Source organism: Pleurodeles waltl, chromosome 12 (assembly GCF_031143425.1).
Source record: "Pleurodeles waltl isolate 20211129_DDA chromosome 12, aPleWal1.hap1.20221129, whole genome shotgun sequence".
Classification (NCBI taxonomy): domain Eukaryota; kingdom Metazoa; phylum Chordata; class Amphibia; order Caudata; family Salamandridae; genus Pleurodeles; species Pleurodeles waltl.
Genome location: NC_090451.1, coordinates 697889420 through 698023571, shown reverse-complemented (window position 1 = coordinate 698023571; position 134152 = coordinate 697889420). Strand labels below are relative to the sequence as shown.

General features: G+C 46.6%; 1 protein-coding gene across 3 annotated transcripts; it reads left to right on the top strand.

Annotated features, from left to right (window-relative positions):
• Nucleotides 1–63188: 63188 nt before the first annotated feature.
• Nucleotides 63189–133781, top strand: LOC138266885 (phospholipid scramblase 2-like). Of its 3 annotated transcripts, XM_069215612.1 has the most exons (9): nt 63330–63442; nt 73034–73280; nt 104221–104409; nt 116338–116750; nt 118449–118491; nt 121402–121622; nt 130372–130533; nt 131580–131741; nt 132811–133781. In XM_069215612.1, the coding sequence occupies exons 3-9, from the start codon at nt 104397–104399 to the stop codon at nt 132865–132867; spliced, it is 1071 nt and encodes a 356-aa protein (XP_069071713.1). In that variant the 5' UTR covers nt 63330–63442; nt 73034–73280; nt 104221–104396; the 3' UTR covers nt 132868–133781. The 3 variants fall into 3 exon arrangements, with proteins under 3 accessions (XP_069071714.1, XP_069071713.1, XP_069071712.1); XM_069215611.1 differs by lacking the exon at nt 73034–73280; XM_069215613.1 differs by lacking the exons at nt 73034–73280; nt 104221–104409 and having other exon boundaries at nt 63189–63442; nt 132811–133003.
• The last annotated feature ends 371 nt before the right edge of the window (nt 133782–134152 follow it).

Below are 134152 nucleotides of genomic sequence, written 5' to 3'. Positions count from 1 at the left end.
GGAAACCATGAGACTTAAAGTAAAATGAAGCTTATAATGACTGGTAGGAATCACTCACCTAAAAATATAAAATGGAATGGACTATTTAAATCAATCACATATGAAGTGGCTCTGTTTAATAAATCCCCACTCAGAGGTAAAATGGTAAACGAGAACTGTTTGGACTTAAACCATGAGGGCTTGAGATATAATAGAATAATGAATTATACACCCAAATTAGGGGATTTGTTTAGCAGTCTTGGGGAGGGAATTTTAAATGTTCTATATTACCCAACTCGCCATGTAAATGGAAGTTTGGAAATACAAAGGAAATAGAAAGAGGAGAGTTTTTCATGCCATGACCAAGACCAGTAACAGTCGAAACGTGTTGGCGCTTTTGCCCTTTTCTCATATGAATAAAATAATTATTTAATAACCACCTTTGAGTGCCCCTCGCATCATTTTTATATTGGACAGAAAATAGTGAAGGTATGGGACGACCTCTGAGAGAGCATGAACATGACAGCACCAGTACTGGGGTCCACATTGTTGAAGTATATATACTCTTTCCTTATATCCTTGTTTATTGATTCTTACTTTAACATTATTGTACACATTTTAAATGCATTGCTTAAAAAAACTATTTAATTATTTTCTTTAAATATATATATATATATATATATATATATATATATATATATATATACAATTGTATTTATTTTGAATTATAATATATTTTACTAACTTTACTATTTCACTACATTACTTATAAAACATTATTTATTAATAACACATTTTTGCCTTTTTTGGCGCTATTCTCTTCTACGATATTTTTACACAAACTTCTTGTCATTCACATTATAAGTATAAAAATGCAATATTTTGGATACCAGTATTTTGGAAACGGTGTTCATATTAGTCGTTATTGTTGTGTGTGAGGTTCTGCCATACAACCTGCCTTTCATTCCAGAATGTCACACCTGTGCACAGATTTTCTAAAGAAAAAAATAGATTAAAGTGTTTCTCAGAGAAAGTAGAATGCCATGATGTTTTTCTGGAGGAATCTAGCAGATGCAGGGGCACAAACCCAGACAAAGCTCTGGAAAGGGACTAAAACACACACAGGTTATATAAAGCAATTCTATGATGCCTGAACAGACGTCACGCGAGGAAGGGGTCCCTGCTGACTGCACAGAGGCATCTTGATGAAGTAATCTCAGATTAAACTGAAGTCTGCACAGAGGCATCTTGATGAAGTAATCTCAGATTAAACTGAAGTCTGCACAGAGGCATCTTGATGAAGTAATCTCAGATTAAACTAAAGTCTGCACAGAGGCCATCTTGGGAAAGTAACAGGAACTGACTGAAGTCTGCTCCAGGATAATTCTGAGGAAGTACTTTCAGCTCAATGAAGTCCGTTCAGACTGCTTAGAGGTCTTCTCGAGCAAGCCATCTCAGCTCACTGAAGACTACTCAGAGATAATCTCAAAGCACTTTGGGGCCAGTGGAATTATGACCTGCAGCGATCATTGCAGAGCTGCTGATATGGGGGGGGGGGGCTTGCCTCAACCCAAGTTAATTTACTGTCAATCCCACGTTCTGCGAGCCTCCATCTGCCCCTTTTTTGTGCATTGGGACATAGGACCTTTTCCTGGCTCTTAGTGCAGTGTCACACTGGCTGCAATCTGGTTCTGGGACAATTCGAACCACAATTCCAGCCCTTTCAGTTCAGGGGGTATCAGGAGATTCTCCTTCCAGCCTGCAGGACCAAAGACCCCACCCTCCCCACCAGAGATGGCTGGGGTTTCTTTGTGCGGATGGAGCCATCAGTTCTTTTGTCCCATGGAGGACAGCCTAAGCCTATTTAAAGCTGCAGTTTCTCATCCCCCACCTGTCCAGTGCGTTTCCTTCCCAGGGAGGACTGAAGTCATCTTGAGGCCTCTCCAGGTCTTTCCACATTCAGAGATGCGCCGAACTAACTAAGTGCCAGCAGTGATGTGGTATACCTTGACTGCATGGTACTGCTTCGAGAGCAAGGGAGTGTCCAACCTAGATTAGTGTTAGATTCTCAGGATAACCCCTGACCATGTTTATTTTATGTTAATGTCCTGTACTCTTGGTTTGCTCTGGACACTGCAGTTCCAGACACTCCCAGAGGTGTGAGATACTGCACTGATAGGAACAACTGTGCATTAATGCACACTCCAGACAACCAAAAGCAAGTGTCCACAATAGCTCATGGGTGCTGAGACACCCCAGAAAGGACATGCATGCGCTATAGCAATGCCAACTAGATAACTCCATCGCGTAGTAATGTAATTACAGCATTACAACTTCAAGACTGTAACTATGAAACAGCAACACTAAAACACCACACAGCCAACACTCCAGTACTGCTCATTCAACAACAATACCACAATAAATATTACATCTGCAAAACTGCAAATACAACCCTAGAAGACTACAGCCACAATACAACACCTTAACAATACAACACTGCAGTTACAGGTTTAAAAGTATAACAACATGAGACATCAGCTCCACCACACTAGCAATGCATTACAGCACTGTACAACACCATCACACCGACTACAACTCGACAAAAGTAACACTGTGGCACAACAACAACTTCACAAGAAGTACACCACAAGAAATATACAGCACAGAAACTGCAGCACTACAACTGATACAAATACAATACAAAAATACAAGTAACCTGATGGTTCAGTGTATTCACATCCCAGCAAGGCCGACTCAACCTTCCATTCTTCTGAGGTCGATACATTGAGAACCACTTGTTATTTACAATGCTTTGCAACATCCACACTGCGGCATTAGGTGCTATACGTAAAGACAGATGATTATTATCATGCTAAGACCTCAGTGAGTGAGGTCCCAGTGTCCAGTGGCTGCACTGGGGCACACAGAGGCCTACCAGGATACCCCAGAACACTGCTGCAAAGCCAGGACCGCTGCATCTGTCGAAGTGCAATGGACTCTGCTTTCAAAGCGCCCCTTTGCCTATGAGTCAGGACCAAGGGTTGCTGGTACGCGGTGTTTCCACGAGATGGCAGCACAGTACAGGAAATGCAACACTTGAAATGCTCATCACAGAAGGAGCGCAGATAAACAACACATCTATAAGTGGTTTTACAGGCAGCAGCCTTGTCGTCTAAAGCATTTTCTGAAATGTTGCAAAAAGTCAGATTAACACATTGGTCAAGAAGCAAATTACGCAAATTTTGCTGACCCCCACCACAAAATGTCTTCATGTTTTACCGCCAGGAGAGCCCTAATGCGGCCACAAATCGTTCCACAGCTGCAGATCTCCTGCACAGACTGAAGGCGGCGACAGTAAAGGGGCTGTAAATTCGCGGCGGGGAAGCGAATGACAGCTGGAGCTATGTAAAACTTATGCTCAAAGAATGTCAGTGAACGCAAAGTTCCATTTTAGGAATATTTTGTATTTCTATAGCACTTGGTACCACGCGCTGCCATTTATCAGTGCTGTGATGGTCTGCATACGGTTATCCAATTTACTGGGACTAAATTTAGGCACCTCAGAAGGTCAAGGGTTAAAGTGGCCTTGCCAGATTCGAACTCAGGATCTGTAGTCTAAGACCATCTTTCTACTGGGGAGTGAGAAGATTTTACTCTGCAGAGCTCATGATACCTCCTTTAAGATGTTCAAAAGTTTTCAAAAGTTAGTGAAGGATAAAAACTTGAAAGAAATAGTCATGGGAAACCAATACTTTTTGAAGGTAACAAAACCCATTTTGAGTCTGAAAATGTTCTCGCAACTAAGGTTTTATGGTGTAATCCTTTTTTAAAAATTATTTTTAGGTCAGTTTTCAGAAGATAAACCACAACTTTAATTTAATTATTTAAGACAAGTCTTCGGAAGATTAAACTCCACAACTTGTATAAGAAAACCTAATTGGCGAAGTTAAAATTGTGCACGCTTTTACTGTACAAATTTGTTGTGAGAGTGTCCTAACATTTGTAGATTCTGGGCAGACATGGGGTGCTCCTAAATAAATTCTCAATGTACTGTTCCATCAAGCTCTGTCTGCGTTGATCCTTTCGTTTTGGTAAAAGAGCAAACCAAAAAATTGAAGTTTCCTACTGGTGTGACTTTAGCTAAATGGCAGATACACGCACCGCAAGGCGACTCATGCCTCCAGAAATTAAATGTTGATTGTTGACACGAGAAAATGGGCTGCTCTCTAGGAGCCCTGAGGGCAGCCAGGAAGATGGTGATGACACGACATAGCGTGGCTATCAGGTCTCAAGGCAGCCGAGCAATGCAGCGGAACACCGCCGCTCACCACCTGTCTGATAGTCATCCGTGCACCTGGTACTTGGCACACCAGTGTTTATTGACACGGTCCCCAGGGATGTAGGGGAACAAAACATGGGAAGGACAGGGTAACCGGAGTACTGGTATGAGCCTCGCCAAGCGAGAGCTAGAAATGGAGCGCACAGAAGCCAGGATAACAGTGTCATCAACAAATTCTGCAGGCACGCTGACGGAAAGTTACAGAGGGGAGATGCCAAAAGATGGGATCCTTCAGGGAAGGAAGTGGAGAAAAGAACAAAGGCATTGGCTAAACTAAATATCACACGAACTAAACACACTGTTGCCAGGCACTGATTGAATGTTCATACCAGCTTCTTGTAGCATCTCAGACTCCATTGACTGGAAAGAGGAAATCAATTTCTTTTTGCCATGCTTGATAGCACTAATGGAGACGGTGGTGTAACAAAGGCCCTCGCAGCCCCTCAGCACAGCACCTGGCTTGAGTGAGTCCAGTGGTGGGGCCCCTCCATGCAGGCCCCCTCCAGTTTCGCTACGCCGCTAAATGTGGGCCATGTTTGAGTGGTGTGAGATCTCTTCCAGACGTCTTCGCATGGATGTAAACTTGCCCATCTTAAGATGGACTCCGGCCTTAGATGTGGTACCTGTACATGGAGTACTGTGTTTGCCTTGTAAAGTTTCCTCTGTCCTCCAGAGCCACTGAGACCCCAGAAATACTGCTGGTGAGCAAACTGCCAACTTAGGGCACGTAGCGATATTGTTGCTGGAAAGTGAGTTTAGGATAACTGCTAGCATGACCCCTTAAGTGTGCAATGAAGGCAGTCGTCGAGGCTCTAGCTGTGACATAGTTTCTGACAGTGCTTTTCATGGGATATTTTGATTGGTGCACTGGAAATATCTGAAAATGAATCAATCTCATTAGCCTGCAGGACAGCTTTAGTTTTGAACACAGCAGGATGATTTACAAAATTTAGGAAGGACAATTTACTTTGCATATATTATGACTTGTTGATTCAGAAGCCACGCCTAGTTTAGTCAATTCCTTTGTTACAAAACTTTAAGCGGGGCATAACGATGGGGACTGCTATACTGGAATGGGGAATCACTGCGGACAGTCTGTGGTTCAAGGCACAACCTTAAGTGATAATGAAACAGTTGATGTAACATGGTATGAACTGTCCAGCCACAGAGATACAAGTTTCCCATTGGAAATCACAGTGCTAATCCACCAGCTGTGTTTAATGATGAAAATGACGTGTTATTACATTGTAGGCGGTAATTGCCTGTACACGGGGAAGGAACAAGAGGGGGATTTTAATTATTTGTTGTTGATTTTTAAGGGTCCCTTCCATGCAGTGGTAAGAGGGACTGCCCCTTCAACCCTGCAGCAGGACTGGGCAGGACAAGTGTGTCTGACTTTACGTTAGAAGGCCCATTGAAGGCAGCAAGGGTCTTCCGTTGCCATGGCAGCAGACTGATGCCAGCGGGGATGTTTCCCACCGCAGGGCCAGTGGTGTCACTGCTGTCGACAACATAGCGCTTCCCCACTTCTAGAAGGGGGGCTGGAACCAATAGGCTGGCAGGCAGGGACTCTGATTATTTTTCGCACCGGTCCCATTACCAAATCTATCTAAACAAGTCCATAACTATTTTGATGATCTCACAATAAAAATAGTATAAAAGGATCTAATGTGCTGTTGTTAAGACATCTCAGGAGATGTAAAAATGTAACATGTGTTTAATGCACAAATATCTAACTGTGCAGCACATAATGAGACCATATTGTCATTTTAACTGACCAGACCTCTCACTCAAAAAGTCAATTGGAGCATTTAATGCCAAAATTTATCCAGTTTTGGATAGTTCTTATACACTTGTTTTCTCCATCCAACTCTATAGGATGCAAACATGTGACAGAAACTGTTACTTCAACATAACTATCTAATGAGTAGGCGTGGGTGGAATTGGCAAACTTAGATTCATCAGAATTCTGTGGATTCACATTAAAATTACACAAGATTCTACAGAATTCCGCAATGGGGTGAAGTGTGCATTTGGCACGCAAAACATTTGTGAACTTATCATATGGTTTCTAGGTCCTGAAACACCATTTAGGAAAGGAAGGATTGACAGCAAAACCTGTATATTAATGTTGTAACACACTGAGCACGTCTCTCAGAGGTCTCTGTCTTGTGGCATTGCAACATGGCTCTGCAGAATCTTACCTTGTAGAGATCTACACATTGTCTGTGCTGCATAGATCCATACTCTAGCCTTTGCTTTTTTCTTGGTGGTGTTACACCTGGCTGGTAGTATATTTCACCCCATCAACCACAAGGAGTTAATTTACCTTATATCTGCCTTTGCTGGAAAGTAGCAAAGCCTTACCTGACCCGACTGATATGTCAACTTACTCTCTAGGTTAGCATTGACTTCATTGCACATATTAAAATAAATATTTTGTAGAGCATGACCCGTTATCGTCTGATGTGAGATGCTTGTATTCCGATTCAGAAAAGCACCAAGTGAATAGCCAGCACATTCCGCTCAATCATATCCTCACTTTGTGGTATAGTCAGGTATCATCAGTGCTTAATTTGAGCCAGTGGTTTCCGGTGAGCGGCACTGGCGTTTAAGTCTCGACACCGCTCTTAGGACAGTCTGCCACACGGTGGCGCTGTTTGTCTAATCTAAAAATGAGCACAGCAACAGTTGATAATTAGTTTAATACACATTAAAATCACGGAGGGCGTGATTTAGATTTTGGCGGGCATGTTACTTCATCATAACAGTGACGGATATCCCGCCTGCCGAAATATAAATCCCATGGGAAATAATGGGATTTTTATTTCGTCGGCCGGGATATCCTTCACCATTGTGACAGAGTAACAATCCGCCAAAATCTAAATCAGGACCTTAGTCTGGTGGCTGAAGCCTTTTCTCTGGATCTGGGGTCCTGGAATACTCTGAACTGTCACACTTGCAGGAGAACATTGGGTAGAAGTTTGCGATGATCCTGTTATGAGCGCACTGTTGTGGCCGGTCAACGAGTGCCCTGACACTTATTCTTTTACAAATTAAGCACTGGTTAGGTACAATAAGTGAAGTGTGGGTATGTCTCATACTGGCCTTGCTCTTTCTGATTCCAGCCACACTGACCTTTTCCTCAGTGCTTAATTTGAGAGGGTGGTTGCTGGTGGAGGGGCAACAGCAGTTATTTTTGGGGACCAGCAGTTATTTCTCTGCATCAGGCAATTACTACGAGCAAAAGACACATATGGGAAAGATGGAGGCAAGGAAGGAAAGAAAAGCATAACAAAGGAAAAAAGCAGAAAGCTGCAAGAGAGCTGAAGGGGCAGGGTGTGGCTGTAAATGGATTAAAGAGGCCCAAGGTGGCTTCAGGATTACGCTGCCTCAGTACTTTGTCCTGGCACATTTAATTGTAGCAGCCACAAGTTTCAAAGGAGAGCTTTTGGCACCGGCACGTTTTTATTTACAAATTAAGCTCTGCTTTTCCTGCGTAATTGTTTTAAAGGAAAACTAGAAGAAGACATCGAACATATTTGTCCTGCTCGAACCTGACATCTGTTGGCTCAGCTGTCCACTATCAAAGGCCTTCTCCTTTCAGCCTCCTGTTTTTCCCAGACTTGTTGGTACCAGCTCTCCCTTACACAGCTGTGTACCCACAGTGTTCTGTGCATCACGACTCATCCTTAACAACCTCTGAATAATTTGACACATAACCATGCCAGCCCCATTATGGACAGTGGCGCACTGCGCCTTATTAAAAAGCCTAACATTTAATGGAATATACATGTGCACACTCTCATAAAACACAGTAGTAAACGTGACGCAGGCCCACAAATTAAAACAAGCTAAGGCATGGTGAAGAGGTTAGAAAGTAGTTGGGAGGCGCAACTCACAGCAATCTATTTGAAGCAAATCAAGAAATTAATGCTGACCTATCTATCTGTCTATCTGTCTATCTATCTATCTATCTATCTATCTATCTATCTATCTATCTATCTATCTATCTATCTATCTGTCTAGCTATCTCAGTGCATCTGTAAATATATACATATATCATTTCTGTAGAGATGGATTTAAGTTGAGATGTCACTCAATTTGCTAAAATAACCTGTTTCCTAATGAAGTTCAAACAGCCTTGCCATTGAGTAGCATGTGTTAAGCATAGTGTGACACTGGCTCTTATAGGTTTAGGTGGTAACATAGCTCAGTGGTTAATGCAAAAATCAATGGACTATGTCAAGCTAGCAGTGGGGAAACTGCTTTTCATCCTTAGAAGGTCAATAGACTGTCTTTACATCTGGTACCAGTCATATTTGTAATTTATAGTCCTACGAATGCATAAGACTGCCAGAACGTGCTCTGTGAAAGACACATTTTTTATTATAATTTTGCACTGCCGAAAAATGGTTCACTATGAGGGGGCCACGACTAATCACAATACAGCATGAAAAAGTTAAAAAATATATATATATTCCTAGGATCGTTTGGTTTAAGACGTAGGACAGGCAGGTTTGATCAAACAGTACAGTTTGGATTCATCGTCATGCACTTGGACCTAAGAGGTTAGATGCAAGCGCCTTGAAGTGGCCTATGAGCTATATAAGCAAGATTTGGACAAGACACAACACATTTTTATTAAAAATATTTGGACCTGAAAAAGTCTGCTGCATTAGCAGTTTTAAGCCAGGTTATAAAAGGGCCCATTCCTAAAACATTTGCTCCCAGAACAGAAAGTTGCATGCAAATGCAACGGTGTGCCTCTGCGATTGCACACTAAAGTTCCTGATTCACAGACTCAGACAAAGTGGATTTTTGCAGGTGCAGATGGAATTTATTATTGGGGATAATTCGACATGGTGATGGCAAACGATACTTCACATGGGAGCATTATAGTATGTGGCAATGCCAATGCAGCTGACATCCACATTGTGATTTCTTTGAAAGTATTCAAAAACTTTGGCAATGCATGTCCATTAATTGCTGGAATTTCTGAACATGCACGCACTTCAGGTATTTGTACGCTGTGCAGTTAGAGTTGGAATATGACCCAAACAACCCAATTTTTCCACTTTGAGTACCAGATTTGATTTTTTCACATGGAAAAAATGTTATGTGAAAAAAGAGGTAAAAATTATATTTTAATTGCACATTTGCACATATTTTCTGACTGCAATAACTCTCAACAACTCATAGTTTTAATTTAAAGCGATAACAAGAGTCTGCCAGGTGAACCATAGATCCAAATCATACACACAGGTCTATTGGTTTTGGGATTCTCAAAAAATGAGTGAAATTATGGAAAACATGCTTATTTAGTTTTCAGGTCTCTCATGTGACAACGTATGCACTGCATGTGCTCTCGCTTGTGAGCAGTCACATCTGGTGACTGGGGAAAGTGGCGGGCGGGCAGAATAAAACAAAAATAAATGTAATTTTTTTTTTTTACGTACCTCAATTGTAACGCTGCACCGCCGCTCTCCGCCGCATGCAATGCACAGACTCCCAGCCTGCCCTGCGGGCAATCATGATGCTTCTCAGAGCAGCATTATGATTGGCTGCAGCGCCCTGCCTGGCCGCTCCAATGCAGACTCTACAACCCGGCAACAGCCAGAGAAGTCCGGCCAAACATACATTCACACTGAGGGGAGTGCTCCGTGCACTCCCCTCAGGGCTCATCCCCCCATGCCTCCACTTCTTTAAAAATAAAACAATTATAAATATTGTTTATTATAGTTTTGATTTTAAAGGTTTGCAGCTGCTGCTGGCGAGGAGGTGATGCTCGTCCGCCATATCGGAAGGAGCCGCCCCTGCTTACGTGGTATATTGTATAAAACAAGGAGCTTGGAGCCCACCCATTGCTTACCATTCATTGGCTTCATAATCACTCTTAGATTCTGCGTCCTAATTGGGCAAAGTGTGCTGGCATCTCTTCCTCTTCTGTCCTTGGAAGCATGGACCAAGGACAGACAGTTTCATCTTGATTACGGTCCTTCCTCTGCTGGCGCTGGGATTGATGTAATTTTTTCGTATTGCGTTAAAAAAAAAAAAAAAAAAAACTGTAGTGTTGCTTTGTGTTGCTACTTCCCTTCCCCCAAGCTCTCCCTTGTCTGTGTTGCTTCTTCCCTCCCATCCCACCCTCCTGTTGTGTTGCTACTTCACTCCCTCCCCCACCCGATGGTTATCAATCCCTCCCATCCCCGTGTTATTGTTCCCTCCCATTGTCCCACCTCCTACTGTCTGTTTTTACTCTACCACCATAATGAAAAAAAAGTGCAATATGTCGCTTTATTTTTCTTACCTTTCCGTGTCATAGTGCTTTTCTTTTAAAGTTTATGGTGTTTTTTGTCATAACTTTCAACCAACCACTATGGCTAAAAGCCATTGGCAATTCCTCTAGCTCTCACATAGGCGAGAACTATTGGCTTTTCTAAAGCTTGTTGCACAAACGAGTGTTGTGTTTATAAATTCTATTCCTTGGTGGAACTTGTCAATTTTGAAATGACCACGAGGTGGCGCACGGTGCCTGCAGGCCGGACGAACGTCTGGCATTAATTATTTTGAGCAGCAGTGTAATGTATACAGTCCTGGGCAGAGTCCAGAACTGCTTAGCCTTGCCAAAAATGCGTTATTTAATAGAATTAAACTGAACAGACTGAGGAGGGAAGTGGATGTGTGTGTGTGGGAGCTGGGAACGGGGGAGGCAGACTCTCTCTCTCTCTCACTATCCCCCTCTCTCTCTCGCTCTCCCCTCTGCTGGTTTCTGCCGCTTTCCTTTGCACTTACAGTAATTGGTGGAAATCACATATAAGTCACCAGCTTACTGCGCGTTTCTTTTATGTCAGGGCACATGAGCTGTCCCCCCCCCACCCCCCCCTGCTCATCCTTGGAGCCCAGCCACAAGCAGCAGAAAGGGCAACAAGCCATGTCCATTTACGTCACAAAAAGGGAAAACATGGTCTTCAAAACAGCCTGTAAACTAGAACCATCACTAATGCACATACTGAGATATTTAATGCTGTTATCATGTTTACTTTGGCAACACCAATAAAGTTCTTTATACTGTGTTGTTTCGTAGATCTGCTGGGCAGTCAAAGGTGCACCCGCATGGTGGTCGGGGTGGTGGAGTGGGTTGGGGGCCGGCAGTGCTTAATTTGTGCTTGCTGTTTCCGGTGCGGAGCACCAGCACTTATTTTTGAGGGCCGGGGCTTATTCTTCTGCCTCAAGCATTTGCTGCGAGCAAAAGACACATATGGGAAAGACAGATGAAGGGGAAAACGAAAAAGTGTCACAAAGAGAGAACGTAGAAAGCTTAAAAAATGAGCTGAAGGGGCAGGGAGTGGCTTTATATGGATTGAAGAGGCCCGAGATGGCTTCAAGATTACGCCGCCTCCGTATTCCATGTTCACACATTTAATTGCAGCAGGCGCGTGTTTAAGAGGAAGGCTTTGGGCACCGGCACCTTTTCATTTACAAATTAAGCACTGGGGCTGGGCAGGTTAGGATGATGGAAACTTTAGTAGATATGGTGCTGTTCTGCACTCTTCCTTTCCTGTAACACAGAGCAGCATCTTTGGTTGCTGCGTGGCGTCACTTTGTAGTAAATGTACCCCGGGTTCCTGGTGCACTTTTCGGAGTGTGTGGTTGATAGCGTGTTGGTAGTTGTTAGGGCTATACAGAAGGCGCTTGATGTCAGAAAGAACCTGATGTGTCCAGTTGCTGCCCAGAAGCGTGAGGTGTTGCAGAACAGAGTGATAGTAGACAGGGGCGTAGCTTTGGGAGGGGGGTTTGGAGTGTTACATCCCCCCAATAAACATATTTTTTTATGAATAGTTTGGTACGGGTGCTTTCAGTCTGGTATGGTGAGTTGTCTGTTGGATTTCACCTGGGATTTTTGCATGCACACACTGACAAAAACACACTCCATCTCTCATCTCTGTTTTGGAAGCCCTAAAAAATGTTGATTATTCTGCTAAATATTATGTTTCTCTCACTTAGTACCCCTACCGATCCAGGTTCCTCTCCCATTCCACTGCCTCTTCAGCCTCTCTCATGCGCTCTGCTTGTCCTATAAAGTATTTACACATTATATGCCAGCATGAATGTCAGGAAATCTGAAGCTCACCCCCTCCATTCCTACTGAGCAAGCTACGCCCCTGAGAATAGATGCAGTTGCGCCTTTGGACCCACCCCTTTCTAAGGGTGATGTTCAGCACCGCAGTGGGTATGTATAGGAAAGAGTCAGGTTTCTAATGCTCTACAGAATCCCAGATGGTTGCTCATTTTATTATATTTCTAGAATGGAGTGACCTGCATCTCTATCTCTGAACTGAGTAGTAACTTCCATCTGTGCAAGACTTTCTGATGGTGGGATTGTCAGAAGAGGGCCCACCTGGGCGACAGATAGTTTGTTTGGCTTTAGTTAAGGAGTCTATTTTGTAAGAAGAGATACCCAGTGCCACCTGGGTGAGCATCCACCAGGCTGGAATGCAGTTGACCAGGTCATTACAGCCAAACTCTTTCCAGAGCTGAAGAGAGGTCAAATCAGAGAAGTGGAAAGAATTACTTGTCTGCAAAAACCCAGACCTCGTGCACCAGCAGTGAACATCCTGGAGTAATTCATCATGGGCGCTAAGCTGCTCTGCTCGTAACACAACACCCAGAAAAGCTACAACCAAACATATCAACACAAAATGGTGTCTACCTACACAACTGCCCAATCAGCAACAAAATGCCTGCTCGTTCACTAGTATCAGACCATGCGTTCTGGAAGCAAATACATCTCATTGGCTGAAGGCAATCTGTAAAAGAGTCTCACCATAGATTTGCCAAGTCTAGCCAAGCAACAACTTAAGTGTCACAGAACTGCATGGTTTCCATATAAAATATTCCAAATTATAAATGCATGTGCACTATTACAGCAGTGGCCTAATCCGACACTGCATGTACCAGCTGTGGAAGGCCCCGAACCAGAGTTATAGATCCAAGCTACAGGAGAGGGGCTTTAATAACCACAATAACCTGAGGAGGAAGGGCTATCAGGCTATCCGCATATTTTTCTAATAAGAGGTTGAATGTTCTAAATTAAAAAGGGGGAAAAACAAAGACACACAAGGGAAAGTTGGATGAGGTGGCGTATAGCGGCCATTACAACCCCGGAGCTACTCCGTTGTCTTTACTGGAGCTCTCAGCATTCCAATGGTCTAATGTACATTACGCATACTTGTGATATTTAGCAGAAGTATGTTTTGTTAAGTTAGTAATGTGTCCCTCACCATCATGCAAGGTCAGAGTTATGTATATTTGTACTATTTTTACCTCCATGTCCCCTATCTAAACCTGTTCACTTTTAAAGGCACATTTGTATATAGTTATCTTACATTGCAATCTAGTGGGTTTGTTCGATGTAGTGCACGTGATGTTATTTTCATGTGATGTAACGCTTGCAATGAAGTAGACAAGTGCAATTTCTGAGGATAAAGACAGGCCGGAAGATACAGTATCAGCAATTAACGAGGACATAATGAGCCCACCTTTTTCATCGACTCATCCAGGGGCGGCTCCTCCATGAGGGCGGAGGAGCGTCACCCCCCACCAGCAGCGGCAGCTGCAAACCTTTTCCCCAAAAAAGATAATAAACTGTTATATATTTGAAATGTGGTCAAAATCGCATTTTAAAAATGGTACAGCCCGACAGCAAATGACAGCTGCCGGGCCTTCCAAAAGCACAAATATATTTGTAGGTGATAGGGCAGGCTTGAGTCCTAATATATTACTTTCCTGCAGACAAAAATACCAGGGGGACCTAACAGCGAAAGAGCATGTTTGGTTAGAGGGTCTTATTGTTCAAGCACCTTTAAAATCCAATACATAAAGGGACGTGTCTCTTATGGGCTGCATAGGTTTGTGTGATCTTAGCAGCGGTTCCCTATTGGTAATTGGTAGTGCATAATTTGAGCTGGTGGTTTCCGGTGCTTGGCGCCCGCACATAATTCTCAGCACAAATATCAGTCCAATCTGTCTAATTCTGAGGTGAGCATAATCACAGTGTTTTATAATTCACTGTAAAATAAAAATGTATATCAAAAATGTACTTGAAAATGCCATTTCAGACTATTCCACACCATTCTAATAGTTTGGGGTGGCCTGGAATATTCTGAATTGTCAGACTTGCAGGAGTGTCATGGTTAGTAGTTGTGTTGAAACTGTTATTGGCAGCGCTGGCGGGGGCAATGGATCGTCCAGGCTACCCTGGTCTACAGGAGAAGGGCCTGGTACTTAATTTTCTACAAATTAAGCACTGGTAATTGGTATTATTTCATTAGATTAAGTACAATACATATGTATTTAAAAAAATAATGAAATCATCCTTGTTTTGGACATTGTGTGGACTAAAATGAATGTACACTCAGTTGTACCGAAACCGCGGCCTGATGTCTACGAAAATGAAGTGGTTATTTTGACCTCTATAAAGATATGTTAGCTAGAACCATAATGGGAGAAGTGGAGTACAACGGAGGCACAGGTGGAGGATACGCCAACAGCAGGGGATCAATGGAGGTGCTTGAGGCGGGTGGAATAAATAAAAAAATGTAAAAAAGCAAAAAACGTCAGGAGAGGGAAGCAATGGATGAGGTGGAGTTGGGAGGCAGATGGAGAAAGACAGAGGGCAGAGGTTGAGGACTGTACTTGAGGGAGGAGAAGCAAGAAAGCACATGCAGTCTTGTTGAGTGCTGAAGAGAAACCAGAAAAGTAGTTCCCTGAATGTGAACAGTGGAAGGATACAAGTCATCAAATCAAAAGGCTGGCTAAGAAACAGTGGTAAGCGATGAGATGCCAAAAGGCCACTGTAGATCTTGGTATGGTCCATAAGATGTCTTTCACAGACAGACAGATAAAAGCTATATGTAGTTGGGACCTAAAATAAAAGTTGCCCACCTCTGCCTGCATTCTCTATTATCCATTTCGAGGGTCCCTAACTAGTCTGCTTACTATGGCCTTTGTAAAAAGACTGTTTACAATGAAGAGAGTTAACAGACTAGTCCAGAGAAGTGTGCAGCTCCATAACAGAGTCCATTCACTAATTAAATATGTTTCATCCTTATTGTGAAAGCATTTTTAAAAGTTTGTTTCACACATGTTTGCAACAAGTCTAATGAAAAAGTTCACTGCATTAATTTGAAAATGTTTCTGTTATTTTACTGACTCATAATGCATCCATAATCTGCCCAGCATGTGTTTCTCATTACCTGGGGTGCTTTGCCAATGCAATATATGTCTGTTTGTTCACGCAGATTCAAGAATCTATCATGTGGGGGCATAGTCTCACCCCCTCCATTGCCCCTGGGAAGGCACTCACTGCCAAGAAACACACTAACCTGTGAGGGTTTTTGCTTTTTCTGGCGGCGCACTCCAAAGAGGTCACAGTAAGCTGGTCACTGAGTAAAGAAGCAGACACATTTCTGGTTACTTATTGACTTCCAGTGTGGAACAATAAGTAAGAGATCCTACAGCAGGGGTTTGGATATCATAGTGTGATTCTGTTGTGCAGCAACCCACTGGCAGCCGTGTAACCAATGCAGTGGATGTGACAGAAGTCGAAGGCGTCCACCTATGACCCACACTTGCATCACGCACTAAAGTTTGGACCTTCCCACCCACTGTTTTGATTAAGAGTCTACTGGGTCCACCTAGGTCCTTCGGGGGGGGGGCTTAAATGGGTGGGTGATGAGGCTGGAGAACCACTTCCTAAAACCTCAACTTTTTTGGAGTCTGGAGGGGGCCGTTGTTAGACTTGTGGAAAGTCATAGCTTCTTTAACTACCACAACAATGGACTGGCAGGGTTGCTTCTTCTTCGGTAGGTTGGCATCAGTGCCCTCACCAGCCCTTGGTCACAAGACGAAATGCAAGGACGGTCTGCTACTCCACTTGGGTATTAATGGAAATGCAATGCTGACTGGAAGGGTGTGATAGGTCAGATGGGATGGCGGACTAGGCCAAGGCTTTCCACGGTTCAAATAGGAAAGTTCCCCTTAACCCTGCTGGCGTCTACCCTGCCTTCTGGGCTGGATTTCCTGGGGAGGTGGGGTAAGTGGGTCTGGCAGAATTCTTGTTAAACAGCTGGTGAAATGAAGCCCCAAACATCAGGCTGTCACTATTCCTGTGTGTAGGAAGCTCCTCCTTTTTGTCCTGGTCTCCCCCAAACTTTTCGGACAGATACTGGTGGTTACTGACTCTTGGCTGTGCCCTGGGTACTGCTTACCAGTCCCAGGGCCAGTGCTCTGTGTAAAGTGGGTATGCAAATTAGGCTAATTATAACTGGCAATATTAACCTACCTATAAGTCCCTAGTATATGGTAGGGCATGTAGGTTTAGGGACCCCAGCATAGGTAGTGCACCCATAGGTGCACTGCTGAGGTGCCCAGCGTCATTTTAAAAGTAGACCTGCCTTGCTGGCTGCTTTTAAATTAAAGTTATATGCAAATTTGACTTTGGAATTAAAAGTACTTCCATAGTCTTAAACTACCTTATTTTTACAAATGTCACCCCTATGGTGTGCCCTATGTGACCCTAGGTTTGGGTGCCATGTAACTATAAGCAGGTTCCTTATACAAATAGTTTTATAAGCCCTGGTGAGGTAAAACAGCCAAATTTGTTTTCCCCTCGTTGTAGTGAATGGCCTCCATAGGCTAAAATGGGGAGACTTTATTGTAATTTTTAAAGTCCCATTAAGTGACGGATACTTCAGGTTTGGTATCAAATTAATTGTTCTAATAAATCCCACACCTTACAATTGTTGCAATATAACTTGTTCAGGTAAAGAGTTTTAAACTTTACCTAAAAAGTTGCCTACTTGAGCCCTGTAGTGCTTAGCTCTGCTTGGCCAGCCTCTTGCAGCCTGGCCAGGCTGCCTTGATGAGGTGTGAAGTAGCCTGGTCTTAACACAAAGAGATGTGCAGGGGGAGAAGAACTTCCCTCAGCAGATGGAGAAGCAGGAAGGGGGAGGGCTGCCAAACTGATCTTCAAAGGCAGGGAAGGACATTTGGAGCAATCCAGCACCTCCCTCACATCCTGCAAACCCAGACAATTAGGTGCCCCCTTGATTAGATTAGGAGAAGGCAGGAGAGGAGTGTGTCTAGGATTTGTAGCCACACCAGTGGGTGGGCTCAGCTAGATGCAACCTCCAAAAATCATTTTCAGCTATGATGGATATATTCAGGAATGTTGCTCCCTGGGACTGATTTTTGCCACACTTCCCAGGAAGTGGTCATCACAGGGGGAAGGACCACCCTGTTTTTCACACAGGAGCAAGGATAAAACTGGCAGACCTGCACCCACACCTCAGGTCCCTACAAGGAAGAACTACAAGAGAAGAAGGACTGCCCTGCTCGACCCCTGACCTGCACCTGGACACTGCACTCTGGAGGACTGCACCAGCATCACACTTGGGCTTCACCACAAGAAGGACTTTGCCTGGATACAACTAGTTCAAGGAGGGGCTCGGTGTTTGCTACAGGTGAAAAATTGCTAACCAGAGTCATCTGCACCAGCTCCTGAAGAAACTGACCAGCCTCCCATTGTCTCCTGGCCAAATTGGAGTTTGCCCCAGGTGCATTCTGGGAGTTGTAGTCTGCACCTTCAAGGAGCATCTCAGAGCTTCTGGAACCACGGGGTGAGGTGTGGATCTCAAAAGAACCTTAAAAGAACATCTGCGAGAAGATCCAGAAGTTTGGAGAACTTTTTGAAAAAAAGCTCCATAAAGGGACCAACCTGCCGCGGCAAGTCTAGCTGGTTTGACTCAACCACGACCCTGCGTGGCTTGCAAGTTCGTACCGGTGAAGAAAATCTCGGAGAAAGTGACTAAGTCCGAATGTAGAAAGTTGCCCGGGACCTCCCAGGCAGTGTATAAGAGGGCTCCAAGGAGTCGGATCAAGATTCAGGTTTGCCCTGGTCAAAGGATTTTTATCTAAAAAATATGACTCAGTGCGAAGATAAAAATCTCCACAAGGGCTCCCACAATGCGTGTCCGAGGAAGAGTTCCAGGAGGTCGGATTGGACTGGCGACTTGGTCCCGCTGAAGAAAATATCCAGAAAAACGACTAAGTTCGAAGGTAAACTTTTGGCCGAGGCCTTTCGCCGGCTGTAGCCGAGCGGGGCTCCATCGCTGTCGGCCTTAAACTTTGCCCCGGTCGAGGTGTGACCAGATGACCAGATTGGTTTCTAAGCGCTAAAAAGCATTAATTCTTTAGAAATTCATATCTCTGGTTCCCTTTATCTGATTGTGTTAGTTTTGATGTCAATTTAAAGCTAAACATATGTCCTATTGTTATAAATTGGTTATGTATTTTTAAACTGTTTCCGGTGTTTTATTTCATTACTGTTTTGTGATATTTGAATGCTTTACACTTTGGCTCTTAAGTTAAGCCTTGTCGCTCGTTGCCAAGCTATCAAGGGTTGAGCTAGGTTTAATTTATTGATACCTAACTGGACCTAAGTGGAGGTTAGAGGCCTATTTCTAAGTGTAGGTACTTACCTGCCCTTACCAATAACCCATTTTCCAACACTGTGCAGACCCACTTTGCTCGCCATCGGACCAGGGCGGCTTATCATGGCCTTTAAATCAACGTAAGGGGTGACCTTTACCTGCTGTTACAAGTAATATGAATTTGAGTGCTGGAGACTTTTCTACAATTCTTCAATTTTTCACTGCATATGTAGGAACTCTTCTGAACACTGATACTACGGATGTGATCTTCTGAGCGACTATACTGTCTCTAATTCTAATATATATTGTTGCTGGGACCTAATATTCCTTTTGTCTATAAACATAGAGCCATCATATTACATTTTTTAGCCTTGAGAAAGTAACAGTTTGTGATGAAACATGTGTTGGCTGCTTTGTTCTCTTGTCACACAGTATTTGGGAATATTTAAAGGATTGCATTGTTACGAATAAATCTTGTTCTTTGAGTTCATGAATTGATGAATTTGGCCTATTCATCTGCATTTGGATTCAACGAATGTGAACTTTCTGTTCTGAGCACATGGTATCCAATAATTTTGCACATTTAGCAGGTTTCCTGGGTAGTAAGAAACCTATACCACTCTAGCACCTATACAATTACTGATTAATCCTTGTACATTGCCCTATACTTCATGTGATGTGGTAAGGGCGTACTTTATACTACTACTACTTCCTTTTAAGTTACAATCAGGCCGCCATCTCCACCCACCAATGATGGAGTGCAGGGGCAGAGGCGGGATGTGGGTCACATGACCCTGGGGCAAGTTCTAGTTCCTAAAATATGGAAATAGGTATACATAAAGGACACCATAACTGCTGAAAAACACACAATATACATTGTGACAAATTTTGAGGCTCAAAGTGATTGAGTCAATTTACAATTAAAATTACAATTTACCCCTGTTCAATTGAATCACTAATAATAGATCTCTTCATGGAGGGCTGGCGGAAGGCAGAAACGAAACACTGGAGTTTACATAGAGATAACCAGAAAGCTTTTTCCTCTACCTTTCGGAACAACAGAGTACTAGTCCAGTTGGGTCAGGTAAATCTGAACAGGACCACAACTCCCAGAATGCACTGGTCTTTTTTATGAAAGCTCAGAACTGGGGAAATGGAACCTTAGTGTCATGGACCTGGCTGATCAGCCTGGTCAAGGGTGATGTGTGCTGGAGTTTAGGCCGTCTCTCTCTCTCAACATTCCTCTCTCTGTGGTGGGTGTGCTGGATCACTGCTGTTGGTTCTTGGTCCATCAGCTAGTTGTTCCCTCTTCATGTCTTCTGTCTGCTCACATGCACAATCCTATCATGCATTGCCTGAGCCAACATAGGTGGGGAGACTCGAGCTTGTCTGAGATAAAGTATTTAGCTTGTAAAACAAGCATTGGCAATGCCAATAGGTCTGACTTATGAATACACTGACATGCCAGACCAAAAAAGCTATGTAGGTTAATGACTGCCCTTCTACCATCTGTGCTGCACCCAGAGAAAAACAGCATCAATTATCTGGTTATCTAAGACAGTTTAATAGCATTACAATGTCATGTAAGTGCCCCTGAAAGTTCAACCTCAGGCAGCTGAATAAATAAACAAAACGATCTCAGCTGTGTGGAGGGCAGCCACATTTCATCATGTACTCCTGAGTCCAACATGTGGGTGGAGCCAAACCCCTCTTTAGTGATGCTCACACAATTGTCTGGCAACAGCTGCGCAGACACACCAAACCATAGCAAGTGGCTCAAGAGAGCCATGGGGAGATACAATGTAACAAGAGCCTTCGCTCATAATTCATTGTTACATTTCTATCTCACGGATGTTATGACGACAGCGCATGCGCACTGAGAAGAGCCTGCCCTCGATGCGTGGGACAATACTTGTCTTCAGTTGTACGCTGAGCCATTGCACTTATATTGCTCACTTTCAGTGGTGCTGGAACAATGCTCAGAGGTGGGTGCTGACAAGTAACATCATCTCTCTAAAGACAAAGAGGATATGAGAAAGTCTGTATTTGAAAAGACCACGAATATTGCCAGAAGTAAAAACATTTGAAGAGTCCTTTATTGTTGGTTCTCTAGCTAAACTCTGTGAAGCTATACGGAGCAGCTGCACACCTCTATTTCCAGCAACTCAGCTTGCATTATTATTGACATATTTATTTTTTTACTTATTTATTCTTATTTTTGCAGTTTTTTGGGTTTGTTTTTCTGTTTTGTTTTTTTAGCAGGGACTTTGTACCGGAAGATATTAGAGTGCTTTACAATAGAAGTGACCAGATCCAAATCAACAGATAAGTTACATAAGAACTGGCAAATTCCAAGAAAAAACAGATAGCTTTCAACAACTGATAGCTCAAATGACACAAAAATCAAAGAGTGCAACCTTATTTTCCGTTATTCGTTTCCAAAAGGTTTGCGATGCTCAAAACATTGGGTCCAATTCAGCATTCTGATATCTCCTTTAAGATAGAGCACCGTTGTGTGTCCTTTTCATTTGCTATACAAGCTCTTAAATGATACCAGCTTTCCCCTTGTAGTTACTACCTTCAAGTCCATTTTCGATTCCTCCACCTCAGCGGGCCTGCTAGTAAGATTAGGTTTATCGCCTATCCGCAAATGTTGCCCAGTGAGTTTCCCAATTGAACCAGAACTTGCTTCCAGAATTCCTGTAATCTTGGATATTTAGTAAACATTTGCATCCAGGGTCCTGTCTCATTTGGAGCTAGCATCAAACCCATGATTGAATCCTGGAAGGAGTATAATATAATGTAAAAGAAGGTGAAATAATACGTACATCAAATTCTGCAATCGCGGAATAAATCATGGAACTTTTTTGCAAGCAGGCTAGCTTTCAATTCCACCCTTACTTTTGCCAATTTTCTTTGTTGGCTCTTCTTCAGTAGACTATGATAAAAACGTTTTATACATCATGGTGAATCTTTACTTTTTGCAAATAACTAAATCGCCCTAATTTAGTACTGGTCTGGAAACTTTCAAAATAGTTAAAAGCCAATCTCTAAGTTCGTACTTGAAAAACCTCCCTCTAAAGGGCAAACCAGATAGAACCATTGTGCAGCATGGTGGATCTCCCACTACAGTGATCACCTTTGTCTGCCAGGGATGACTTCTCTCGAGCATCGGCCCAAGGATTGCGGGGTTATTCCCCAATGGAATTAATTCATAATACTTTCAACATCTTGACAGTGCATTACAGATTCTAATACAGCTACATAGTATGCAATATCATATTTTTTATAATTTTGATGTCCAAATTTTAGAAATATATCTCTTAAGCCTGTTTACCCCTATCATAGCCTCCACACGTTTACAGCCCATCCCACATATCCATTCTGGGCTGACTCACATGCTAAGATATCCCAATGAAGGTGACATGTATTTCTAGATATCTGAGAAGGAGCGGCCCAGGGGATATAGCGTGGCATAGCGTTTTGTGGCTAATGCTTCTCTTTTTTCCATCCCAGATAATCCAATCAGATGTCTTCCTTCAAATCAGCAAAGAACTTGTTTGCCAAGAAGTGTGAAAAAGAAATAAACATTGGGGAAGGACAACCATCTTTGTGAGGTTAATTCGACCTAGGAGCGAAAACAGCATCTTATCCCGGGGTTTGTTTTGGCTCTTAATTGGCCTCAGCAAGGAAGAGTTTATTGAAACAAAGTGAGGTGATATCCGTGGCTGTAAATACTCCAAGATATGTGACAGAGCTTTTGTTCCTGTTTGGTTGCAATGGCTGAAGCAAGTCTTTTGTAGAGGCCCCAAAGAACAGCATCTTTCATTTTCTGTGATTAACCTTTTATTCAGATACAGCCAATAGTTGTTGGATAATATTGAAGGCTTTCTCAGCATTATTCTCTTCAATGCCACGACATAGAGCCACATTACAATGTAAAATGTAATCTTTTCCCTCTTTGTTAGACAGCTACACCCTGATGTTGGAGGTCTCTGCCGCTGCTGCTGGGAGATCTCTGCATCCAAAGCCAAAAACTCTGAAGGGAATGAAACAGGGAAACATCACACACTTAGCCTTACACATCTCACACACACAAGCACTCCAAACACAGCACATACCTTCAACTCCGCCCACTCCCCCTTGGATTGCATCAATCGATCAATCAATGAGTGGATTTATAAAGCGTGCATAATCACATGAGAGGGTTTCCAGGTGCTGACATTACCAAGATGGCACAAAACACCTACAGACTTAAAAAAACAGCAGCCCCACCCATGAGGAACTTACCTCAGGAGGAGACTGACCTTGTGATTGATCAATAAAGGAACTACATGGTCTGAATTTGTACAGCTTCACTGGAGCGGAAAAGGCAGTTGCATGGCAGAAGTTGATGTTCTACACCAATGCCTGCATGGTGAAGTCATGCACCGTCAGGGACCTCAAGAATAAGTGTTAGGAAAGAAGAGGCGGGGAAGGAAAACTTCTCCAGGATTCAGGTCGCGAAGCTCTTCCCGAAGGGGCACCTAGGTCCTGGGTCCATATTATCCCACTTTAGGAGGGTGTACTTATCTCCATGCACCATCACCTGTTATGTGGCCTACTTGTTCCAGAAAACTCTTACGTATGACAGGTAAGAACTCACTGCCCGTCCATCACAACTTGATCTTGTTTGATTCCTCATTCCGCTCTGTCCTGCTCAGACAAACAGACATCATGTGTCTGCCTGCCTAACAACACATTAAACTTAGTAACAATACACTACAATAAATATTAAATAAACTACTCATAACAAACCTACTTAGTAACTAACATGTTAGTAAGTCCTTTCTTCCCTCTCTTCCTTCTCGACTCCTTAAAAGATTGTTTCTCATAATGAGGGGCAAAGCAACCAAGATTTTCCCCAACACAGTGAAACAATTTGTTTGGTGTGTGATTTGCATTATGTTGTGACTGGTTGGTGTGGTAGTGGGTTTCACCTGTTGATGGGTTTGGTGACCTACTGACTGTTCGCTCCCACACCGTTTTGGAGTAGCAGGTGTGTTGCAACTGCTCGAAGCCTTGTTTGTATATGTATTTATATCACCTGCACCTTAAAAAGTGACGTTTACATTTTAAAATCTTATTAAAATAAACAACAACAAAAAAATATATATATATATTTGTATATTCTACAATATTTGCCTTTATTTTTCTGTAGGTGGTGTTAATGTTGGTCCTTGTCTCCATTGATGAGACTGTATTGCAGTACTGCTAACTGGCCGTGTGTGGTGCTTGACTTACTACAAGTCTTTAGCTAGAGCAGGTGTGCACCAGTTTTGTCAGTAGTAGAGCTGAAATAGTTGCTCTTTGTGAACAGCAACTGTATTACTCTTTTGGTGGTGTTGAGTTTTGTACTAACATGCCCTGCCTTAAACCTCTTCTTCAATTTCTCTTAAGACCACCCGTTTTGTAGTACTTATTACCCATTTTCCCAATCTTCTTACTCTGTCCCCTTGTGTACAGGGCTCTCTGCATGCAGCGATCTCTGCCACTGGGACACAGACCTCTGTACAGAGAAGGTAGGACAGGCAGAGATCCTACAGCAGTAGGCTTGAGAAAGGCATTTTTGAGTTCATAAATTAGTATCACTTGATGTGGTCCAAAATAGCTTTTGTGAATAGGGCTTTATAAAACCCGCCTCACTCCCCTCCCTGCCCATCTCGGAATCCTGCCCAGCCCCGGGATCTTCTTGAAAGTTTTGAGATATAGGCAGTTTAAAAACACTGCAGAAGAAAAGGGTGAACACAGAAGCCCGTCAACTGGTGGCCAGGTGTGGCTGCAGCCATGTCCGACTCTCATCTCTTGCACCTCCCTCCATCTACCTATGGCCGTCTGCTGTATCTATATGCTCTCCCCCTCTTTATCCACAAGCTTTGATTTCTATGATGGAATAATTTGGGGGAATAAATAAGAAGGAAGCAGTGCAATTGGGGTAAAAGTCCTAACTCTATCCCTCAAGGGGGTGATGAAGTATTTAAGTCTTGTAAGCATCTCTTTCGTGTCCGCATTTGAGACTCTTGTTGCATTTGTTGACTTCCTCGTACCAATTGAGCATAACTTGCCATCATCTGCCTTTCATATAGATTCCATGAATCTTTTTCTAACATTATATAAGCACTCTAGGTCAGCGGTTCCCAACCTGTAATCCAGAGACACCAGGGGTCCATGAAGCCCCCTCAGGAGGTCTGCGGCTGCTCAGAAAATTAAATAATATTAACATATATGGTCCCCATCTCTCAGTAACGACTCAGTGGTGGGGTCCCCAGGTACCAATAATGATTCAGTGGGGGTCCCTGGGTTCCAGTAATGAAAAAGTGGGGATCCACAGAAGTCAAGAGTTTGGGAACCACTGCTCTAGATCAAAGGTACCTTCTTCTGAAAGGGTTTTTCCCCATCCTCCCCAGTGTGTGTACAACCCACTGTTCTGTATGCCAATATGTGCTGTTCGCATACCGGTGGTGCACTGCATGAGCAGGAGTCCCTTTAGCTGGGGTTTGCTTCTGTTTCGACTTTTTGACCCCTTTTCATTTGTGCTCAGAAAACATTAAAGTGTCTCAGAAACTTGTGCCACAGTTCATCCTGTGGAAGGGGTAGATAGCAGAGTAAAGGGGGAGGGTTGCGACTAACAGCTCTTTTCACTGGGTTCTCCTAGAGAGAAACAGGACAGTCCTTTCATACTTGTCTACTGTGGTCCTTGTTTTCCAAATTCCACCCGTCACAGCCCATTGAGGCGTGCAGAGGTTCTGTTGTGGCTGGGTCAATGTCCAGTTTCATTCACACAATCATCTGATAGGATGTGTGCTAGGTTCCTAGGCACTCTATAAGCTCTGCCCACTTCCTACACTCTTTCTAGAGCTTTCTGATGCAAGCCGTAGATCGCGTACACCCTTCTACCTCCTACGTTCTCATCCGTGGTCACCTGCCCAGATGACAATTGTCAAAAGTGTTTGGAAATCTGTTCAGTCAGTAACCACAGTCAGACTTCACATTGCATGCCGCCCAGCAGCCACCCTGCTTTACAGCATAGCTACCAAACATCCCAAAAGCCAATGGTTCCCTTACGCGCAAACTATTGGCCTTGCCAATGCTTAGTGTAAGTTTGCAATCATGCCTGGAGTTACATAATGACATTAATGAGGAACTTCAGACACAAGAGTTTATGGTGAAGGTTTTTAGTAGTAGAAGCTAATGAGTAATTGAGAGACTTGTAAGTATCATCACTTCATTCTTGTGAGATACAGGCGGGGAGAGACCGTAGCAAGAGACATCTTGGGAGTTTGAACCCGCAGAGACACTAGCATGATACATCTTGGGAGTTTGGGCTTGCAGAGACACTAGCAAGAGACATCTTGGGAGTTTGAACCCGCAGAGACACTAGCAAGAGACATCTTGGGAGTTTGGGCTTGCAGAGACACTAGCAAGAGACATCCTTGGAGTTTGAGCCTGCAGGGACACTAGCAAGAGACATCTTGGGAGTTTGAACCCGCAGAGACTCTAGCAAGAGACATCCTTGGAGTTTGAGCCTGCAGAGACACTAGCAAGAGACATCTTGGGAGTTTGAACCAGCAGAGACACTAGCAAGAGACATCTTTGGAGTTTGAACCCGCAGAGACACTAGCAAGAGACATATTGGGAGTTTGGGCTTACAGAGACACTAGCAAGAGACATCTTGGGAGTTTGGGCTTGCAAAGACACTAGCAAGAGACATCTTGGGAGTTTGAACCCGCAGAGACTCTAGCAAGACACATCCTTGGAGTTTGAGCCTGCAGAGACACTAGCAGGAGACATTTTGGGAGTTTGAACCCCGCAGAGACACTAGCAAGAGACATCTTGGAAGTTTGAACCAGCAGAGACACTAGCAAGAGACATCTTGGCAGTTTGAACCCGCAGAGACACTAGCAAGAGACATATTGGGAGTTTGGGCTTGCAGAGACACTAGCAAGAGACATCTTGGGAGTTTGGGCTTGCAGAGACTCTAGCAAGAGACATCTTGGAGTTTGAGCCTGCAGAGACACTAGCAAGAGACATCTTGGGAGTTTGAACCCGCAGAGACACTAGCAAGAGACATCTTGGGAGTTTGAACCCGCAGAGACACTATCAAGAGACATCTTTGGAGTTTGAGCCCACAGAGGCAGTAGCGAAAGACATCTTGGGAGTTTGATCCACAAAGACACCAGCAAGAGATATCTTGGGATTTTGAGACTGCAGAGAAAGTAGCAAAAGTCATTTTTGGAGTTTGAGCCTGCAGAGACAGTAACAAGAGACATCTTGGACGTTTGAGCCCATAGAGACACTAGCAAGAGACATGTTGGGAGTTTGAGCCCGCAGAGACACTAGGAAGAGACATGGTGGGGGTTTGAGCCTGCAGAGACAGTAACAAGAGACATTTTGGTACTTTGAGCCTGCAGAGACACTCCCAAGAGACATCCCTGGAGTTTGAACCCACAGAGACAGCAACAAGAGACATCTTGGAAAGGTTGAGTCTACAGACACAGTAGCAAGAGACATCTTGGAAGTTTGAGCTTACAGAGACAGTAGAAAGAGACATCTTGTAAGTTTGAGCCTGCAGAGACAGTAACAAGAGACATCTTGGGAGTTTGAGCCCACAGAGACAATAACAAGAGACATCTTGGGAGTTTGAGCCCGCAGTAGAGAGATCCATTTAACTATGCATTTAACCCATAAGTAATTGTAATAGTTAATTCCCAGAAGATGCCGTGATTTTAATGAAGTGATTATTCAAGCACTCCGTGAGTTCAGACTCTCCTGGTAAAGTGATCTAATATTCGGTATATTTATAATGAACACAGGTCCGGTGCCATGCCTCAATGCGGGGGAAATCTGATATGGTTCAGACTCCTCGCGCTCCTACAGAGTCATAAGTTATCAATACTTTAAATGTCACCGAAAGATGAGAACATGGACGATAATTTGATGGAATGTCAGCACAGAGCAATGGCTTTATGAGAAATGGAGAGATACATTTCCAATCGATTGGCCATAATCAATAAAGACAGGCTAAGAGCTGAGGACAGCTTCTAGTCATCTGGATAGGGCACATATATACTGAACATCCATATTTCTTTGTCCGAGTATTCTTATGGCATTATTGTAAATTGTAAATGTATTTGCGTAGCGCTTAGGACTCATGACGAAGGATTGAAGCGCTTTTTGTGGAGAGTAGCACACTACTCCAGAACCCAAGAATAGAAATTATTAGGTTAGTACAATTTTTGTTTCATTTCTTCTTGTGTGTTAAGATTGTGCATCTAGGGGCAGTCGGTGTGGGATAGCAGCATCCTGGGGGAGGGGGTCTTTTGTTTACAATTAATGTTGCAGAGCCAAGGATACTTTGTACTCCAAGAGGTTGCTTGAGTTACTTCCATTATGCACGTGACTCTCTCTAGGTAGCGAGGGGGAGCACTGCAGTCCCACCCCATGAAGTGGGAGAAACCCCATAACCTGGCAAAACCCCCAAACTCAGGGCCTGATTTAGAGTTTGGCTGTAACTCCGTCACAAACGTGACAGATACCTCATCTGCCCTATTACGATCCCATTATATCCTATGGAAATCATAATAAAGCGGACTGGATATCCATAACCTTGGGGAGCCAGACTCATTGGGTATTTTGCTACAGTGTTTACAAGGGGCCCTTTGATGGTTCCGTCACTAAGTCACAGGTGCCAATGAGACATGATACAATGTGGCAATCGTGCTACGATATTTCTGGCCCTCTGTTCCAGTGACTCTGGCTCTGAGTGCAAACAGCAAGGCGAGCTGAAGCCCTGATCCTTATGAAGGTTGCAAGGGTAAACATGCAGGATATGAGGAAAAAAAACAGGCATGGATGGGTAGAAGAAGAAAACTGACCATATCACCCCTATCCGAATGATGATATAGATTTGTTGTGCGCTGTATTACCAGAATAAGAGTTTACTGCCGCTAGGGGATAGGCCTATAAATTGGCCTTCAGAAAATTAGGGCAAAGCAAGTTAACTGGAATATGGGTAAGTCTTGAGAAATTTGCAGAAGGTAACAAAGCTGGATTATTCATGGAGAGAAAAGGGAGGGCGGGTAAGAAAAGGCTCAGTCACTCAGGTGAGGGAAATAATAGTTGGAGCTGTGAGCAGTAGAGCACCTGATGAGCGGTTAGTCGGTGAGGGTTGGTTTGGTGTCAGATTGTGATTAAGGCTCCCAGTATTCCGTTTTTACCGATTTATCTGTCAGTGTTTATTTTCAAATAAGATAGCGTACGGAAAGTATGTCTGCCTTTGAGTGATCTTTGGTGATGTCAATCACGACTGCTAGGTAAGTCACCCTTTCAATTACCACACAAGGGTTTTAAAGGGAAGTATTTTTGTTTGCAAGTTTTTAATAGTTGCAGTTGTGCAATGAGCTAAAATGTTAACGTCACATAAGTGTGTTGCAAATGAGTGATGCATTACATATGGGTTTTCATAGCACTAAAACTCAGGAGATGTCCAATAGCAGGTGTACCTTGGTCAGTTAAATAAATGTGGAAATATGCTAGTTTTGAGTTAGTCATTTCACATATCAAAACATAAAGATGGATAAATACAGACAAAAAGAGAAAACAATGAAGGTAGATAATTACGGATGCAAAAAAAAATAATAATAAGTACTGTAATACCAGGATGCCTAAATGTCATCAAAGATGGGTCGCTGCCATTGAAGGCCCTGTTGAAAAAGCATAGAATCACTAAGGTGAACCTCCTTCCAAAGCAAGGCCAGAGTAGAAAAGAAAGGCAGGTCCAAACAAGGATGTCATAAATTTAAGAGAAGCCTGGCAGTGGCCTTCTGTATCAGTTGATCAACAAATATTTAGGAGGACCAAAATAGATGAAATTGCAATTGTCAAGCCTACATAGAATAGCCTCCTTGACCACTGTTTTATGACCGTCATCAGCGAAGTAGGGACACGTTGTCCAAATGATTGTGAGATAGTAGTAACATGAAGAGCAGGCGTCAATAATTCGTGTAGAAAAGAAGAGGCTAGAATCAAAGAACATCATAAGGGTTTTCGTGATGTCACTGGGCGTCAGTCGGGGCCCCAGTTCAGCGAGCAGCAAGCAATAAACCAGATGTGGGTGAAATGGCCAATTACAAACACTCCTAGCTTATCGGTATTAAATTTGAGATGATTGAACTTGTTCGAAGATGAAACCACGAAAGGACCAGAGCAGAAAGAGTCTACAGGAAGAGATGAACGTGAGCCCAAGCGACTGGCCTTCCTTGTGTCACCATCACAGGCGGGGAAAGAGGGTCCAAGGGACTCCAGGAGCAGCTCATGAGGGGTCACACAAATGTTGAACAGTGTGGGACTGATGGATGATCCCTTTGCTGCCTCACATTTGACAGTGTGAAAAGAGGACTGGTAGGGAGGAAGATGGAGAGCGGAGAGACAACACCCAGTATGGAGCTCACCCAGTTATCCCACAGTGGGATAGACAGTGGACACAACCTGCATTGTCACTGTACCAGGTGCAGCACCTGGACTGAGAAGGGCCAGGGTGGCAGAGGATGGATTTAATACTGTGACTTGGACTGAGCCCTGATTGTTTGGAGTGTAGGAAGTTGTTTGAGTCCAGATAGGTAGAGCGTTGAGTGTAATATGCATCTCGAGATTTTAGAGGGAAAAGAGCAGAGAAATAGGACAAAAGTTAGATAAGATGGATGAGTTGGTGGAACATTTTTTTGCAGAGAGGAATCAGCAGGGCCTTTTCCTACTCAACAGGTACTTTAGCTGACTGAAGAGAAGCATTGCAACGATTCGGTCAAACCTGACAGATGGCTTCCTGAGCAAGACGCATGACGTGTAGAGCACAGGGATCTGAAGGGGGTACAGATTCAAACGGGTAGAGGATGCCAGCGTTAGAGTCAAGAGAAAGAGGACAAAAAGCACTGAAGAACGATGGATGATCAGTGTGAGGAGTTAATGAAGCCTTTGATAGACGTCCCAAACTACAAGCGATTGCAAGGGCAAAAGAGACCTAATCGTGTCAGTCTTACCTTGAAGAAACAGAGATAGAGATCTTGGCAGCTCCTGCGATGATGTGATAGGGTTGGCAGTGCAGGGGGTGATAAAGACTTCATGAGAGGAATGAGTCACCTGGGCAATGGAGGTGGAATGCCAAGTCGCACGGGCCAGGCAGATGGAGCGTTTATCAGAGTTAAGAGCCTGTGCATACAAAATGTGTCTGCCACTGCAGGAGGAGGATGGCCAATACCTTGCCAGAGTTTTACAACACTGTTTGGCTTTAGGAAGTTCAGGCTTCATGAAGCCAGGTCTCTGTAACCAAAGCTTAGTCAAACTGATGTTGCCACATAAGGTCATGAAATTTGGCCTTAAGTTTAGAAATAGGTTTACATTAAAGAGAAGACACAAGGCAGTAAACACTGTAGCTGACTTAGGAGGGTGAATATTGGAGAAGGTGGGTTGGCTTGAATTGGTACAATTGGTATCCGATGAAGCAGAGTCAAGAAAGGGACAATAATCGACATTGATGTCCATTAGGCAAGAAGGACAAGGGGACAAGTTATGTATCGTGATGGGGCAGAAGCTGGTAGTAACAAAAGGGGTGCCGACACAGACATTTATGTAGCTGGGATGGAGGTCCGGCAGCTCATTCCAGGAATGAGACTGATGGGCGTTGGACGAGACAGCATTTTTCAGGAGGGGCACACCCAGGTTGCGGGCAGGCACAGACAGGTTTGTACACTTGCTTCGCCTATATCCAGTGACTCACATAAAATAACCAAGTTGGCCTTGGCCTTTGAAGGAAATGAGGAAAACCACGCAAAATACCACACCTGTAGTCAAGGGTGGAGATTCGAAAAGTAGTGGAACTACACCGGCCACCTTTGACAGCTCGCACTATCCTCAAAGCCAGCTGCATCATTTACAAAGCCACCAAGACCAGAGCCCTGATATCTGGCTGACAAGCTCGCCGTTCCCTCCAGCACACCCACAGCCACATGTCATCAGAGTGGAAGCAAACAAGTGCAAAGGAGAAAACCAACAAGGCAGTAGACCTTTTCCATCTAAGCACCCAGGATCTTGCACAACATCTCTGTACCCATCAGGACCACCCAAAACCCACTCTCCGATTGAGGAAAGAATTGAAGACGCATCTCTTTAAAGAACCCTACGTCATGATGCTGTAACAGCCAACTTCTGCTCTCAGAACTCAGCTATTCCTTCAATTAATTTTTTTCTGATATTATTGCCCCCTTTCACCCTGTGCAGCGCTCTGAAGCTTTTTTGGCTCGGTTTGTGCTATGCAAATGCTACATACATACATAAAGACTTACATACATACATACATTCATACAGGAAACATTTTGTGAATCCTTGGCAGGTGTAAATGAAGGTATTTTCAGCAGTAAATGTGTACGGCTGCAAATACCTTTTTGAATCATACTCCGTATGTTTAGCTGACTCTTCGGCTAAAACTGAATTAGTATGGAAAGAAATTATTTTACTCAAAAATGATTGCAAGTATTGTAGGCCTAAATGTTTCTCTCTGCTCATAATGCACAGTGCAGTGCATGCTGTGACTAAATAGGACTGTCTCCACCTCTGTGAATAATCTTGTTTGGATATGCAATAGTTACACATTTTGTCAGTTACATTACATCCATTGAATTGGGCGTTGAGTTGAGTGGGTATTTGCTCTGGCTATTAGCTACACTTTAAATGCAGAACACTCATGACAAGATTTGCATGCAAACAGAAATAGGCGTAATCCATCTACAGACCAAGGAACACCGTGTCCATAGACATCAAAACTGTCCCGACCCACATAAAGTTCAGGAGAAACCTACCCTTATTCACAAAAGAACTTACGGTTGCCTGCCTCTTTTACACTATTGTCAACGTTGGACTTTTGCCCATGTTCATGGCTTTCTCAGCTAGATTTGTGCTACATAAATATTACTATACCTATATGTGTACATAAATGCTTACATGATGTGGGCAATGTGATCATATTACTTTGATTTTGTTATGAATTGAGTTGGGCTGTGTATATATTTCATCACATGAAACCCAATCTACAAAATTAATAAATTTTTGGTTTTGCAAAATGTGCACATGCTGTGTCATTCAGAAGACACAATTTTCCATTATTGTTGCCTACAGGTATTTTCCGTTTACAAACCTATTCAGCGACACCTTGAGTAACTTTCTATGCCCTCTCTTAGAAAAGTCATGCAAGCTACCAGGCCTAAACCTTTTATACTTTCTCATTGTTTCATGAAATGTCTTGTCAATGTACATCAATTATGCACATACCAATAATTGAGCTATAGGATGTAATAAGCCTTTTGAAGGAGCCAACTGCACTTTTGGGTAACCAATCCATAGCTCAGTTATAAATCCCAGACAGGATACAGTTATTGCCTACACTGCCATTTTGAGGTCGTGTTCTGATTGGAGGGGTTTCAGTTTTGTAAGTTGCCCTAGCAGGTCTGGCACTTTCACCCACAATGAAACTGAGAGATTTGGCTGGAGTGGCAATCATTTGAGGGAGATACCTGCTTCCTCGCTGGATTTTATCCACTGTTGTTTCACCAATTTACTTGAGTTTGGGTTGAGAAGAAGGAATTCCATTTTGAGGCAATTAGAGCATCCTACAGCTATTCTTGGTTCCTGTCAATACTTGTTTTTAGAATGTTGAGTCATTTCTCAGGGACTTCTGGGTGTTCGCCACACATTGATGGACCAACACCCCAGGATCAGGGAGTAAGTCCTCAAGTGGTTACAAACAGAAATTAAACATGAGGGATACACAATGAAGCCTTGAGAGACACTAAAAGCCCTGGGCCCTGAGAGCAGCTTTTCAAAGGTTTAAGTTGTGGCCTTTTTAAAACCGTGCAATCTGTGCTCAGTCGGTGTCAAAGGTCACGGTCCATTCCAGAAGGGTAAGGAGACATAAGCAGCTTTCATTATTCTGCAATAGGTTGGCATATTGCATACCGATACTAGGTATGATATTTGACATTGATATTTAATTTTATGAAGCCCCACATATGCCCGGAGGCATCTTGGCGCTGGCATCTACAAATGGCGAGAACTGCAAACGCTGCAAAAGTTAAAAGACGCACACCTACATACGGAGTGGGAATAGCCATGTTTTGAGGTGGTTTCTGAAAGTCATGAGATTTGACTGGCATCTGAGGAACCAGGGTAGCCAATTCCAGAGATCGCAGGTGGAGGATACAACGTTCCTGCCACCTCCTGAGGCAGTATGGGTTCTGGGCACCCTGAATGTTTTAGAAGTTGCTGATCGAAGGCATCTTAACAGGGAATACCAAGAAAAAATGTTCTTAAGGTATTCAGGGTCAGTGAGATAGAGCGCTAGGTGAGCTGTACATAGCACCTTGAAAGCCGCTCTCTTTTTATTGGTGACCGGTGAAGCTCCTCCAGAACCTTTGAGACTGGATCGAATTTCCTGATATTTTCAACGAGACATGCAGCAGCATTCTGTGCTCTCTGGAATTTCTTAAGAGAGCCTTGCTGCATGCCAAAATAAAGGACGGTACAGTAATCTAATGTCAATAAGACCAGAGAAGTAATAACAGTTTTCTGTAAATCTGGTGGAATAAAGTGCAGGATTTTCCTCAATGTTTTTAGCTGGTAAAAGCCGGTGGAGATTAACCTATTAGTCTCTTCCAAGAAAGCGAGTTCTCACACCATATTGGCTTACACTTAAGAGAACATTATTTTGTGTGGGGTCTTTAAACTGATTTGATGCACACTTCCTCAGGAGCTTGGCCATAAAGAGAAGCCACAGATGGGACAACAATTCTGGGACAGGAATGTGTATAGATTTGTTTTCTGTAGAAGAGTTGACATGACCCGATTTTTGGGATCCCTGCACAGTGCTGTGCTTAAGAGACAGGATGACAGTCTTCACCCAGTGTGGTAGGAAAGGTTGCCATATGTCCTATCCAAGAGAGGATGGAGTGGGTCTGAAGCATCAGCTGTGGGCCTGATATCAGAGACAAGAAAGATCAAGGGCTCTTCAGTGATGAGTCTGAAAGTAAAAGACGGGAGGGGGGCTTTTACTTAACGCCGGCTTAGAGATATATTGGGGTAAACAGTCGTCAGGCTCAGTTCTAATCTTTTTTTCTTTTTCTCAAAGGAAAGATCTGAAAGATTGCTGAATTAAGTGGAAGATTTAGGAAGGCAGAAGTTCAATACACAATGATTTTCTGTATGCTTTTCTTTTGATTTTGAGGGAATGCAGGGCTAGCTACAAAGGATATTTTTTCCAGAGTCTTTATGCTTTCCAAGGTTATGTCTCTCAAGGTTGAGGTCCAGAGAGCCATGTTTTGGATATATTTTGATTCACAGGGTTTCCTGATAGTAGGGCAAGTTCTTTCATCATCTAAGAAATTGAGACACTGTAGGACTTCACAAGAGATCTGGACCTTTTGAATTTCGGGTGTAGGTAGCAAGATATGAATCTTCTAGCTCAATCCAGCTTTGTTGATATTTTTGTTTTCTCTTTCCCATATATACTCTCTTTTTGGTTGTCATTTGGAGTGGGGGGTGATGAGGATGTACAAAGAGGCCTAATGGAACAAGTCATTGTATTGCATCTGAGTTTATGGTTACAAAGTCATCCTTTTTGCAGTGAGGGATACCCTTGTTGAGCCTGTTACAAAGGCTGCAAGTTCCAAGGTGAGATGAAGGGTCTATTTGTTTCACTAGAGGGTGGTATCTCCCTGAAGGGTGGTGCCACTTGAGAGCAAAAGTTGCGTAGTGAGGATTTCAACACTTACCTTAACGAAGATTATGATGTTTCCTGGAGGGTAACATATTATAATAAATCCTATAATACTTAACAATAGGGTAATGAGGTCTACTTGGAAAAGTTAAAAAGAGGAGAAGTATTGTGAAGAGATCATTTATAGGGTGTTTAGCCTTTGAAGGTAAGCGCAACACTTACAATCAGTCAGTAACGTTTAGTAGATGAATTACTATTGTTACAAAAAAGCAAGCAATGTAATGAAGAAATAAATTACATTCATACAGCAATTAAACATAGAAAGATAACACTAGCTCCTCATAAATAATTTCAAATATTTAAAGGTTAAGCAGTGACGCCAGCTAATTTTGTGAGTGGTGCATCCAAGAATGTAACCACTCTACACAGCACTTGCTTATACCACTGTCGAGGCAGAGCACACCTGTATCCTCGTGAAATTGCATGCCTTCTTGTTTAAACAACTGCATAATCAGAATCTTCTATTGGGGACCAAAGCGTACAAGTGCATACAATGTGTGATGTTTTTTTTTTACCCTCTAACAACAGAGTCTGCATTAGTCCAGTTTCTCAGGGAAACATTTGGACCTGCCCCTAAGCTCCACTAACAACAGACACAAGGATCCCATCCCAGTGGTTTTGGATCCTATTCACAAATGTAAATATACATGTACTAGTTTACTCATGTGCAGATTTTCTACTACACTTAATTGTAAGTGTGCACTTTCCTGCTGTGCACCATTCCTGAGTGTAGATTTGCCCACCTCCAACCTCTCCGCATTTAATTTAGAGGTAAACATAATTTCATATATTTAATATTATTTCCTGTGTGGTGTAATAAGTCCCTCTCTTAAGTATTTTCGATGGGAGTGGGTTTGAGTAGCCATGTCTGATGCTAAACTTACTCCAAGGTTTAGCTGGAGTACAATTATTACAGTTTTTGGATCTTTTTGCCTGCGGTAACGTTAGAAGTGAAGTTTGTGAGGAGTACTCTTTTGAGGGTAGGTGTTTTGTTTGCATGCCCTTCACTATAACACCCCTTAATCCTTCTTAGACCTCTCACATTTAGTAGTAGGTATTCCCCCACACCCCTGCTCCCTCCCACATTTACTAATAAAAAGCGGGCGTAGATGCGCAAAGGTCTCCGTACAGATAAGTGTGGTGGAAACAGAGGTCTCCGTTCATAGGTTTGTGAATTGCTTAATGAAGAACTTTAGTAGTAAAACTGTACTCTACTGAATGTATTACAAAATGAAGATATTTAATTCCTAATGCTACATTCTAATGGAGTATGCATATGACCTTGAATTGCTCCATCAGGGTATGAGCTTGTAATACACAAGAGCCTGCAATCCCTTTACAAAAACCCATTTTATGTACTTTTTACAGGTCAGTTGTGACATCTCTAGTTACCTGTAATAAACAAACGACGTAGCTGCTCAACTGTATTTTTATAACACTTCACTTCTGACATCACAGTGCCTGCTGCCCGAGCCAGCAACCAGGGTAAAAGGCAGATCAGAAAGCATCATTACAGCTGTAGTTTAAACCAGGAAAAACAGAAGTGGCTTTTCTTTCTTCTGATACATGAGCGGAAAGGAGACATTTATGGCAATATGTTTAAATTTTTTCATTGCAGGAAAATCAGAATCTCTGCATGTTTTTGCACAGTCTAAAACAAATTAGTTTTACCATGACATATTAAATTGATTCTTACCTTTTTCTTGCACAAATTACTACCTGTTTTTTTAGTGTGGTTAACTTCTCAGTACAGATTCTGCTTTTATTTTGGTCTTCTGATCAGTAATAAATATAAACAAGCCAGAGACCACTGACTTAAGATGATGGAGTGACCCTATATTATAATTAGGGCTCCTGGTTTCATACATTCATTTTTTTTTAATCATTTCCACCTGTATGTATCCATATTTATTTTGTGTTTTGTGAATAAATAAGACATAACTAGTTTATTTACACATTTATTTAATCAATATACATGCGCTGATACTTTGATGCCCAAGCACAAGGTAGCCAAGCATAGCAAAACAAAACATCTACATGAAATAACTAGCTTTCTGCGGCAAATGAAAGTTGGATTTTGCAGTTATATTAGAGAAATTGCCATCTTTAACTCCTCACACTGTCAGTCTGATCAGCATTTGGACTGGAATTCATGAATGACAGAATGGAAAATCACTCAAACGAAGACCGTTTTTTTCCTATTTTTCCACTTTTATCATTTAAACACGGGCAGGAAACACATTGTTTCCTTCCTGTATTCACCTGTAAAAATCAGTAAAAACAGAAAACTGGCAGCCATAATTACACTGAAAATAATTCTCCCTTGCTGTACGTTATAAAGATATTGTAAGACACCAAGGACGTCTGTGACCATATAGAGGAATTAGGTCAAAATCCAAGTTCCTTTATAAGGTCTTGGACCTCTGAGGAGACTTGGAATTATCCATGACCTTATAAAAAATACAAAATGTTGTTGTAGAACCTCAACATGATCCATTTTGTATAACTTAAATATCTAATGTAGGCATTACCTCCACTCTGCGCTCGCTTGATCTTGTCTGACTACGCCATAGTCCCAGTGATAAAGTATTGTTATGAATGTTTGGAAGGTGTGGTTGAACCAGGTCTCTCTGATGATGAGGAATTCAAGATCACGCGCTGGTACAGTGGGCAGTATGGTCACACCCTTGGAGTCTACAGTTCTACAATTCAGTAGTGCATACTTTATTGATCCATTATCATTTGGGGCATTGGTGTTTGGAGTTTGATTCACGTACACTGGGACAAGGTTAGTTCGACATGCAGCTCTCTTTAAGGGTCATGTGAGCTTAGGATAGTGAAAGGTTGTGACAGGTAGGGCCTGGATTCTTGGTGTTCGGGATGTTATGGACGTGTGTTTGTATGTCGGTTAGAAGGATTGCTGGAATAACCTGATTTTAAAAATATCTGGTTAGATGATTAGTAGGGCTTGGAGCACAGTGTACAGGATGGTGAATATCTGAATGTGTTGCTCAGAGGAGGTCTTGTTTTTGAGTCCGTTGAGATTGTGTTAATTTGCGATCATTTGATTGTTGTGACGAGACTGGCAGGCCTCTGGAACCCACAAGATTGGGCCCATCATCTGACTAATTTCCTCTCAAAATCAGAACAAAGTGGAGTTGGTAAAGTTTTTTTTTTTTTTAATTAATCACATTTACTATCTTTCATTGGAATCGTAAGCATTAAAAGTGTTCTATGTCCTGAATGTTTTTGCTCAGTCCAAGATGAGGACCATCAGCTGATTAATTTCCTCTCAAAATCAGAAGAAAGTGGAGTTGGTAAAGTTTTTGGTTTTTTTAAGATTAATCACATTTACTGTCTTTCATTGGAATCGGAAGCATTAAAAGCATTAAAAGTATTCTATGTCCTGAATGTTTTTGCTCTGTAATAGTTAAAGGCTGAAGTCATTCAACAGACATCTGAAGGATATTTATTTACATTGGTTCATCAAACGATGAAGATTGATGGAAAGGGGTCATGGGTCATTCCACCAGGTTTAGAAAAATGACCAATAAATGATGAACTAATGTTTGGACAAGCTCAAACAGGCAACAGTGGTCTAGCTATCTGCAGAAAAGCAACTTACAATGCTTGCCCTGTTGGTTCCCATATGTCCACCTCTACTCTTTGCGAATGGGTGGGGGAGGGGTTTCTTGCCCTGGACCTAGGCTTCAGGACTCAGATCTTGGGAGGACAGATATCTGGGGGTGGTTGGGTCTCCTGAAACTGGCTAGTCCGTGCCTTCCATACAGTGTCTCCATGTAAATGTCTCCAGAGAATCATGAACTGAGAAGTTCAGGTTGTATTCCCTGAAGAGAATCATTACATTAGAGTTAAAGGGGCGTAGACTGTCTTCCTAGGTAATTATTTACTCTTGGCTCAGGCACTGCGGGAAGGCGTGGGAAAGAAAGGAATGCAAGGAAATGAGAACAGATTAATGCAAACCGGTGCTCGGAAATGCAACTCAGAGTTAAAGCCCTGGACCGGAAAATAAACACTTATCACAGAAGTCACAGCAATCAGGTTCCCGCTGACCCCAGTGTTGCGAATTTGCACCCCTTACTGTTAATATTAAAACTGGGGGATAAAAAGGTTTCACAAATTTGGGATGGGCAAAAAAAAGACTTTTGACCACCAAGTTTGAGAATTTAGGGACAATGGGCAATTCATTTTAGTCATCTCAGACCCTTCAGTTTGTTAAATCAGAGGGTTTTTGACTGGTAAAAATCTTTTTCTAATGTACTAAACCCATTTAGCAATTCAGAAATGTTTTTCCAAATCGCTAAATGGGTGTTTGAAATAATTAGTCATTTGCAATATAGGAGTATGTTTCAGGAGGGCCTTCCAAACCATGAATCGGTAAGCGATGTATCAAAAGCTTGCAAATGGAATTCAGGTTGCAAACTATTGCCCAGTTACCGACTCCAAAGTTGGGGGGGTAAATGATTCACAAAGGGGAAGGGTCCCCTTTGGTCACTTTCTCCTTTGGAAATGTGGCAGCTCCAGGGGGTCCAGGCAGCGATCCCGGGAACCACTGCCTGCTCAAACTGAAGGTTTTCCAAATGGAAAAAAAGTTTTTTTAAAGCAGCCCCTTTCACTTTAAGAACCTTAAGCTGCTTAAATATACCATTTTGAAATACCTTCAGAGGTTTGGTGGTCTGCTGTCTCTTGTAGGCCATCATCCCTTGGAAGGTAGATTTTCAGTGAGTCACAATTTGAATATTAATTAAACAGGTTGCTCTATGACTCCCCTAAGATGCCTTATTTAGCAAACAAACTGATTTGTACAAAGGCCAGGTCACTAAATAAATTACTGATCACAAACATTTGATGTCAAATTTGCTACCACTTTTTGCAACCAGTACCATATTACATCTGGCCCATTGGTACTTCACATTAGTGAAACATGACTAAGTGTTTCAACTTTTTTCAATTTGGCCGAGGTGAAGGCCTGGCCTGCACTAGTAGGCTGTTTTTTGCCACAGAATATGCCACACATGAAAGGCATTACAAAGCCAAAGGAGCTGTTCCTCTTTTGTTTTTCCAAAAAAACACAAGGTTGGCAATTTTTAAGCTTGAAAAGTTTAAAAAATGTTTTTTTTTATATTTGTGAAATTGAGAGTCACCAAACTTTACAACTTTGTGAATCCCCAGTCAGAGTAAGACACATCTAATTCTTCTTAGCTTGGCTTAGGTCCAGTTGTACCCATGCTACATCAGTGTCTCTGTTGAATCTATCAGAGGCGTTTGAAAGTTGGCCAAAGATGAAATCACATGGAGTTAATTTTATGTACAATACTTTGGACTAATGAGCTGAGAACGATTACCTACTTTGAGATATAGAGCCCAGCTCAAAAGCCACATTGTTTCTGACCAAGGAAAGTTGATTCTCCAATGCAGCCTTCAAATCTTGTGGCCGAACACTTATCATTAAAATCTAGAAGACTTGGGGGCTGTCGTAAACTTTGGCAAGGAGCTCGCCAGCTGCAGATTGGCAGAGGTGCTTGCCTCCCCCCAACTGATAGAGGATCAGTATCATATTTAGAGATCACCACCTATCTAGTGAGGATCAAACAGTGCATGAACTGCAGGAACACGTGGTTTCCAAATGGACAGGAAACTAAGGGCCTGATTTAGATTTTGGTGGAATGGCTTACTATGTCACAACAGTGATGGATATCCTGTACACCAAAATATAAATCCCATAGGATATAATGTGATTTCTATTTCGGCGGAAGGGATATCTGTCACCGTTGTGACAAAGTAACCGTCCACCAAAATCTAAATCAGGCCCTATGACTTTTGGCACCACTCGACATATGTTTTGTTTTTCTCAGACAATCACACAAAGCAGCAATATGTTGGAAAATAACAAAAAAATCCATGGCCCAGACAAGCAGGGAGTGTTCTCCCTGAGTGTCAGGACCATAATTTGTTCCCTGGCCCACCGGAGTCCATTGGAGTTTGTCTTATGGTGGTCCTCAGCTGAAAAGATCACTGATGGTAGCTCCCCCCAATAGGGAGGCTCCACCTTCTCACTACCATGCTCCAATAGATGTACTGATCTGTCACAGCACAAATATACTCATTCCTTAGGATTTGCAGAATCTGCCCCTTTAATGTTAACGAGGCAAGACTCTGTTTGTGGAGATGAAGGCTTGTGAGAAGCAGTGGACCTTCATCTCAGCATTCACATTCGCAGAACGCCAACCCTTTTTTCTGTTTGCTGCCCCTGTCACTTAAAGGGAAACAGGGTGCAAACAAAAAATAAAATTAGCATGAAGCTTTAGGGAATTGGGGGGTATTCAGTGGTCCCTGGAATGTTATACGCTAGCCCAACAGCCACAGCTCACATTCACACATTCAGGTCCGGCTTTAGTGCTGGTGGCTCCCGGTGCCACAATCTTTCTTGGTGCCCCCCCCATGGCCTCCCCCTCGGATTCTCTCACTACCATCCACCAAAAGTGTCCCTCACCTCTCCATAGCGCCTCTCTTACATACATTACATTTGTTTTAAAGCGTTGATAAAGGCTGGCTTTACTAATCCACTCAGCTATCCACATAAAATACAGATCTGTTCTTTGCAGTTGTAACTTGTTCTAAATGTGGGAACACCCATTTCAGGAACCAATTTCCCAACAATTAATAACAAGTTGCACTCTATGCATTGCGAGAACAATAGAGTGGGGGCCACGTGTACGAACATTTAGAATTGCAATTTCCTAGTTGCGATTCCATGTGAATTGGAATTAGGAAATAGCAATTCCAAATGTGAGAAACTCCACTGAGTTCCTTTTGCGACCCACTTGGAATCACAAAAATTACAGGGCTGGTGGCCTGCTGGGGTCAGCAGACCACCATGTTTGTGATTACTTTTAAGTAAAGCAATCTTTTTTTTTTAAAAGCAGCCTGTTTTTATTCAAGAAAAACGGGATGCATTTAAAAAGAAAAAAATGAAATGTTGTAAATGGGTTAACAACAATTTGAAATTGGTGCTAACTCCAATCGTTTTGCGACTGCATTCACGGTCACAAAACAATCATAAATGCCATTCAGATTCGGTATTAGGAAGGGACGCCCTGAACACGCCACTTCTTAATACCGAATTGCAAAACCCAAATTGCGATTCGGTAACAAGCTACCAATGCACAATATTGGCTTTGTACATCCCAAAACACATTTTCCTAGTCACAAACGGGCCAATTCTGTGAGTCGGCCCATTTGCAACTAGAAAAATATTTTTTACATGTGGCCCTTGGAACTTTGCTCTTTAGGTTTTGCAGTTGCGAAGATAGTGATTTTGGAGTGTGTAGACTTTGTGACAAAAAAATATTTAGCTCACCAGGCTTGGGCTGCCCCTAAGAATGCCCTTTTTCCTGATTACAAGCGTGTTTTCTCTAAAATGATATTGACAATTTCCATATTGTACGTCACAAATTGTATTATTTTTGCGGGTGCTTTCATTGACCTTAACAGGTTGAAACTGAGAGGCAACCCCACCCGGATCTGAAGCTCTTTAATCCTTAGGTCTTTGCAGAAGACACTGAACTTCTTTACTAACAAATCTTGCTGTGTCAGAGTGGGGCGTGAGTCACACAGCAGCCCTTTCAGCTGGCTCGTCAGAGAATACATCAGAGATGTACTCCACCCATTGCCCTCTGGCGGCTGTGGCTTCTTTGCCCCGGAATCAATTACGTTGTTGTTTGCGGTTACAGTGAAATAATCTTTCAGTTATTTAGAATAACTAATTGTATTTTCTTCTAGATTTTTGTGTAGGTTTTCATCCTTAGAACATATTGCATTTGTCTCCCCAATCTACACTGTACCTCGTGGTCTCTGCCGGGTTAAGTTGTGCCTGATGGTGCTGGACCAATTTTCAGAGTGGTGATGCTGCCATCAATGTTACTTCACTAAAGTCCAGTCCCGGCTTGCTGCGTGGTAATGTGGTGGGCAGCACACAGAGGGTTTGGTGGGGTAAGAGGTTAGGGGAGGGGTGAACAAAAACAATACATTTTACAAAAAAAAAAAAACTTACCTGTTCCGCCATCGCGCCCACCTCTCCTCTTTCCTGGTCACTGCAGGCAGGCACATGGTCCCAGCCTGCCCTGGGACCAATCCTAACGCTGCATGACAACAGCGTTAGGATTGGCTGGAGCGCCCTGGGTGGGCGCTCCAAGGCAGACTGGGAGCCTGTGCCTGGTCTCTCCAGCCTGGCAACACAGTGCCGGGTTGGAGAGAGCACAGTGCGCATGTGTGTTTGGCTGGCCCAAGATGGCCGGCCAAACACACATGCGCACTGCGGGGAGTGCACAGTGCACTCCTCTCGTCATGCCCCATGGCCCGGACTCTTTAACAATGAAAGGCTAATAAACACCGTTTACTGTTGTTTCATTGTTAAAAGATTGCAGCCGCTGCTGCTTGCAGGGGAAGTCGTAAGGAGTGTGAAAAATCCAAGCATCACACAAAGAACAAGTATAGCAAATGAACCACGTCCATTCAGCAGGAGAGTGGTACTGGCACAGTATGTAGCCGCTGGTGTATTTTGAAGTGTACTCTCGCAAATATATTACTAAAGCATGGCATTGTAACCCACTGTCATTGCCATTTACTGGCAGCACTTTTTCCACTGAAATGGCGACACAATTCACATTGACATGACGTTTTACAGCTAAATCTACACAGCATTCAAACAATAATGTGTGGGAATTAAGTTTCAGCAAATATTTGGCAGTTGCACATCACCAAGTAAAGTGTTTTGAACTGTTTTGATCCTATTGCAATCTTTGTTTCTGTCACAGTTTAGAATTAAAGAAGAAAACTGTGCTTCATTTCTGCTTTCCTAACTGCTGATACGTTTTCAAATATTTGTACAGTTCGTGTTAGAAGAAAACTGACATCCTACAGCCTTCCCTTTCACACTCTATCCCAGCAGGGTTGTCAGATAGTTCACTTTACAAAATCCTCAAACGTTGCAGTCAGAGAAAGAAAATTAAACACCAATCTCCATGTTAAAAGAATGAGTAGCACTTTTCAGAAGACAGCGCCTGACATTTGACCTCTGTCTTGGAGCTTGCAGAAAATGTGACAAGATAAAAACAAGATTTAAAGGCTTCATTGTACTTCATTCACCTTTTGAACTCCAGCATGTTTATTTTGGGGGTGCCTATGAGTTTTGCCATACAGGTGATGTATGTGGAAGGTCCCAATGGTATTGCAGAAACTGGATTTAGGGCAGGGCCTTAGCTATCACTAGTGCAGTGTCACTGGGGTCCAGAGGGCCTGCTAAAACCTGATTATTGGTAGGTTTTACTACATAGCCGGGGGTCCATTTTTGTTTCTTGTACTGGAGCCCAGGGCATATTTGCTGCTACTCTGATTTAGGGCATGGGTTTGAAATCCTTGCTATGCCACAGAGCATCTCCTTGGCTCTACTTGTTTGTCGAAGTTCACAACAACATAAACTGGGATGAGGGGTCTTAGTTTAAAAGGTTTATCCAGTGTAGAGAAAAGACTGTTCTATTTGGTCAGTCCTGAATACCAGCTTCATTTCATTCATGTTGAGTGTGTAGTTTTTCACTGTCTGAAACCTATAAAATGTGCCCTTTCTGGGATGTGTGCCAGACTTTGCTGATTTTCCTTTAGAACTTTGGCTCCTTCCTCTGAGGCAGACTTCATGTCAGTTCTCTTTCTGATTTATATTTAGACTCTCCCTTGATTTTAGAACTGAATAGATTTATGCTACTTATTTGGTGAACTATATTTTGGTTTATGCTAATTCCCTTATGCTGTGACTAGGGGTGGTTGGAATTTTTAATCCTGCCAGCAGAATTGGAAGAATTTAGTAATTCCACATAACTCTTGTAATGTGGAACAACTAAAAAATTCAGCCGGTGGAATTATCAGCACTGGGAAATATCCCAATAAGCAGCCCTAATGAAAAACCTCCCACAGACTTCAACGTAATCTCCCATCTCAGAAATGTTCCTCATTCTCTAAAAATGTTAGATATCTGTTGATTTTAATGGGATCGAACTCCAAATTCAACCTATGTCAGCCTCCACTGAGACTGAAAAAGTTTAGAGGTATGGTTACTTCTGTCTATTCTATCCCAGAGGGAGGGGATGTGTGTAAGGTATCACCCCTTCAAACATAAATCTGGTGTCTTTACAAACTCTGCTGTTGATAACATCAATTAAAACCCCAGTGCAACAAGTACAGAAGGAATCTTTCTATGGACCTGGAATTTTTCTCTTCCAGTCAAATCACTGAAATCAAGGAGGTGATGAAGTTGTCTGCAAGCTATTCGCCAGCGCCTCCAGTTGATGTTACCAAGCTCAATTGCTCGCCTTTAAAGCTCCCTGTCTCGAACATGCTTCAGAAGACGTGGTGGATAACAGTGTTGTTGACGAGCATGCTTGGTGCATGGATGTTTTGGAGCTGCATGAAAAGAGTGATGCAGGGTCACATATCCATGCATGTTGGTCTACTTTTCACACTGAATAGAGTGAAGAGAAAATGTCTTGACAAACCATGACCACTGCCGCGACCACTGCTCTCCTTGCTTTATTCCATGATGACCCCTAAAAAGTTGCTGTGCTATACCATACCAATAAAGCTATTACGAATGCAGGAAAATACCTGTAATTACATGGAATCAACCACTCTACAAACGTATGAAAGAAATACAACGGAGTTGGCCTTATACCGCTTTATCACTTTGCTGTAGTTCTTGGTGGGATCAGACAGACAGCTATGGCTGGACTGCAGTGGGGGTGGGTGCAAATGGCATCATTCTCTTTAGCATAACTACTCATAATTACAGCGGAACTATGCGGAATTACACGATAAGCGTAATACTGCATTTAGCTCTATTTTCTTAGTTCGCAATGCATCCTCGCGTCCAAAATGTGCCCCAGCATGCATTTTGCACTAAGAAAATAGCACTAAATCATAAAGGATACCAACAGCAGAACTCGCTCCTTTCTCTAGGATCATTGTTCCTGTGATCCTGCGGTAGGAGTTTTGCCCCAAGTTACTCTTAATTACTCAAGTTGGCGTAATTGCGTAATTTTTATAACATCACACGAGTAATGTGTAATTATTGAAAATACTCACTGATCACTTCAGCACTATTAACATTTCGCCCGGGCCTAGGCTGCAGCTCTTGAACAAGCAACAATTGCTTCATCAAGGGCAGCAGACTCTTTCTATAAACCAGTTCATTTGAAGAACTTTTAAGCATAACACGACAGTTTGCGCCTTGTACAGGCTTAGACATGAAGTTTACGAGGAATACTACAGTGTGAGCAGGGGCCAAAAAGACATCTTTTCTAAGGGAGGCTGGAGGAAGTTGTAATACAAGAAATATCGTCAATGTCATTTTTGGTACCCTATTCTCATCACACATTTGGAAATATTCAGTTGCAATAGAGATGGACATGACGGCGATTCTGGTCTGTACATTCAGTCTTCATCCAAGCGTCAGTGGCTGTTCCATGCCTTTGATCACCTTAAGGATGTGGAACCCTGAGGGACATGACGTCACTCCGTAAGAAGTCCACAGAGGTTTGAAAAGTTTATGAAAGGAAAGTTTGCTGCTAATAAACCAGGTTGTTGATGTTCCAACATGCCTCTTGATGAAGCACAAAAAAATAATGCCCTGATAAAAGGCTCTGAAGGAAATATAGGCTTAAACGAAAATCCTGTTTTCCTACTAAAATGGATCATGTGTGAACCAGAAGTTGCCTCGATTGTAGATGGATGTGTGAGGCTGAACATATCAGTTCAAACAGAACGATTCTGTCACCATGGCAACACTCCTAGCAACCAGTTGCTACCCTGGCAGCTGGCATAAAAAATTAGTAGTCCGTTTTCAGATACAGGTGAAGATCCATTGATTCAAAATCTTGCAGAGATTATGGACTCGCCTGTTGTTCATTCCATAAAGTCAGTAAAAAGTCTTGGAAAAACTCTGAGTAAACACTTCTTCAAAGAAAGACTCATAAAATGTGAAAAGCCCATAAAGATGGCTGTCAACAGAAACAGGCTGTCTCTGTTCAACCGAAGATCACAAACTCTATAATCAGATAATTCTTCTGTAGCTGTTTAGTTACTTAAACAAGAGAGAGCTAAGTTGTTCAACCTGTAAATAGCTTTCCAGAATCGTCATGGAGATGCTTGTGATTTTTTCTTTCATGAACATAATATTTGCCCTCCATCTCTCTCAGACCATGACTCACAGAATGGGAATTTGAGTTTAACCTTCTAAATTATCTTGAAAACTTTGGCTCCAGGAGAAGACCCAAACGGTGATGCTCCGCAGGATCCAGATGTTGAATTAAAGATGTTGTATGGACAGGCCATTGTCACATTTTTACACCAGACACGCCCAACAACCTTCTCCACTATTCCATGAAATTCATTTTCTGCATACACAATCAATTTAATGATTCCCAATGTAACTCAACAGATGTCATATCTAATGTTCATGAAGCAAGGTAACAGAGGTAAAGGAGCTCATAGATTAACTGAGGTGGCAAAAACTGTGCGAAAGAATTGGCCGGAATTCCTGCAAAATGATCAGAGCAAGAATGTTAGTGAAATAGCCACAGCAACAATTCACAATAAAAGTGTTGTTACACAAGAAGAAACAGAAAGTTGTTACTATTCGGCTGCTGCAATTGGGACCCTGCATCCAAGAGGACATTGTCACAAGAATGTTTCTTCATACATCACTGAAGGTAAGTAGAGAAATCTCATGAGGACACCAGTGTTGTGGTGTTGGCTTAACACTTTGCATAGCGCCTAATCAGTGAGAAGCTGAGGGATGCGTTCGGTGCAGGCGTATATGCTCATAACTTGACATTAGTGTTATGGCTGAAGCTTTAAAATGTGATTGATGCAGACCCCGAACAGACATATGTTATTTGCACAGAAAAACAGGGGTTTAGATAATATCCCTGCAACTCTGCTTGCCTTTCTCTCCATGTGATCAGAGTAGCCTACTAGGCAGGGCATATTTGAGGCTAGGCCCTACAGAAATCAATACACATGGAGAGAGGATGAGGGAGAAGGAGGGACAAATATGGAGGAACCCACCGTACTTAGCTCCCTATTTCTATAACTCAAAGTACACAAGAAAGTACGGGGTTCTCTAAAGAGGGCGTCGCGGGTACCAGCGTAGCCCTAGGTTGTACGTGTTCCTATTCGGAAGGGTAATGTCAGTGAAATGTCAGTAAGTAACTGCAGAGTGCATGCGCGGGGAGAGACACCGGGGGGAGTTCCTTTTACGGACTAGGTGGTCTCACACACTATATAGTGTCATGCTTCATCATTTGACCACCTAGACCCACCCAGGTAGGACAGTGCCACCTGGGCGGACTCAACCTCACTGTTAAAGGAACAGTAGGGAGTGCGTAAATAAACTTGTTTCTGGAAAGATCGGGATCCAGCTAATCTACTGAAAAAATTAAAAACACCTAAGCAGACACCTGTGAGGAGTGACAAATTTAATGGTGGTGTCTGATTGGTGTAGTTAAAACAGGGGTTGGGACACCTCTGTGAGGAAAAGGACTCACAGGGTCACCTAACTAATAGCCAACATGTTTCTGCCCTCAGAAGTGAGCCAATAGAGGTCTCGGGGCATTCGTCAGGGCCTAGGATCCCTACGTCTCACGTTGGAGGAAATTTACTCTATGTGAAGGTCAAAGAGTGTGAAGTAAAAGGTCTACTTTACCCAAGGAATTACCTTGAGGCGGCCCTTTCATAGAGGCTACTAGCCTCTGGTATCCAGGAGGGGGAGTGTCCCCTTATAGTCAAACATACATCAAAGGGGGCGCTCGCCGTTCGCCTATACCGTCCTCTCCTTGGACCGCTTGGAGCGCATGCACTCTGCAGTTACTTACTGACATTTCACTGACATTACCCTTCCGAATAGGAACACGTACAACCTAGGGCTACGCTGGTACCCGCGACGCCCTCTTTAGAGAACCCCGTACTTTCTTGTGTACCTACAGAAATCAACTCATCTCTCGGTTTTAAATGTCTTTGGTTGGACCCAAGATAGGCAATCTTTGCCGTGGCAACCACAATGGATCACTTTACTGCCTGCAGGTGCCAAGTCAAGAAACGAATCAGGTGCCAGAGTGAAAGTAGATGGGATTCATAAGCAAATAGGCATATGGTGATTTACCATGTTGGGTTCTTTGTTTAAATGGTGGTTGTTGCATGATAATTCCTTATTTCTTGAACATACTTTTTAAATTGTCCAGAGAAAGAAACCTTTACATTAGTGTTTAAACCTAATTCATTTATTTTTTTAATGTGAAAATAGAGTTTAGCAGAGGCCTGGAAATATCAAAATAAAAATAGAAATTTTCCTTAGTTAACCCGGATTTCATTTTGTGAAAAGATTACAAAAAGTAATTTACTTCACTGCGTTAGTAAGAAATTTTGCTTTGATGTTTGAACTTAAAGTTTTTAATAAAACTCCACTTCTGTCATTTCACTTGGTAACATAGTAAGATAAAGGACTTATTATGTAAAATATCCATATTGTTTCAATGCTATTATGAATTTAGGAGATCGGGCTGCCGCACAGAGACCACCGTTTCACATTGTAGAAGATGCCCTTGTGACCACAGGTGGGATTGACTTCTGCCTCCTGCTATTTCTGGACCTCTCAGATGCCTTTGACACACTCGACCATCCAACACTTATCCACAGCCTGGAGACTGAATTGGGATTCACTGGCAATGTCCTTCAATGGTTCTCCGCCGACCTTTCCAACTGACACCAGTTCATTCATACGGGCAAGACCAGGACCCCAAATACTCTTGTTACCCACGACTCCCCCGTGGTTCCATACTGTCTCCTGTTACCTTCAACCTCGGCTCGTCTTTAGTTTAACACCAACCATTGCCAAAGGCTTACGGTCAGGAACACTCTCAACCATGAGCGGACTCTGTACGTATCGTGGCATCCCTGCATCTCCGTCTCTCCACCAGGAGCACTCCCCTGCCCCTCAGTCACAGAACCCACACTTAATGGCCATCCCTCTGCTGTCCCCTGCAAGCGAGACCCGATCCCTCATGTTCCATGTTGTGCATCTTGACGGCGTAAGGGTTTGCCTTTCCTGGTCCTTTCCTTGCAGTAAGATGCATCGAGGCTGCTGAAGGAGGACTCGAGCACTTCTCTAACCTACTTACATAATAGGCTTTCCTCCCATACAGGTCACATTCTTCCTGTTTATATAGGATGCCTCTGTACGCCTTTCATGGACAAGGCACCAGCACTATGGGGCATCACCTGTGGAAGGGCGTGCTAGGGAAATGTAGTGGAAAGAGGGAGTGACGTGGGACACCGGTGGTACACGACAGCACCCACAGGAGGAACTGGCTGAGTTCACGGGTTGACCCGGTCCCAAAAATATCAAGGACTCACAACTGTCCACCACGTTCTCGCCAGTGACCCCCTCATTTCTCTCTCTCTCTCTGACCAGCCATCTATCATCTATCTTTTTCCACCATTTCTTCCCCAGTCTATGCCCCCCACTCTTTCTGACGCTATCTTGCTCTCTCTCTGACCTTCAGTCTCTCTGGACTCTTTCTCTCTCATTGTTCCAGACCTCTGCTCTCTCTCTATCTCCCCAGCCCCTTTTCACTTTCATTCTTCCCATACCTCTCTCTCTCATTCCATTTCCATTTTTATTTGTTGTTGTCAGCCTATCCGGCCATAACAATTGCACACAATAAATACCAATCCATTGTAACACTATAAAAATCGCATAAGATAAAACATCTCAATAAAAACTACACTTGCCATCTTTGGTTCGACATGTGCCAAAGTGTACCCAATTTACCCTGCATTATCATGAACATGATTTATAACAATGATTTACATAGCACACTTAACATATTCTAAAAAGACATTATGAATCAAAAAATTAGATAACTTGTTCTGGCACTAATCATTTGGGGCCTTACAGTGCCAACCACCAGTTTGATGGCGACCCAGGGCCTATCCCCATTTTACAGCAACCTGCGCCAGCTTCCCAAGCTGGTAGCACCTATGGGATGACACGAGCAATTATACTGGTGCCAGCTGCAGGTGCATTGATAAACGTAACTTCCAAGCCTCCAGTATGTAAGTTGAGACCTTCGTCACAATATGTTTTTCATCTGATCGCATGCATAACACTTCCGCTTCTTTGCACTTCCTTACTCCGTATGATCTAAAGAGTGGACGTAAATACAATTTGCAGAGTGTAAGCGTAAAGTGACATAATAAAAGGAAGTGGGATAATGTTTCTTGGCCACCATGAAGACATGGACAGCAATCTAATCTACCCGGGGGGGACAGGTTGCCATCTATTGGTCACCGCTATCACCGGTAGTGTGCCCATACGAAATTTAAAATAGAGAGCCCTTTTTTCCTCCGGATAGATACTATCTATAAAAACAGCTGGTTTAAGCTCTTGATTAAACAAAATGTAACGCTTAAATAAAGGACTAAGGGGGTCATTACGACCTCGGCAGTCTTGCAAAAAGACCGCTGAGGCCGCGGGAGACAGAATACCGCCATTGCCGGCGGTATTCCTGGCTCCCTATTATGACATTTCCGCTGGGCCAGCGGGCGGTAACAGTGTTACCGTCCGCTGGCCCAGCGGAAATGTCACATCAACATTGCTGCCGGCTCGTAATTGAGCCGGCGGCAATGCTGATGTGCAGCGGGTGCAGTAGCACCCGTTGCGCATTTCACTGCCTGAAATTCGGGCAGTGAAATGCGCGATGGGACTATGCCTGGGGGCCCCTGCACTGCCCATGCCAAGTGCATGGGCAGTGCAGGGGCCCCCAGGTGCACCCCAAGTCCCCTTACCGCCAGCCTTTCAATGGCGGTGTGTACCGCCACCGCTGCCCTGGGGATTATGACCGCCAGGCAGAATCCTAGCGGTATATTGGAGGGGCCGGCGGTATGGCCGTGGCAATTCCGCCACGGTCATAATTGCTGGCGGAACACCGCCAGCCTGTTGGCGGTGTTACCGCCAACTTACCGCCGGCCGCCAGGGTCGTAATGACCCCCTAAGTGTCTCACACATGCTCTGTGTCTTTTGGTCCCAGTATGCCTTTTTTATAATGAATAGACTAGGCCTTCTGATTTTTTCTGGATGGAGCCAGAGATCTTCCTGGCCTATAGCAGCCAGGATGGTTGAGATGTGTTTGAACCAGGGCAATTTCCGATGGCTTTGTAGCTTCATCATGTCCATCAATGCGTCTCTATATGGTTTAAGTTCCTCTTTTGCCCAAATACGGATCCAGTATCTTATTGGAGCCAATGCAATGTGATCCTCAATCTTCCTCATTTGTAGATCTATTCTTATTGCGTTCATCGGTGTAGCATTGCCTAGACAAAGTAATTGGTGTAAAAATGTATTCTCGGTTACTTGTATTGATGAGGTCTTTCTAAATCCCCAGATCTCTGCACCATATAATGCTGCAGCCCTTGCTTTTGTTTTATATGCAAGCAGTGCAGAACTCACAGAGTGATTGCCCGTGGCTTTTGCGAATCTGAATGCAGCTCCAGCTTGTTGGGCCAAGGAGATGTTGCTTTTATACATTTGCGGTTTCCATGTCAGTTTTTCATCCAGCCTACAGCCCAAGTAGTCATAGGTAGCCACTTGGGCCAAAGGCTTTTTATTTACCCTAAAGCTCGATCGCATCTTCTGTTTTTGGTTAAGAATCATAAACTTGGTTTTCCCCTCATTAATTACCATACTCCTCAAGGTACAAAATGATTCAAAAACCCCTAGTAATCGATGCATTGCTATCTCCGTTCTTGCCAATAATACAGCGTCATCTGCAAAAAGCAGGATAGGTATACTTTCGTTGGCTAGTTTTGGCACATCCAGGTTTAAATTCCTCAGATCTTGACTTACTTAGTTTATGTAGCAATTAAATAAGGTTGGAGCCAAAACACAGCCTTGTTTTACGCCTCGCTGGATTGGGATCTCTGCCGTGTAATCATTGCTCGTGCTGTATCTGACCCTAGTGGTATTTCCTGTATGCAGTAAAATTAACAGCCTTAGGATTTTTCCTGTATTCCCATTTCCGACAGTAACTGCCATAATGTTTGGCGATTCACGCTGTCAAAAGCTGTTTGAAGATCCACAAAGACCAGGTATAATGGAGAATCTTTTAGGGCGACCTATTTAGCGCAAATCATGTTCAGCATAAAAAGTTGATCTGTTGTGCTTTGGCCTCTCCTAAAACCGGCTTGATGTATCGATAATAAATATCCATCCTCTAGCCATTGATCTAGGCGCGACTGAATCAATTTGGCGAAAAAATTTCCAACATTATCAAGCAATGAGATTGGCCCGTAATTACACACCATATCCCGTGGCCCTTTTTTGTGTATTGGAACAATTATTGATTTCTTCCAAGAAGTTGGGATTACCTCGAGGTGCCAAACTCTATTGAATAGACGAGTTAAAGCAGGTAGCCATAACGTTAGTTGGTTACGATAAACGTCTGAAGGAATGCCATCTGGGCCTGCAGCCTTGCGAAGCTTTTGGAGGAGGATAGCATGTTTAATCTCTTTCTCACTAAATTCCAGCGTTAGCTCCGTTGCACATGGAACGGCATGGATTGCTTGCATAGAATTTGTGCTGGGGAGTTTATTAGGGACTAATTTGTCCTGTATTTCATATTTCGACACAACGGGCCATTTTAATGATGCCACATAAGTCTCTAGGAGTGGAAATGCCTTACTTGATCTTTGGTTACTGCCTTCCAACCCTTGACTGAGACTATTTGAGTTATTGGTACTCCCGGGTACCATCTTGACCTCCTCCTGATACAGAGCGGTGAAGTGCTTTACCCAAAGTTGTGGGTTGATGTTCAGCTCTAGATTTTTGGGAGGGCTTTCGCATCCCCACCTAATTACCTCCCAGAACTTTTTACAGTTTCCTGCCGAAATTGCGTGCAGGAGAACTTTCCAAAGCTTGTGTGGGAAAGTCTTCCTCTTGTATCTCAGTAAATTCTTGTACTGTTGCCTGCACTCGTAAAAGTGTTGCTCATTAAGGTCATTCAGATGCCGGTTCTTTAATGCTTGTGATAACACCCTTTTTAATTTTAAACACTCACCATCAAACCAGCGCTCCATCGTTTTTGGATTAGTTTGGAGATGCTTAGTTCTTTCCTTTGTTGTTTGTAATAGCAGGTTGTTAAAATTGTGTAGGAGGGGTAAGGCCTCATTAACTGATAGATTAAGGAACGTGCTTAGTGATAACAACCAGGTCTGACTAGGTACACTCATGAAGGATACGGCCACATTTGACCATAATATGTTTTTCCTATTTGGTCTCAAAGTTATTGTTAGGCTATTCCCATTATATGGAGACTCAGCTTTTCCAGAACTCATGTCCGGATGGGCCATCTCCATTAGCAATGGGTCATGGTCACTCTCAATCCTGTCCCTTATTTCCATGTCAATAACATAGTGCCAGGCTTCGATGTTTATTGCCATGTAATCGATTATGCTTTGCCTTTTTCCAGTTCGAAAGGTGGGTTTGAAAGCTCTGTCTGAATTTGTTCTTCCATTTAATGATTCCTCCTTCTATTAGAGCTTCAAAAATTAATTCTCCTTTCTTGGAGTCTTGAGAATGTTGGATGAGGGGTGTCTGAATATTCCAGACATGATCTTCCTCTACTACTTGTTCATCCCCAAGAATAGAATGGGGTTTAATGTTAAAATCACTGCATATTAGTAATAAGGTTTTACAAAGCTGAGGGGGGCGGTCATTCATGTGACCAGATGCTGGATTCCCCCAACCTTTAGATCTTTTGTTTAAGATATGTTCCTTGAGGAGCTGCACACCTGGCTTGAGTTGAACCCAGCTAATAGGAGGGAAATACACATTTACTATTTCTAGTGACCACTCCTCATGTTTTACTACAAGCGTATGAATGTCCTTGCTTAATGCAACATGAGTTACTGCGGAGTTTCCCAGCAGTGAAGTTCTGATCCAAATGATCAAGCCTCCTGATGGTCTTCCTTTTTTTTGTTTTGTGGCAGGTAGATGGAAAGTGGAAAACCCATCTAGATCGATGGCATTGATAGACCAAGTATCCTGGAAGCAGCTGATATCTTGTTGTTTAATGAATTCTACCCAGTCCTTGTCCTCCATTTTGCCTTTTAAGCCTGCAATATTCCAGCTTAAGATTTTTAGTGTTGGACTGGTTCTGTCTTTTGTATTCAAGCAGTCCATTTTTTGCTACAGGCTTCTAGATGGCTGATCTTCATATATCTGCGGCTGTGGGGGGTTACCCATGCTGTTTCTTAGGGAATTAACCAACAGGCAGAACCTCATGTTGCTCAGATTTGTTTGTTCAGGGAGTTGTTGTTTGGAGCTAATTGCTCCCTGCAGTATCGAGCCAGAGTTGCCTTTTACCTCGTGCCTACCTGACACATTTTGCTTTGGAGCTTTTTCAAGAAATATTGTTGGATACGGTTCCTTTTGCGGAATAGCAGTGGCTATTCCCCAGGTCTTCAACGAATTAGAACTTTTTAGGATCTGTTTTACTATCCAAGGTGAAGCCCAGACTGTTTCTGTTGATTCCCCGCTCTCTAACCCTTTTCTTTGTATGAATCTTACTGAGAGCAGATCTTTGGTTGTTACGTTCTGCAGGGCTGGCAGGGAGTTAACCAGATGTACCATATTGGACCTATTTAGGATGTCTTGGCTTCCTCTTGAGGAGTACTCGGGGATAAACATAATCGTGTCTTCAAGCTCTTCGCTTATTTCAGTGTGAATCGCAGTATGCCCGCCACCTCCTTGCGACCATCTTCCTTGAAGTTGATTATCTTCCTTTTCATTACTATAGGTGGTAACTGCCCATCCAGTCGATACTAGTTCTTCCTGGCCTTTTATCCTTCCATAATGCGTCTCTATATTCCTGCGTCCTTCATGTAGTTGCCTTTTTGGTGGCCAATTTTCAGTTTTTTCTTTAATTTCCAGGTCAGGTGCTGGGCGCGATAGGGCAGGCAAATCAATAACCCACCCGGGCTGGCTACTGTAATTGTAATTTCCTGGGCTAGCCTGAGAGCAGTATTTTGCTTTTGTCCGAGGTGCGGGAACCGGCGCTATTAAGTTGTCCACACACATGGTTGTTCTTATACTTTGTTCACTTCCTGTGGGCTCGGGGCTCTTTACCCTCCTGATTTCACTTTTACTGTTTTCTTGTGGTGTCCCCTCAGTAATAGATTGTGGAAGCTGCTGACATTTTCCGTTATAGTTCCCCTCTGTATTTGAGTAATGTACCTGAACTAGGTGTTCTATTTTTGTAACTGGGAGGTACTTGTCCATGCCGGTGCTTAATTTTGATGTCTCTAGGCTCCGTTTGGATATTCCATTGACTAGAGCATCGCTTGCCTCGCTTGTCCCTAGGTTTGCTCCTGGATCTATTTCCGACCTCCTTACATTATCTGTGTCATGCCTAGACTCTTGGTTTCCCCTGAAGCCAGTGGGTATACGATTTATGTGGGAATGGTGAGTGCAGCTTTTGTCGCACAATAGTCCGGGATTTTTGTTTGTAAAATTACTGTCTTTATCTGTTGATTTTCCGAAACTCTCGGACTTAATGTTTTGATCTCTATACTGCTGTTGGGCAGGCTGATCATCTGTATTCCTAATTTGCCCCACTGGGCTTGCCTGTCGTGACAAATTTAGTGCCTTTTTAACTGATACTTTTGTATTTCCTCTAGCTTTTTTCCACTTATTTTTCCATTTACCTATTGATTGAGGCCTTTTGCTCGGGACCCTCTTTTCTGCTATACTTAAAGCTTTGGTTCCAGGTGCAGGACTTCCATTCTTTCCCTCTGTCTTATCTATGCAGATGTTCAAATCTGAGCAATCCTCTCGTCCTGGGCCTAAGGGCCCTTCTCTGTTTATTGGCCTTCCCATAGATCTGGACTCTGTTTCTGTTAACTCATGGTTGCACACATGTGCGCTTTTGAGGCTATATTTACAATCTTCGATGATGTTTTTGATTACTTTCGGGACTTCCAGTAGTTTTTCCAGCAGTGGGCCACAAGCTTGCCTGTCCATCTTGTTGGCCACTGGCTGGTGCAACAGATTTTCCCTTATAACGCCCTCTACTAGGGCCATCCTGTAATCTATGGTCTGTATTGAAGTTGTGAATTGTTTGGTCAGCTCAATTGACTGGGCCATGATCGTTGTTGCAATTGAGTCCAATGTTGTACATATAACTTTCATAATACTAAGAATTGGTTGGTCTAATGAGAAATCGTCTCTATTTTACCAAGCTTGCCCATTTTGCTCATTAATTGTTTGGCCTTCTAAGATCTTATCGTCCTTTCCCCTAAGGCCTTGTATTAGACTGCCTTCCAGGAAATTTAGATCTTCCGATGTTATACTATTTAATTGGGGCTCTATATTGCCAATTACAGAGTTGTCGAACGAAGAAAGCTCCAGACTAAATGAACTACTTTCGTGTCTGTGCAGTGTTGAATTGGTTTTTCCTGCTTGGCTTTCATGATGGAACTGCGACACTGGAAGCTTACGGGTCTGCTTTATTAGTAATTGTTCTGTTTCGGGCCCCTTTGTATTCTGGATTACTATAGGTTCTGCTTGGGCGCATTGTGGGGGGGATATTAGTAAGGAGCTCCCGGGATTTAATAGTCCCATTTGGGCTCTGGGATAATTTCTAAATAGCTCATGGCTTGTTCTTTGCTCCCCCAGAGAATGGCCCGCTCTGGGAAGTTGTTTAACTCCACTTCGCCACCCTGGAAGGAGTTATTCATTGGACGAGATGATCGAGAAGTTCGCAGCTGGGATGGAGGAATATCCGTGTGCCCGGTCTCTGAATACTCCAGTTCGACTTCCCCCGCGTTGATGCCACCTTTTTCCCCCGGTGACAGTTCTGGGGAGTCACTAGCCTCAGAGCTTTGCATCTGCAGCCAGTCAGTGTTTAAGTTCACATAGTTATAGTAGTTGGTAATGGTGTTTGCTTTTGGTTTGGCTTTCCTTGCCCCCCTGGTCCCACCTGGACCCGGGTGCGTCGGTGTGTACTGTTGTCTTCTACTCGGAGGACTTGCAAGGCTACCAGCAGTTTCTCCTACGTTCGATATTACACGCCTCGTATCATCGGGGTTAGTACAGGCTAACAGCAAAGGTCCTAGAACCAAATCAGGTGTCCCGCCCGTCTCCTCTCCTGGTTCACTTTCGTCGGCAGAGCTCCTGGATTGGACACCCTCTGCTGTGACCTCTCCTTGATTTACAAATTCCCTTTGGGGTAGCTGAGTGATTCCGGGATCCTGGTCTAACCCAGGATCTTGCGTACAGTCAGATTCCTGCTTTGGTCTTTGGGATTTTGTTGGATGGCCTCCCTGGCCTCCCTGGCCCTCTTTGTTTTTCCTCTTGTTCTGACCATCTTGGAAGACTTCACGTGTCCTCGCCTCAGTTCCTTCCTGGGTCTTTAGAGAATGACTTTTATTATTGTTGTTGTTGTCTTTATATATCTTCTTTTTTTTTTTTGCTTGAACCCTTACCGTATAGGACAGTACCAGCAGTTTCAGTCTCAGTAAATTGTTTTTTTGAGGAAGTAGAATTGCTTTTGCGGAGGTACACAATACGCGGCACACAGAACGCAGTACGCAGATGGTGTCTATCCCTCCGGCATCATTAACATCTGCTCCTCTCTTTTCTTTATCAATCTCCTGACTCCTTTCTTCCCCCGACAGCCGCTTCACTCGAGACTCAAAATGTCTATAACTGTCCATAACTGACTTAGCAAGTGGTAGAGTCGCTTACTTGCGCTGTTTGTGTATCCACTCGCGTCCACCGGGGTTTGGCGTCACCACCTCTCTCCACTTTTCCACTTCTCCTGCCTCTCATCGCCTCAGGATGTGCCTCACATCGCCTTGCACCTCCCAAAGCTCAAGGACCACATGGACCGAGCAACAACCGGACTGCCAGCAAACAACCGGAGCTGGAGCTGGAGCTGGAGCTGGAGCTGGAGCTGGAGCTGGAGGCTAAGGGCTGGGGCGAGGCAAGGGGCGGCCGAACACCAGCAGCCGGAGACCAAACCGGGACTTCGCACCGGAGCTGGAGCGGGGCAGGGAGCAGCCAAGTGCCTCGGATCAGCACAGCAGGAACCGGCACGGGAACCGGGGACAACCTCAGGCCAGTCACAGCAAGAGCCGGCAGCAGGAGCGGCCCACCCTGGGCAGCAGAACACCAGCAGAACACCACAAAGTGCCACAGCGGCACACCTCCACGACGGGATCCTGAACGCGAGCCACCCAGCACTGACGTCTGCAGAGCACCAGTGAGTGAAAATCATCACATACCTATCTCTCTCTCACTCTCTATCCACCCTCTATTTCTCTTCCCAGTCCCACTGCACTTGTTCATTCTTTCCAATCATCTTTCCCACTCTCCCTCCCTCTCTTCTCAGCCACTGACCCTCTTTTCCCTTACACCCCCTCTAATCCTATCCCCATGCCTCTGCTTTCCAGATCTCTAACCCACCTCTCTCCATAGCACTTTATCCACTCCTTTCTATGGCCTTTGCCCGTCTCCATTTCCTCCTCCCCATCTGCTTCCATCTCTCTTTCCAACAAATTAGCAAACTTTCCTCTGTTCCTTGGGCTTCGTGTCCCTCTTTCTTCAAATCCTCAGTCACCACTTCTTGCCCTCCCCTTCTCTCTCCTCCCTTGCTCCTCTCCTCCTAGTGACTTCCCTCCTCTGCTTTTCTCATGAAGTTTCCCTTCGCTGCTCAGTTGTTCTCGCTGTTGAAGTCCTCCTGTTCTCCCTTCCACTGCGCCCTCGCTTTAGGTCTGGCCTATAGCCAGCTTCTAGCCTTCTGTTGTCCAAAGCCCGCTTGTGAACCAAACCAGCGCTGGCAATGGACTCTGGGCCAGTCTGCTGCTTGCCAGAAGTAGGCTTTATCATCACTCTTTAGGGCTTTCCTTCCTCTCCTTCCATTGGCCCCTCTCCTGGAGCATAGCTCCTTTACCATGCTTTTGATTGGATGATGTGTATCTCTTGCGTTACTGTCACTCTCATTTGCTTGCCTCTTATCCAATAGCTTTCTTTCCTCTTTCACGGTGCATATTTATGCATTTGCACAGTGGCATCATTGTTCCTTTTCTTTTTGCCAATGCTGCACAGCATCATTAAAAAAGCATTGGCAAAGCCAACTACTCAAAAAGGTGAGACATCCTGGTTTTGCCACTGCTTGTTCTTGGCGCAGCCTCTTGTTTCCTTCTTTATCTGTTGTTCTCTTTAATTTCCTTCTCTCTGTAGCATCTTAAGTTTTGGGTTTCTTCCTATCATTTCCTTTTTTTTGTTCTCCCCCCACAAGCTGACTCTTTATACTTTCTGTTCCCACCTTCCTGCTTCATCTTCTGTTTTCATTCCCACCACTCCAGATTCCCTGCTGTTTACTGCTTCCCCTCCTGCATTCCCTGATCTTTCTTCTTTGAGCACCCCTCTTCTGCCCTGGCAGCGCAGACCCAACATACTTCATTCCTGCTCTGCCCCCCAAACCTATATCTAGTACTCTCCCCCTCACCCTCTGGCCTCAAGAGACCACCCCTCCCTCTCTTCTCTGTCCCTCCACCCTCCTGACTCAAGAGACCACCCCTCCCTCTCCTCTCTGTCCCTCCATCGTCCTCTCTCAAGAGACCACCCCTCCCTCTCCTCTCTGTCCCTCCACCCTCCTGACTCAAGAGACCACCCCTCCCTCTCCTCTCTGTCCCTCCACCTTCCTGCCTCAAGAGACCACCCCTCACTCTCCTCACAGTCCCCTCACCTTCTGTCTCAAGAGACCACCCCCCTCTCCTCACAGTCCCTTCACCCTCCTGCCTCAAGAGACCACCCCTCCCTCTCCTCACAGTCCCTCCACCCTCCTGCCTCAAGAGACCACCCCTCCCTCTCCTCACAGTCCCTCCACCCTCCTGCCTCAAGAGACCACCCCTCCCTCTCCTCTCTGTCCCTCCACCCTCCTGACTCAAGAGACCACCCCTCCCTCTCCTCTCTGTCCCTCCATCGTCCTCTCTCAAGAGACCACCCCCCCTCTCCTCACAGTCCCTCCACCCTCCTGCCTCAAGAGACCACCCCTCCCTCTCCTCTCTGTCCCTCCACCCTCCTGCCTCAAGAGACCACCCCTCCCTCTCCTCTCTGTCCCTCCACCTTCCTGCCTCAAGAGACCACCCCTCACTCTCCTCACAGTCCCCTCACCTTCTGTCTCAAGAGACCACCTCTCCCTCTCCTCACTGTCCCCTGACCTTCTGTCTCAAGAGACCACCCCTCCCTCTCCTCACAGTCCCTCCACCCTCCTGCCACAAGAGACCACCCCTCCCTCTCCTCAGAGTCCCTCCACGCTCCTGTCTCAGGAGACCACCCCTCTTTCTCCTCTCAGTCCCTCCACCCTCCTAGTTCAAGAGACCACCCCTCCCTCTCCTCACAGTCCCTCCACCCTCCTGCCTCAAGAGACCACCCCTCCCTCTCCTCTCTGTCCCTCCATCGTCCTCTCTCAAGAGACCACCCCTCCCTCTCCTCTCTGTCCCTCCACCCTCCTGCCTCAAGAGACCACCCCTCCCTCTCCTCTCTGTCCCTCCACCCTCCTGACTCAAGAGACCACCCCTCCCTCTCCTCTCTGTCCCTCCATCGTCGTCTCTCAAGAGACCACCCCTCCCTCTCCTCTCTGTCCCTCCACCCTCCTGACTCAAGAGACCACCCCTCCCTCTCCTCTCTGACCCTCCATCGTCCTCTCTCAAGAGACCACCCCTCACTCTCCTCTCTGTCCCTCCACCCTCCTGCCTCAAGAGACCACCCCTCTCTCTCCTCTCTGTCCCTCCACCTTCCTGCCTCAAGAGACCACCCCTCACTCTCCTCACAGTCCCCTGACCTTCTGTCTCAAGAGACCACCCCTCCCTCTCCTCTCTGTCCCTCCATCGTCCTCTCTCAAGAGACCACCCCTCCCTCTCCTCTCTGTCCCTCCACCCTCCTGACTCAAGAGACCACCCCTCCCTCTCCTCTCTGTCCCTCCACCCTCCTGCCTCAAGAGACCACCCCTCCCTCTCCTCTCTGTCCCTCCACCCTCCTGCCTCAAGAGACCACCCCTCCCTCTCCTCTCTGTCCCTACACCTTCCTGCCTCAAGACACCACCCCTCCCTCTCCTCACAGTCCCCTGACCTTCTGTCTCAAGAGACCACCCCTCCCTCTCCTCTCTGTCCCTCCACCCTCCTGCCTCAAGAGACCACCCCTCCCTCTCCTCTCTGTCCCTCCACCCTCCTGACTCGAGACCACCCTCCCTCTCCTCACAGTCCCTCCACCCTCTTGGTTCAAGAGACCACCCCTCCCTCTCTTCTCAGTCCCTCCACCCTCCAGACTCAAGAGACCACCCCTGCCTCTCCTCACAGTCCCTCCTGCCTCAAGAGACCACCCCTTCCCTCTCCTCACAGTCCGTCCACCACCTGCTATCAGCCCTCACCCTGAGCTCTCACGTTCACACAGAGGACACGCCCCCTTGGAGTCCGGGCTTCTCATTGGCCCGCTGTCCCCGGTCCCGCCCCCTGAGGTTGAAACCACAAAACAGGAAAATATTCTCCTCGAAGAAGAAGAAGGGAGCTGCGGAGCCGGAGCTGAGGGGTCGGTGGGGACAGAGGAGGTCCGAGAACCCCGAGAGCGGCCGGATCTGCTTCTGCAAGGTAAGAAGGCCACAGGGGCCCCAAGGTTACAAGATCCCCTCCCTGGAGAAGAGAACAGGGGCCCCCAGGTTACAAACCTCCTGCCAAGAGGAGACTCTGGCAGATCTCATAGCCGGCGCAGGAAACTGATCTTGGGACAGACGGAGCAAGGGCTGAGATGTGTCGGTCCAAAGGGCGAGGGAGGGGGGAGGACATACTGGAGATCCCAACGCTCCCCCCTCCCCACGAAGATCTAGTTAGCTAGGCATGCTATACTGCACACTACAGAAAGGCCCTACTGTTCGGCCATGAAGGATTTGAGATCTGTGGTTTTGTAACTTCACTTCCCACAGTGAGTGGGGACCGGGCCGGTGTGAGGTGTTCACAGGTAATTGTAAAGTCGTGCAGTGTAAACACTGTGTGGAGCTGATCTCGAGACCGGGGGCATGTAGGGGGGGGGGTCTTATTTCCCTCTGTGACCGTCGCACTCATATCCGTTGACCTGATGATGTCATCCTGGTGTAAGCAGTGCTTAATTTGAACAGGTGGTTTCCGGTGCGGGCACGGGCACGTCTTTTCTGTCTTAAGCATTCATTGCGAGCAAAAGACATCTGGGAAAGACGGAGAAAGAGAAAAGCTAAAAAGCTTCACAAAGGGAGAAAGCTGCAAGAGTGTGTCTGCCTGTTACATTTCTCCTAGTTTGTGTTTGCGTAGCACCTTGCAGCCGCGGTGGCCTGTATAGTGCTGTATGCACGTCACCCTTCATACAGCGCCTTGGAGCTTCCATAAGCTCTGCGGCGCATTAGACGACTGTGACGTCGCACAACAAGCCACGGGCGAGCGGAATCAAACACAAGGGAGCCCTTATGGCTGATGTATCGCCCAGGAGAAGTGTTGGGGTCCCTGGGGTAAGCTTCGCTGCCAAGTCTCCCCGGTCCGTGCATCATGGTCTGCTCCACTCCAGGATTTTTCCTTTGAATCCTTGGCTTTGTTGTCCTGTTTGAGAATGGAATAAATGCAACTACGAGTCGCAGAATTCAAAGGAAAAACCTGGACTGGAATCACACATGGACCTGGAAAACTTGGCAGGGCTGGGTAAGGGGGGGGGGCACTATGAGATTTAGGCCAGCCTGCACGCCACAGGAAAGACCCTCCCACTCTCCACCCCTGAGAGCTGATCCAGGCACTTCATCAGCTGAGGGGTGTGTTCTGCAAAGAAGACATGCAGATCAGAGAGGGGCCTGGTCGAGGTGTGTCGAGTGACTGTTTTCCTCAGACACCGCAGGGAAGGACATGCTGGCACTGTGGGGGAGGGACATGCTGGCACTGTGGAGAGAGAGATGCCCTGCAAAGCTGCAGGGAGGGACATGCTGGCACTGTGGCGAGAGAGATGCCCTGCAAAGCTGCAGGGAGGGACATGCTGGCACTGTTGAGAAAGAGATGTCCTGCAAAGCTACAGGGAGGGACCTGCTGTGTCCATGGTGACAAGACACCTTCCTTCTGAAACCTCATGATGTACTTGTTGGGTTCTGGAATCCAGGAAAACTTGCTTTAGAAACCACCGGAAATGACATAGTGCAGCTGTGGAGACAGAAAACAAAGAAGGGAATATTTCTAGGATGGGGGACATGCTGGTGCTGTGCAAGCAACAAAAACAGAGCTTCCTGCGGAAAACGCCGACAGTACGGAACTGTAAAAACATAAAAATCCGGGAACGCATGCATTGGGGCTCAAGGTGTGGCAGATGGAAGGGGGTGGAGTCACAGGGGTCAGAGTCATGAAAAGCAGAGTCTGACGTCAACCTGTACATTTGTTTTTAAAAAACTGACCCAAAGAAGTTAGCAGCGAGGATATGTCTCGGTGCATCTGTTCTGGCTTAATTGTTCACAAGAGAAGAGGCCTCCGTTTAAAATGTCAAAGTGGGATAAGGCACCTGAAGGGGCAGTAACTGCTGTTTAATACATCTGACGAAGGGATCATATTGTAGCACGAAGGATTAATGTGCCTGCTGCGCGGCACGTGGTGTGACACGCAGCTCACGGATCTGTATTTTATGTAGCTAACTCAGTGGGTTGTGCTTCTTTTGGTACTTGCAGTTTAAAAGTTGCAATGCCTTGATATAACAGGGTGAGCTGTAACGGCTCCAAGGAGATACATGAAAACTACAAGGCGTAGGTTCAGAATTTAGGCTTTTTTTTCTCTTTTTAAGTGAGCTCACAAGCGCTGTGGCCTCTTGTAATCTATCAGTGGGCTCCGAACCACGCCCACCGCACACCCATTGCTATCACTCGTTCGTGGGCTTGCCTTTCAAAAATCCTTTATCTTCATTGGTAAATGCTTTACATTCGTCCCTCCCTGGGGTGGTTTTGTTACCGCTTTGGCCATCGCCCCTTTACATGGATAATTGCATCTTTGCTGATAAGTTTGACTGAGAGCAAACTTCTTTTTCCTTTTGTGTGTCTCCTTCGCACTCATGGCGGCCGTGGCGCTTTGAATCGGCTCGCTTATGTCAACTTTTTTACTTTTCATTTTCAATTTATGTGGCAAGAAAAGTCCATTTAGAAATGTACAATGCTAATAGCTGTAACTCGAGCAAATGTGAGACCCATTGCATTGCACATGCTTGTTGTTTTTTGTTGTTGCAATCTTTCGGTATTCTAAGATTGCCAAAGGGGTTCCTTTGGGTAGTAACAAGGTCTAATTAGTACAGACAACACCCAGCACTGCATCGCATGCTACAGCCCGAGTTTGTGTTTGCACAGCCCATGCACTCTTCACATATAATGCGTACTAGTATGGCCCATGTGTGACTCCATCACTGTGCAACCCATTGTCTTTTGTAGCATTTCCTGTACATTGATTCGCACATGTGTATGATTTAATGACTCTGTATAACGTGCATGCGTGATCTAAGCAGTATGATGTCACATTCTACATTTTTAAATAATTATTGCCATCTAAATTGATATTAGTGTAATTACATATATATCTTATATTCTTTCAGAGCACACATAGGGGGTTATTCTAACTTTGGAGGAGTGTTAATCCGTCCCAAAAGTGACGGTAAAGTGACGGATATACCACCAGCCGTATTACGAGTTCCATAGGATATAATGGACTCGTAATACGGCTGGTGGTAAATCCGTCACTTTTCCGTCACTTTTGGGACGGATTAACACCTCCTCCAAAGTTAGAATAACCCCCATAGTCTCTTACAAACAGGGGTTGAACAAAACAGCCTACAAATTAGTTTCTCTTAAGTACTTGTGAAGTGATAAGCTCTGTGCTTTTGTTTTCTTCCATTGCTTTGGGATTTTAGTGTGAGGCTTCAGATGGCTCCCAGCCAGGTTGATTTGAAAAGGAGGGCTGGTGGCCCTTTAAATGAGGCCTTTGTGTTGGCCCAGCTGGAACAGAAAATAAGAAAGCCCCCTCGCCACCTACTGCTTGGCGCTTTGAACCGAAATCAGACAATGTGAGGGTGCTGATCAATGTGTCCCGTATGGTGTTTTCAAAATAGACAGTGGCATATTCAGCATAATTCACTGCGCCCAGCCCCGATCCCAAATACTGCTCAGTAAGAGCAGCAAGATTGTCTGGATCCCCTCTCAGTTCCTGCACTGACATGGAGAGGTATGTGGGGCTCTGAAGACATTCTGCTGAAAATACAGCTAGGACATGCTGGTACTGTGGACTCATGGAGGTTCCTGTAGAAGCCACCGGTAGGGACACGCTGGGACTGTGGACACATGGAGGTTCCCGTAGAAGCCACAGGTAGGGACACACTGGGACTGGGGACACATGGAGGTTCCCGTAGAAGCCACAGGTAGGGACACACTGGGACTGGGGACACATGGAGGTTCCCGTAGAAGCCACAGGTAGGGACACACTGGGACTGGGGACACATGGAGGTTCCCGTAGAAGCCACAGGTAGGGACACGCTGGAACTGAGGACACATGGAGGTTCAGTGGAAGCCACAGGTACGGACACGCTGGACCTGTGGACACATAGAGGTTCCTGTAGAAGCCACAGGTACGGACACGCTGGAACTGTGGACACATAGAGGTTCCTGTAGAAGCCACAGGTACGGACACGCTGGACCTGTGGACACATGGAAGTTCCTGTAGAAGCCACAGGTAGGGACATGTTGGATTTGTGGATGCAAAAAGGTTCCCAAAGAAGTTGCGACGGCTAGCACAGTTGACAAAAAGCACTTTCTGTGGTAATCACATGTACAGATATGCTGGGACCGTGGGCATGGACAGCTTCCCGCATGAGCCACAGACTTTTGAAGCTGTCAGTGTCCACGGTCCCACCATGCTCTACCTGTGGCTTCCGTGGGATGTTCTGTCTCCACGGTCCCACCATGTCCCTACGGGTGGCTGCTGTGGGGCATTCTCTGCCTCCCCTGTCCCTGTAAGTTCCTACCTGTGGCTTCTGTGGGAAGCTCTCTGTCTCCACGGCCCAAGCATGTCCCTACCTGTGGCTTCTGTGGGACCTTCTCTGCCTCCTCTGTCCCTGTAAGTTCCTACCTGTGGCTTCTGTGGGAAGCTCTCTGTCTCCACGGCCCAAGCATGTCCCTACCTGTGGCTTCTGTGGGACGTTCTCTGCCTCCCCTGTCCCTGTAAGTTCCAACCTGTGGCTTCTGTGGGAAGTTCTCCTTCTCCACGGCCCAAGCATGTCCCGACCTGTGGCTTCTGTGGGAAGCTCCCTGTCTCCACGGTCCCAGCGTGGCCCTACCTGTGGCTTCTGTGGGAAGCTCCCTTTCTCCACGATCCCAGCGTGGCCCTACCTGTGGCTTCTGTGGGAAGCTCCCTGTCTCCACAGTCCCAGCGTGGCCCTACCTGTGGCTTCTGTGGGAAGCTCCCTTTCTCCACGATCCCAGCGTGGCCCTACCTGTGGCTTCTGTGGGAAGCTCCCTGTCTCCACGGTCCCAGCGTGGCCCTACCTGTGGCTTCTGTGGGAAGCTCCCTTTCTCCACGATCCCAGCGTGGCCCTACCTGTGGCTTCTGTGGGAAGCTCCCTGTCTCCACGGTCCCAGCGTGGCCCTACCTGTGGCTTCTGTGGGAAGCTCCCTGTCTCCACGATCCCAGCGTGGCCCTACCTGTGGCTTCTGTGGGAAGCTCCCTGTCTCCACGGTCCCAGCGTGGCCCTACCTGTGGCTTCTGTGGGAAGCTCCCTGTCTCCACGGTCCCAGCGTGGCCCTACCTGTGGCTTCTGTGGGAAGCTCCCTGTCTCCACGGTCCCAGCGTGTCCCTACCTGTGGCTTCTGTGGGAAGCTCCCTGTCTCCACGGTCCCAGCGTGTCCCTACCTGTGGCTTCTGTGGGAAGCTCCCTGTCTCCACGGTCCCAGCGTGTCCCTACCTGTGGCTTCTGTGGGAAGCTCCCTGTCTCCACGGTCCCAGCATGGCCCTACCTGTGGCTTCTGTGGGAAGCTCCCTGTCTCCACGGACCCAGCGTGGCCCTACGTGTGGCTTCTGAGGGAAGCTCTCGATCTCGACGGTCCAGTTATGCCCCACCTGTAACTTCGTTCTATTGGCTGAGGCAGTGGAAACCACGGAGACTTCCTTGACACATGACATGACATACTGGAGATAAAAAATAAAGCAGAAGAGACATTTCCACGGCCAGGGAGATGCTTGGCTTGTGAGAGAACTTCTCAGAGGAGGGAATACCTGACGGGCGGGGCCATGCTGAGGTGGTGGAGGGAACGCCTTTGTGCATTTATGACTTGGTGGTTAGAGAAGAGGCGACTGTGAGGGAGCATCTTACACGAGCTGTTCTTTGCAGGGAGGGCGATGCCTGTCCTGTGGAAGGAGCTTCTCACAACCGGAAGTGCTTTGCTGAGAGGGGAATACGGGGGCTATGGAGAGAGAGTTTTTTTCAGGTTTTTCTTTACAGAGCGAAAGGCGGTGGGCCTTGGTGGAGTGTCTTATAGTCGGTGAGACTTTACAGAGAGGAAATGCAGGACTGTTACCTGGGCAACGAGCAGAGCTAATATAATTACCTTATTGACTGGTTCACATGCTTCCCAGAATGCACTGCGCTCGCCACAGAGCCAAAGAGGCCTCTCTGTGCCGACCGGGTAGGCCCAGCCTCAAGCAGGCCGCATAGGGGAGGGCAGCCTGGCCGGTCTCCAACACAGAACAAAGAGGGGCAGATACGCCAGCCACTGGGGAGGGTGGGAGGGAGCCAGGAAACCGGAGGAGGAGAGGCGGAGGGGAAGGGAGAGCCCGGCCAGGCCCAGAGGGCAGAAGGGGGTGTCTGAAATTCAATCTGCGCAGCAACAGCACACATTTTCCAAATAAGTTGTACAAATCCGAGGCCCAAGTTCCAGATTGGCGTTCAAGTTTCAGCACCGAGCTGCCCCCGGTGGGAAGAGATTCACCGAAAGTTTCTCAAAGTTCTGCCTGGCTTCTAGGCCACTGGCCACAGGTGCCACGCTTCCTGTGTGGCCTCTTCTGTTGACATTACTCGATTCTGGATACAACTCAGAGAACTGCAAATAAACTTTGTTCTGTATACATACACACACACAGACCGCTTAATTCCTGGTTTTTAGATGGAAGTGGGACAAAAAAAATAGGGACAAATTAATTCATGAATTCCTTATCTGTCCGTAGGGTTAAGGTTACCACCTCATCCTGAGAAAAATACTTGCAATTTGTTAATGTCAGGGCACAAGCCCTAAACAAGCATTTGCAATGTAAGGGGTCTCACGTTTGCTCCAGTTAGAGCCATTGGCGTCTAAATTCCTAACTGAACTTTTCTTGCCACATAAAATGAAAAGTAAAACCGTTGACAAACGAGCGGATTCAAAGCGCTACAGCCGCCAGGGGCGCAAAGGAGAGACACAAAAAAATAAGTTTGTTTGTAGTCAAATGTGTACGCAATCATGTAATTATCCATGTAACGGAGCCGGTGTCCAAGGCGTTAACTTAACAGCCCCAAGGAGGGACAAACGTAAAGCATTTGCCAATTATAACAAATAATTTTTGAAAGGCAACCCTAGGAACAAGTGAAAGTGGTGGGCTTGTGTTGGGCGTGGTTAAAAGACCATAGATCTATTACAATATTTCATAGCGCTTGCACGCTCCGCCTCAAAAAAGAAGTGGGGAGGTTAACCTAGTAGGGCAATATGCAAGCCACATCACAACGCGTGACTTCGAGCGTGACATTAGGGGAATTGGCATCCTGACCTCACAGGAAGTGACATCCTAGGAAGTGACATCAGGTCTGAAGACCTTCCAATATGTTTATCAGATCTATCATCAGTACATTTGAGCACTTTACGAAATATAGCAAATGAAAGCTGATCACTATTCAAGTATGTTACTTGAGCCCCATGTCTAAAGGAATCAACAGCCCAAATGGGGATGAAGTTTACTTTCTCACTAACTACAGTAAACATACCACTACAATCTAGGCACACAACTACCCCCAAACTGGTGTCACCCACATTAAGCAGTAGGTATCGCTCCTGTTCTAATGCACTGCATAAGTATATCTAAACCAACCTCGCATTCACCAGCCCAGCTGAAGGATAGCTCTCCCTGGGATCAGTACCACCAGAATGCCCACACGCATTCCGTCCATCTCCATCCCATATACTTCGGTGTGATTTCACTAGTGGCATTATCAGCAATAGGGGAGTCCTCAATAATGCTAAATTCAAGTTTTTAAACTATTACTTTTAAGAGCTGCAGTGATCTGAAGTACTAAGGTGAAAAACTTCCACATTATAAGAAAATATATTTTTAAAGTTTTTGAAGCAACTTTATCATATCTTTATACAGCTTTATTCGTGTGGCAAATATTGTAATGGCTCTGCTCGTGCATGGCTCGTCGAGCCAATCGAGACCCTGGAAATATAGAGGTTCACCTATATATAGAGCCATATGTAGAGTTTAGCAGCTGGATTACTCTCTCGCAGACATGACAGATATCCCTTCCTCCATATTACGACTCCTATCGGATGTAATTGGATCATAATACGGCAGACAAGAAAACCGGAACGTTTGTGACAGAGTTACCCCAATTGCCAAATTCTAAATCAGGTTCTTAGTCTGATTTCGCTGTTGCTGCAGACGGTCGATCCAACTTTCCCCATCAGGCTAAGACCTGACTATAAAAATTGCTAAGGGGGTGTCCCACTCCATGACACCCACTCCCTGAAGCTACGTCCCAGGGTTGAAATGGTTTTGCAGCTTTGCTAGTGTGCTGTGTGTAATAGCAGTGTTGGAATTGGAAAATCTTTACTGGGGACGGAAACTGGGTAGATTCACGAAGGGCGGAGTCATGAAAAGCAGTGGGTAGTCCCTGAGCCACATTGGCAGGACCTCAATGTCCACTGGTAAGTCTCCAATGCACAATGATTAGCCTGCTGAGCACACTTGATAGTCCTAATGCTCATTGGCTAGACATATGTGTATACTGGCTAGTCCACTGTGCTCACTGGCTGGACCTCTATACTCCGTGGCTATTCTATACTGCACAATGATTAGCCCTCTGTGCACCGAGTAGATTTCTGCACACACTGGTTAGTCCCAGAAGCACAATGTTTAGTCCTATGCGCACACTGGCTATATGCCCTGTGCAAACGGGTTGGACTGGTGGGCCCACTAATCCTCGATGATAACTCACTAGACCTCAGTGTACGCTGGCTAGACCTCTTTACACACTTGCTAGACAATGGTGCACGCTGGATAGACCATAGTGCACACTGGCTAGACGCTTAACCATGGTGTGCACTGGCTAAACCTCTGTGCATGCTGGCTAGAACCCAACGCACACTGGCTAGAGGCTTGACCCCAGTGCATACTGACTAGACTAGACCCCAGTGCACACTGGGTAGAACTGGTGCAAACTGTCTTGAAGCTAGGCGACGATGTACAACGGCTCGACTTTCGGGCATAGTGGGTAGACTGGTACATAGGGCGTACCTCTGTGCCCACTGGACAGTCCTCGATGCACAATGATTAGCTTTCTGTCCACACTGAGTAGATCTCTGTGCACACAGGCTAGTCCTAGGTGCACACTGGATGGCCTGCTGTGCACACCAGGGTATATATACCCTGTGCAGATTAGCTGGACTGCAATGTCTGCTAGTGCTCCAAGTACACTGGCTAGACCTCAGTGCCCGCTGGCTAGACCTCAGTGCACAATGTTTAGACCTCTGTGCTCGCTGGCTAGACCTCAGTGGATGACATCTACTCCTAGTGCATACAGAAGGGGTGAGGGTTAAGTTAGTAAGTTACAGGGCTACCTGATTTTGTTAATTTCATGTCTTTTGATGTTTTTTTAACTTACTTGCTGTTGGCACTTCTCTCTGCCTTAACTTGTCTTGGCCTTTAATTTTTCTGGGGATTCATTTGTCCATTTACAAATATATGGCTCTTATAATTGGTTGAGATCAACCTCATTTTAATAGTTGTATTGCTCCCACTGCAGTTTGCGACCATCATACAGTATTTCATGACTGTTTTTCTAATGTATACAAGTGTTAACTTCATATTAAGGAGTATACTTTATAAGAATTTGAAGCACACCACCATGCTGATATGTTTTAGTACAAGCGCACAAGGCACTGCTCAGAATTGTTTATTTTTTTTTAGGGTCGAGGCAGCGAGTGCATGCGCTTGCATATGCGTCTCGTATGCAAGACGCTGTTGTGTTCAGTAAAGGGCTTGGAGCCCGCCTGTCGCTCACCACTTGTTGGATTGCGTGGAACTCTTCTTTACAACCTCGTAATTCGTCAAGGCACGTCTGGCATAATTTCCGTTCCTCTGCGAGGAGCAGGGATCAAGCACTAATTGGTTTCAACTTAATTAGTGCCCGTCCGCTGCTCCCGACGTGATCAAGGTACTGTTTTGTTCTAACTTCCAGTGCCCCCAAACAGAAGGCTTTTGACTGGCAAAAAGGTGCCCAGCAGGACAAACAAAATTGCAAAGTTTGTTTTTTTAAAGCTAACTTTATTTTGTTAAATCGTGTTTTCTGAGTTTCCGCTCATTTTTTTTTTTCTTTTTTTTTTTGCTCGTGGGCACTGGTGTCAAAAGATGAGAACTTGTTCAAAACATACGAGACCCATAGCATTGCAAATGCCTGTTTTATTTAATGATTGCTACAGTAAAGCGAGTTTGAATTTGGGACCTGCAAAAGAGAGAGCGTGTGTGGGTGTGTGTGCGCATGTGTGCACGTGCTCTGGGTGTGACTCTTGAGGCCTCCAGGGGGAGAGCATCAGCTTTGTTGGTGTATTTTTGTTGTATGTTTGCAAACATTGGAATATATGTAATTCCTTAACACAACATAACTTGTGGCTCTCATGAAACAGGGGTAGAATTGACAGCTGGATTTCCGAGGGAGATGGCTTCGCTGTTGCAGTTTGGTGATGTGTTTAAAAGTTCACAAAACTTTTGCCTCTGATATTTGCCTTGAGCAGGGAGGGGCACATTGGGACTGAAAATAGTCCCGGGCCCCTAAATGAAGGTGGCCGTAATTAGTGAATCAGTTAGCTAAAAAAAAAATCTTGATTGCTAAGTATCACCTGGTCACCAATTTTCATACAGAAATACAGCCCTGGCATACGCATACTTGTTTATATTTAATAATAAAAAAAAAAACGTTGAATTAAAAGTTTTCCAAACCAAAAAAAAAAGGTATCGATTGGAGCCAGGCACTTCGTGGAGCAAATTGTTGTCAAGTTTCGATCTGCAGTTTTTGAGTTCTTGGTGCAGACATTTCATTGTTGTTATTTGAAAACGTCACTGGATTTGGGACCCCCCTTTGTGCTTTTTGTTTATCCCTTTGACCCATGTCCACTAAATAGGATTCTCAAAACCATAGAATTTTGAATTTTCTCACTTTTTTTTTTTTTTTGCTCCGCGGCATCGTTATTCGTGTGAAAAGATGGGACTTTTGCCCACGAAGTGACGTGTTCTTGAGTTAGACCCATACTGGTGCTCCAACATGGGACTGACCCTGCTCCAGCCCAGCTGATTTGCAGAGGCACCAGGGATGGACAGCCTGCTGGGATCTGCGAAGGTTGGTCTGAAACTGAACATATTCTGTGGTCCCAAGGACCAGACAAAGGAAAGGCCAAGCCCAGGTTTGCGCCCGGACATGTCCCTTCCTCAGCAGCATTGTGGCCGGCACCCCCCCCCCGCCCAGAGGATGGGAGTTCCCCAGAGCCAGTCCACGTCAGCGTCCAGGCGCACGTGAGCGCGCGAGCCTTGGAAGCAGGAACACCCGGGTTGGGATGAGATTTACCTCACCCCTGCCCTCCTAAACTTCCGGGGCCCGCCCAAGGAAAGGGCTTGGTGACCTTTGAGGAGGAAGATGGGCCTTCTGAGCTATTGTGATTGTATTTATATAGTGCTGAGTAACCTGGAGAAGGCATTGAAGCGCTTTATGCCAGGTAGGACCCAAGGTTAGTGGTTCTAGGGTTAGTCCTGTGCTCTCAAGGGGTCCACGCATCTTTTCCAGTGTCCCTGTGGTGGATTACTATGTAGGAGTTCGGTGTGACCATGGGAGAGGGCATGTGAGTTCACACCCACAGTGGGTGGGACTTGTAGATGGGCTAGAGGAGGTTAGATATGGCTAGGTTGCCGGGTATGGCTCTCGAAAGAGGACAGGTTGTGATCTTGGAGATGCGGTGTGGGCAGTTTGCAGAAATACAGTGACGGAGTTTAAGGCGGACATGCACGTGAGTTGGGGCCAGATATAGCAAGCAGTTTTGCCCATTCTGTGTCTATGGGAAAATGTGTTTGTACATATGGCCCTTGGAGTGGGAAGTACTCTGAGAGATGACTCCTGCAGAGGATGGAAAGTAATGAGTCGTTCAAAAAAAGGAAAGGAGACAACAGGAAGTGTTTAATCAAGGTCAACATCTCCATGCAGGGTTTTAGGAATTTAGTAGACTTACGAGGAAGAAGGCACACCTTAGCGAGGAGCCCTAGTATTTGCATGTGAGATAGGGCTACATCAGGTACTTTTAATAGATAATATAATCGGGCGAACTGTCTGCCCTGTGCTAGGCCAAAGCTAAACCACTACCGAAGAAAGGACGGCTTCTCGGCTCAGGGGTTGGTAGTGTAAAGTAGTGGCTGGACGCATATATAGGCAAACATCGGGAGCGTGCTAGACTTCTCTAGGATGAAGAATACAAGCAACATTAGAGAATAGAGGGTAAAAAATGCAAAATGGCTGACAGTTCAGAAATGGGGATTTTGTGATTTACCAGAGCGGATGTCACCTGATGTTTATCCTTAAAGATTGCCTCTCAGTACTAATCACTAAAGGAAAGTGGGATACATTTGGATGCCCCTGGTTTAGCGTGGCACAGGACGGGGGTCTGGATAGCTTTCAAGACAGTGGAAGTGTATTGCATGCACTCCTGTAGCGGGAATGAGGAGCCCGAGAAACTGGAACAAGGAGGAAGAGACTGGATTTGGGCTGCGTTTGGGAATTCCATGATGCCTTTTGATGACTCTTGTTTATTTGTGAGGATTAGTCTTCCTAATACTTCCAATTGGTAGATGGGAGGGGCGAGGGGGGTGCATGTGAGGCCTCAGCTAGTACTGCCTGTGTAACTTGAGGGATAGCAATGCTGTCCGGTGCCTGAAGGTCGGTGTAATCTGGATAGCTCAGCTGTATGAGGTCTGTGTAACCTGAGATATAGCACTGCTGTCTGATGCCTGAAGAGCAGTGTTATTTGAGGGGTAGCTCTGCTATATGAGGTCTGAAATGGTGAGGTCTGTATAACTTGAGGCACAGCACTGCTGTCCGACGCCTGAGCTTGGAGATCTAAAGGGTGGGTAGTGGCTGCTGCCACAGCCGGACACTCCAACTCAAAATGGACTTGGTCCCCTTGTTTTGCAGGTCCTCCTCTGTCAGGGTCCACCTTTGGTTTCTCCAGTCTGGTCTGGGTCTTACACAGTCCTTTTCCAAAGTTCTCCTGTGGGATTGGGGAAAAAACAGGTACTTACCTCCTCTCTCCTGGTCGATGGGGGGGACCATGGTACTTAACTTTGGGGGTTCCTAGTTTCTCCAGCTCCCCTCTACGGATTCCAATTCTTTGGGCGGGGGACTGCCTTTCACATTCCACTTACTTAGTATATGGTTTGGTCTCACCCTAGGGCCGTCACTATTTGCTAGTGTTTCACTATTTGCTGTTGCTTTCTATGCTAATTACTGACTTCTAATGTGTACATAGCAGCGTGTTTACTCACCCCCTAGTGGAGTATTGCCTATACAGTATTTTAGTACTTGTGTTACTATAATAAAGTACCTTTATTTTTGTAACACTGTGTGGTTCTTTCACATGGTTAAGTGCTGTGTGACTGTAGTGGTATTGCATAAGCTTTGCATGCCTCCTAGATACGTCTTGTCTGCTCATCCACGGCTACCTCCAGAGAGCCTGGCTTTCTAGACACTGTCTACACCTCACTAATAGGGGAGACCTGGACCTAGTATAAGGTGATAACACCATAGTTGCTCACCACACTCCAGGCCAGCTTCCTACACCCTGTCTCCACTCCCTGTCACTTCAGTGTTGCGGTCTACCCCTCCAGCTTCAAGGACGTCAGTAATACACTTCCCAGGTCTGGTAAATAATCACATTTCTTTCTTGTGCATGGGCCAGGACACAGGCATTCAAAATGGATCCCACACACCTTTATTACCCTTGATCACTCGGACAGTATGCATGTCTCACTCGGACAACTTGCAGAAACATGCTTAACATACACTCAGGAGGTTGGCACTAGGAACTGGGTACATGCATAGAAGGAGACCTCTACATGAGCGGGCCTGTAGGCCTCCACATCAGTGAATGGCCTTCTTATGAATTCTTAAATTGTGGTTTGCTGCCACCACTGAACTATATCCTTCACCTTGACGGGGACAGTAGCCCCCTGCTGCTCAGTGAGGGCACAGTGGGTGGCCCCCGCTCGTTCACAGAACAAGTTCAGGATGTACCCATGTAAGGATCAGGCCTGGGCCTCCGTGAACATGCTAGATTAGCATGGTAGCAGGGCCAAAAATCAAAAGCCATAATAACATATCCAGGAAGTTAGGGTCTCGGGAAAAGGGAGCACACCTGTACATCATTTAAGGTGCAGTAGCTTCCCAACACTTATGCAGGGATTGGCTTCCACGTCACTCTTGTTTCCTTGCTCATTGGTCATGCCACCTGCTTCCTTCCTGCTGTTCGCCTCCTTCTTTCTCCTGGGGCTTCTATCCTCGCCGTGGAGCATGGACTTAGCACAGCTTCCTGTCTGTAGTCCGTGTCTTCCACTAGTCGTGTACTCCTCCAGGTATTTGTTTTTGTACTATTTGCCATGCACTTTATAAGAGAGCATAGCACACTATAGTCTCTCCCCACCCTCCGTTGTTGCTGTTGCTTCTCCGTCCCAACTCCCCCACAAAACTCCTGCTTTGCTCCCCCACTGCATGTCCACCTTCCATTGTCCATTGCTGCTCCCCTCCTCCTCCCAGGCACCTCCCTGGTGTTGCTTTCCCCTCCACCGCTTTTTTCTCTCTGTTCATTGTTTCTTTTCCCTCCCTTCTCTCCTGCAGCTCCTGTGGGTTGCCTGCTCCACCCACCACTTTTATAAACATATTGCACAGCATCGTGGGCTGCTGTGCAACTTGTCTTAGAGAAAAAAAAAGTGCTATGATGAGGTGAACACTGGCTGCTTCATAGCGCATTTTACCTTTACTTTAAGCCATGATGCACAGCAGCACATGCTGCTGTGCAACATGTCACAAAAATACATTGACAAAGCCAGTAGATCTTGTATAGGTGGCACGTATTAGGTTTTCCAATGCATGCTTTATTTGGAAGTTCATACCTCATCCTTAAAAAAACAAAGTGGTCACCAGGTAAACCTGCAGCAGGGAGGGATTTCTATGCTGAGATAGGACCTGTTAGCCTTTAGCCTTTGCAGCTCAGCTCTCTTCCAGACAGGATGTACCACAGGCAGCCTGTGGATTACAAGCCCTGTCCATCACTGCCTCACCACCAATGCCCTCTTGGGGCTGGTAGAAGGGCAGGAGATTATTGGGTGTTGGAGCTCAGTTTCCAGGGCATCCAATAAAGATAGAATTAAGACTTCAGCTGCCAATAGTGATGTGAAAGAGGTACACCAGATCCAGGATAATTTGACAACAAAGAACTTCTTAAATCTGCCAGCTGGGATAAAATGCCCACCTTCAGAAGTGTTAAAAGAATAACTGAAAGTAATAATGCTACTGCCAGGGAACTGTTAGTGCCCGTTCAGCAACAGGCCACTGCTCCTGGCACCATCATTCGTGGTACGGATTAGATTTAATTACAGCTCCAGGTGTCAGCTGTCAAATTCTGGTCAGTGTGCATCTGTCAGATAGTTTGGTAATCCGTAACCGAGCCCAGTTACATGTGGATTTTTGATAAGTGCTGCTGCCTATGAAGCAGACCAGAGAACATAAACCTGTCGTGACTTGGGACTCCTCGGCCTTCTATTCTAGTGTTGCGTTACTGGCCCATATGTGTTCATAAAGTTCACTTTCTGTCCCGATTTTGTACAGTCATTGCCCAGAATTTGCCTGCTTGTCAGGTTGCCACTCTACTGCTGTCTGATGCCGGAAGATTTGTGTAACCTGAGTGATAGCACTGCTGTCTGATGATCTGTGTAACCCGTGGTATAGCTATACTGTGTGGAGTCTCAGCTAGAGAGGTCTGTGTTGCCTGAGTGATAGCACTGCTGTCTAACGAGCTGTGTAACCTGAGAGTTAACCCTGGTGTGTGAGGCTACAGCTAGTGAGCTCTCACTAACCTAAGTGATATCACTGCTGTCTGATGATCTGTGTAACCTGAAGGGATACCTCTGGAACACTCTCCAGTCTGAGGTCTTAGCCAGTTGGTTTTGTGTAACCTGAGGGATGTTTATGGAGCGCAATGTTTACCCGAAAGTGTCTTGGCGCTAGCTGAATGACCAACCGGACTGAGTCCCTACAAGAAGTCCAAGATGCCTAGGGGCAGGATAGGTCTAAGTCAACGTTGAACAACCAGGTTTTCATGGATTGTCTGTAAGCCAGTGGAGAGGGGGCTGGTGGTGGTAGGCAGAGCATTCCACGCCTTGATAGCGCCACGAAACACGGATAACACGTTTGTCCAAAGCCAAGACCTGTAAGATCTGTGTAACACGAGGGAACACCCTCCCGCCTGAGGTCTCAGCCAGTCGTGTTTGTGTAACCTGAGGGATAGCACGGCTGCCAAAACTCTGAACGTGTAAAGTCCGTGCAACCTGTGGAGTTAGGTTTTCTACCTGAAAACTAAGCACGTGGAGACTGAGTAACTTACTGAGTGCTGCATGTGGTGTTGACCAATAGGGTATGCTTTATTACCGACATAGGTGCCTAGGCAGATGCCGCAACTAGGTCTGCGAGAGGTAGTTCTGCTGTCTGAGACTTAAGCTGTGTAACCCGAGAAGCCTCTCTGGTCCCTTAGGCATCAGTTCGTAAGTGCTGCATAACCTGACAGATATTTCTACTCTCTAAAGTTTGGGGTTGTAGGTGTATCTAATCTGAGAGATAGCGCTGCCTGAGGCTTGAGCCTGTAAGACCTGTGCAACCTGAGGGGTGAGTGTTCTACCTGACAGTTAAGCATGGCAAGACGGTGTAACTTTATAGGTGTGCTGCACGCGGTGGTGACCAGTAGGGTATGCTTTACTACAACCACAGGTGCCCACGCAGATGCCCCCGCCATGTAAGGCCTGTGAGAGATAGCTCTGCTGTCTGAGACTTAAGCAGTGTACCCTAACTGGCCCCCAGGTCCCTTAGGATATCTAAGGCTTCAGTTTGTAATCTTATCTAATCTTAGAGATAGCTCTACCTGAGGTTTGAGCCTGGAAGATCTGGGTAACCTGAGGGATAGCTCTGCTGCCCTCGGCCCGAGCCTGCAGGTTCTGTATAATCTGAGCGATGCCTCTGATATGAAGGCTCTGGATGACCCGAGGGACATCTCTGCTGTCCGAGGCCTGGGCAGGTAGATACCCTTGAGGGACAGCTGTGCTATCTAAGGCTGGACACTGTATAGACTAGACCTGCAGGGATAGCTCTCCTGTGTGAGACCCGAGCCTGCGACCTTTGCACAATGTTGGGGGAGGGGCAGTTACACAGTCAGTACGTATGCTGCCTCTCTCTGCACAAGCCTCCCTCGGTGGTTATTTTAGGGGCACTTCCTGTAAATGGCCTCCTGACTGTCAGCACGTGACTGCAGCCCTGTGGGTGGGTTCCCGCCACCCCTCCCCCGCTTCAGAGCTCATATGACGCCTGTTAGCGGGGGCTTCTCCTCCGCCCAGCTGTCGGAAGCAATCCTCTCATCTCTGCCTTTAATGAGATTTAAGTCTCTGCACACGTCTTCCTTCTGCAGGGGAGAGATGTGTGTGTGGTCTGGAGGTCAGATCACCGGCTTTGGAACCCGCAGGAAATGTTTATAATCCTAGCTCTGCCCATCCCTCGAGTAAACTGTGTGACCCCCGAGCATGTCCCTTCTTTTCCCTGTCCTCGGTTCCCTTGCCTTCTGAAATCTGTAGCGCCTAAAAACCTGCAAGGAAACTGGGCGCTGCAGAGCAGTGACGAGTACAGTTCTTCTGACTGCCTCTGTTTCTAGAGTGCTGGACTGTGACGGTTTCTTTCTCACTTTTAACCTTCCCATTCCGTGGTATTCGCCACGAGATGTTTTCCTTGGGTTGGGACAGTGTCCGGAGGTCTTCTGCCAGGGGCTGGTGGTAAGTGAACCCTGCTCCGGGACCAAAGGAGAACTCACGGCGGATTGGGGTGGAAGGGGTAGCTTTTGTGTGGCCCTAAAGCATTCTGGGAGTTGTAGTGTGGTTTGTTTGTAGTGCACTCCGGATATCAGTGATGTGAGTGGTAAAGGCCCTGAACTGGGCCACACAGTTAATGTAGTTTAGTCCATAGTAATCGCCTGGTAAGTCCCACGTGGCAAATGTAGCCTAAGGAAACTGCTGATACATATTCGATCCGAGTTTGTCCAAAAGTGTTTGCTACAGTTTCCAGTCCATTTCTATGTCTACTTTTTGAGCTTTGGAGTTAAAAGGCCTCTGCATGGCCATGTGATGCTGAGCCGCTGTGCTGACCAGGCCCATGCATGTTTCCCTTGTGAGCTTAACAGCCATGCATGGTCACTAAGTGTTGTTGCATTTTACTCTCTGACGTCAAAGGACCCCCAAAGGGAGGCCGCTTCCCAGGCAGGAGGCGACAGAGGGGTGTGCGCTTGGACACTATCCAAGCGCACAGCCGTATTTTCCAGCACAGCTTTGGGGTGATGGCAACTGGGTTCCCTCAACTGAAGTTCTTCTGAGCCCCCCATATGTGGGATCCTTTGCCTCCGCCATGTCTGGGACGTGTATGTAGAGTGCATGCACAGAATGCAGAGTGTGGCTTTCCAGGGTAAAGAATGGACTGGGGACTCCACTAGACCCCTTGTGTGTGCTGCACAAGCAGTGGTCTCCATTTTGGTGCGGTCCTTTGAAAGCCCCAGCCTGCACATGCTCGTGTCTCTCTTCTCAAAACCAAATAAGCCTGGTGGAGTTAGTGGAGGTAGTCAGCCTATTTCCTTTACTCTAGCAAACGTTTTGTTGATCCAGGTTGAGGCCCACACCTCCACCGTCGCCTCCTTGCTAGATAGCTTACCCATATGACCTACCCCCCATGTACAAGAGTCAACCCTAAGTAGGCCCAGCATTAACAGTTAGGGCTGCGTGTACAAAGGGCGCAACCTCCCTGATTGGCCTGTCTTGTCATCGGAGGAGTATAACTCCTGGCCTCCTCGGCCAGTACTTTCTTCTACGTTGACTCGTCCAAGCGGGCTCATTTACACCGGTCAAAGAGCCTGGAGTAGAACTGCTACACAGCCGACACTCACCTTATGGACTATGCATACACGTGGGGTGGTCAGCGGATTCTCCTTGCTGCCGGTCCAGGGTCCAGTCGGAAAAACGTACCCTTCTTCGCAAAGAGCTGGAGTGTGCCCACCAGGAGGAAATAACCTGATCCATCATAGACAGCCAAAGTGGAGCTGCCCGGGAGGAGCTGCTGCCTAGCCACCTTCTAGAAGATGTAGAACACACTCTGGGTCGAGGAGCCCTTCCATCACCTTCAGCCACCAGGAATGGTGAGCGTGCTCTATGCATTATCCTGCCCAATAACCTACACTCATCTGACGACTGTCGTGGTATGGACCGAGAAATCTAGGCCTTAGGTCCTGACTAGCTAATTGGAGGAGGTTGCCCTCATTCCAAAACCATTTATTTCACCTTCCTAGATGTAGCAGTTCTGAAGATATCACCCGCTGACGCTCTGGCCAAGACCTCCTTGTCTTGGGCAGTAGCTCATAGGCCACTGGACCCTCTTGTTCCTGCTGTGGTCCCACAACCCACGTCTAGTGCGCTCACCACCAGAAAATTGTGACCACAAACACAGTTACCAAATGCAAAGCCCCTACCTAGTGACCATCTATATAGGGACATCTAAGGTCATCTGACCACCATGATATATTTTTTAGGATCAAGGACAACAAGATTTTATTTTTTTATGTCCCCTGGGCATGTAGGCCAACACCTGTATAGCACAGACCCTTTGGCTGCCGGCTTACAGATTTGCAAGAAAAGTGTCTGCCCCAAAAGCAAGATTTGTATCCATACAGTGAGGCTGTTTACACTTGTTATATGATTCATAACTGCAAAATAATGTATTATTAGGAACAGCATTCTAAGGAAATGCACTGAGCTGTGTGCCCAGCTTCCACTAGTGGCTGGTGTTCCAGCGTTAAAATGTGAACAGATGTTTGCAACATGTAACAGTTTTGAGTTACTTATAATGCTCCGAGATTCCAAATACATGCAGAGGAAAGCAGGATTGATGATTGTTTGTTTAAAAATTAAATGTACAAAATACGTTTGCAACTAGAAATTTTTTGCTAAACTAGTGTGTGTATGTCAAAAAAATATCTCTGAGGTATTTAATGCCAATATTTTTTGAAAAATAGATGTAAAACCATTAAGGGCAACAGAATTGGCAACACGGAAAAAATCTAAGGCACCAATTCTTAAAGAACATCACAAAAGTGCAGCTGCATGGTTTTGTTTTTATGTTGGCGCATATTTTTACTTTCAGGAATTCATGTGTTTATAGAAGTAGGCGTGGCAACTGTAGTCCTAGCAAATGTTTGTGATTTCTGTTTCAAATTAGCAAACAGAGGCATTTATCTGTCCATGCCATAATCCAAGTGTCGTGTAGGCTCCCACCCCGGAGCTAGCGCCTCACGCCCGCTCCCAGACATTTGTGGAAATGTGGCACAATCAAGGCCTTGCTAGAGGGCAAACCCTCGTATACCAGGGCATAGTGGCAAGGAGGACAATAGAGCTTTGGTGGAATGGGAATGCTGCCAGAATTTGCCTTGGCGCCAGAAGAGACAAGTGTTTTTTTTGTTGTTTCTTCACAGGATAAATAGAGTTCTAAAGCTTTCCATCCCTTTCACAACTTCGTGTTTTATACAATTTCACATCCCTGTAAGGGGGTTCATAGTCTGGGCCACCTGAGGCCCATTCCATAGCCCAGTGCACCACTGGCCTTCAGCCTCCAGTGCCAAGGACTGTGCCCTTAAACCAGGCGGTGTTAACCAGGCCACTTGTAACCCTTGCCCAGACAAGAGCAAGGAGGGCGCTTGGAAACATCTGTCAAACTTTAATCCGAATGTGGGCACTTTGTTACTTTGGGTGGCGGGTTACTTGGGTTTGAGGCACCTTGCGGGTGCACTGAGGTGCTTCCCAGATATTCCAAAGCAAGCCGTTCTTCCCCTGGAGACAGGCAGTGTTTTCTTTTCCAGGCTGGATGTTGTGAAGTAGGCGATCACTCACCTTTGTAGGCGGTGGGGTGTAGGAGAACCTGTCTGTCAGCGTCTTTGTTTCCCAGGTCCCACCCTTGGCACAATCTCTCCTCTCGGGGCGTGTTCCTGTGTCTTCCGGTCTCTATTTCTAGTTTGTGGTCACTCAGTGTGTGTTTGCTGAGCACGTGTCTGTGCTTTCTCTCGTCATCACAGTGACGTAGGCCGCCAGTTTCACGTTCCAACCAGTGACGTCGGCAGCGGAGCTGGTCCCAGGTGTGTGTCCCGACCACTGGCATTCATGCTGGCAGCACTGCTCTGGGCGGCTGATGGCACCTCGGGTGACTGGGCGACCGCTCGCGGAGATGGCACAGGGTTAATACTTGCCAGATTACCTGGGACAGTGTAGAGAGTTGGCAGTGTCCGGGACATTTTAAGGATTTTTTGGGGCCCCGGCCCAAACGTATTTTGGGGACCCCTTTTCGGACAGCTTTAAATTCATGATCCAGTTTCAGCTCTTTCGTGCCCTCTTTGGCCTGGTGATCTGACAGTGCACACTGGTCCAAATTTTTAGTGTGTTTCCATCTAATATCCGGGGTTAGTGACGTGTTTTAATGTTGTAACACAGCAGCCGCTCACAAACATTACTGAAAATAATCTCGGAGACACCCTCCCATGTCTCATTTGTTAGGCCCTGTTTTGATCTAAAAGAAACTATTTTGACAGATGTTTCCTGAAACATAAACACAATATTTTTCTGCAAATATCTGTAGTAGACTTTCACAAACCACCCACATTAAAAATAAATAAAAGGAGAACAGTATTTAAAACAATCCTGTTAAGAATTATTCAAGGTTATCGGGGCAGAGCTTTAGGGAGACGGCTCTATCAGGGGTCCCTGAACGGCTGGAGCCCGGCCGGAGCCCACTTTGCCCAGGACTTAAAACCTCTCTGGGCTGTGGTGACTTGGGAGTTGAGTGCTTGTGGCAGAGCTGCAAGAAGGCTGTTGGAAGAATTGGAGTTATGGGGGGCTGTTGGAATTTTTTTTGGGGTGCTTACATGTAGCTCTTGTGTGGGAGGCAGAAAGTTGCAGGAAGGGAAGTGTCTGGGGCTGATGGGAGAGTTGTTACGAGAGGCTTTTGGGGTGGTTACGAGGACGAGAGGGGGTGATGGTAACATTTCTGGCACAGACGGTATTTGCTGGGTGTATTGCTGCTTGGGGCACATAGGGTGATTGCTGGGCAGCTTCCAACCCCCTCACCCACTTCCCTCCGGCTCAGAGTCATTTAAGCTGAAACCACTGGGCATCAACGGGCCCTAGAGACCGGTTCTGGGCTGTGAGCCGGGCACGAGGGCACTTTCTGCCAGTGTAAATAAATCTAGCAGGGAATCCATTGATGTCATTCGGGCCTGGCACTGGTCCCTGGCACGGCTGCATGTGTCGAGGAGGGAAAGCCCTGCATGTCTGAATATCGACTTTACCTGGTAGTGTTTGTTGGGGCACCCGGCGGCCTGGGCTTCTGTCCCGCTACCCTGGAGGCCACACGTGGCCTATCCTACCCCCGGGGGCCTCAACGAGATGGGTGCTGCACCCCAAAGATCCCAATAGAATCACAAACGAGGCAGAGGGAGACTCGGAGGCACACACCAGCACCAAAGGTAAATTACACACAGGATGACCAACCATTGTTTGTATACATCAGCACGATGCTCTAAGCACAATAGGTTTGCCCGTATGTGAGCCCTGTGCTCAGTGTGCCACTGGGACCAGGCTGCACCCGACCGAAGAGGCCTATATAGGCTATAACCGGTCTGAGTTGCTTCAGTTGAAGTTTAGAGAGGACCTGGTTTGGTAATTCGGGCTGGACTATTCCCATTGGAGCAGGACCGAGGCTGATTAGCATGTGACTGGGTCAAAACTGAGTTGGCATTGTGTGCAAAATAATGGTGGACTGGGAGGTGGCCCGAATAATTACAGGTGGCTGAGATTAATTCAAACATTCCATCCATCACATATTTGTTTACTTCACCACCAGGTCCAAGGGGCATATCTCCTCACGCTCCCTGCTAGCCCTGTATATGTGTCCTGCGCTTTCATTCATAAATATTTGTTTTCAGATAGAAAACATCGGTTGTATCTGCTGAAGTGAACCAGGACTACAAGTCCCAGCATGCAGTTTGTTGGTAAACAACACAGTGCACTGGAACCTCTTTGGTGTTGTGTGGTGTCCATCCATCTGCTGCATTTAGGGTAAGAGACTCGGCCAGACTGCTCGGATTGTGCTAGTTCTCCTGAGTTTAGGCAGAAACGTGGAAAGCCAGGCTCGAGGATCAGTCCGGCAACAGTGGCCATCTCTTCCGGGACACTTTAATAGTGCTTTGCAACAAACCCACACCAGCAAAACGAATCTAGAAAACAACTTAAGGGCAACAGGTCAGAAGGCTGCAGGCTTTTCAAACATTTCCCCTCTCCATATTCCCAGTTCATTTTGTCACTAAAGATTAGTAATTCAACTCCACAGTGGATTGCGGGTGAATCATGGCCGCATGGGCAGCCAATCTGAGTGTCGAGGACCTACCCCCATAACATTTATTACATTTTTTGAGACCACTTGTCGATGCCGAGGATCTCCCTTCAAGTGATTTGATCGTTCCACATGGACGTCTTCTCGAACCTTATTCCTAAATACTTATATATTCACTGTTTGTATCTTATTGGGCCCCAAGTACCAATCAGATTTTACATATTTTTTTCCAGACTACCAACGCCTTGGTCTTGTCACTAACTTTTTCTTGTTACAGTACTCCAAGAATGTTTTCAGTTCATTCTGTAGGCCTATTTCCGTCACAGCCGTTATGACCAGGTCCTCTGCATATAGGAGGCAGCTGTATGGGTACCATTAATTTTTAGGTCAAGTGCACAATCGGTTTGACCTGTTGTAAGTATTGTGGGCTTTTAACCACGCCCATCACTTCCACTCGTTCGTGGGCTTGCCTTTCAAAAATCGGTAAATGTTTTACATTTGTCCCACCTTGTGGAGGTTTTGTTACCGCCTTGCAAACGGACCCTGTTACATGGATAATTGTACGATTGCCAATAAATTGACTGCAAGCAAACTTATTTTTTCCTTTTTGTGTCTCTCCTTCACGCTCATGGCAGCTGTGGCGCTTTGAATCGGCTCGCTTATGTCAACTGTTTCATTTTTCATTGTAAATTTCTGTGGCAAGAAAAGTCCAGTTAGGAATTTACAATGCTAATCGCTCTAACTCGAGCAAAAGCAAGACACGTTGCATTGCAAATGCTTGGTTGGGCTTTGGCCTTGTGACGCGGCTAATAATGTCGGTAAGTCAGCAATAAACAGAGAGAAAAGCGAGGGCGCACCCCTGGTGTAGCCTATTCCTGAATGGGATTTTCCATGACAATCTTCATTCTGTATCAGTGATTACCTGGGCCCAATTCTGAGAGTGAAAACCCTTTGATGGGAGAATCTGGCAGTCTGACAGGGGCTATGATGCCTCCCTTTAGGTGGTCAGTAGGAGGTACAGGTTGGTACCGTCAGTGCCAGGCTGTGCCCAACGCAGAGATGCCTCCATGGCATTTTTGTGAGTGTTTGAGCAGCCATCTGAACTTTATCCAACTTTAATAAGAGTCTGTAACCAGGGCATTTAAATATTATTTTGCTGTTTGCCTGTCACTGTGCAGCCTCTGTCTGGGCCTCTCTTTGGTGAGATTTGCTGTGACTAAAACCTGCCATTGCTTAGTTTCAAAGGCCTGCAGCTTTTGTTTATTACCGAGTCATCTTCAGCACAGAGATCTTTCTGTGAGTCAGGCGGGGGGGTGGAATTGCTCGAAATTCTTGCAAAGCCCGAGGGCTTCTGCTGTGTCTGGTGTCAGAGGAGCCTCGTCATAGGTATGCGGGGGGAGGGATGTAGGCTGCAGGAAGATCTGTGAGTTAGTGGTGGAAAGTCGATGTAAATTAAGTCAGTACATTGTACCAGGTTCATGCGTGAGGTGCTGCGCCAGTCCAGTTTTTTTTCCTTTGAATTCTTGGCCTTGTAGTCCTTGTTTTATAATGGAATAAGCAAGACTACAAGTCCCAGAATTCAAAGGAAAACCCTGGACTGGAGCAGCACATCAGGAATGGACCTGGAAAACTTGGCAGAGCTGGAGTGAGGGTGAGGATGAGATCTGGAGGTTGACAGAGGGGTGTAAGGGGAGCTCGCGCCCACTGCTGGAGGGTCAGAGGTTAACAGTGCCGACAGCCAAGACCCTGTTGCTGAAACCAGCCCCCAAAACCATTTACCACTTGGCCGGATTTACCCGCCTCGGGCTCGCATTCCTCCTCCTGGGCCTCGGCAGGACCTGCTGGGGAGGGTGTGGCCGTGTGTGTTTGGGGAGGTGAGTGGAGGCGGAAGGAGCCATGGAAAGGCTGGGATAGATGTGGGTGGGAAGGAGAATGCTGGGGCGAGGAGCAGAAATATGTGACTCCAGCTTCAGAAGTCTGATCCAAGAAGCAAAACAAAGCAACACAGTACAGGCCCAGTGACTGTGGAAGGGAGGACTCCTGCGGGGCCTGTGAGGGGTGCTGCGGGGCCTGTGAGGGGTGCTGCAGTGCGTGAGGGGTGTTGCAGTGCTTGGGGAACTGTCGGGGGTGCTGTGGTGCATGGGGGACTGTCAGGGGTGCTGTGGTACATGGGGAGCTGTTGGGAGTGTTGCGGTGCATGGGGAACTGAGGGGTGCTGCAGTGCATGGGGGACTGTCAGGGGTGCTGCAGTACACGGGGGACTGTCAGGGGTGCTGCAGTACACGGGGGACTGTGGGGTGCAGGAACATTACCAGTAATGGTGGAAGGAAGAGCTGCTGTGGTGCATGGGGAACTGTGGAGGTGCTGTGGTGCATGTGGAACTGTCAGGGGTGCTGCGGTACCCAGTGGTACTGTTTGCTGCAGTGCGTGGGGAAGTGAGGGAGTTCTGCAGTGTTTGAAGAACAGTGACATGCAGGAACAGGCCGAGCAACCGTGGAAAGGAGTGTTGGTGCAGTGCATGGGGACCTGTGAGGGGTGTCGGCACTGACACTGCAAGTGTGGAAGGAGGGATGTTGCAGTGTATGAGGAATAGGTGGATAATGGAGCATACCAAGGTCGCAGTGAGTGGTCCTGCACTACATGTAAAGGTACAGATTTGTGCTGCAGCATGTGACGGTCGCACTGAGTAGTCTTGTACTATATGTTAGATTACGGGAGTGGTGCCACAGTGTACAAAGGTCGCATGGACTGGTCCTGTACTATATGCACGTGTTCGGAGTGGTGCCGCAGCGTACAAAGGTCGCAGGGACTGGTTCTGTACTATATGTAAGGGTTTGGAGTGGTGCCATAGCATACAAAGGTTGCATTGAGTTGTCTTGTACTATATGTAAGGATTTGGATACAAAGGTTGCAGGGAGTGGTCCTCCACTACATGTAAGGGTGTGGAATGGTGCCGCAGCGTACAAAGGTCGCAGGGACTGGTCCTATACTATATGGAAGGGTGTGGACTGGTGCTGCAGTGTACAAAGGTCGCAGGGACTGGTCCTATACTATATGGAAGGGTGTGGACTGGTGCCGCAGCGTACAAAGGTCGCAGGGACTGGTCCTATACTATATGGAAGGGTGTGAACTGGTGCCGCAGTGTACAAAGTCGCAGGGACTGGTCCTGTACTATATGTGGGGGTTCTGAGTGGTGCCGCAGCTTACAAAGGTTGCATTGAATTGTCTTGTACTATATGTAAGGATTTGGATACAAATGTTGCGGGGAGTGGTCCTGTACTATATGCACGTGTTCGGAGTGGTGCCGCAGCGTACAAAGGTCGCAGGGACTGGTTCTGTACTATGGGCCTGATTCTAACTTTGGAGGACGGTGTTAAACCGTCCCAAAAGTGGCGGATATACCACCTACGGTATTACGAGTTCCATAGGATATAATGGACTCGTAATACGGTAGGTGGTATATCCGCCACTTTTGGGACGGTTTAACACCGTCCTCCAAAGTTAGAATCAGGCCCTATATGTTAGGGTTTGGAGTGGTGCCATAGCATACAAAGGTTGCATTGAGTTGTCTTGTACTATATGTAAGGATTTGGATACAAAGGTTGCAGGGAGTGGTCCTCCACTACATGTAAGGGTGTGGTCTGGTGCCGCAGCGTACAAAGGTCGCAGGGACTGGTCCTATACTATATGGAAGGGTGTGGACTGGTGCCGCAGCATACAAAGGTCGCAGTGATGGGTGCCCCACTCTTCATGGGTGTGGTAGGAAGTGGTGCAGTACAAGCAGGGGTGTGTGGGTGCAGCGGGTGCTAGTGAAAGGGAGGGGTGCGCTGGTTCATGGGCGAGTGAGGGATAATGCAGTTGTGCAGCACTCTAGGGAGCGGGACATTCTGCGGTCTGCGGAGATGGCAGGGAAGGGGTTATCCGGCCTATTGAATTGATTCATTTAAACATTTTATATACACCCCCAGTTCTAGGCCGTCAGTGAATATTTTTATAATACCAATCACACAGAAAATACTTTTCTTTACATTGCAAAGTACAAGTTAAGTTAAAACAGGTGACAAACAGCGAGTGGAGAGATTATAACGAGCTACCATAGAGCGAATCAATTATATAGGCTCACAAGGCCAACTTAAAGAAAAACATTAGCCATTATTACCCCTGGTCCCTCTAGTCCTCATCCCATTCATCACTAAGTGGAGATAACTATCACCACGACAGAAAAAAAGTACATGCGGAATGCTGGGATATCCCCTCCACACCCCCTCCCTCTGGAAATACATAAGCGGTACATACCCAGCCTTCCGCCTCTTCTTTATTCTGTCTTCCGACAGGACGAGGACTTGAGGATGTCGTTCCTGCTGGGTTACGACAACTGTTGTTCCAGGTGCACTACCCTGCAGTCTGCTGGGATTACTGGGGTAGCGCTCTGTTGTGTGGCTCCTTTACAGAGAGGTAGTCATCGGGGGCGCATATCATAGGACCTCCCTTTAGAGCTGAAGGTTCTGTTTCAGCGGTGTCCTCAGCTGTCAGCGGTGGTGGTCTGGTTTCCATGTCTCAAGCAGTCTGGGCAGCCGGGAGCCGTGCAAAGGAAGCAGGGAGCTTGCCTGACTTCCTCCTTGAGATACTGTTGTTGCCGAGCATGCGTGGAATGCACGCTTTCCATTTTGGCGGCTGGCTGATCCTGGGGTAAGTACCACTTGCCGGTTTCTCTATTTTTGCTTCCCAGGGGCCATGCTGCTATTTGGGTGGTGGTCACGGCCTGGTGTCCGGTGACATCAAGCTAGGGTCTCTACTTGTTTCCATGACACGGAGTCCACAGTGGCGTAGTGGTCATGATCACGGACCCTCGTCCTGCGACATCAGGGTCTGCTCCAGGTGTGCCTGAAGATGTTTACCTCCTGTGCATCCCTAATGGTGCCATTCTCTCATGCGAATGGTTGAGGCTCCTGCTGCGTTTCTGTTAGTTTCCCTTGTCTAGTGGTAACTCCTTTGGGCTGCCTTCTCCATGGCAGGCGGTACAGGTTACTGGCCTTCAGACTAGAAGACATCGGTTCTCTGTGGGTGTTGCAGTTGAGCTGCCTGTTCTTTCATTTTTTGCGGGGTCGTACTGTGTGACGCGCTGTGATTAGCATCCACCTTGTGGGTGACATTCCAAGAGCTTTTGCTGGTAGAGCAGTGGTCACTCTAGTCTGCATTGCATGTGCTTGTGTCTGTCATTCCATATCCAGTATTTGAATTTCTTTCTCCTCCAGGTGTGGCAGGCAGTATTTATGTCCTTGATTCCAGATTGCTCTCTTAGCCCCCCTCCATTTTTTGTCTTTTACGCTGGAGCTAGGGTTCTTCCAAGCACCTTCAAAAATCTGGGCCTCTCGGGCGGCACCTGGTGTAGTCTGCACTTGGCGGATCCAGCCTTGTTGGTGCGGGCTTGGGACGCCACTTGTGCTTGCCTTGGGCTGTTGGTTTACCACAGCGTTTTTGGGACTTCCTGTCGTCTGATAGTTACTGTTCCACCCATTTCTGATGTGTGTTGGGGGTTCTTCCCAGGTGTGTCTTTGAGCATTTGTCTGTCTTTGGGGCGGTACTCCTTCTTTCTTATGCCCATCCCTTCTCCTGGTAGGTTGTGTTCTGTGGGAATGGTGTGTCACCACTTGTTTTTTCATCTTCTGGCCTGCTTTGTTGTGGCCAGTCTGGTGGGGCATACTTCGGGTTCACCTAGGGGGTGATGACCCATTTTATTTGATGTCTCACCTCTCTGTCTGCTTCCCAGGCGGCGCTTGCTGTGTGCTCTGGGTCTGTGTCTTGTTCTCATGGGTGGTGTGTTGTCACCTGGGTGCCCGCCCCAGTATAGGGTCCTCCCCCTATGTTGGTGCGCATGCAGACGGGGTGTTGTCCTGGGTTGTTCCCCGGCCTGGCTACGGTCTCTTTTGGACGTGGGGATCATGTTGCCTTCCTCCGCATCTAGGGTGCTTCCTGCTTCTTGTCTGTCCATCAAGGGTCATTTGATGGCGCCTCTGCATGGTGTTTTTCTCTTTAGTGGATTACTGTTGTTTGGGTGTTGCCCGCTTTCATATGCCATTCTTCTGTGTTGTTTTGACTGGTGTGCAGTTTGGCGGCTCTGGGCTTGTTTGTCGGCTGTGTCACTTTCGGGGTGGGACTCTTACACGTGTTTCTTCCCTGTGTGCTGTAGGACTCTTCCAGGTGGGGCTGATTGGCGGAGTACATATTACTGGGTATCCCAGTATTGGTTTCCGGTCCACTGCGCATATGTTCCCGGGGTGGTGTACCCTCTGGTGGTACTCCTTCCTTTCCAGAGTGTCTTTTCTATCCTCCTTTGGTCGCTTGGCTTCTTACTGGTCTGTCTCTGGTGTGCGGCCCCTTCGCTTTGTTTGTGACTCCTAGGCCTGGTGTCTGTTGATCCCTGATTGCCAACTCTGTCATTGGTTGGGGCCGGCTGTCGCATGGTTCCCCACACGGGGTTGGTGTTTGCTTTTCTGGCTCTGGGATTCTTGGCCAGGGTCCTGTTCCCGCAACAGTTTTTTTGGGCTGTTAACACGTTATGGGTTCTTCTGTTGTCTTCGCTTAGGGCCTTTTGTTTTGGCGACTTTGTGGGTCTTCTTGTGCCTGTTGGGGGCTTTTCTGTTGCTGGGGTTCCCTTGTTTCTGGCTCTGCCCTAGTTTCTCGCTAGGTTGCCTGTTCTTGGTCTTGAGTGGCCGCCTTCAGGGCTTTTTCCTGTCGGGCGCGCTGGTCCTGTCAACTGGGCCTTCTCTGGGATGCCAGTGGTGCCGCTGCTCGTGCTTTCATGCAGGTTTTGTCCCGCTATGGTGGTTTGCCTCCGGTGGTGCGGCCTTGGTGGTAGGCTCTGCCTACTGGGTGTAAGTGTTTTTTTGGTTATTCATGGACGGTTAATTTCTTAGTCCTTCTCTCCTGCTGTTTTCCTCTGTTGATTGTTGGAGGGGGTGATGGTTGTGTTTCTCTCATTTGGCGATTTAGTTCTCAGGAGTTGACAGGAGTTGCCCTCTGTCTGGGGTTGCTTTCTTCCAGGTACTGTTTTTTTTCTTTTTGCCTAGACAGCCATGCGCTAGTTAGTGTGCGGATGCTGTGGTTTTCCTTAATTAGCTCTACTTGCTTCCTCTCTCCAGGGTCTGCCTCCCCTCTTGGGCCTGTTGTCCAAAGGGGTTCATGGGGGGGGGAGGGGGGGGGTATCTGTCAGCCCCCTGGCTCTGTCGGCCTCCTGGCCCTGTTGTCTGTTGTGCTTCTTTCCTCCGGTGGCGTTGTTGCCCTGTTTCTGCCTTGTTGCCAGTACGAGCTCCGGTTGGTCCCTGCTTGTTCCTGGTTCACTCTGGTGGTCGTGGATTTGCATTCCTGAGGGGTTGACTATGGTGCATCCTTGGTTGCTTCCCTTCCCTTTCCTTTCTGCCCTGTTTCTGCGTCAGCTCTCCGTATGGTCTTTGTACGGCATTGGCTACTGTGATGGGGTTTCCCCGGTTTCTGGCAGTGACTGTGCGGTATTCTGGTCTGCAGGCCTTTGTTACACCCCATGTGTGTCTCTGGAGGTGGCTGCTGTTCCACTTTTCTCCTTTTCGGTGGTCTCTTGGTTGGCCCTCACTTAGGTTGGGCGTCTAGGGGTACAAAACGCCTGTAGGGCTGTGGTGCCCTTCTTGTCTTTTTCAGCCTATGGGGTGGTTCTCTCTCTTCTTGTTTGGAGTACTGTGTTGATTGTTCAGTATCCCTTCTCGTGGGTTTGTGTTGAGTCTGCGCGGTTCGCAGCAGGCTGGAATGTGCCTGCTTGGGTATTCTCCACTTTGGCGATTAATGGGACGAGGACTAGAGGGAGATGGGGGTAATGTGTTATTACTTACTGGTAATCTTCATTACTCCTGGACCTGTTGTCTTGTCCCGTTCATCACGCGCCACCCACACTCCTGTGCCTCCGGGGGCTTGGTAGTGCAGGCAGAATGCTGGGTAAGTAAAGCTTATGTTCTACCAGAGAGAGGGGGTATCCCAGCATTCCTCATCTACTTTTTACAGAGGTTATATTTAATATGCAGCCTTTAGACAGTGCACTGGGTCTGCAATTTGTGGAAGGTGCATTAACTTCTCAGTCTCCAAATGGTGCATTGTTGCTGTGGTCTACAGATGGTGCATTGAAGCTGTGGTTCACACAGTGTGCATCCTTTCTGGGATCTACAGAGGGTGCATTAATTCTGTGGTCAACGGAGCGAGCATTGGGCTGCAGTATCCAGAGGGTGCATTGTTCAGTGCAGGCTTCTCCAACGACTAGCTTGCGAGCTACTCTTAGGTCCCCAGTTCTTCATAAGCAGCTCTGTTGTGTGCAGTTCAGCATACTGAGTTTGTAGCTTTTGCTGGGTTGAATCAGTGGATCTGTACCAACATTTAAAAGCATATATTTGAGAAGATAAATGTCTACTTTTCAAACTCATGAGATGACTTTTAGAGAAAAACTGTTGAAATCACAAAATATATTTAAAGCTAATAACAGAGTAATAAATCATACGGCATTGTGGAGTCTTATTCCAGGTGTTATTACCTTGGTGCCAGGGACATCGCATCTAAGGCTGATAAGTACCAACATAGAGGTGATTCCCATTGGCAGCACCTTTAAATATTATTTCTGTCAACCGTCTTTGATGAACTGGGGAGATCGCTGCTGGTGATGGGTATGGTGGCACTGATGTAATCTTGTTTGATATGGTCATTATAATAATATTAATAATAATAGTAGTATCTTGTGATCATTTTAGTTCAACTGAAGTAGCTGTTATCAGAGAGAAGGCTTGAGTCCACTGTGTTAGAGGGTGCGTGGAGTCTGTAGTCTATAGAGATTGCATTGAGTATGCAGTTTACAGAAGGAGCCTTGAGTCTGTAGTCTGCAGATGGTGCATTGAGTCTGCAGCCTACACTGCATATTGAGTCTGCAGAGGGTGCATTGAGTCTGCTTCCCACAGAGGGTACATAGACTTGGAGGCCTACAGGAGGTGCATTGAGTCTGCAACCTACAGAGTGTGCATTGAGTCTGCAGGGCGTGCATTGAATTTGCAGTCTGCAGAGGGTTCATTGAGTTATCAATCTGCAGAGGGTGCATTTTGTCTGCAGTCTACAGAGGGTGCATTGCATCTGTAGTGTACAGAGGGGACATTGCGTATGTAGTTTATAGAGGGTGCATTCAGACTGAAGTCTACAGAGGATGTATTGAGTCTGTAGTCTACAGAGGGTGCATTGAGTCTGTAGTGTACAGAGGGTACCTTAAGTGTGTAGTCTATAAAGGGATAGGAGAGACTAAAAGAGTTAAAATAAGTTCTGAGCCTTAAACATCACTTTAATGAATCAGGGAAAGGTTCAGGCCAAGATGAAAAGAACAAAGGGAGTGAATATGGGGATGATGTCCCACTGCACTCTACACAGAGGAAAAAGGTAGTGTGCCTAATACTATAGAACTATGGTCAACATGTTTCGCGTCTTGATGGGCAACAAATGATCCCATGACGCTTCATCAGGACGTAACCACTACTTCTCCTATTCAAAAATGCATAAAAGTGCTAGATAGCCACTTACTGAGTGAAGACAAATCGTCAATGTCAGTTGGGCAATCAGTCACCCATGCAGTGAGTCTGCAGTCTCCAGAAGGTGCATTGAGTCTGCAGTCTCCAGAAGGTGCATTGAGTCTGCAGTCTCCAGAAGGTGCATTGAGCCTGCACTCGCCAGAGGGTGCATTGAGTCTGCAGTCCCCAGAAGGTGCATTGAGCCTACGGTCTCCAGAGGGTGCATTGAGCCTGCATTCGCCAGAGGGTGCATTGAGTCTGCAGTCCCCAGAAGGTGCATAGAGCCTACGGTCTCCAGAGGGTGCATTGAGCCTGCAGTCGCCAGAGGGTGCATTGAGTCTGCAGTCCCCAGAAGGTGCATTGAGCCTACGGTCTCCAGAGGGTGCATTGAGCCTGCAGTCGCCAGAGGGTGCATTGAGCCTGCAGTCGCCAGAGGGTGCATTGAGCCTGCAGTCGCCAGAGGGTGCATTGAGCCTGCAGTCGCCAGAGGGTGCATTGAGCCTGCAGTCGCCAGAGGGTGCATTGAGCCTGCAGTCGCCAGAGGGTGCATTGAGCCTGCAGTCGCCAGAGGGTGCATTGAGCCTGCAGTCTCCAGAAGGTGCATTGCGTTTGCAATCTATGGGGTGCATTGTGTTTGCAGTTTACAGGGGGCATTTTTTTTGCAGTATTCTCAAGGTGCCTTGCGTTTGCAGTCTACAGAGGGTATATTGAGTCTGCAGTCTACAGAGGGTGTGTTGTGTTTGTATTCTACAGTCTACACTACGTTTGTCTTCAGTGTCCCTGCCCTGAGTCATCCCAAGGACCCTGTCCGGGCCAATGCCCCCTTTCCCTTTATTGTCAGGAGATCTGTTGTTACCGCCTTGCAAATCCCGCTCTTGCCGAGCGTCCCTGCGGTGCGACGTCCGAAGGACCCGGCTTAGCCATATGCACGTGTCCCTGCGTGAGGCATCCCAGAAGCCCCTATCTGGGTAGCTGCCCTTTGTTTCACTATCAAGGCCCTGCACCGCCCCGCCCGGGCCCTAATGCTGCTGCGGCCGCGATGCCCATTAAACCTGGGGTGGCTGGGTACCCGATATTCCCCTGGTGCCTGTTGTCCCTGCATGTGGCCATGCCCCCCGTGATTGGGCCATTTAAAACCCGCATGTCCTGTGGCCACTAAGTGACCACTCGCTCCCTTTCCCTTTCCCAGGCCTCTCCCCGCCATTCGCTGCCGGACCCCCTGTGTATGCCACTCGTGGGGCGGGCACTAGCCGCCATCCCTCCTAGGTCGGTACACGGCTGTAGGTTTGCGCGTCACCCCACAGCAGCCGCGTGCGCGTGAGTAACAGCAAAACCTGTGAAAAGAAACGGGCTGATAACAACACCACCTCTTTTCATAGGAGGCCTGAAGATGTGGCGTCTCTTGCTTCTTTGTCGCGTTAGTGTTACTTTGTGCGGGACAGTTTGTAACCTCGTTGCCACGGTTGCTACTTTGTGTCTCTCACTGGTAACACGGCCCAGAGCTTGTCTGCTAAGCAGTGAACAGTAGCTCACCCGGCCAAGGGCCAGAAGAGGCAGCTTCTTGTTGCAAACACAAGGTCCCAGCTGCTTCTAGGACTTCGAGAGAACTGCCTTGCCTAATTACGTCACTTCCGGTCAGTAAACAACAGCCGCCATCTTGGTTATGGATTCAGTGTGACGTCAACGCAGGAAGTTCAGCATGGCACACAAGCTGCTGACTTTCCTGCAGGGAAATACTCCAGTTATTATTTTTTTGTGGCACCCCGTGACACCTACATTCAGCACGATGTCCTCTGCCCTGTCCTCCATCTACCAGGCAGGGGCGTAGCGTGCTCGGAAAGATTAGGGTGTGAGCCTAAGAGTTCGCACCATTCACGCTGGATATTTTGTAATAACACATTGGATGATAATCATGACATGAGGGGGACTTAAGGGCAAAGTGGAAAGAGAGAGGTGGGCAGTTTGTTAGAATCAATTTTTTTTTCAAACCAGTCAGCATTTTTTAAATACTACAAAACAAACGCGATTGTGTGTGTGTGTCTCTTTCTGTCTGTCTAGTTGTCTCAATATGGGCATGTAAAACTCCCAGGTGAAATCCAACTGAAAGCATTTGTACCCAACTATTTACTACAGAAAACATTTTTAGGGGGTGTAACACCCCAAACAGCCCCCTAAAGTTAGGCCCCTGCATCCAGGTCACTCTTTTTCTGTTCCCCATGCACTCCAGTTCTTTAGGCAAGAACAGCAAAGTTATGCAAGTGAAAAGGGGACCGCCAAGAGTCTTGGTGGGGGGCCAGGATGCAGAGATTAATCCAGGATTGGTACAGCCGACTTTCCCTCTACAGTAACTGTGTGTATCCAGGATGACTTTTACACAGTCCATCCCCGCTGGCCTGCCTCATGTCCACCACTTGTCTCACTTTGGACACTTTAAGAGCCTCTTGTTGCAACAGCGGCTTGTCTCATGGATGACGTTAGTACCGTCCACCCCTGTGGATCCAGCTCCTTTCCAAGACATTATTCAGCTTTTATCTTGGCAGCTACAGCCGGCCTAGGGGGTGGCCGAGTACACTACTCCACCCAAGAATGCCACAAGGGTCCTTGGGAGCAATTTACAGCATCAGATTACTGTAACCTGTGGGCTCTGACTCGCATTCTTCCCCTCGCCACCACAGTTTTCAGCCCTGTGACCACAGACACAATAACAGCACCACTCGTGGTAGCACCCACCACATGCATGCTGTACTTTGAGCTTAAGCCGTCTGCCCTAAATGCGATTGGAAATGCTCCGGTCCTCTTCCTGCTAGATCTCTGGGGCAGGTGAGGTGCAACCCTCAATGCTTCTTTGTGACCTATGAGTCACCTCACTTAAAAGTTGTCTTGTGACTGCCAAATCCTCACAGCACTCTTAGTACCACAGCCACTTCGAGCATACAGGCTTGCTACAACACAACCAACCAGACGCTGGCCCTCACCGTACTGCAGTCCATACCACGACAGCCTTTCCTGGCGTACAGAGTGGCTGCTAAAGTTTCGTACAGGATTTGGCGCTCGTTATCTGGTAGTATTTTCCACGCCTGGTGAACAAGGTTGTCACAATGGTGCTGAACAAGTTTTACTTTTCCCGCATGGCACTCTGCTCACGGCTATCTTCACGATGGCCCTCTCCAGGCGTGCGAGGGCCCTGACTTGAATCTGCACACAGGCAATGATCCACTCGGTGCAGCAGCCGTCTGCCGATACCTCGCTCCGGGAGACCACTCGTTAGGGCTTGCTTTGGACCGCGCTCCCTCCAACGCTTTGCTCTTCCTCGCAGGGCACACTTGGCTTGGCAATCAGAAAGGCGCAGGTCCACTGGGCTCCAAAACAGATGGTCTTGCTTTCTTGGGGGGAGCCCCCTTGACCAGCAGGCCGTGGCCTCCAGTCCTGGTCGCAGGCAGAAGTCTTGCAGAGCTTCCCCTCCCTCCTCACACAGCTCACCTGGCTGCTTGACAGATGACATTTTGGTGTCTCAAACTCCCGTTCTTAGAGTCCATTTCTGGTCACCAAGTGTGATTCAGGGTCTGGGTCTTTGAAGTTTTATGTTCGGGTTCTGCGTGTTTTGAAGTACAAACTTCTCTCCCTCTTCCTTTTGAAAGGGAGTCTATCACTGTATGAGAGTCTCCAAAGCTGAGAGCTCCACAGCACAGGCCATGGGAGTGACCAGCGTCACACCTCGATGTCAGCCACAGTGATACGTGCATTAAAAGGTTAATCCTGGGCTGCCAGTCCCTTATGTTTCCCTTATCAACCCCATCACCTTCCTGAGATGTGTCCAGGCCCCTTCATTGTGATCTCTCACCCAATCGAAGAGCAGCGTTTGAAGTGTTCAGGGGAGCCTTGCTCTCCCATCTCCAGTGTGTCCCACTGAGCTCCAGGAATGCAGCAATTCTCAAATCTGTCTGGGGGAATTCTGCTACCCCCTTCTGTCTTCACCAGGGAGGCCCAGGCTTCCCAAAATGGAACCCAGGGTCCTCCATGCAGTGCACCGTTACAGGCACACGTGCCCTCAGCCATACTCCATGCATGCACTGCACTGCTCTAACCATGCACCTCCTTCCTAAGCACACGTACAACCAGTGCAGAGTCACGACTCCTGCGCTGCGCAGCACTTCTAACGCATGCAGGCCAAGGGTGAGTTAGGCACCCTGCAACTGACCTTTAAAAATGCAAGCGAGCCTGTAGACCGCATCCCAGGACCACAGGTTACAATGGGCCTGTTCACTGCCACTGATCACCCCATGTTATGCTGCCTAAACCGCATTTGTGCTGCTTAGTTCCTTTTACCGTAATGAGGGCAGCTCTTTGGCCCCCTTTCTGATCCAACAAATCCCAGTTTGTAAGACTGGCCTATGTCATGGTGCACATGCATGATTCGTGTTCGCCTACGACAACAAAAATCAGCATTAGGGATACTGACAACAATTAATTTGCACACTCAGGGCAGGGATACACGTCCCTTACCATGCAGTGGATTTTTCTGTCCTAACAACCTGGAAAATCAACCAAAAAACAACTCCGTTCTTTTCTGGGTGTGCACCAAAAATATGGAACCCCCCCCCCCCCCCCCCCCCCCCAACCAGCTGTCCCAACAACATACACTGCCTTCAGGAAAGAGATCCTGCTGAACAGTCCTTTCAGCATGCAGGACCGTTCACGAACGTAAGCTCAAGCATACCTGGCTTTGAACAGGATAAACATAGCAAAAGAGCAGCTGAAATGCCTTTTTTTCTTTCAGTAGCCGGGAAGTTACTTATGAGCTGAACACTCCGAATAGCCTGACGGTCCCTTTACCTCTTTAATCTGTTATCAGCCACCCTCAAGCTGTGTCAAAATGATTGTACATAGCTACCAAGTTTCCCACCCGAATTTTGGGCAGCGAAATGCGTGACGGGTGCTGCTGCACCCGCTGCACATCAACATTGCCGCCGGCTCTATTATGGCCCGGCTTCAATGTTGATGTGACTTTTCCGCTGGGCCAGTGGACGGAAACACTGTTTCCGTCCGCTGGCCCAGCGGAAAAGTCATAATAGGGGGCCAGCCATACCACCAGCACTGGATCTGACTCCCGCGGCTTCGGCGGTCTTTTTTAAGACCGCCAAAGTCGTAATGAGGGCCTATGTTTATTTTTTTGTCTACCTGCATGCAGTGTCGGTGAAAAGTCTTTAATTGTATATTTATCTACTTGGATGCAAAGCACGCTGACGTTGACAGTGACGTGTACTCCACGCTACATAAAAGCTGTAAACTTTAACTAAAAGTAAACAAACATCACCTTCTAGGAGCAAATCAATAGCTTGAGTGGGGTGTCTTGCACACCCAGGGAGTCTTGGCCAATCAAGGCGCTCCAAAGATCCAGCATCCTGGCTGCGCCAGTAGGGATCACAGGCAGATTGACCTCTGACACTGCTCAGGGCTCCCGTGGACGGCAAGATCTCGCGAGAAAGCCTGATAACTGGTCTGGTCACATGTTTCCCAGTCCCGAGGCCTGTGGGCTCGGAGTCAAACCAGATGAGGCGGTGCTCTGGAGGTCCCAAAATCGCTAAAAATTACGAGCTGGGTGGAAAAACATTCATCAGCATTTTTCTGATTTGATTTAGACTGCAGACTATGAACGCTGGCTGGGCCTACTGCCTGGGTCAACATATTCCAGCAGAGTGGGGCTGTCCCACAGGGTCAGGAGGTAACAACAGGGGGGAATTTCCAGGGGGTCATAGTTACATCAGGGAGTGCTGACCAGAAATTGTGGTAAATACCGAGGCAGACTCCCACAGTCAGAGCTGTGGGAAAATCAGCAATACAATTGAAATAAGGTCTGGAATAGACCCAGGCACATTTTTGGTCTATTATGCATAGCGCACTGAAGCTGCTTCCTAGCATTGTGAGCGCTGTAAAAGGCAATACATTAAAAATACAAATGCACAGTTGTCTGCTGGGTGTGTCCTCGGCTATCCCACTGCCACCTGTACGTATCCTCCCGGTGGCTTGGCATGCTGCACCAATGTGGGTGGCCATAGTGCAGTGCAGACATACAGCACTGACTGTCCAAACACCATACCTGACAGCCAGGGTCAGGCCTGATCCAGTCTCATGTATGTAGTCCTATGTTTCTACAAGTGAACTCTTAGGGTCTGATCCCATTTTCAAAGTGTGCTGTGCTCGCTTTGTTCAAATTAATCCTCAGGGTCTGATTCTACTCTGAGTGTGCAGTCCTGTCTCCATGTGAGTGAACTCTCCGGATCTCATCACACTCTCTGAGTGTGCAGTCCTATCTTCTTTCAAAGGAACTCTCGGGGTCGGCTCTCAGTCATCCTTTGAGGGTGCAGTCCTATATCCACGCAGGTGTAGTCTCAGGGTCTGAGGTCTGACTCCAGATTCTAAGCCTGCTGTTACCTTCACACCACTGGAGTCTCAGGATCCTATCTCAGTCAGTGACTGAGTGTACTATACGGTTATCTCCTCACACGTGAACTCTCAGGGTCTGACTCCAGTCTCTAAGCCTGCTGTTACCTTCACAGCACTGGACTCTCAGGGTCCGATCTCAGTCAGTCACTGAGTGTACTATACTGTTATCTCCACACACGTGAACTCTCAGGGTCTGACTCCAGTCTCTGAGCCTGCCGTGTTCTCTCCACACCACTGGACTCTCAGGTCCGTTCACATTTTTAAGTGTTTCTCTGCTCCCTCCGTACCTGTTTCCTGCCCTCTGGTGTGAGCCATGCCTCACTCAAGCAAACTCTCGGGGCCTGTTTCACTCACCTCGGAGGGCCCTTAGCATCCCTCCCTGGTATCACCCCCACCCTTTCCTCGGTCCGCTCAGTTCCTCCACTCCACATAGAAGCAGGTTTAGTGCCGCATAAGCGCTACTCCTTGCTTGCCTGTGTTTGCCTAGCCCCCTCTCTCCTCCCGTCATTCCTGAGCTCGGCCCGTGCTTAGAAGCAGTCTTACGTGGTCATATAAGCGCTATGCGAGCAGCCAGCATCACCTGGCTAGAACCCCCTCAGGGGTCTTGCCCCTCAAGTTGAGGGTTTGATACTGTCGTCTACACTCATCCAGTGCGACTTTCTGATCTGAGTTTGCTGCCGATAATGCCTGTAAATTGCCCCCTCTTTCTCCTGTGGTCTTGGGGTTTGAGGACCGCCCCCACCCCCCCCAGTCTCAGATCTTGATGTTCTATTTACACTCCATGGGGTGTCACTGAGGGTTTTCTAGTGTTTCAGAGGCGTAGTTTGGACAGTAAGTTTTGGGGTTTGGAGCTTTTGGGTTCCCCAAGAATCAGGCTGCCGCATAATGTTACCAAACATTATCCCACAAGCAGGGCGCGTGAGAGGGGCCTCGGGGGCCGTGGTAAGGGAGGGGAATGCGGTGGGTAGTGGTACTTAGTGACGGAAAACACAATATTTTTGAAACACATCCAACATTTTCCGGGTCTTTTAAAACAGAGAGAGGGTGTGTATTTGTTACAGTGTTTGTGAAAGAAATCCTTGTGAAGTTTGACAGACACCTCACCATACCCGACTGAAATCACCTGTACCCAACTATTTATTAGAGAATACGTTTATTGGGGTGTGTGGCACCCCCAGAAGCCCCTGGTGAGTCATTCGTACCCCAGCTCGAGGGAGGGGAGTCGTAGAGACCCCTGAGGTACCCGGTAGATAGGGGTGTGAAGTGGGCCTCCCTGGACCTGTCGACCCCCCGCCCCGGGCCCCCGCTGCCTTGGGCCCCGAGAGGCCCCTGATGGTTATTCCAGGCCCTGCCTGACTTTCACCTGTCCCGTCTGTGCTCCACAGGGCCCCGGAGGTGAGTCAGAGCCCGGCCGGCCGGCCGCCCCGAGGAGAGGGGAAGGAGGGACCGGAGGGGAGAGAACCGAGGACGAGACACCTCAGAGGAGAAGAGAACCGAGAGAAGGACGCAGACCGCAGACTCCCAGCAGAGGGGCTGACGGCGGGAGAGAGCCGCACCAAAGATGTCCGCCCCAAGTAAGAAACAGCTCTTCCCTCACCGCCTTGAGGCTCACTCCCTCCTCTCCAACTCCCTCGCCTGCTCCCCTTTCTCTCCCTGTCCCCTCCCCAATCCCCTCTGCTCCTGCCCACCAGCCCTTCCGCTCATCCCTCCCCATCTTTATGCCCTCTCCCTTGGCCCTTTCTCTTTGGTTTTACCTTCTATTGACCTTATGTCAGTCCTGTGTCTGCACTCTCTCCCACGCCCTTCTTCTCGCCCCTGTCTTTGTTTTCACTCCACTCTCCTTGCTCTTTCTCCCCTGTCCTTGCTCTTTCTCCCCTGTCCTTGTTCTCTCTCCCCTGTCCTTGTTCTCTCTCCCCTGTCCTTGCTCTCTCTCCCCTGTCCTTGCTCTCTCTCCCCTGTCCTTGCGCTTTCTCCCCTGTCCTTGCTCTTTCTCCCCTGTCCTTGCTCTTTCTCCCCTCTCCTTGCTCTTTCTCCCCTGTCCTTGCTCTTTCTCCCCTGTCCTTGCTCTTTCTCCCCTCTCCTTGCTCTTTCTCCCCTCTCCTTGCTCTTTCTCCCCTGTCCTTGCTCTTTCTCCCCTGTCCTTTCTCTTTCTCCCCTCTCCTTGCTCTTTCTCCCCTCTCCTTGCTCTTTCTCCCCTCTCCTTGCTCTCCCTCCCTCTCCTTGCTCTCCCTCCCCTGTCCATGTTCTCTCTCTTCTGTCCATGTCTTCTCTCCCTGCCCTTGTTCTCCCTCCCCCTCCCTTGTTCTCCCTCCCCCGCCCTTGTTCTCCCTCCCCTGTCCTTCTTCCTGTCCTTCTTCTCTCTCCCCTGTCCTTCTTCTCTCTCCCCTGTCCTTCTTCTCTCCCCTGTCCTTGTTCTCTCTCCCCTGTCCTTGTTCTCTCTCCCCTCCCCTGTCCTTGTTCTCTCTCCCCTCCCCTGTCCTTGGTCTCTCTCCCCTCCCCTCCCCTGTCCTTGGTCTCTCTCCCCTCCCCTGTCCTTGGTCTCTCTCCCCTGTCGTCTCTCCCATGACCTTGTTCTCTCTCCCCTGTCCTTGTTCTCTCTCCCCTCCCCTGTCCTTGTTCTCTCTCCCCTCCCCTGTCCTTGTTCTCTCTCCCCTCCCCTGTCCTTCTTCTCTCTCCCCTCCCCTGTCCTTGTTCTCTCTCCCCTCCCCTGTCCTTCTTCTCTCTCCCCTGTCCTTCTTCTCTCTCCCCTGTCCTTCTTCTCTCTCTTCTGTCTTTGTTCTCTCTCCTCTGTCTTTGTTCTCTCTCCCCTGTCTTTGCTCTCTCTCCACTGTCCTTGCTCTCTCTCCTCACCCTAGTTCTCTCTCCCCTGTCCTTCTTCACTCTCTTATGTCCTTCTTCTCTCTCTTCTGTCCTTGTTGTCTCTCCCCGTCCTTGTCTCTCCCCTGTCCATGTTCACTCTCCACTGTCCTTGTTCTTTCTACTCTGTCGTGTCGCCCCCATTAATAATGCAAATTCTCTCTCGCACTTGGCAGCTTAACGTTGGTGAGCCGCGCACAAGGAAAAACACTGCGGTTGGCGGAGTTTTGCCCGAACTTTGTTCTCGCAGCGGAACCGAAGTGGGCAGAACTCCGTGAAGTCTTCCAGCGGAGCAGACATATTTCGCCCACCCCTAATTATGTGCATTATCATTTATGTAGTGAAGTCAAGAGTTCCGCAGATACATTTTGTCCTAGTAGAGCTGTCCAGGACTTTTTGGGTATGCATAGCGGTGGTTTTCAAAGCGCTATCGCCAAAGGCAGTCTGTGGGGTCAGCGGGCAGGGAGAGCCTGCCACTACTTACCACTCTACTCACCATCCCCTGTCAAGCCTCTCTGCTCCATTTGTTGAATTATGTATTTCTTGCATCGAGGCTGTGCGGAGGGCTTTTGTGGTCAGATATGAGAACGCTGCATATTGTGAAAAAAAAATGTGGTCTACCCCTGGGGAGTGTCAAGCTTCATTGAGCTGGCACACAATTAAACCATTTCAGTATTTAATGAGTGCCCTTTCAGAGCCAATGGTCTTTGAGCTATTTATGGGAAAAATGTGGTTTGGGGCACAAGATGAACATTGGAACCCAATGATGTTTAGAAACAATCTGGTGGGGTCTCTGTCCTGGTGCATTGTGAGCTAAGGGAGGACCACAGAACATCTCAGGACTGAAGACTTCTTCGAAAAAAAGCAACTTGCAAACAGCTACGCCTGACTCTAGGTAGCAGGAGTATGCAGTGCATGTGAATCTTACGCATTACAAGCTATAAATAGATGGTTCGAATGAGTAAACGTTTCCATTTCATCAAACTTTTTTTTTCAAAAGAATCAAAACCCTCAAAAACTTTATAAGATATGGGGCTTGCTCGCTTCCCTCAATTGCTTGAATTCAGGGCAAGTATTTCACCCCCTCGCAATCACAGGTCACCAGACACGACTGTGAATCAGGCTTGACGATATTTCTGACTTCTCGACAACCTGTTCTGCCGAAGCCTTAGGAGAATTTGTATGCATCTCATCAACATTGTAAAATATCCCTCCATTACATACATGGTCGTTCGTAGAGAACCAGTATCGTGCCCTGTACCGTCAACAGTACAACCCAGTGTATGGGAGTAGGGGAGGGGCCTGAAGGTCGCAGGCGCATGAGGAGGAGGGACCACGCAGCAAACCTGTCAATACTCCTTGAATGCAGAGCTGCGGTGGATGGTTTCATACCCGGACCTAGGGTCTCAGTGGTGCAGTTACGTATAGGGGAGGCTGGCAATTAGATCCTTTAAAAAGGTTCCTGCTTGCTCTCTGTTTTCCCACTTCAATCACATACAATGTTCCCAGCCCCTTTCAGGAGAGGGGGGAGGGGCGCATGGACCGTGCAATGACGTGTTGTGATTGAACTTCCTGCAAGGGGGTGGGCCTTGCAATGACACATGGTTTGATGCACCACATGAACCATCTCCGATACTTTGCCCACTGCTTCTTCCCTTCCTAGGGCACCGCCCGCCGCTCCTCCAACATAGTATTACATAGTAAAAATTACAAATCTCTGCTGCTCCTTAAAGCCTCCTCCTTCTCCCATCACTTAGCATCACCAGATGGATTTTATTCCAAGGTTGCCAGGTCTGGCACTCTCTAGAGTGATGGACCCGCTGCTGGGATAAGTGTGTGGCAAAGGGTGAGAAGGGGTTATTGGCTGAACGTGCTGCTGCTCATCTACACGTTAAAAAAAACATGAGACCTTCTCAGAGACAGGTCTGTGTGACACAAACCACTGTACTAAGCCAGCAACCCTCACGAGCTCCATACCTTACTGCACACAGTGTCCGTAATGCGGGTGTGCAGCATCTGTTATCGTGCACAGAACTACTGTGTCCACGAATCACATATGTTGTACGTGGTTGTGCACGGTTTGTCTGTACAGAAGGACAAGCATTTCTGGGTTCCTTCTAGCAGAGATCTGGTTCTTTCCAGGCTTTGGACACCAGTTCAGAAAAAGCACCATCTAGTTGTCCAGGCTTCCTCTGTCTTGACAGGAAAGCAGGGTATATTTTTAGGTTTCGCTTACCAGACAGTGCAAACTCTCTGATTGCAAAAGATCTGTTGTGGCCTTACCAGGAATTTCCAGTGGGCTTACAGCCTGCCCATTGCTTATTATTGGTTCACTTTATTGTCACTCTGATTTGCTCAGAGGCGGCTCCTCCGCAATGGCAGAGGGGCATCACCCACCTGGCTAATAGCAAGCAGCATAAAAATTAAACAGTGTTTCAATAGTGTTTTATTGTTCTGCTGCTAGCTCAGCCAGCAGTGCAGAGAGGAGCGGGGCTGGGCCTCAGGAGGTGGGAGGAGGTAATGAGGAGAGAGTGCACTAAGTGTGCATGTGTGTTTGGCCGGCCTCAGACGCCCGGCCAAATACACATGCGAACTTAGGTTTCTCCAGCCTGACTGTGCTACACAGCTGGCCTGGTTAAAACTGCACAGGCCCCAGGGTTGTGTCTGAGTGGCAGTTTGAGCCGTTCAGACCAATCCTGGCGCTGCTTTCATGCTAACTTTGGCATGAAAGCAGTGCCAGGATTGCTGGGGAACGTGTTCTGGTGTCCAAGTGAATGCTTGGACACCAGAACAGGAAATGAGCAAAGGGCGAGGCGGCTGGAGATGGCGTTGGCGGCGGAAACGGTACGTTTTTATTTTATTTTATTATTTTTTTCCTCCTCTCCCGCCCCTTAATATTTGCGGTCGCCTCCACTACATTTGCTGCTTCTTATTCAGTGGTTTGCCCTACTCTTCTTCTGTTTGTTTCTCACTTGAAGCATAGGTTCTCAACCTTCGTTTTGATTGTCTGACTTGTATCCTTACACTGCTCACTTTTAGGGAACAACTTTTTTTTTGGTAAGCACTCCATGAGAGTGCATGTGTTTTCCATCTCCCTTGTGTGCTTCTTCCACTACTCAATATATACACACCCCACGTTCCATGTTGTTCTCTCCCTTGTGTGCTTCTACCCCCCTTGTTGCTCTCTCTTTCATGCGTTTTTTTCCCCCTCTTCTCCTGCCTGGCTTTCTTTTTATTTTATTTTTCTTCCTGTTCCGCTAGCATATCCTCCACCAGCCGCCCCCCTCCTCCCAGCCTCCTTATTTCGTAGTCCTTTTTATATAATCATATATGATAACTTTCTTTGCGGGCCCTTGAGCAAATTGCTGCTAGCCGCTGCGTTTGGAAAAAATGCATTTGTAATACTTTAATTATGTTTATGAAATTTACCAATCCATCTCAAATCGGTAAATGAAAAAAAATGGTGCTCATGTCGTTTCATAGGTGCAGACGTGTGGTAGCTCATGTAGTTGCATGCATCATCATGGATGCATGAATGTACGTATAGATGCAGCCACTTTTTTTCTTATTATTTTTTAGGATGCTTCAGACCATCAGCAAACAGCATTTGCAAACATAAGATCCAAAAGGTGAAACCTATTGGCTTTGTCAATGCATTTTATATATAGCCCATATTAGCCTTCACCTGTGATGAGTCATGCTGGCGGGAATCACGCATGATTGCAATGAAAAAGGGTTTAACTCTTTGGATCCCAAAACGTGGCCCAAAGCATGAGCTGTGCCTGGGGCATCAGAATTCCTTGGGATGGCGCTGTTGAAAGAGAATCCGAAGTGCTGCGCGGAGGGGACAGCGCGGGTTGACTTGGGCAAAAAGAAGTCTGTATTTTTATGCAGTGGCGAATGGCAGTGGTTCCCAACCTGTGGTCCTGGGGGTCCACGTAGTCTACACAGGGGGTCCGCGACGGCTTAAAAAATTAAATAATAATTACAGATTAGGTCCCCATCCTTCTGTAATGACTTAGTGGGGTGTCCACGGATTCAAATAATGATTCAGTGGGACTTTCCGGGTTAAATAATGATAAAATGGGGTTCCACAGAAGTCAAAAGGTTGGGAACCACTGGTCTGTGGTATGAATCTCCCCTTTGTCCAGCTTCCACTCTGAGCTGAGGCTCTACTCCCTTCTCTGCACTCGCTGTGTTGTTTGGAATGCGAGTCCGCCATCTTTTAATCCTATTCACTGCCTCTAGGGCCTCCGCTGGTCCGCAGTAGCCATGGTGCTCTCCCCCTCATGTGCTTCCCCGTGCATCCCTCCCCCGCTGCAATTTGAATTGTTCTCTCCATTGTGCACTTTCCCACTCGCAACCCACCTCCTAACCCCAAACATCATAGGCAAAGCCAATAGGTCCAAAAGGAGAGACCTGCTAGGTTTGCAAATGCTTTTTATGTTTGATGTTAATCCAAGATCTTGTGATTTAGCTCCAATCATATAATTTACTTGCATGTTTGGGCTTACAACCAGCCTTCTGCATCCATTGGTCTGCTGTTGGGTTGTTTAGGTTTTTCCTCTATTTACTGCAGCATACAAGAAGAGGCAGTGGGTCCACCCTCTTCAGCCAGTAGCAAACGTCACTGTGAGAGACGGCATCCCGCCCTTTCACAAGGAGCACATCCACACACAAAGTAGTGCTTCACTAGTAGGGACTAATACAGTGCAGGCTTTTTGAAACCAAAATAACAGTTATGCTTTTAGTCATTTATTTTTAATATTGAAAAAAACATGGCTGCTCCGCGAAAATAAAGTTAAAAAAAAAACTATGATGGTTACAAAAAACAAGCATTGACAAAGGCAAAAAGCAGGAAGCTAGCACTAGCTGGCAATATAATGGTGCTCCTGCGCCTCCCTGAAAGACGACATTATTAAATGTTGGTGAATTATATTTTGACTAGGATGTGTTAAATGTGTGTAGCTTTTGCTTTATGAAAGATGTAATTTCAGTGACATCAAAATAGCTAAACAATAATTTACATATTTAACCTTTTGTCACATAATTTATTCAGTGTTGCATAATGTGGTACTCTGTTGTGACACAATTCAAGTGACCCTGAAGATAAGATGGGAAGCCTGGGGGAGGTGGGTCATGCCTTGTAAGTGGAAGGTGGGCTGCAGGTGGTGAGCTGAAAGCAGTTGTGATTGATGGTCCTAAGGGAGATGAACCAGCTCTTGAAAAGTGGAGTGCAAGCAGTTGTGATTGGTGGACCATGGACTGGAGGCATTTTTGATTTGCTGGCCGTATTCTTCTGGCACTTGGGATTGGACCTGTGGAAGCTGGGCCAGCTCTAGAAAGGTGGACAGGAGGTGGTTGTGATTGGTGGCCTCCTGCGGGAGGTGGGGCAGATCTTGGAAGGTGGACTACTGGCAGTTGTGATTGGTTGCCCTGATGATGGCCAGCTCCTTGACGGTGGACTGCAAACAGCTGTGATTGATGGACGTGGGCGAGGTGGCCAGGTCTTGGAAGGTGGACTGCAGGCATCTGTGTTTGGACCTGGGCAAGGTGTCGAGCTCTCGGACGGTGGACTGCAGTCAGTTCTGAGTGGTGGACCTGAGGGAGCTGGACCAGGTCTTGGAAGGTGGACTGCAGGCAGGGGTGATTGATAAACTTGGACATGGTGGCCAGCTCTCTGAAGGTGGACACCAGGCAGTTGTGATTGGTCGACCCAAGAATAACTCTTTAGCTAAGATCTGAGTTTTGTTCCATGTGTTTAATGTTTTCTTACCACTTTGTTTTTGGAAGTAAGTCATTTCTGCTTTTTGCGAAGGGGTAAAGTGCACTCCTTTTTCTCTGTGAAGGTAGAGGTTTACAACCCTCTTCGATTGTCCAGGGTGCCTTTTGAAAAGTGGAATCAGTACTAGTTGTAGGAGAGAACCCTTTTGTTGACAGTTTTTATTCTGATGCTCATGCCTCAGGGAGATAATCTGATCTTCTGTGTTTTATAATTAGTTCTGCATTTCCTTTGCTTTCCTTTTTCTTGAGTCAGCAGCTGTGTGGGACAAACGTGTTCAAAGGCGGAGGGAGGGCTCTGAACTGAGTGCTCACTAAAGAGACTGAGGTCTGAGAAAGAAGCTCTCCCTTAACTCTATAAAAGCTAGTTCTGTGAGGAGCGCTGTGGGGAGTAAGTGGGTTGCTTCTTTATGTTAGAAGTAGAACTCTTAACTAGTAGTCTGGGGTTAGTGATGGGAGCTGCTCCTTTACCTCAGAGTAGAGCTGTTAACTAGTAGTGTGTGGTTAGGGATGGGAGATGCCCCTTTACTTCAAGGTATAACTGTTAACTAGTAGCCAGTGGTTACTGATGGGAGATGTCCCTTTACCTCAGGGTAGAGTTATTAACTAGTAGCCGGTGGTTAATGATGTGAGATGCCCCTTTACCTCAGGGTAGAGCTGTTAAGTAGTAGTATGTGGTTCGTGATGGGAGATGTCCCTATAACTCAGGGTAGGGTTGTTAACTAGTAGCCTGGGTTAGTGATAGGAGCAGCTGCTCCTTTACCCCAGTGTAGAGTTCTTATCTAGTAGCCTGGACGTTAGTGGCAGGAGCTGCTCGTTTACCTCAGGGGTAGAGTTCTTAACTAGTAGCCTGGATGTTAGTGGCAGGATCCTTTACCTCAGGGGTAGAGTTCTTAACTAGTAGCCTGGATGTTAGTGGCAGGAGCTGCCCCTTCGCCTCAGGGGTAGAGCTCTTAACTAAGAGAGATGGCCGGTGCCCTCCCCTCCCCCGGCTGCCGCCTCGCACCTGCTCCTGTAAGCGGAGCCCACCCCGGGCCCCCTGTCTGCAGCCTGGCTCCGGGAGGGATGGGGTTACCGGCTCTTTGTCGGGCTGAGTCAATAGCTGGAGTCTTTGATTTCCGCTGCCACGTCAGAGGAGGTCTGAAGAGGCCCCTCCGCACCCCCCACCACAGCAGGCAGGCGTTGGATGTGTAAAGGGGACTGGTACTGGGATACAGGGTCCACCATCTGTAGGGCTGGATGAGTTAAAGGGCCTGGCACTGGAATGCAAGGTCTCATATGACCCTGACACTCTAGCCGTAGGGCCAGTGTGCACTGGTCCAGGGTTACAAAGTCTCTAACCTGGAGGGCTGAGTGTGAAACAATCCCGGTACAGGGTCGGTCAGCTGTAGGACTGCATGGGCAAAGGAGACAATACAGGGATACAGGGCGTTTCTCCTGTAGGGCTGGATGTCTAAAGTGACTTGGTAGTGGGGTATAGGGTGGCATCTGTAGGGTGTTCGGGGGGGGGCGCTGGCGCACGGGTACACCCTCCGGCCGAGGGCTGGGTGTGCAGAGGGGGCTGGTCCCGGTGTACAGGGCCCTTCACCCCCACCCTCGGCCGGTCCCAGCGGGCTGGCCTGGTGCCAGCCGTGACTCACGGGTTTTCCTCGAGCAGGCGAGGGCAGGGCCCCTGCAGGTCGGACTGCATACCTGGGCAGTGCCCGGCCCATCCCGGCGGGGAGCTGGAAACACAAACACACGTGCAAAGCGGCGCCCGGTGCCGAAAACGCCCTCCAAGAAACTGTCAGGGAGCAAACATCCCTGTCAGACGCCGCACGCCGCCGGCCGTGCAGAGAAAACCCGCTGTCTCCAGGGACAACTTACGGGTTTTGGGGGCCCTGGGCTAAACTTCTTAGGGGTGCCCTGTTCGGAACATCTTTGATCCACTTTCAGCTCTTTCATGCCCTCTTTGTCCAGGTCACACACAGTGCAGGGCACCCTGGTCCGAATTCTAAATGTGTTCACATCTAATATTCAGGGATAGTGGTTTATTCAATATTGTAACACACCAGCAGTTCCCTAATATTACTATAAATAATTTATGACACCCCCTTATTTCTCATATGTGAGGTCCTGTTTTCAACGAAAATATTTTTTTTATGTATGTTGCATGAAACATAAACACAATTTCTCTGCGAAATGTCTGTAGTAGGTTCTCATGCATCACCCACATTAAAATAAATGAAAGAAAACCGTAATTAAAACAATCTGCTTAAGAACTATTAAAGGTCATCAGGGCAAGAGCATCTGCAGAGCAGGCCTGGCTCTATCATAGCCCCACCCCCCCCAATAGGCTGGAGCAGTGGTTCCCAACCTGTGGGCCGGGGACCCCTGGGGGTCCGCGAAGCCTCCTCAGGGGGTCCGCGGCTGCTTAAATTTTTTTGTAATATTAGGTCCCAGCTATCAGTAATGACTCCTTGGGGGTCCCCGTGTTCCAATAATGATTCAGTGGGGGTCCCCGGGCTCCAGTATTGATAAAATGGGGGTCCACGGAAGTCAAAAGGTTGGGAACTACTGGGCTGGAGCCATGGGTGACCCACAGCTTTAAGAATGGCCGGAGCACCCTGGTATTTTTCGTTTTGAAATTACATATTGACTGAATTGTTAAACGTTTTGCTTCTGTGTTTTTTTAAAAAAAAATAATAATAATCTGCCACCTCTATCATGTGGTAGACTACTATATATATGTGCACAAATTAAGCCCTGGTCATAGCTATACACCATCCAGGGACATTCCAGTCGCCCCTCCACAGGTCACTCAAGAGTTGTCTCAAACTGCTGAACAGGTGTTACAGGGAGGTCACTTTTTTTTAGGTCTAACCTCGCGACAACTCTAGCTATCTGCTGTACAAGACGTATTCTATGAAGTATAATAATACACAGAATGGGCTTTGGGTCAGCTGTAGTCATGATTGATAGATTTATTGCCTATCTGGTAAGCCCTTGAATCATTGGCTTTCCTCCCTATTCTTGTGTTTGCCCCGCCCCTGGAGCATTTCTGCTCTATCATCTTTTTAATTGAATGAGTTGCGCCTTTCCTCTTCTGACATCAGGGAACTATTTTATTTCATTTCAGCACTCCATAGGGGTGAGTCCCCTTCACCTCGTTCTCTCTCTGTGTTTTTGCCACCACCTGCTGCCCCCCACTCATCCCTTGGTCCCTGTCCCTTTCCACCTTCCCCTGCTTCGTTGGATTTTCTCAAATAACTTTGATTTTTTTTTTTAAATAATTCTTTCTTTTCGGCATCTCCAGACTGCTTCAGGGCTGCTTAGTTTCATACTTGTATTTGCTTCCGGCGCCTCCCCACCCACTTTATTATGTTTAAAAAATTTAAATTATTTTAGTGGGGATCTGGCAGCAGGAATCTGCTCACAGGTTCGTTTCCTTATTTTGTTTTGCGAGGCATTGCACATCTTTTTTTTCTTTAAAAAAAATATATATTCTGAAATGGTGGTCAGCCATCTTGGAATAGTCAATAAAATAAACAAAAAAGAATGCCAAAATGGCTGTTGGTGCGTCAGAGATCATGCTCACTCACGTGCACGCCTCGACTGCCTTCTTCGGATATTTTTTTATTATTAGAAACATTCCAGTATGGCCACCCATGCTTGTGCAGGTATGTACGTGGAATACATGGAGCCATTTTTGGTGTATTCTTTTTCTTAATGATTACAAACAAGCCTGATCTTTAAAGACGTGACCTGCTTATCTCTACCTGACGTCACATTCTTTAACAGCGGCGGAAGTGACGAAGATGTTGTTGTGATGTCATTATGGTTTCTTCTGGAAACTTTCTCAGATCACAAACAAAGGCACTGCAGGAGAAGCTGAACAGCAGGGACCACCTTAATAGTTACACAGACATGGTTACAAACTTGAAGTTAATACAGTGACAAAGAGTAGGAGGTTTGTAGGTCAAAGCTTGAGGTGATCTTTGTGAAAGTTGGAAAAAGAAAAGCAGGTCACGTTTCTGGAACCAAAAATAGTCTTGCTGGTAGGCCAAGATCGTGCTCTGTTGTTGAGAGCAGTGTGCTGCGTTTGTATATGCACTCAGAAAGTGCTGTGTGTTTTGAATGCACCCAGAGTTTTGTGCTGCATTGGTGTGTGCACTCAGAGTACACTGTGTTTGCATCTCAGCTCAGAGGGCCTGATTACAACTTTGGAGGAGGTGTTAATCCGTCCCAAAAGTGACAGTAAAGTGACGGATTTACCACCAGCCGTATTAGGAGTCCATTATATCCTATGGAACTCGTAATACGGCTGGTGGTATATCCGTCACATTTGGGACGGATTAACCCCTCCTCCAAAGTTGTAATCAGGCCCAGAGTGCTGTGCATGTATGTTGGATGTTGCTGGCCTGCCATCTCACACGGTGCTGGTGTGACTCACAAATTCATGCCTCATCACACGGTCACACAGTGAAGAGGCAGAATTATATGGTGAGCTGGAAACCCTTGCAAAGGAGAGATTTCCAGCTCAGATGGGAAGGCTTCTCACAACTGGGCTCAAGTTAAAATATCCCCAAGCTATGGGCAGGTGATGCCTGATTGGTTGCCTAATAGTGGGGGGGTGGGGGGGGGGGTAGCAGTGGCTATTTAGACAGAGCAGGGAGTCCAGAGCACCACTTGACGTGGCCTCAACCCTTTGCCAAGGCCAGGCCCCCTTCTGCCATTACACTAAAGCAGTGAAAAATATCCTTAGCTTTGCAGGTCTGATGTTGCTGTAAAGGGGTCACACTGCCCAATACCACGTTCTGTTGCAGAAGTTTAAATCTTTTCTTTTTGGACAAAAGCTTAAAAAATCAATTTTGTTTGAATTGCAGATTACCCAGGCCCCCAGCCTGGCTATGGGCCCCCACAGCCAGGGTACCCCGTGCCACAGCCTGGCTATCCAGGACCACAGCCCGGATACCCCGCTCCGCAGCCTGGCTATCATGTGCCTCAGCCTGGCTATCCGGTCCCACAGCCTGAGGGGTACCCTATGCCCCCCTACCCCGTGAAGCAGCAGCCCTATCCTTTACCGGACCCTGCACAGCCAGCACCCGCTCCGGGGTTCAGCGTCTACCCCTCAAACCCCGGAGTCAGCATGTCACCACAAGCCCCTCCTCAAGTGCATCCGATTCCAGAGCCTGGGGTCTCGCCACAGCGCCCCCCGGGACAGGATCCGCATGGAGCCATCACACCCTACGTTCCAGTCACCAACGCTGTCCCCCCAGGGCTGGAGTACCTCACACAGGTGCAGTATACGTCACTTCCCTCTCTGCCTGGGGTGGAGGAGCATGGGGGCCGAGAGGGGGAGTGTGGAAGCCTCAGTGGGACAAATGTTGGAAGCCAAATGGTGGATTTTTGCGGGGAGTGTGGGGGCAGTGAGATGGATGTTGGATACCTTAAGGATAGATTGTTGGGGGACAGTAGGAGGGCTGTGGGAATCAGAAAGCAGAGTGTGGTGGGCAGGGGAACAGATGTGTGGAGTATGGGGGAAGAGACATTAGTTAGTGAAGCCACATTCTAGAATGTGGGGGCAGGTGGGTGGACTGTGGGGGGGGGGGGGTGCAACCGAGCCAGTGTGGCCAAAGGGAGGATTGTGGGAGACCGAGGCAAGGGAGCAGAGAGGGGGGTGTGGAGGGCGAGGGTGCATGGTGTCTGGCAGAGGGAGGAGTGTGGAGTGCCAGAGAGATGGTAGACTGTAGAGTGCCAGAGAGAGGCATGTGGGGCCAGCTGGTGAAAAGCGGGCCGCACTGCACCTGTTGCACTATTGATTTCTACGCCCCACGGGGTGCCTAATCATTTGCACCCCCTCTCAGAGCTCGAGAATAGCCATATGTATGGCTGCTGATGCTGCAGCTGGACAGACTTGTCCTTGTACCAGTCTCTTTCTGTTAAATTCCATCTCACTCGCCAGACACGAAGGTGCTGTGATCGCAGCATCAGTGCTAAGCAAGCTAAGATGTAGCCTGTCTTCAGCCTGCACAGGATATCTGCCTGTACTTAACATAATTGAAGGGGGATAGCCTTCCTTTCTACCACTAGCTTCCAGTATGAGACTGGCAGGTGGTCTCAGCACTGGGTCATATTAGCTTTTAACTGGGTTTTGTTTGCTTTCAGTGAATTAATTTAGATCACTCTTCTATGACCGCCCCACGCATGTATATTTAACCCATGGGCCAATTCCCGGCCTTATTTGTTGGAATGATTCTACATCCCTGGCATGCAAGACGGGTATTTATGCCCAGGATGCAACAGCCTTTCCATTCTTTCCAGCCTTTCCAAGAGTTCATTAACCAGAGAGTGCATGAATTGCAGGCTTCACATTTCGTGGAATATGACGTTACCTGGTGAGGACGCCTCTGCAGCCCTGGCGTGCAAGTGGGTTCTTCCTGGCTAGGATGGGACAACCACTCCAGTCTTCTCCTAAGAGGCATCACTTACAGGGTGCAGGGACTGCAGTCCTCATGTTTTATGTTACTTGGTAGAGAAGCCTCTGCAGCCCTGGCCAGAAGGGTTTTTTAATGTGTAGGGTGAGGCGACCACCCAAAGCATTGTATTTCTATAAGAGGTCACCACATCTGTAAGAGAGATGGGGAGAGAGGGGGCTGTGTCATTGCTATGAGAAGGCAGCTAGTGAAACTGCTGCCTGTCAAGAAGACACACTAGAGATGACAACCACTGCAAGAGGAGGATAGCTGGAGCTTGGGAGGAGTGAACAGGGAGCGGACTGGATGAAGGAGAGCGATGAGATAGACCTCTGCACAGATGTGGGAATAGTGGGGGAGGAGTGTAATGTTTTATCACTTTGTGAGCGAGGAAGAGTCAAGTTAAAAACAAAATTGCAAGAATCTCGAGATACACAACACCTGTTTACTGGTATTGGGTCTCGCACTGCCACTCTCTGGTGTCTCTAACCAAATGTTTCTTTCTCTCTTTTTTTCTACAGATTGATCAGATTTTAATTCACCAGAAGGTGGAACTCATAGAAGGTGAGTTTCTTTTATCCCTAGTAAGAGAAGATGAATGTTTGGGTGCATTCACACAGTTAGGCCTCATATTTGTTCCTGCAGCGCACTCTTGCCTCTCACGTGTAGGGGAGAATAAAATGCAGCGTACAGATGTTACTCAGTATGGACATGTGTGACTCAAGGACTGATTGAAAGAATCTAGGGGTATAGCGCCTCCTAACTTACCCACACAGTCCCACAAAGTGTCTGCTCGCTGACACTCTGTGAACTGATGGTTCGTGGTTATCATTTATAAATTAAATTTCTAGTTTCCAGTTAAAACCTATTATAACTGATAAAACACCTCCGGGGGAAAATTGGTTTTTCAATAGAAACTGCAAAACACTGGATCGTACTACACTTCTACTGATTTGGCCCTCTCATATCAAACACTAGAAATGAAGCAAGTACTTCTAAGCCCGTTTGTGTGATGGATGCTTCTTCTCTGGGCCATGTCGGCCATGCTAAGCCACCTAGTATGCCCTTGTGGATCTCCGTAAGTTCCCTCGGTCCCTACGACCTACACCCACTCCCATCTTGGGAGCATGGCTTACATCATATGACGTTCAGCTCATTGTTCATTGCGATGTGCTGCATAGTGGCCAGCATGTTTGAGTGGAGGCCACGGAGCACCTCCATGATTCTATCCTCTTTCACAAAGAGTGGCACAGAGCTTTGCTTCCTGAAAGCTCAGGGATCATACTTGTGGCGACAAACACAGTGTATACAGAGGCCTCTATAATCAATGTCTTCCCATGAAATACTGCACACAACACTCCTGTTCATATATTTGCATTGTGTTGGTCTACAAAGCATGCCTATTGGAGCACCATTCCTTCATAGAGAAGGACCAAGGGCCATGTCACGAGCATTTTCAGTGCCCATATCCATGAGTTAGTTTTATTGAAACTGCCCTTTAAGTGCATACATGAATCTATGGGATAATTTATAAGCTGTAGACATTAGTGCTCATAAACCTGACAGTGAGGGCGCAGCCACTACTCTGTGAGTCCTACCATGTGCAGCAGATGATAGTTTTATAAACAGGTGTACAGATCTTGTTCCGAGCATGCACACTTGCACAGATACAGCCCCAGGGCTCAAGGATCACAAAGTACACCTTTCATTCTTACTGCCGCCTTGATAAAAGAATCTTAGAACTTATGGTGTTGCAGTGAGGCTTGACACTTGGGAGCATCACCTGTACGAACACTCTGACTGCATTTAGTGTTTACATATTGACTGTGCTAGTCCCTTTAAGATGTAAAGTGTACTGTAAGTGTGCCCTGCGTAGAATGCATTAGTCGCCGTGTGAATTGCACATGCAAATGACCCAAGATATCCTGCGAGTGACTAATGTTTTTTACTTTCTAAGTTGCTTCTTCATACAGGAGCACAGTTTGTTGTCACCAAAGTCCCTGTAGCCAACAGTATGCATTTTGCTATATTAGCAGTATTGTCTCCTAAGACAGGTAGAACAGAGGAATAGGCCCTGATCAGACAGTAAAACCGACATTTATTAGGCCAATTCTTTCTTGGTATCTCAAGGCAAAGAACAGGAGAGTGACCCTGACTTGCAGTAACTGTGCATGGAGCACCCCACTATATATATATTGCATGCCGTAGGTGGAAATCTTCGTTCTGCAAATCTTTGCCATATGCTTGAAGAAGAGAACAGCAGAAAGGTGAGCTAAATATCCATCATTGTCATTTTAACTACGACAATCCAATCTCATTGGAATGTAACCGCATTCCCATGCATGCACATCCTTGACATGGCGTGGGACTGGACTGTTGGAGAGAGGCGCTTAAGTGCTGGGAAACTGAGACGGGTGTGGAGGTGAGACAAATAATGAAAGAGAACTTTAAAAACCAAATTCAGTGAAAGGGTTCGAAGAAGGTTTTTGTGAGCAGGAAATGAAGTATAAACAATCGACTTTAAAAATGAATGAGAGAAGGAAGAAAATGAAAGCACATTTCTTTGTAAGAACTGGAAAGACGCCATCTCTGTGATTATGTATAGTCAAGTTAAAAAATAAGTTTATTTACACAAATTAGTACATAAAACCACATAAATAATCACAACTGTAAAAGCACCTTAATGAAATTTAATCAGTTGCCTAATAATATCTGATTAATTCATCATACTTGTAAGAGCATTTATAAATCGACATAAAGCTATGTTTATATACAGGTGGCACGCGCCAACTTACAGCTGATCTGCGGACTTCTGTGTCCAATCCATTAAAATGCGTAGTAGAGTGTGTTTAGTCTTGTGCAGACAAAGGAATTTTTCATAATTCCCTTAGATTTTCCTGTAGAATTCAGACCTCAAGTAAACAGGGTTGCAAAGCAAACTACATTTTAAGATGAAATGCCATAAATTGCAGTCTGTAAGCTTGTGGGTGTACAAAAAACACACCCTCACCTCCTAATGTTACTAGTGTTAAAACTATGATTCTGGACATTATAGCAGCAGAAACAGTCAAAAAAGAATAAACACTGATGACCACTGATTTTTAAAATTTTTAAAAAGTTCGGGAAATATTAAAAACACCCCATGAAATGCACAGCAAATAAAAACTAAAAACAGGAAAGCCTAATTCTATTTAAGATAGCTCTTCCCTACCTACTAAAAGTTGGTGCTTATCGTAGAATACGAACACCATATGTTCGTGGGTGGCATGTGTAGAGGGAGGTACCGGGTGGGTGATTAGAATAACCTGACTGTTAGCTGTTGTGTGTGATATATCTGTCTGTCTGTTTGACTGTCTCTCCATCCACCCATCTAAGCTATGCTCCGACGCCTCATTGGTCAATCTCGGAGCAGGGTTGCAGTTGTCGGGCAGTGCCAGCTCGCGGCATTAATGGATGTTTTCTTGTCGCCCACAGCCTTCATTGGCTTCGAAACCAACAACAAGTACGAGATCCGGAACAGCATGGGCCAAAAGATCTTCTACGCCAAGGAGGAGAACGACTGCTGCACCCGCAACTGCTGCGGCTCCCTGCGGCGCTTCAACATGAAGATCACCGACAACTCGGGCATCGAGATCATACACCTGATCCGGCCCTTCAAGTGTGCCAGCTGCTGCTGCCCCTGCTGCCTGCAGGAGGTGAGATGGGGTAGGGGTGTCACCTTGTGCTGCGGGTAAAGGGACTGTCGGGGGTGTCCCCCGACCGGTCTGTAGGTAGCAGTGCATGGGATGGAGCGTGCACTGTGCTCCTGTCAGTCCGTTGGCCTTTCCTGTCTGTATCCCCCTGCCATTGTAGGACTTGGGCCCACACACCACTCAGCCAGTGTATCTCAGCAGTGCCACACTTTCCTTGAGGCAACAGTGCATGGTGATGGAGTAACAGGACACGAACCACTGACCCCTCCTATCTCTTTGACCCTATGTGCCACCTGTTGGTGAGAGTCTTGCTACACAAATACCACATACATTATACTTCCATTGCAGTTCTATCAGCCATACACTGCTCAGCCAGTACATCTCAGCCATGCTGCAGTGGGCATGAGTATAAGTGACCTTCAGCCAGCTGGACCGACCCAGGTCCCACTACTTAAAGTCATGACTGCTGTGTCCACAGGCTCTGCACCACCCTTACCTAGGCTTAAACAATCGCTACCCTTCCCCCCTCCCAGATATGATGACCAGACCCCCTCGATGGACCTAGAGCATCCGGAACCCCACACAGCACCTAGATTTGACAACGGTCCCCTTAAGGCAGCCATGAGGACTACTCATTTTTAACTATTGTAAAAACTGTACAGCTGAGCTTGTGCTGCACTATTGCAAAGGGGCAGTGGGTGGAAAAATGTGTGTTTATGTCTGGGTCAATGACGGGTCGTGCTGAGCACAGCTGTAATCTTGAGTGTTGTGAATTAGATGTGTAAATTTGAGAGGCGCAGACAAGACCACTCTGTTCCGGCGGGGCCCAGCCTGCCCCCAGAGGCTATCGGAGGAGAGGGACAAACACAGCCTCTGTAACAGCTGTCCTCACTGACACAAGGGGATGGGACTGGGACGTGCCAGACGTGTCTCCCAAAGACCTTTAGGGTCTATAGGGTAGGAGCTCAGACGAGGGTGGAATCGGTGTTCATGAGAAGCACCGTGCACCAGGTGAGTCCAGCACGGAGGGCGCAGTACCTGATTTATAAACTGTATAAAATGCAGAGAGAGACCTAATTTTTTGCCACCACGGTGAAGGAACACAACTTTCCTTTGGCGCCATTGGCCACACAATTGAGTGTACACAAAGGTGCAGAGAAGCCACTCTTCAAGGACCACCCAATAAGCACCAGCGTAGTCTGCCCTGAGAGCGTCTCATGCGTCTGTTCAACTGCAGATGTCACATCGTCATCCAATGGTGAAGCTTGGCTGTACACTCAAACAACCTATGGGGTGGAAGTGCTCTCATGCACCACCAACCATGAGACAGACATTGTTGATCATTACAACAGAGCCTGCTTGGGCTACAACAAAGGTTTGGGAAGAGCAAATATTAACATGAGGTCTTGCAGGATCAGTCTGTTGTAATGCGTAAGGATTCAGTCCAGATACTATATGTGTCTATTTCAGTGGTGTACCTACTTTTCTGGGTGCCTGGCATTCTTCACCTGGTGTGCTTTACATTATTCTCATATGAAAAAACCTAAAAACTAATGGCTAAAGTGCCCTACAACCTCCAAAGCTTATTTAATTTGAAAACTTGAACCCTCAAACACTTTTGGCCAGACAGAGCTATTTCTTGAACCCAGAGTAGGACATGTTCCTTCCGCAAATAAAACCAGGCCACACCGAACAAGACATCGAAAGTAAAAATAAAATAAACACATAAATAAATTAGAAAGGGCTTTGCCACCAGACCTACAGTGTCAGACACCACTTGACAACAGATTCTGTAAATAATGTCTGACCCTGCAGAAGGTCTTTTCGTCCCTGATACATAGGGTCGTGCACATGGAGAGGACATTGGTCTTTGCACCACTGAGTAGCCATCCCTAGCATCTCAGTTTCCCACTTCAACAAGAGTAAGTTAAAAGCTGTACTCGTTGCTTCCACCCACGCGACAGGAGCAGACTACAGCTCTCAGAGAGCGGCGGGCCCTCTCAAGCAACACTGCAGAGACCATGCCAGTGTTGCATTCCTGTGTCGAAATTAATGAATAATTTAAACTGTTTTATAGGGCGCACAGCTACTCCGAGGAGAGCCCCGAGCCAGTGTGTTACCAAGGACAAATAAACCTTAACACCATTAATGAGAAGATAAAAGCAATGTTATCAATTTCTTGCAAAATAATGATTCTGGACCAGGGTTCGGAGTTCAAAGTGAAGCTAATTCCAGTGATCCCCTTTTCCTTATCCGCCTGGCCCACAGCACTACTGCCAAGGTAGCCGTGGCCAGAGCCGAGGTACCGAGGATCCGAAGAGGAGAGGGCTTGATGGACCAAGGACTTACAGAGGATCTTCTACTTAACTGGCAGCTAATAAAGGGACCGAAGATGGATAAAAATTGGAGTGTGACCGTGAACCTTCAAAATGATCTGAACTGCGGGGTTCTGGACTACTCGACACGGTCTAGGCAGGCCTTTAGACAGCCCGAGGCAGAGAGCGCTGAAGTGGGTCACTCTGAAGGTCACCAGCGAAGGAACCACCTTCTTCCTGGGAACAGGAAGAGGAATTTCTCAAGGGTGTGGAGCAGAGCTATACAGGAACCTACCACTGCAAGTACCTGAGGTTGGAAAGAAAGTTGGTTATCAAACTTGAATCCAAGATTTTTAGCTTCTGAGGTTGGCAGCGGAGGGGAAGGCAGAGATGTTGGCCAACCAGATCCCGCTAGTTGGCTCCATAGGACCCAGATGAGAGGATTCCAGCCTTCTCTGAACTCCACTTCAGCTGATTCCTGTGCATCTAAGAAAGGCCTGTGTGCAGACAGGCTTAAAATTCCCCATACGGTAGACCTTTCCAGACACACTCCCGACCACTGATCAAAAGGATTGAATGGAAGGTCGTAACGATTCAATCGGCCTGTAAGGTAAGGTGACGTTGACACCTACAGATATATAAACTATTCACTCCCTTTTAGAGACTGTACCAACCCACATCCAGCATGGCTTCCTGAGACCATTTGTGGTATTTTGAACAAGTCCTCAAACACTGATCGGTAGCAGTATACATACATGTGAAACCACGAGGGCATTATGGAACAGTATACGAAGAAAATAGACACAATTAAAAAATCCTTACATTTTCCTTAGGGCTCCCAGTTTTAAGGTATTTATTTTTTAGCATTTCCATCTGTATTTATCCATATTTATTTTGTGGTGTGAAAATAAGTGGGGTCGAAAATGATACATTTACACATCAATTTAACTGATAAACATGCACTTGTACTTTGATACCTATCGTGTTTTAGAAAGTGCAGCAGCCAAATATAGCAAAACGTTGCACCAACAGGTAGATATTGGCACTTTACTACAAATATATTTTAATATATGCCTGTATTTAAATATATCGTAATCTGTTTTTTAACTCCCCATGCTTGTGTCTGCTCTAACGCTGTCTTGGATTTCACAAAAGACAGAATAGGAAGTCACTCATTAGAAGTACAATTTTCTGTATTTTTTCACTTTTAAAAATAAATACAGACAGGAAACACATGGTTTTCTGTCTGTATTTATCTGTGAAAAGCACAAAAAATGCTAATCTGGGAACATTAATGATTTTTTAGGTCAAGCCAGCAAGTGTTTTGACCTGTTGTAAGTATTGTGGGCTTTTAATCACGCCCATCACTTTGACTCGTTCGTTGGCTTGCCTTTAAAAAAATACATTATCATTGGTAAAAGCTTATTTTTCCTTGGTAAATGCTTTATGTTTGTCCCTCCTAGGGGAGGTTTTGTTACCACCTTGCAGACGACCCTTTACATGGATAATTGCACGACTGCCAATATATTTGACTGAGCGAACTTCTTTTTCCTTTTGTGTGTCTCCTTCGCGCTCTTGCTCATGGAGGCCATGGCGGCTTGAATCGGCTCGCTTATGTCAACTGTTTTACTTTTCATTTTCATTTTATGTGGCAAGAAAAGTACAGTTAGGAACTTACAACGCCAATAGGTCTAACTGGAGAAAACGCAAGACCCATTATTTTGCAAATGCTTGTTTACTATTGAACATGCAGCTAAAGGTAGTTAAGTGAGTTGGATGCTGGTGTACATTTAATAGCAGCTAGGATCTTAAAAAGGAAGCCCTGGTACCACTCTTAACAGAGGAAAGGTATTAACAATGGTACTCAAAGGAAGTGGTCGGCTACATACCAGCCTGTAAAGCTGGGGCATGGCATTTACAGAGTCCAGCCGTGCGGCTGCAGATCTATTCACAGAGTTTTGCAAAGCATGAGCCAGGCCCCCGGTGGATGGAGCTCTTGACAGCTGTAGGTAGTACACGTACAGATTTTATGCATCAGGGCACTGATTTGCATGGTGCCAAAATAAAGCAAAGTTAACTTTGCAAAAGGTACCGTCTGAGCATCCGAAGTGCAGAACAGCCAGAGGGTCGGTTTAACACACCACATAAGGCATTATTAATACGGTCGAGGTAGAATTATTGCAAATCAGACAAAAGATATTGGGTCTCCAGAAAGTATTTTTAGGGTGACATTTGAGGAGGCCCGGAAACATGACAATGTCACACCTGAAGCTATTCAACAGCAAAAAATATGGCACAGGAGGACCCTATAACACAAATGCCAGGTAGGATATCTCAGTGGGGTGTTAAGAAATGCAAAGACTTGTGATTACCTGTGACTCTCCTGCGTGGAAATAGGTCATGCTCTGCGCAACCTACGAAACTCGTGAATCAGATTTGCGTCCCAAAAGAAAAGGTTACTTACCTGTAACATTGGGTTTGCACCGCACTCGCAGGGCACCCGGCCTGTCTACGAGTTGTGGAAAGGCTACGGATTGCAAGCAGAGTAGCAAAATAATATGAGGAAGGACACGAAACGATGGGTCTTGGGGAGAAAATCTCCCCGGAGGCTCTACGCCTTGGAATTGGTGCCCACGAGAGGGTGTCGAAGGGGGCTAAATGTTTCAAGTACTTGGTGGAACCACTTGACGAAAGGGTCAACCACAACTTTTGAATCTGTAACAGTCTCAAGGCTTGTGTAGGTGGGGTTTTCCTCTGCTGTTTGTTAGGCAGAAGTACTCCCTACCGCTTGAAAACAGAGCTCGAAAGCAAGAAGGGTATGATAGCTTGTATCCGAGTAGTAACAAATCCCCTACTCTGGGCACAGCACACTTTTACTTGAGAAGATTAACATTGCCGGGGTCACAAGACGTCAGCAATATAGTTAAGGATGTCGTGATTCGGAGGTCACTAAATGACTGACTTGTGTAGTTCATCCTGGCTTCAGATAGGAACTCCAGCTTGACTGGTCAGATTGAAGAAATGCAAGCGCTTGGTTGGTACTGTACAGCTAGTACCCGGGTGCTCGTGTGGTACTGTACAGCTAGTACCCATGCGGTTCTATGGTAGTACGGTTAGTAATCAGGGAGTTGTGTGGTAGTGTACAGCTAGTGCCAAGGCGCTTGTGTATTAATGTCCAGCTAGTACCCAGGCGCTTTGTAGTAATGTACAGATAGTACTCTGGTGCTTATGTGGTAGTGTACCGCTAGTACCCAGGCGCTTTGTAGTAATGTACAGGTAGTACTCCGGCGCTCCTATGGTAGTATACAGCTAGTACCCAGGTGCTTGTGTGGTACTGTTCAGCTAGTACCCAGGTTCTTGTGTGGTAGTGTACAGCTAGTACCCAGGCACTCGTGTGGTGGTGTACAGCTAGTACCCAGGCACTCGTGTGGTAGTGTACAGCTAATACCCAGGTGCTTGTGTGGTATTGTACAGCTAGTACCCATGCGGTAGTGTACGGTTAGTAATCAGGCGCTTGTGTGGTAGTGCACAGCTAGTGCCAGGGCACTTGTGTATTAATGTACAGCTAGTACCCAGGCACTTGTGTGGTAGTGTACAGCTAATACCCAGGTGCTTCTGTCGTACTGTACAGCTAGTACCCAGGTTCTTGTGTGGTAGTGTACAGCTAGTACCCAGGCACTCGTGTGGTGGTGTACAGCTAGTACCCAGGTGCTTGTGTGGTACTGTACAGCTAGTACCCATGCAGTAGTGTACGGTTAGTAATCAGGGGCTTGTGTGGTAGTGCACAGCTGGTGCCAGGGCACTTGTCTATTAATGTACAGCTAGTACCCAGGCACTCGTGTGGTAGTGTACAGATAATACCCAGGTGCTTGTGTGGTACTGTATAGCTAGTACCCAGGTTCTTGTGTGGTAGTGTACAGCTAGTACCCAGGTGCTTGTGTGGTAGTGTACAACTGGTACCCAGGTGCTTGTGTGGTACTGTACAGCTAGTACCCAGGAGCTCGGGTGGTAGTGTACAGCTAGTGCCAGGGCACTTGTGTATTAATGTACAGCTAGTACCCAGGCACTCGTGTGGTGGTGTACAGCTAGTACCAAGGCACTTGTGTGGTAGTGTACAGCTAACACCCACGTGCTTGTGTGGTAGTGTACAGCTAGTACCCAGGTTCTTGTGTGGTAGTGTACAGCTAGTACCCAGGAGCTCGGGTGGTAGTGTACAGCTGGTACTCAGAAATTTGTGTGGTACTGTACAGCTAGTCCCCATGCGGTAGTGTACGGTTAGTAATCAGGCACTTGTGTGGTAGTGTACAGCTAGTGCCAGGGCACTTGTGTATTAATGTACAGCTAGTACCCAGGCGCTCGTGTGGTAGTGTACATCTGGTACCCAGGTGCTTGTGTGGTACTGTACAGCTAGTACCCAGGTGCTTGTGTGGTATTGTACAGCTAGTACCCATGCAGTAGTGTACGGTTAGTAATCAGGGGCTTGTGTGGTAGTGCACAGCTGGTGCCAGGGCACTTGTGTATTAATGTACAGCTAGTACCCAGGCGCTTTGTAGTAATGTACAGATAGTACCCTGGCGCTCATGTTGTAGTGTACAGATAGTACCCAGGCACCCATGTGGTATTTTACAGCTAGTACCCGAACGCTCGTCTCGGAGTCTACATGGGGGTAGCAGCACCTGGCAATAGGTATACTTAGATAGCACCTTTTTAAAGAATAAACCTAGATGTGCAGAATGTTGCTTCTGGAATTCGACATGAAGGGGAACTCTACCACCTGGAGATGTTTCAGTATTATCAGTTTTTTTTGTTCAACAACACTTTTTTCAACTTATAAAAAACAGTTCTTTAACATTCAGTATCACCTCATGGTGAAAGAAAATCCTCACCTTGGACAAGCAGGCTAAAATATTGTACACGAAAATAATGCAACATTCAGTTTCTTCAGCCTTTTCGTGTCCCTCACGCGGCACCTTCCAAAGTCAGTGCGCTTTACAGGTGAAGCCTGATACCACGGTGCGGATGCCACCATCACCTTCACCAGACCTCCTTAGTTCTTCACCACACTACCGCTCACACAATTAGAAATTCTCCACTTGTTGCTTTTAAAAAAGAAGTACAAGCTATTATTTTTTTCGACTTCAAATTCACTTTAAAACCATGATCCATTGTATGAAAGTATTAATTTTCCGGAGTCATTCAGTCATATGGCTGTTGCACTACCCAGCAGAAGGGCCAGGTTTGGCCTGACACGTACGTCACTTTGGAGATCTGAAAGAATGTAATATATCTTTTTTTTACTTTGGGACGTGGTTTCCAACTGACTTTGAATTAAAAATAAAATTAAGTTTTTAGTTTCTTTTGGAAATACCATGTGGAGATGTTAGGCCAGGAGGAGTGCAGTGAAAGGTATAACTTTTATAAAGTTTTTTTCCCTTTAACTTGAGAGGTAGGAGGAAATGTTTGTTAATTTCTCAGTGCTCTGTAACAGAATGGTCTCTGAAGTCTCTCTGCCTCCGGCAGTGATACGGCCCTCTACCGAGGGCTGCTACAGTCATTAAAGGCCTCCTACCCAAATCGTAAGCATCAAAGGCCTATATCAAGGGAGAAGAAATGTAACAACTGATATAGCAGGAGGCAGAAGGGCTATAATGCTAATAGAATGTTCTGCCCATTGAGGGTAGAATGTTCTAAATGAAAGAGGGACAAACGGAAAGACAAACATTGGAATGATGGAGCAGAAGGCCTCTAGTGGCTATTACTTGCCCTCAGCCGCTCTGTTGTTTTCAGGCTAGGGCACCATACCCACCAACAAGCCGGAAAGAGGGGATACAGGAATGACATCATACGAGTCACACAACCTGTTAGAGAGCCATGAATTGTCGTTAAAAGCAGAAGTGCACCGTCAGCTGTCGCACTGACAACTTCAACAGAAAATGTCATACTAGAGCGTGAAGGGAACTGCAACTAACAACCTACAGCGCTCCCAGAAGTTCGTGCTTTGCAGAAGACATAAGAGGAGAAATACGTTTTCTGTTGCACAAGTGGAAGAAATGCACTTAAAAGTAGTAAAACATCTCCTAAATGGTATAGTCCAGAACTGCGGCCTTCAATAGCAGCACTACCTCGACTGGCTGGAAGACACACCTACAGCTGGGCAAACTGGCTTAGCACCTTGAAGGTAGTCTCTTATACTTGTATGAGTTGAAGCATGTCTAAGGGGTCATCTGGGTTTGAGAGTAGTTACACAGTTTGGAGCAGCTGATGATGTAGTGTACTCACACATAGTTTGTGTGTCTCATTGATGTGCACTCATGCTACAGTAAGCACTGAGACGGAGGAATGTTTTGCATACAAAGTTGCGACTGTGGGAGCAGGAGTGTTGGGATCCGTGTTTGTGATGCTTACATTTATGCAACATTTGTGCTGACACATTGCAGTTGGAGGTTCAGTCCCCGCCTGGCACCACCATTGGTCACATTGTCCAAGACTGGCACGCCTGTCTGCCCAAGTTCTCCATCCAGAACGCCTCCAAGGAAACGGTGCTGAAGATTGTGGGTCCTTGCCTGGCCTGCAACTGCTGCAGCGACGTCAACTTTGAGGTACGGTTGGCACGCAGGAAGGGGGTGTCTGTGGATGTCTAGTGGTGAGAACGAGGATTCTCATGATGGCTTGGCATCCATGCCAGGCAGGAGGGGGGGAGAAAAAAAATAACTTCTCCCTAAAGAGAGGAGAAATGTGGAAAGGGTGGGAGGGGAAGTCCTATCAACAGTAGACACACGATAAACCCACCCAGCTGAGGATGGGACAAGTGAGGATGTCCGGTTTACAGAGTGAATATTCCATTCACCATAGTGGTTGTGTTAAACCTTCATTACTGCCCAAGCAGGGGAAGATATTTAATGTGTGATATTTCAAAGCCCACCTTTTCTTCCAGTGATGCTCAATTAAAATTTCATGCTAACTTAATTTCTCTGGTGCCGCCCTCCGCGTCCTGTCTTCACTTCTTATGTGAGGACATTTGTGCAGAGAGATGGCAAGATGGAAGAGGCGGGCAGAGAGCTGCAGAACTCCCAGGTTTTGCAGCCTGAATCTTTTCTGGATTCACAATCATTGCATTACTCCGCCATCTAGTGGTTGGGTCCGTAATTCTTGTTTCTAAGCGCAAACAAGCTCAGAGCTGAGATAAGCAGACCAGACCTTGACCACATGATAGCAGGCAGTGGTCACTGTGGCTCAGTGGGTTAGGAGTAGTATCTTCTCATTGTAACTGATCTGAGGGTCTCTCACCATGTTGGTATGTTTCACTTGAAAGAAGAGTACATTTTGCAGAACTGCTTTGGTAGCGTTGCTGCTTCAGTGAGCCGTCAGTGGCCTACAGTAGAATTTAGTAAGCTAGCTATAGTGAACCTTCCTACCTGAACACACCTTGCACTCCACCCATAGCTCAATAGCTGATCTTAGGGTGCTGTTCAGTGCATTGAGAGAGCACTCTCTTATTGCTACAGCTACTTTTAACTAATGCCAGGTGGCGTGCATCTAAAGTAACATGCCCCCTTCTTTCATGACTTATTTCCTGGTAGCCACACTGGTCCCCATCCTGCTGAGAGTCTTGCGTTGAATTACTGTTTTGGCATCCCTTTCCCAGGTGAAGACGACCGATGAGTCTCGGAGTGTTGGGCGCATCAGCAAGCAGTGGACGGGGCTGATCAAGGAAGTCTTCACCGACGCTGACAACTTCGGCATCCAGTTTCCCGTGGACCTTGATGTCAAGATCAAGGCTGTGCTGCTGGGTGCTTGCTTTCTGATTGTGAGTATACCCATGAGAGGCAGAACTTCCTGGCGGGCGGGATTTCCTGTAAGAAGCATTACTGCCATTGAGGGGTGGAACCTCGTGTGAGGTGGCAGGCGTGAAGCCATTTGATGACCATCGTAGGTCAATGGATCAGCGATGGCCTTCTACACTCTCAGAGGAGCTCATGTGGTGATGTTTGATAAGAGATGGGGACCTGCAGCCAAAGCAGAGCAGGGGTAGGGTTAGAACAGAGAAAGAGGGTTACCATGCATCTGGGGCTGAAGCATGGCAGGGAAAAGGCAAAGATGGGGGCTGGAGCCTAAAGAAGGGGCAGAGGGCTGCCACCTCAAAGACACTCGCTCTGAATGTGGGTTCAACTGATCTGGCTGTAGCGGTAAATGGAGGTGAGAACAGAGGTAAAATACTGTAGTCCCAGGGCATTTCATGGAGAGTGTTTGACTGAAACAGGTTTCCATTCTCAGAGCAGTTAGTTTATGAAGGGCGTCCCGCACAGATTGGGGATGTGTTTTCAAAGACGTTCAGGATGTGTTACAGCAGAATGGTGTTTCTATATCTAGGGCGAGCAGGGGGTTGTGGTCACAGGGCAGCTTAAGAAGAGGTGAAAGGGAGTGTTTAGAGGGTGCAAGTTTCCTGGAGCAGAGTGAATGTCGAGCAGACAAGAGGCTTGGCTTGGGGACTGCTGACCCAGGCGAGCACAGGTGTTGTGTGTGTAGCAGGGGTCACTATTTCAAAGGGTGTGAGCAGAAGTTGGTTTGCAACCTCTGGGCGTGGAAGCAGGTGAGAGCAGCAGGTGTGCTGCTGCAGTGCAAAGGAGACCAGAACAGATATGTCCAAGGGGCACTATTCTGGTGTTTTGGTGGTGAAATTATAGAAAAGGTGTGTTGGTAGCAATGTACTATGCTTTCAGTGGAGGTGGGGGTCAGTGAAGAGGCAGGGATGCTGTTCTAGTGGGGTCCCTATTTATGAGGTTGAAGAGTGATGCTTAGACAGAAAGCTAGGCCTGTCTTTCTCCCCCATCTCTACCTTGTACCTCACTTACCATTTGTGTGTTTTTTTCTTTCAGGACTTCATATTCTTCGAGAAAGTGAAAGACGCACAGAAGAACACCGTGATGGGTTGAGAACTGCATAGCCCCCGTTGCCCCTCCGGCAAAGTCTTCTTCTTTTACCCTGCATGCCCACTAAAAGCCAGAGTGTGCCAGAAAGAACAAAAAAAACGTTTCCCCCTCGCAGGAAGACCGTGTCCACCTGGTCCGGCTGGTCATCCATCCATACGCTGCAGGGTGGGGGAGCCTTTATTACCTCTTAAGTTTATACCGTTTGTGGTTGGTCGAGAGCTCTTGGCACCAGAGGGTGTCATTTATAAGAACAGGCACTACCCTCTGCAACTTTATCTATTTTTGAAGACAAACCACACCAATGTACCATTACAGAGCTAGAACATTGCAGTGGATACTGTGGTGAACAGTCACCTGGGGTTCACGTGGCGAGCCTACGCTTACAGTGCTGCCTGTGTATTAATGACGTATGAGCGGAAGAGGTAGATCCCTGGTAGACATCCTACTCAAACAGGATTTGAAAGGGGGGACCTACTGCATGAAGCAACCAAAGATGAGAGCAACAATCTCTTGTTTAAAAAGACGTTCTGGGTTTCTGAAGACAACAATTTAAGCTAGTTCCGCGGGCCACTACCACCCTGTATGACAGGGTACGCTTCCTTAATCCAGATTACAGGGCAACAACAGGAGTCTGAGGCACCAACTTTACATTTTTACTAGGGTTCGGGTATCTTTTAATGTTCTCTGTCACCGAGATGCACTGCCTGGCTACTTCTGGGGTTCCTAACTCACCACAAAGATGCCTTCATCAGTGCCTCCACCCCAGAGGGCCAGAGACACCCCTTTGGTAACTTGTTTGATATATCAGCTCAACTGTATGCAATGTGTCGAGTGAGTCTGTTACTTAGTTGTTTTTTATCTCTGTGTTTGTATGCTGTTTTTTTCATTTAATAAAACGTTGACTTGTCTTTGGCCAATTGGGTTGTACCATGTGGTGCCACAAGGAGTAACTGTCACTTGTGACTTGTTGTCAGTGATGCTGGTGTTTGAGGTGCCACTTCACAATGAAGGGTCAGCAAAGCTTTTATCTCTTTTTACTTCATGTGCTACGAAGCAACACTTGAAACCAAAAACAAAATACTTTGAAAAGAAAGTAAAAGTTGTAATATTCAGAACCCAACATCGAATAGCAGGAGAGTGCACAGCATGTGAATCTACAGCATTACAAACTCAATCCAGTGGTTCCAGGTTCCTAACTGTTTCGAGTCACATGCTTTGCACAGTCTTGTGATCGACCAGTTGGGCTCGGAATACCATGTTCTTCAATCCACATTACATATTGTGGTCG

Bases quoted from the DNA above. Each gene is read 5' to 3' on its own strand.
- LOC138266885 (XM_069215611.1), top strand. The intron at 118,492-121,401 runs GTGAGTTTCTTT...TGTCGCCCACAG, and splicing joins GAAGGTGGAACTCATAGAAG to CCTTCATTGGCTTCGAAACC. The intron at 131,742-132,810 runs GTGAGTATACCC...TTTTTCTTTCAG, and splicing joins TGGGTGCTTGCTTTCTGATT to GACTTCATATTCTTCGAGAA.